Source organism: Erithacus rubecula (assembly GCF_903797595.1).
Source record: "Erithacus rubecula genome assembly, chromosome: 3".
Taxonomy (NCBI): domain Eukaryota; kingdom Metazoa; phylum Chordata; class Aves; order Passeriformes; family Muscicapidae; genus Erithacus; species Erithacus rubecula.
In genome coordinates this window covers 56,986,110-57,108,005 of record NC_136689.1, presented here as the reverse complement: position 1 = coordinate 57,108,005, position 121,896 = coordinate 56,986,110, and the positions used below count along the sequence as shown (strand labels likewise).

General features: G+C 43.7%; 1 protein-coding gene across 1 annotated transcript; it reads left to right on the top strand.

The window, feature by feature from the left end:
* The first annotated feature begins 331 nt into the window (after positions 1 to 331).
* NFATC1 (nuclear factor of activated T cells 1) lies at positions 332 to 105,344 on the top strand. Its single transcript, XM_079300629.1, is given in 11 exon segments — positions 332 to 668; positions 5,412 to 6,510; positions 15,585 to 15,744; positions 38,839 to 39,041; positions 42,127 to 42,299; positions 44,207 to 44,347; positions 59,143 to 59,198; positions 60,424 to 60,556; positions 72,970 to 72,975; positions 72,978 to 73,655; positions 102,789 to 105,344. Coding segments are annotated over 11 exon segments (2,775 nt in total). The 5' UTR covers positions 332 to 592; the 3' UTR covers positions 102,839 to 105,344.
* The last annotated feature ends 16,552 nt before the right edge of the window (positions 105,345 to 121,896 follow it).

Genomic DNA, 121,896 nt, shown 5'->3' with positions numbered 1-121,896 from the left:
GGCACCCACGGAAGAAACATTTTATCAGTTGTCAGAGGAGAGGGGACACGCCGGTGTCCCCCCTGAGTGGGCTGAGCTGTCCTACCTCCCCACTTCCCTCCCGCCGAAGTGCGGAAGGAGCCGCTCCGGCCCCCCCGCCGGTCGGGAGCAGGTGAAGTCCCGCTGCCCGCCCACCCCCGGGCTGCTCATCCCGCCCACGGCGAGCCCTCGGCGGTCCAGCGTCTCCCCCGGTGCCGGGTCCCGCGGGTGGGGCAGGGCTCCCCGCGGAGCACGGGCAGAGCCCCGGCGGGAGGGTGCGGGGGGGGCCGGTCACCGCGCTTGTTTGCATCGACCCGGAAACATCAACAGCGGGCGGGAGGGCGGATCGGAGGCGGCGGCAGCGGCGGCGGCAGCGAGACAGGCCGCCCGTCGGGGCCGAGGTCACGTCACCGAGCGCAGCGGCGGCCGCCGTCCCACGCCGTGCCGGGGCTCCGCGCAGCCCGCCCGCCGCAGCAGGTGTCCGGGCGCGACGGGCGAGCCCGACGGGGCGGGCCGGGGCTGCGCCACCACCGCCGCCAGCGTGCCGGAGCTGGCGGGGGTCGCGGCGGGAGCCATGACGGGCGTGGAGGCCGAGCAGGAGTTTGACTTCGATTTCCTCTTCGAGTTCAAGCACAGCGATGAGGGTGGAGGTGGGTCGCGGCGGGGCGGCCGGGGCACCTGCAGGGGTGCTGGCGGCGGGATGCTGCGGGGAGCCCTCCTTGCGCTGCCCCGTTCGGGAGGGGGAAAGGCTGCTTCCCTTGGCGGGGAGCGGGGCGGGGGAGCCGGCAGCCCCGGCCGGACAGGTCGGCCCGGGCCCGGGCGGTGCTCGTCGCCCCAGCCACGCCGGGAAGCAGCGAGCGGGATGGAGTCCTGCCCGAGCGGCCGGCGCTCCTCTGGCAGCGGCCGAACGAGGTGCAAGGGGAGACGACCCGGGGGGGGCCGCCGGTGCAGAGTTTTTACAAGTTTGGAGTTGTTTGAGATGCCCGGACCCCCGCGTTGACGCTCGCACCGCTTCCTCTGCTGGCTTTGGTTCTTGACCGTGGCAGAGATGGGCCGGTTGAAAACTTACTACAGCCCCCTTTCCCCATCCCCCCGTGAGCTCAGGGTTTAACTTGAAGGTCATCCGCAAATAAAAATAACGGGCGTGAATTTGTCACGGGTCACAACTGTTCCCGACTCTGGTGTGTCGGTCCGGCTGTCTGTTTTTATGGCTTTAAGCAATGCTTGAGGTGGGAACGAGGCGAGCAAGCCTGGGACCGGCAGAGAGAAGGTTGCCGCTTCCTGGTGCGTGGTTAACTCGCTGCAGTGTCGGTGGTAGCGGGTCACCGTAAAGAGCTCGTGTACAAGTGGATGACAACGCTGCCTCAGAGCTGGGCTGTTTGCTCTGTGCCTTTATCTTTTCGCCTGTAAGTTCTAGCAGATTTACAAATCGTTGCCTGCCTAATGCAGCCTGCCAGGATATGATCGAAGGTGTTTGAACCTTCCTAGCTTTCCCCAGTTGCCCACCTCTCTGACACAATGTCGGTGTCCAAATAATTGTTACAAGCTCCTAGTTTTTAGAGGAAGGCAGTTTTTAGAGTTTCACAGCAAGCTTTTCAAATAAGTGTTCTAGTGATTAGACACTTAAGTGTCTAAAGTGGAGGGGCCTAAGCAAATTAAGTATCAAAGTCCGAGAAAAGTACCTATCTCCAGGCAGTTTTGAAAGCATGAATTTAAACACAAATGTAGATGTGGCTTCATCTTGAGCAACGTAAGACAGCCCTCATCTTCTCTAAGGGCCCTACAAGCTGCAGGTGTCCAGCATTCCTATTTAAAGTATGAAAGTAAAAAACGATGGTGCTTAGTGCCGTGCAGGATCAGCCCATTCATGATAGAAAGGATAAAACTTGCTTGCTGTGAAATTAACTAGAGGGGGAAAAAAGGAGCTGTTTAACTGCTACAAAGGGAAATGGAATATGTGGAGGTGTGCTCATAACTCAAAAGGGTTCAATTTCTCATCCTAGTTGTACTTAAATGTGGATTTGTTGGAACAGAACTGTTGCAAACCTTCACTAGTCTATCTGAAACTGGGGTTTGGCTCAGGATATTAAATATAAATATATATAAAACCCTATTAAATGTGTCTTGGTAGTCAGTACACTGGTTCTGGGTGCCTTTGTGAATCACAGTCATAACAGTGATGCCATGGCAGAGGCATTACCTGCCTTTCATCTGCTTATGGACTGTCAAAATTTACTACATAGCTACATTACGTGATGCAGCATTTTATTTCTACCTGTATCATTCACCCTGGTGAGGAAAATATCAGCATGTTATAAATACTAATTGTGGATATGTGTTTGGTGAATTTTGTAAATATGGAAGATTTGGAGAATGAGCTTTTTCAGAAATTGTAGCTGGTAAGTTTTAGCCCACAAACCAAGGTCTCTGTCTTGTTCCTAGTTCTGGCCTTTGAGGCTTTTATATTTGGTGGACATATTTTCTACATGCTGCCTATAATTTTAAGATACCTAAATATGTTTGGAAGGCTTTGGATCTTACATCTTTCTATTCTTCGTACTATCGTATGAGCTGTATGACATCATTTTTCTTGACCCTTTTAAAGTTGACTTTAAAAAAAATGCTTATAATTCTAGAAGTGGCTATTTCTTGTCATGTGAATTAGGGAACTTGTTGCTCATAGTACTTAAACCTGTCATTTAATAATTTTTTAAAAACTCGATTCCAAAGGCCTATCTGAGCTTTGTATTGCCTGTTCAGCCTGGGCTGCAGATCTCCAGCAAGACTGCAGTGTTTGAATTTCACCCTAGTCACGCATTAGAATTTGAGCAAACTGCAGGGCTCACAGTACTTATCCCAGTTATTTTGTTTGTTTGCCTGTTTATTTTTAATACAAGATTCTGCAGTCAGCAGAGGCAAAGCCCACCTGGTGGGTGCAGAGCTGGGGCAGCCTGCCGAGCCCTCGGTCCCTTGCCTGGGCTGTCCAGCTGCATGGTGGGGACCAGCTGGGAGTGGTCCCAACTGTGCCATGTCACCAGTGCCTTCCAGCTGTATGCCAGAGCAGGAGGCTGTGGAAAGGTATGTGGAAGAAGAGCATAGCCAGTGTCCCAGCAACAGTGTGGTGCCATGGACATCAGCTTCCTCTGGAGCTGGAGGAAGCAGTGAAGGGGTTGAACCTGCCCTGAAGGCACTACTTTAGACCCTTTCTCTGAGCTAATTGCTGAATCAGATAAGGTCTTACCACTGTTGTGCTACATTGAAGTTTTTTTCCATGAAGGGCAGGAGGGAAGTGGTGATTGTGGTGACACTGGGTTAGTGTGGCCAAGTTGCAGGGCAGCAACGAAAGGGAACTGATTTTGGAAGGAGATTCTGATCCCCCAGGCAGATCTGCACCTTGATGTGACCAATGCAGTTGGATTTTGTCAAGCAACACCTCTTTTGCTGTATTTCCTGCCTCCCTGGTTGTTTGAATAGAGCATGAAGCTCCAGCATGTTTTGAATAATCCAGTGTTATTTGTGGCACACTGCAGTGTAATTTAATGACCCTTCCTGAGCAAATGGCCAGTATCTGAGGGCAGCTAGAGAGCGAGTTCAAAAGCTGTTGTTGCTCATCATTCCCGACTGTTACCTGCTGTGACATACATCAGCTGGAGCTGCTGTGAAGCTGCCACAGCACATTAATTTTTCCTAAGTACTGTTTGCCTTGGAGTCCTTGCCAGCCAGAAAGGTGAGCATGGGATCACAGGTGGATGACACCAGAGAGGGCTGAGCTGATAAACAAGAGAAAGAGAATAGCTGGCTGTGCTGGTTACCAGCTCGGAGGCTCGTTTGCATTTGCAGAGCTCCCTGGTCGCCCTGGGAATAGCAGCTGCAGTAATTAACACAGCCTTTCTGTATCTTCTGAGGGAAGGTACACAACGTGACTGCCAAGAGAGCTTGCCTCCTGGGATGGAAAGGGACAGGCTTCCCATGGGGACTGACTGTGACCACGGGGGATGTAGAGTTCCCTCTGTCCTGCAGGAAAGTGATGCTGCTGGCATAATAAACTTCAGGGAAGGCTGATGCATTGCAAGCACAGCTTGGGGCTGCAACTGGGTGTGTTTCCAGACTGCTGAGAGGAACCTGTACACCAGTGTTATCCAGACTCAGAGTTCAGCAGTCATTGTCCCTGGTAGAAAGCTTTTGCTCTCTTTTCTCAGTAAAGTAAGAGGTACTGGCATTAGGGCTCGTGTGTCTTGGTGACACAGAGCATCCCTATATCAGAAAGAATAAAGATGATGACTCCTCATCCCACCACAGCTCAGAGCACCAGGGGCATGTTATCCTTGGTTGAGGGCTGCCCATTTCCCCAGTGGATAGCCCCCCATATCTCTGAGTGGCAAAGAGTCACATGTGCATCCCTGGGACAGGGTAGCAGAGCTGAAGGAGTCCCTTCAGAGGCAGACAGCAAGAGAAGGCAGAGATGATCCCATGTGGACCAGCTTTGAGACACTGGTCCCTGTAGAGCAGCAGGGATGGAGGCATGCGAAGGGAACGTTGTTCCCTGTGCTTGGTCAGGGAGCCCATTGGCAGCAGGCTGTGATGTGTCTGTCCCCTTCCAGGTTTTGCAGAGTGGCTGTGCAGCTCTGCTCTCGCTTTTGTGTACTGTTAATGGCTGGAGAGCTGGCCCAGAGCGCGCTGCTGGCAGCACTGGATGTGGTGTGCGCAATAACCAGCAATTTCAGGGGAATTTCAGCTGTCACTGAGTAGTGAGACATCCATGTTTATCCTTCACCTGGCCTCTGCCAATTGGGCTGGAGGATAAGTGGTCCCAGAAACCAGAGCAGATCAATAGAGCCATCTTTTTCCAAAATCCTAGTTAACTGGAACCAGTTGGAAACTTGCTGTAATGGAAATTTCGGTCGTGTATAATTTTTTTAACAGAATGCAGTTGATCTTGTTCTTTGCTTTAGTCTGCCTCCACTTTTGTTTTTTTGTCCAGTTTTTTTGTGTATTCCAACTTTTCAGGGAGGGAGTTTGACTCACTTGTGTAAAAACACATCTCTTCAGTTGCATGTCTGAATGCTTTAGTCTCCCAGAATCCTGAAACAATGTTGTTTGAGGACTCAGTTTTTTGCTCTTCACCAAAGAACCATATCCTCAAGAGCAGTTCTGTCTGTGTACATGCCCCATCCCAAGATATCTTGTCTTGTTCTGTTCAGTTAGTGGCATTTTCAAGGATGCTAGTCTGCACCCTCTCCCCCAGCATGGCACACCTGTGGGCTGGGTTGTGAGGGGGAGCTGTGCTTTTGTGTGTTGTGCCATGTCCCTCCATTTCAGCTGGGCATGTTACTAAGTGAGTATATTTGTGCAGCACCTCATGTCATTCTTTGTTGTTTGTTTGTTTCTTCCAGAACACTATAATTATGCATCTTCAAATGTAAATGCTGGCTTGCCCCTAAATGTGGCACATTCCTCATTGTCAACTCCATGTCATGGCCTGCAGACATCAAATCCCGTCATTTCAGTTGTCCCATCGACAAACCATCCCTCTGGATATGGAGGACACATTGACAGCGGAGCCTCTGAGTACTATCTGCCACCAAACATGAGGCCTAATGGAGCTCCAGCCCTGGAGAGCCCCAGAATTGAGATCACGTCTTACATGGGATTGCATCACAACAACAACCAGTTTTTCCACGATGAGGTGGAGGAGGCCATCCCCAACGCCAAGCGGTCGCCTTCCACCGCCACTCTGAACTTGCCGAACCTCGAGGCGTACAGAGACCCGTCCTGCCTCAGTCCAGCCAGTAGCTTGTCTTCCAGAAGCTGCAACTCCGAAGCGTCTTCCTATGAGTCCAACTACTCGTACCCATACACTTCCCCGCAGACCTCTCCGTGGCAGTCCCCGTGCGTCTCTCCGAAGACCACGGACGCGGAGGAGGGCTACCAGCGCGGCATGGTGGCCTGTACTTTGCTCAGCTCCCCGAGGCACTCTCCATCAACATCTCCCAGGACGAGCATCACGGAGGAGAACTGGCTGGGGGCTCGCAACTCCAGGCCTCCGTCTCCCTGCAACAAGAGGAAGTACAGCCTCAATGGCCGGCAGACCTCCTATTCCCCACACCACTCCCCTACTCCCTCCCCGCAGAGCTCGCCGCGGGTGAGCGTCACGGACGACACGTGGCTGGGGAACACCAACCAGTACACCAGCTCCGCCATCGTCGCTGCCATCAACGCCCTCACCACCGACAGCACCATCGACATGAACGATGGGATTCCCATCAAGTCGAGGAAGACCGCCATCGATCACACCCCATCCATGACTCTCAAAACCGAACCGGCTGGCGAGGATCATGGGACCATATCGCCCACTGCTGATTTGTCACCAGAAGACTTCTCCAGCTTTCAGCACATCAGGAAAGGAAACTTCTGTGAGCAGTACCTGTCAGTGCCACAGCATCCCTACCAGTGGGCCAAACCAAAGCCTCTATCTCCAACATCCTACATGAGGTAAGGAACCCTGACTTAGAGGGCAATTCCAGTATTATCTTTATTGCATGCTTTTGTTTCCTCCTTCCCCTTCCTGTCTCTGTTTCCTGCATAATCTGCCCATTCACTCACTCCACTTAACTGTGTCTTGTGACACTGCCTCTGTTGTTGGTGTGGTGTGACCACGAGTCAAGCCTTGAAGGGTGAAAGAGGCTGTTCTTGGAGCTGGCTATGGTGTAGGTTGTAACCAGTTATCCACTTTCCAGGGGATAGCCCCAGGCTGGGCAGTCTGGAAATCAGACATTCAGAAGCTCAGGGAGCAAGAAAATTTGGTGCTATCAAACCTGTGGCTTTACTTGAAGTTTATTATGTCTTAGTATTTTTATATTTCTGGGCAAGGATATGGTCTCATTATGGTGACTGTTGCAGGGCCTTTTACATTTATGCTTTGTGCATAGTGAATACAAGTTAAATAAGAATATGGTTCTTTTGTGAATTATTTCAGCTTATCTGAAATTATTTCAGCTCGTCTGAAGGCTATCTTTCTCTGTCTCTGCTGAACAGTTATTCACTGTTTTTTTTCTGTCTTCCCCACCACTTCTGTTTAAAGAAGAAGACCTAATTTTTCAGCTGATAGTGGTTTAATTTGTTCATCAAATTTATTTATCACAGCAGGGCTCTGGGTAGGAAGCAGCACAGAATAGCTGAAATCTGAATTGCGTTCATTGCGTTCTCTTTCTGTTGTGCTTATAGACTTTATTTTGGAGTCTTCTGGAAGCTGTAATATGCAGAAGCTTGTGGTGCAGGAAAATAGTTCAGCTTTCCAAGGGTTAGTAAAGGCTGTTCCTAGTCCCTGGTTGAGATGGCCACCCCCTTTCCTCCTCCTCCCCAAGCACACCTGGCCTCTTGCTCTTGACAGTGAATCTGCCTTTCTCAAAATGAAAACAGCGAGTGAGTAGCTGAGGTGTTTTAATTAGCGATGCATTCCCTGGTTCTCACCTTTCTTTAGCCAGCACCTCTCTGCCATATGCTGTCTCCCAAAATTGAGGTGGAGTGGTCCATGGCTCTTTATGTTATAGCACACTCCCCTTCCTTATCATTCTCATTCTCCTCTGCATTGCCAAGATCCTTTCAAGACCCTGGCTCAATTCAGTGCTGGGAAATGCAGCAACCCCTTTGGGTCTGGCCACTCAGGCATTCACTGCCTTTCAGAGCTGGGGTGGAGACTTCTAACAGCAGGCAAATCCTTCAGAGCCTTCCCATTTGCAGAGAAAAGCCTTTCATGCTCACGCTCTGCAGAGCCAAGTAGCCCACGTTCATCAGAGAGGCCGGCCCTCGCTGTTGTGTCGGGGGCAGCGTTTTGCCGCCGGCTTCAAGGGCAGGAATAGGACAGTGTGGCCAAACAGGCTTTTATCTTTCCCTTGCAGCAAGCGGCCGTAGGCGCTGTGCCGCGGTCCGTCAGGAGGCACCCGGCGTGCCTGCGCGCTAACACAAACAAGAAAGGTGAAGTGCACAGAACGAAGCCCCACTAGGTTGTGTATTTAACATTTTTTCCACTGTTTTGGTCTTGTATAAAATATGTTTCCTGGTTTGCAATATGTTTCCATGTGATCTCATTAACTCGTGCTCTAGGGCAGTTGGAAGTTGCTGTTGAAATGTGATTTTTAAGTTATTTTACCAATCAGATACACTGACAGTGCTTCCTTCCACCAAAAATACGTCTCGTTTTATGTATATGAAAGTGCTGGGCAACTGAGCACGGACGTCAACAGGATCACAGCCTACGCAACAGAAACTGTTATTTTAAATCTTTCCAAAAAAATTGGTTAAGAATTTGTCACAACAGAGCTGGATTTTTTTCCTGTTATGTTACACATCTGTTCTATTTCAAACGCGAGAGCTGGAGGGGTGGATTCCAACAAACAACTCAGGCTCCAAAACCTACCCGGTCATAATGATTTTGAGATAACCAGATTTGATTACCTCCTCTGTCTCTTCCTGAATATGCGGTACAGTTTTCATCAAAAGCCAGCATGCCTTGGAAAATCACTGGTGCCTTTCCCCCCATCTCTTCCATTCCCATCTCTTTGGGAGCAGGAGGCAGCAGGCTCAGACCCACCATCGGCTGAGTGCTGTCTCCTTTCTTGAGTTTTAATAGTGGGCATCTGTCTAAAAAGGAAACTGCTTTTTGCTATTGTTACTAAAATTGATGATGGTTTTAATTTGTTGTAATTAAAGTTCGGTCTCCTTTAGGCTTTTCAAATCCTGGAGTAGGGGAATAATAAGGATATATATAATGAGGGTATAATAATGCCTGCCTTAGCAGAAATAGAGTCTTTATGTGTTCTGTGAGCTCAGGTGCTCAGCCCAGTCCCTGGGCCGTGGGCTCTGTGGTGCAGACTGGGCTCACACATCTCCCTCCAGACTGTGAAATGTGACTGTTCCTGCACAGGGTGCAGAGGATCACAGGGCAGGGAGGGAGGGTAGAGCCTGACCTCACAGCTGAGGCTTGAGCTGCACAGATTAACCCAGGGCTGGTGGGGATTTGTCTGCAGTCCTTCGGTTGCAGCTCAGGGCCTTGCACCAAATCTTTGGATGTAGAAAATAAAGACCAAGAAGAGATTTCAGGGGAAGCATTGGAACAAACTCTGAGGTACCTTTTCTAGACCAAAATATACCAGTCTGCCTCAAAAAGCCCTGGAGGCAAATCATAGTGCAGAGACAAGAGATGGTCCTTGTGAAGCTCTCTTTTAACTTTTTTCTCCAAGTTCTTTTTTTTGTTTTTTTATTTTGGTATTTGTGCATTATGCTGTCTCACTCAAATGCAAAAATTTTCTGTCTGTAATATCTCTCTTAGAGTTACTGCAGCAAATAATTTTGAGAGAAGCACTGGGCAGTTGCTGTACAAGTAGGTGATTCTCTCTGTTTCTCAAACCCTTGCTGTGTCAGTGGTGTTCCTTCTGTGCTGTTTCTCCACCTCTCCCAAGTGCTGTGTAATGCAGAATGTCTTGTGGGCAAAAGTGTCAAAGCCAAAATGGAAGTACAGAACTGGACTTCTCCCGTCAGCTATGGGGGCATTGTTAGTGACTGCTTTCAAATTAAAATTACATTTCTTGTATTTATACCTGCTCACAAGCAGGTCCTTAATCAACCTATATCACAACAAAAAATATAGGCATTCACTAAAGTGCCACGTTTCTAAGTATCCTGCACATTTATATGACTTCCCCTTCACCTGCTGTATTTGACTAAACACAACCTGAGATTTCCTGAAGCCAGTTTCTTACTCTTTGAAAAGTAGTGCATTGTATTTATAACAAGTGTTATCGATTTAATCCAAGGAGTGTGTTGGTCTTTAACACTTAAGCTTGCACTAAATTTAATGTTTTTCAAGAGAAAGAGAAATGGTTGGGTTTGTTGGTTGGGCGTATAGCATATATGAGGTCTACCACACCAAAAGAAGTTTCCAGGAATAGACAGGTGACTTTTAAAAACTCCCCATGGTGTTTTCTTCCACAGTTTATTTTTTAAACAGTCAAATGCCACATTTTCTTTAGCTGCAGTCTCTTTTTCAGCCTTGAAAATATGCGTGTATGTTTTTGACCTCACAGGCACATGGTTGTATAGTTTTACTTATGGAGACTGAAATTTGTACCTAGAGAATGTACAGTTGGATACCTCTCTGCAAGTTGCAAAAACACATTTGACTTTTTTTCTGCATCACTGAGCTTTTTGGGGGGGTTTTTTGTGGATTTTGTGGATTCTACTTTTGGGACTCTGACAGTATTAAACTCAAGCATGCAAAAGTTGAAGCCCCAAATTATATCACTTCCTTACAAGCTATGATTTCAAAACGTTGCAGACATTTTGCTTCTTTCTTTCAATTTGTCAACCTTCAGATGATTTTGATTTTGTGGGAACTCTTTGTTTGTTAGTTTATCATTTTTGTTTTATTAGAGGTGGTTTTTTCCCAGATCATGAGATAGAGGGCAACCCTATTTGGGAAAAGTTGAGTTGCTCAAGAAAAAGGTACCAGCAATCTTGAGATGAGATGAGATGAGATGAGATGAGATGGGCAGCGGTGCAGCAGCACCGGATTTGCTGACCTGTGCATCCATGGTGAACTTGTGTGTTTATGGCAGGCAAGAGGAAGTTCCTCAGACAAAGCAAAGGCAGGGCTGTCTGGGCATGACTCAGTGAAGTGGGGACTTGTGGCTGTGTGGCAGTGACCATCTCCTGGGACTCGTTAGTGTTAATTGAGGGGCAGGCACGGGGAAACGAACAGGGAGGAGCCCAAAATGCTGCTAACCTTTCTCTCTTTTCTGCTCTATTCCTGCTGAATAAGGATGTTTGGATGCTTTCAACATGTTTGTTTTGCCATCATGTAGCAGTGACTTTTTATTACATTTGGTTGCTGCACCATAAGGCTGATGACTACTTGGAAGCCTGTCTCAGTAAACTGATATATTTTTGTTTGTTTGATTTAATCCTCCCCACGCTTTCTCCCGACTGTTTTTCAGTTCATTCAAGCAACCCTGTGAACTTCTTATTAATGGCCTTCCTTCACCAGCTCATTTTAACACCCTGGGATTCTAAATTCAGAATAAGCAGCAATGAGATGCCAGCCACTTGTTATCTCCATTCCTGCAGCAATAGTTTCTTGTCCTTTCTCTTAGACATCAAATGTGAAACTTCCCATGCAAACCAATGTCTGAGTGTGAATTTTTAGGACAGAAGGGTTAAGTATTATGTGGGAGAATGACGACGACTCATGTTTTCAGACTTTAGCATGAGGAATTCCAGTGCTCCTCATGCACTTCACGGGGGAGCTGCTTGCTCCACATGTCAGCAAAATACAGCCAAGGCTGGGGAGGGATACAGCATCTATTTTAAGAGCTCACAGCCAGATTGCTCAACTGTCAGACAGGAAATTCAAAGAAAAGAGGCAGCAAAATCTGCCCACGTTAAGTCATAGGTGAAAGAAATATAAAGCAGGTGTATTTTTCTGACCACAGTCAAGTTGGTGGACACATAGCCCTCACTATTGTTTTCTTACTGTTTCAAAATCACACACAGGGATCTTTCAACGGCATCCACTTCGATGTGAGATGAGAGATAAATAATACATCGTAACCATATTTGCATTTGATGCAGAGTTGGAGCAGGTTTAAGCTAGCAGCTTGGTAAAAGTTTCAGCAGCCCTGTGGTATCTCTAGTTTGTGTTTTTGTTTCTGTAGGAAAACTCCTTGTCAGAAAAAACTAAGTTTAGCCCAGGGTACGCAGTCTCAGCTGTACTCCTTCCAAGTCACTCACTTTACTTCAGGTGCTGAAAGACACTGAGCATTTTCTCCTTCTAGGCAGGGGCTTATGCCACTCTCAGTCAGCTGTCTGGGGTAGATGACTCCATGCTGTAGTACCTGGCCTAGAGCAGGGCAAGTCCCAGGGTGAGACTGGAAGTTGTTCTTATACCTTCTGCAGTTTAGGACAAAAATGTCTGTGAATCTCTTTTTCAAGTGGCTTTGGACACCTAGTAGCTTAGAAAGCATAATGATAATTTAATTCCCAAATGGATAGCAGTCATGTGAAAATGGAGCTTAAACACCTTCCCAAAGTTTAGCAGAAGTTTTTGGCTTTGTTTCCCCCCTGTCTATATTCCAGTGGGCTGCTTAGTATCTTTCTTTTCTTTTTTTTTCTTTTTTTTTTTTTTGTAACTTGATAAATCTTTCTGCTAAAGGCAGAAGTCAGCCAGACTGGATAATCTGTTTTTGATTTAATCATATTGTGTATCTGGTGTATGCAAAATAAATCACTATTCATCTGTTTTTTAATCTGATTTATGTAGGATGGAGTTATATTGAGCCAGTTTTCTACAGCCTAGCACCAGGTTTTGTGAACCTGCCTTGAAGTGACCATACCTCATTACAGCATTTAGGAGGACTACAGTGAGATTTATTAGGGTGCAGAAAGGAATGGGACAGGTTTTCAGCTGGTGGAAAATGTCATCTGAGGGAAAAACACTGATGTGTACTTGATAGAAAGACTGCATGAAGACCTTTTATTGCTCTCCTTGACTGCTGTGGTGGGGCTCTTCTCCCCTCCACGTGATGCTGGCTTGATGAGGTAGTTCGGATATTTTCAAATTAATATTTGCAGCAACCAGATTTGATTTCACCACTACACCATTTGTTTGGTGGCTTTTTCCTTTAACCACGTTTAGCCACAGAAAATTAAGTGCATTATGAAGATAACCTAACATAGGAAATAGCTCTGACAGCCCAGTCCATGACACTGCTAAATGCATCACTTTGCTTCCTTTATCAGGAAAACTCCCATTAATTGTCAACTTACAATTGGGCAGGTGGTGCTTTGGAATTTTGATTGTATATTTGAGGCTAACAGCAAATCGTGTTTTTATTTTCAGACTTTATTTGAGAACATGAATTTTGCAACTTAATTATACTAACATTTTCAGGTGATGATTTGAAAGGGGGAGTTTTTGTCTGTTTTTTCTTTGGTTCTTCTTTTTTTTTTAAGAGACGGCATCAATTAGGAAACTATCACTTCTGTGTATCTTAAAAAAAAATCCAACCCTCATAACTTGAGGGCTACAGGCTGTCAGTCAGAGTTGTCCTCTTTAATTAAGTGTTAAAAATTTCTAATCTGATAGATGTTGCATCCCCAGAAAAAAAAAAAAAAATCCATCAAGTGAGAATTTACTTAAAACCAGAAACATCTGTTTAAAAATGTGTGCTGATCATCACCAGGAGAGACACAGCTGTTTTGCTCTACTCTTTGTCATTTATCATTACTCAAATATGCCTCATCCAGATTATTTTTTTTTCAGACTAAAATATGTGTACCTAAAGTGCTAGGCAAAGAGCAGTGGCTACATACAATGGCCATCTGTCTGTAATTTTCTGCTGTCTCTTCATTCCTTCTATGAGTGTGTAGTAGCAAAAGAGTTTTCCCTCACCTCCAGAGCAGGCCCTGCCTGTTTTGGGAGAAAGGCTTGCACAGGAGCTCAGAAGGTGCAACATCCTCCCTGAAGCTGAGGCAGGAGCTTCCATGTGTGGAGGGGCAGAATGAAAATTCTGAGTTTGTCCCTGGTAGGAACTTGCCAGTGGAGAGAGTGCCCCCCTGGCTTCTCTTGACTCTGGATGTTCATGGAGGCTCAGAACCTGCACAGAGACACCACTTTTCTTTTAGATAAACTCCTACTTAGGGTGAGCTGAGGTGGATACTTCTCTTCCTCTCTGTTATTGGGCTCCATGTCCTGAAGGCTGGAGAGTAGAATAGCTTGATGTTTGGAGCCTGCAACTTGCCAGGGAGCTGTCCTGGGGTAGCAGGAAGTGCCCAGGGAGCAAAGGTGATCCTGGTCCTTACCCAGGATGGGACTTGGTGGCTCCAGCTGACCCCTGTAATGTGTATGATGTGTGTCTATAGGCATGCAAATACATGGCTCAGACTTGTAAACAATGAAGGAAAATAATGTAGGGAACCTTAGCACCACCTGAAGTCTCAGCAGTGCACACACACACAGGCTTTAGCAGATGTGAGTTCAATGTGCTCATGATACAGGGCTGGGTAAGCACTCACAAAAACCCAAAAGGCAAAGCAGAAAAGTACCTGTGCTAGTGGTAGCAGTCCTGTTCTGCAGCAGAGCCAGCTGAGAGCTGTAATGCCTGAGAAGCCACAAGTGCACTGAGCGTGGATCCCTGTGGTGGTAACAGAGAGTATCCAGCCCCCAGCTGAACATGTGTTTGTGGTACATACATCCAGTGTGGAAGCTCTTGCACATCCTTTCCCCATCAGGCAGCTCACAGGGAAAGGAAAGATTTCAGCTGTGATCCCTGCTGCTCAGACTGTCCTTGCTCCCGGGCTTCAGCAGTGAGGCAAGGATCCAGTATTCAGTGCCCAGCCTCCTCTCAGGCTGGGGAGAGCTGATGAGCCCTCACCTGCAGGCTGTGGTGGCACAAGACTCTCACTGTGCCAGGGAGCCCCTGGCTCATGGCACCTACAAAGGGCCACGATTTTATGTAGGATGGAGTTACATTGAGCCAGTTTTCTAGTTATTTTTCAGTTATCTTCTCCAGGCTGATGGGAAAAGTAATAAAGTTTCACATAAAAGGTCAGGGGGGAGTGTGTTGGAGGTGTGTTGTTTAACTACTTGTAAAGACTTTTGAAGGACACTCAGTGAAGAGAATTCACTAAAGGAAAGAATATAGAGTGGACATGAAATTAGTGTTTTAATTGTAAAGCTTATTGCTTCGATTTTAAGATTAATGAGTCTGTCTCAGGGCTGCTGTTTCTACTGTCCTTGTTTCTTTTCTTTCAAGCATCAACTTGGTATTTCTTAGAGGTCTCCCAGCTATTTTCAAGTGTGGTTTTATGCTGGAAGAGGGTTTCTAAGAATGCCACTTCCCCACCATTGCATGCTGTCGGGCTGCTTGAAGGTAATGAGTCCTTAGTATTTTAGTTAATTGCAGAGTCAGTGTTGAGCCAGAAGAGTGAGCTGCATTTTCTGCAGGCTTGCTCATCACCATCAATAGGATTCATAAGCAAGTTCTGACTCCAGAGCTTTTTCCTTTGCAGTGAATTAATCCAACAGAGATCAGTTTTGCTTTGAGGCTCTCAGACATGCTTTGTGTTGGGAATGAAGCAGGGAAATGTCTTTTTTTCCTTCTTTCCAGCCCCTGTAAACAGAGCAGATTTGTTGAAACCCATTAGATTCATTAAATGCCAAACTAGTTTGGCATTCATTCTCACAGCAGAAATCTTCCTAAAACTCTCCTGTGTCTTTCTGCTTTTTATTTTTTTTTTTTGAGAGTTAATATATATTTGCAATCTGTGTCTTAAAAATTTTCGGTTTTGGATACAAATCAGATAGCATCTGGGCTCATAAATCTTCCTAAAATAGCCATTACCTTCTAAATTACTTGTGTCATGACACTATCCTTATGGATGAAATTTTTTACTGTAAGATGGTGAAGGATGAATTGTGAGACACAGTGTCTAAAGTAATAGTTCTGGCTGGCTTGTGGTTTGTGATAGTGTACTTGGTGTTAATTTTTAATCTGCTCTCCTTTCCATTGCAGCCCATCCCTGCCTGCTCTTGACTGGCAGCTGCCATCTCACTCAGGACCTTACGAGCTACGTATCGAAGTACAGCCGAAGTCCCACCACCGAGCCCATTATGAGACAGAGGGCAGTCGAGGGGCTGTGAAGGCATCTGCAGGGGGCCACCCCATTGTGCAGGTACCAAACTGGGTAACGGGCACCACGGGTTCTTGGTCTCAGTGCTCTGTGGTGAGCACCGTTTCTTCTCTCAAACCAAAAAGTCATGGGAGATTTTTCATGTCTTCAGAGGTTCCTGCACGTGAGCACACATTAGGGCATATTTTAAACTGAGGGACCAATGATTTGGTGAAAACAGTGCAAGAGCAGTGTGAACACGGGGTGGATTGCTGCCCTGTCCATGCAGGGCTCAGGGAGTGTTCAGCTGGCAAGTGGTGACCATGGACCTGTTTGTGCAGTCAGACTCCAGACACGCGGTTTATACTGAAATCAGCTGGGGACGTGCCTCAGTACATTTAGTCCTTAACTTGCAGTTGGATCTAATCAGAGCTGTGAATGCATGTTGGAGTGCAGAGCTGTAGCAGTGATGTAGAAGTATGTCGCTGGTTTGGATGTTGCAGTGAGTTCTGAGTGAGGGCTTTTAGAGTTTCTCTGCTCAGTTTCTAAAACCCTTCCAGCTGCTCTGGAAAGCATCTGAGGCCTGAATTTCATGAATCCTACCAAGCTGTTTAGTTACTCTGTATAAAGCATTTAATTTAATTACACTCTAAACTGACCCTTAATTTGTTTATATGAGTAGACTCATTCATTTTTAAAGGGCTTTGCTCAGGAGTAGGAAGAACAAGATTCGGTTGTTTAAAGCAAAAAAAGAAAAAGCAGTGGGAGGAGAGAGTGGGAGACAGTGCCTGTCCCTCCTCAGCTGCTGCTTTCTCACCCAGCAATTAAAGTCCCAGTGCTGCCCATCAGGGTTGTGACCCTGTGTGCAGCAGAGCCCAGGTTTTATCTCTGCCCAGATGCCACAGGACCCGTGGATGCCAGGGCACTGCTGCCATGCTCGCCCTGCTTGGGCTCGTGCCACAAGCCGTGCTGCGGGAGCGGTGGCCTGTTGAAAGCCCAGATGGCTGGAGATGATGTACGGAGCACACGTGCAGGGCTGTGCATGTTTGTTTATTTGCTGTAAGCCCCTGTTAGCAAACCCGGCTGTGGAAGGAGCGGTGGGAGGCTGGGATGACGCCGGGCAGGGAGTGCTGCTGTGTAAATGTGTGCTGCTGGAAAAGGAAAGTGAGGGGAGTTGTCGGCAGCAAACACACTTCAGCTCTGCCAGAACTCGTCAGTGACATGGGATTATGGAAGTTGTCTGCTGGAAGTTGAAAGGTTTTAGCAGAACGTTTGTGGATTATATTAAAGAGGGGCTTGTGACAGACATGCTTGTTTGCAATTAATGCCTACTCTGTGGCTTGATGCAAGGAAATGCAGATGGAGAGGCATCGATTTGCAGTGGCTAGCTTGGCACTTAAAGTTTCTTACGTGCATTTTGGAAAGACTGAATGTGATGCCAACATTTAATTGGACTGAATGTGTCCAGACATTTCCCCTCTCATCCCCTGTCCCGGTCTGTCAGGAGGGAGCGTGCTGCTTCCAAACACAAACAAGTGTCAGAAGAGAGGAGAGGAAATTACAGAAGGCCATGAAGGGAGAGAGGAGGAAGCAGACAGTCCCAGCCCTGTCAATTGGCTCTACCGGCTTAATAAGGATTAATGTATTTTTCAGTGCTTTTATTACTACCCAAACATCCTTTTCTCCAAAAAGAACAGAAACATATAGAGGTGCAGCTTTTCCGTGCTAACATTACCATCATGGCCAGTTATCTGTTGGAAAAAATGCATAAAAGTTCTGACTTAGACCAGAGGTGGTTGGATAAAAAGTACTTCTAAAAAGAAACAAAATATTTATGAATAATTTTTGTAAGAGAAATAGTAAGTACTTACAAATAAAGAAGTACCTGAAAAACAAAAGTATGTATAAATAAATGGAGGGGGAGGAAATCTAGGGAGTAATTTCTGTTAAATTGGTGACTGGCAAAACCTGAAAAATGCATCTCTGAATCATCAACGTATTTCCAGATGTTGCAGCTGTTTAGGTCAGGTTTGATTCATCCCACAAGGTTATACAGAAAGGAGCCCAAGTTTTGAAGTTCAAACCCAGGTGTAAGCTCAAACAGAATCTGAGTGTCTTCGGGAGAAAGATTTTGGATCAAGCTTTTAGCTCTTTAATATTTCTGGTGTTTTTTCTATTCTGTTGACTCAGGGAAAACTCTCATAAAACTGCTTTGACCTCTTGTACTACCCTTTTCTGTTGCATTTTTCCCATGTTGACAGTCAGATCTTTCTTATGTCAGTACTTTGGGGAAACTTGAATTAATTCTGTTGTTAAAGCTCTTCCCCCTTTATCTTCAAGAAGAGAATATGGATGAGGTCTCTCCCCCTCTCTATTTTTCTGTCTCCTTGTTTCAAACCCCCTCTCGTTGACGTCTTCCTTCCTAAAGTAGGAGATGTTCTCACATTAATACCTCCACAAATCTGTTGGGCATGCTAAGGCAGAGGAGAAGTAAATCCAGAAACCATCCACTGTTCATGGCACGGTTCCCAAGCAAAATTGCCAGGAGGTTGCTTTCTCTGCAGCCAGAGCAGGTTTATCTATTTTTCCCAGGCAACATTAGCTTCCTTGCTTCTGATCCATCTCTTGTTTTTGGAGGTGGAATGTCTGAGGATCAAAGGTTTCTGAGGCAAGCATGCTGGATGAGGAGAGCAATAGGATAGGAGAGCAGAAGTCTCTCATGGATATGGCATGAAGCCCGAGCTTGGGGCCTCATTTTTTTCCTTGGTTCCTTCAGACTGGTGACTTTTCTATGTGCAAATCTGAGGACCTGGCACTGAGTGCAGTGCCACCACTGTATGGGATTGCTTTTCCCTCCCAAACCTGAGCATGGGAAGAGGCAGGCAGAGCTGAGCATGGCAGGCTGCTTGAGGAGCTCATGCAAAGGCAAGCCTGCTGCGTGCTGGGGGCTGCCTGTGGCAGCAGTCCTGTCCACCTCTTGCTTCTGATCATCTCTGCATCGTGTATGGGATGTGGGCCATCTCCCAGGCATATTTCCTGCCAGCAGGATTTCCTGTGGATTTCCTTCTGTGGAATGGCAGCACCTTCCACGCAGCACTTAGGAGCGATTCGGTTTGGAGCGCTTCAAGTTGCCCATGAAGGCTCATGAGCCTGGTAACACACTCCTCCTCTCTCTCACATGATGCTTTTGCCTGTTTGGGTGTTTGGCTGCCATGGCAGCTCCCAGCTATCGCTGTCCCGATTGCTAAACGCCTGCAGAGTGGGATGAGCCGCGCGCCTGGCGAGCTGAAAATGCCGCAGAGGATTGGCAAGTGAGCGGCGCTGGGGAGCGGTGCTGGTGAGCTCACGGCTGGCACTGGCTTTCACCCCTTGGCTTGGGGAAGTATTTTGTGAGCTGCTGTTGCCTTTGGTGATTTCAGACTGGAGTACTCCCTCCTGTGAGTCAGAGCAGGGATGGTGCCCTGGCTGGGAAGCTGCGTGTTGTGTCAGGTGGCTGTTGAACCTGGGACCCCTCTGAGGAGCACAATCCTGTCTGTTAGCATCCTGCTGGCACCTACTCCTCCTCAAGGGTTCATGGCTTGGGTGAGGATTTTTAAAACAAAGCAAAATGAAGTGAATGTGTTATTTAGGAAACCCACAGCATTACATAGCTACAGACACATTTTAACTGAGGTGAATTTAATTCAAGGGGTTTACATCCAGAACATCTCAAAAATGTCCTCTGTTTGGACCTGTCTCCTAATTCTTCATTTTGAGAGTAGTGGTGAGGAGTTGCACAAGATGGGGTTTGCATTCCGGCCAGCGATGGCTCTGTTTCAGCTGCAGGTATGTAATCCAGCAGATAAAAAAGTTTGGGCTCCCCAGGGAGGGATGGCACCAGATTATAAATACAAGGTCTGTAGATATTCTAATTAATAACTCATCTTTGAAATAAGTCAAGCACTTTGACTGCCTGAGATGGAATTTTTACAAGCAGGGTGTGGTGTATCTGTGAGATAAAATCCAAATACTCAAGAATGTTTAATTAAAGGGCATGATGTACTCCCATAGAAGATTGTACTTTATGGTGAAAGAAAATATTCAAGTGCACCGAGTAGTCTAGTAAGCACTTTCAAAAGCCATGACTATTATTAAACTTTTTGACACAAAATATGCCATGAATTCTCTTCAAGATCACTCCTGACATAAAGCAGATAAATGGATTAGAAAAAGGAAATAAATGGAGTTGTAAAGGTTTTCCTTTTTTATTTAAGTAACTAGTACTATCCAGAATTTGTTTTCCTCTTGAAAAATTAGGTTAATATGGAATATACAGTGAATGCTGCCTTGACTTTCACTGTACACCTTTGAGTGAGATGGTAGAGGTTGTGTATGGCTCCTGTGCTTCAATACAAAATTTCATCTGAGTCTGTGAAGAGATGAATAGTCTGAACTCCCTCATTTAACAGGCAAAACAAAATTATTTGTCTGCTGATTTACATAGTCAAAATGTTGTCTGTGCCAGGAGATTTGCTCACAAGAGTAATCTATGTCTTTTCTTGACAAGATCTCAAGATCCCTTATGACTAACAAGTGTCAGACTCTCCTCTATGACAATCATTGCCTCTGTATTTTTTGTACATCTCCACATGACCATAATGAGGCACCAACATGCCCCTGAGTTATTTGTGCTCCTCAGCAACACATGGAATGTCTTACTGTTTGCTTCCCATGGATCAGTTGGTTTTGTTGCTGTCAAATAACAAGCACAAAGTCACAGTGCTGGCCACCACAGGTATCTGCCAGAGCCCTTTCATCTTCAGACCTATAAGCAATGAATACCTTTTGCAAACCCCTTGGGGAATAGAAAGTGTCATTGACAAAGCAGTGTAACTTCAGGGGGCATCACGCTCTGATCAGCACCTCCCATACACCGGGGTCCACACAGCCAAAGCACGAGGTCACACAGTCCTGTGGTAACCAGAGGGCTAGATGGGAATAAGAGAAACTGAAGAGCTAAAGGAAAAGACTGGAAGGAGGTGTTCACCACTGATGACAGGAAGAAGAGGAAGGTATAAGTAAGCCAAGAGGAAGGCTCTTCCAGAGCAGGCCAAGTCCTTTGCAGCAATACTCTGGTGCTGCACAGCAGGAGTGAACACACGGTGAGTCCCATTGTATGGGACATGCACTGTGCTCATCAGAGCTTTTCTTGGTATGGGTCCCCTTTGCTGAAAGTTTGTTTTAAACAACAGAGCTGCCACCATTGCTGAGTGAGTCAAGGGGAACAGAAAGGAGAAACAGTTCCCTGTGGGTCTAGCTCATGGCCATCTGACACCTGAGCAAGAGGAGAGCATGTGGAAAAAATAGTGTTAGCTGCTTTCCTCTTCCCTCTCTGGGTATATCAGGGCGGAGCAGAGAGCATATTCTCATTAGTAAGCAGTGATTCAACTCACCATCCCACAGAGGACTTCCTCTCTGTGCTGCTCTTAGCTTCTGTTTAGAGGACAGCATCACCCTTTTGTTCACATGGAAATATAATCCTTCCTTATGGTGGGCATATAAAGACATTGGCAAGCACCTGTTAGCCAGGTTGCAATTAATAGCACAACGCCATGCAGTAACACAACAAACCAGACAGGGAACCTACACTTCATAAACTTGTTTTAGACAGCCAGTATTTCTTAAGAATAAATCTGAGCTGAATGGCTCTCTCACTTCTTGCATCTGTTTAGTTAAAGCAAAACCTCAAACTAGCAGACAGATAATCAAAACTGAAAAGTAGAATGATTTGGCAGATGTTTTAAGGCTGCTATTGCTTCTATAAATCCAGCAAATGGAAAAATGCCCACTGAAAGCTTTTCATCACATTTTTGTTTGAGGTTTGTTGTGTTGGTTTTAGTTTTTTTGGTTTTCTTTTGTTAGGAGAGTGTATTTAGGAAAAGAGTTTCTCATTTTTTGGGTTCTGCTTGAAGTTGGTCCCACAGAGTAGCTCCACAAGCAAAGCTGTATCACCAGCTTGTGACCTCCCTGAGGAGGGATAAGTCCAGAAGGGAGCCATCCTGGAAAGTGTGCTGCTGTCAGCTGGAGAGGATTTCATAACCCTGAAAATGCAACTTCAGTTCTGATTTATGAGCCATCCTGGGGACAGGCCTCTGCTGTTTGGTGCAACAGCCCTTTACAAATGAAAAATGAAGTTTCCATCAGGCAGTGCTTGGGGGATGCACTGTGCTCTCTGTTAAAAAAGATGCCTCGCCCACGCTCGGGTGATGGACACTGCAGTACACATCCCACCTGTTGGGATGCTGAGATGTCCAATCTGGCTTTCCAGACTGAAGGCTTCAGCCCTAGGTCTGCCTTCTGTTTGGAGTAGATCAGTAGCTGCAGGCAAAGCAGAAGTCAGTTATAGCCTTGAGGGAGGAGAGGATGGAAAGCCTTCCCTCTGCTCTCCATTCCCTTGGGAAAAGGGGTGATGACACCAACTGCTGATTGTCCTTTTCATTGGCCTCTCCTGGTCTCCTCTCTGTGTTCTTGGCAATAAGGGAGTCAGTGACATTGCTGTCACCTGTGTGGGCTATCTTCTAGCTGTCCTCTGGGGGCAGTTGATATGGCAAAGACCACCTGGGTTAGAGAGGAAGCAGAGGAGTCATCTTTATATCCAGCACTGCTCACAGAGCTGTCCTTTCTGCTGCCCTTGCCAGGCTGGTGTTGGTGACCAGCAGCACGTGCACCCTGAGTGTCTGCAACCAGAGTGATAGAAGTCTCTGCAAGGTCAAGAAAGGCAGAACATAAGTGTTGTTGTCTTCTCTGAGTCCTCGTTTACTTTTCCTCAGGCCTGTGCTGCATCCTTTCAACTTTGTGAACTGCTTTCATTGTGGACAAGGGTTTTTTCTGAATGTTGTCTAAAAGAGAGATTTATCATCATTTTGGAAACGTACCTCTAAAATGTGTATTACTGTTTCTCAGGGAGGAATCAGGACTCATCCTTGACTATTAGAGTGGGATACTTTTTCTTATCCATTCCATCCTTTTTGTCCTGTGCTTAATATTGCATCACTCCTGATAGAAGTTGCAGATGCTGTGCCTCTTGCTCTGTCACAGAATTAGAAGGCAAAGCTGCAGATGCTTCTGATTAGCCAGAAGAGGCTACCAGTAGTGCTAGAAATGGCTACTCACTTTTCCAAGGAAAAATACAACATGCATAGATCTTTTGATTGCCTCAAATTACCAGACCTCAAATAGAAAAACCCAACAAATTCCCAAACTGAAACCAAATTACATTCAAAGTTGCATTGGGACACTCCTAAAGTCAGACAGCTTAGCCTGCTTAATTCCAGCACATGCTTAGGGGTTTGCTGACTCTTAGTTAAATTTAGACATTTTGGAGAAAATAAGACTGGATGGGTGAGGTGTTGACAACTGGATTTAAAATAGCTTTTCATGGAGGTTCAGGTGATATGTGAGACTGTGGTCTGGGCATGAACCACAGTTGTCATTTGACTTAGTTTTGGTTGCAGTTGAGAAGACCTACACCAAAGTTGCCAATCAGCAAATCTGCTCCAGACTTGCCAGACTACAAAAATCTGAAATGAAACACAGTTAAAATTAAAATGCAGCTTTACCAGAAGCCAGATGCTTCATTATGAGTTGAGCTAACCTACCTGCCAAATACTGCTAACCTGCATGAGGCAGGCGATTAATTTTTTACAAGTCTGCTTTGGGAACTAGACATCTGTCCTCTATTCCTAAAAGTAATATCTCAGGGCAAACGATTTTTTTTCTTGGTACTCCAAATTACATAAAACATAAATCACAAAAATTATATTGCCTGCATTCTGTATGAAGATATACTGGGGCCCAGTTCATATTTCACATCCCTTTCACACCAACCTAACTCCAGTGGAATTTCTGGTTTTATACTTTCTAATTATCAAAGGTAAGAAGAGTAAAAAAATTACATCTGTAATACACCTTGTGATCTGGAATATTAGTATATATGGTTATAATATAGATTTTCCATTTTAATTAGTCATTATTTCAACTAACAGGCTGAATCAGTGGAAAATATGGTGTCCAATTACTCAGTTGCTCTCTCAAAGTACATAGCATCTTCCATTATGAGCAGAGGTTTATAATTTCTTTCCTTGTGAAGAATAGCTTGAGATCTTCTGTGATACATGCCATGAAAGGGAGATGATCCATTACATACACAGAAATAAAATTTGTTGCACGCTGTCAGTGCAGTGAAATAAAATAAACTTTCTCCTCCCTCCACATGTTTAAGAAATAATTTAGCAGGAGTTGCATATTTTCACTGAAACAGTTGAAACATGCTAGTGATCAATTTACTTACACATGGTAAAAATAATATAGGTTGCAGACAGATTTGTAATGCAGTTTTTAAACACCTGTTTTTAATGTTTCAATACCCAATAAAGCAGAGGAACTCCTGCTTTTGGTTTGCATGCAGACGTTATGCACATTGGGATTTAAAAGTCTGCTGCCTAGATTTCAAATGCAGTAGACAGCACTTGCAGGCAAGTGTGGATACATTTTGGGGAGTTACAGATTCTGGAGTCTCCCTCAGTGAGTTTGGCTCTTTGGGAAACTGATAACGTGGTGTTACAGCCAAATGTGAATCCTGGCAAAAACCCACAGTCCTCACAAGAAGGAAAACTGCTCCCTTGCCACTTGCAATCCTACTCATGTAGAAATACTGCGGGTCCAGTTCTGTGTAATGAGAGGGGGAAGAAATGTGGAGCAAAGTGATCTGTTACAGTGAAACCAAGCACTTAAATAAGTGCTTAAACTTTCATAAAGTGGGATTAGATGTTGAATATGTGCTTAAGTTTTCTACCAAGCAAGAATACATTGATTAACTGGCAATTAAATGTGCAGTGTATTGTCACTCGTGTTCCTTGGCTGCAAAATCTTGCGTGAGACATTTTCTCTGCCTTGCCATGGGTGTTAAAAGAGATTGGGTGTCAGGTGTGAGTGTGTGGGGCTGTGAGCTGCCCAAAAATAGCATCATCAAGGGGTGCAAGTTGCTGTAGCTGCATTCTGTTCTTGCAGGCCTCTGCTGCTTTTCTGGAGACCTACTAGGTTTCCCCTCTTAAAAATCTGATGCTTTTTGGGCATCAGTTGCAGGTTCCCTGCATCTTGCTACTTCCCTTTTGATGGTTTTCAGGTGGATGCTACTAACTGCATCCCTCTTTTCCTCTGTATTCAGTCCCTTTGATTTTGGGATCTCTCAGGATGACTGCCTATTGTTTTTGTTCTGCCACCATTGTGCCTGTCTACATCCAATGGCCATGAAGTTTCTGAAGCTTTTACTGGATGTCTTGATAGCAAGTGATGATGCTGGAGCCACTGTGCAGAATCTTCCCATTACTCCCCTCTGTAAGGGGATGGATGTGAGCCAAGGGCATGGATGTGGGGCAAGGGCATGGATGTGGGGCAAGGGATGCTCCCAGGGCTGGTGAGGGGCTGAGCTCCTGCTGCCACCCTCCCTTCCCTGCATATCCTGGCCTTACGTGTTGTTGTTATGATTGCTATGGAAATAATTTCAATATGTTTCGCAGCTCTGAGATGCTGTGTCTTGCATTGTTTGGATGGAAAGCTGCTTGACTGGTTTTGGAGGGTGGCTGTACATGCACAAATGCTAGCTGATTTTTTTTTTGTGGTGGAAAGTAGGAGATTCACAGCATGGTTTTAATTAGAACTGCTCATTTAGTCTTTCATTGCAGCGTGTTCTTTAGTTGAAAGATAATTTAATTTTCTTTGTTTTGGAAGATTTTCGTGCTTGTCTGTGTGAAATGTCTTTATTTACTGTGCCTCACTGTGCTTTGTGCATAGCTTTGATTATGAGCAGAGTCAAAAACAAAACTTCCCTGGGCTGTACTATTTTCTACCTGCTGTGGGTTTTAATACAGTCTCACTTGTATATATGTACCAAGTGCCTACATTTCTAGGACAAAATCACCAGAGAAAATTGGCAAAACATGCGGGTTAGATTTAGCTGTAAAACTCTTACTGAATTGAACAGGAAGAGCATGTCTAAAAGTTGTGAAGTGCTGAAGAAGCATAACTGGTGTGGGTCAGTTTGGTTTAAGCTTGGAGAAGTCCACAGAAGATATCACTTGTTGAAAAAAAAATGAAACCCCCAAAAAATCCTGCCTTCTCTTGCAGAACTCTTGCAGTATTAAGATCTTGTAACACCTCCTCTTCAGTGAAGAATATTTAGTCTGGTTGTAACACAGTGCAGCATGGATCAGTCTTGTTTATATGTACAAGAATATTTAAATATTGCCTGTCATATCAGAATTAAACAAAAAGCTATACAAAATGTGTAAATCTCTCCCATAGGTGTGGGAACTCATAAAATTGAATTCTAGATGGCATTTTTTAATCAACCCTTAATAATACTGAAATAATTTTCTAAATGGGTTTCAAATTAATTTTCAACCACCTCTTTTGCAGTGATGTTGTTGTCATTATGTGGGCCTTTTGTGCTACAGCTCTTACTCTGCAATAGTACAATACTCTTCAATATAGACTCAAATATTATTACTGAATACAGGTTATAGAGTGTTATTGGCCACAAACTGGCATACAGCTGTAGACTTGTACCCAAACTCCACCCACAGCTGCAAACTTGAGCTTACAGGGACAAACAAATTTAGACCACAACTTGCAGGCACATGTGCTAGCATCTAGGTACACAAGTAATCTCAAGCACATGTCCTGAATACATCAAAGCCTCATTTTCTAATCCCTCACGGTTGTGAGGAAAACCTTAAAATATGTGAACTGGCACAGCCCCACTGCTAGCTGCAAGAGCCCCAGTTGAGATGGAAGCAGGTTGGAGAGGCTTTGCAAAGAGCAAGGCAGTGAGTGAAAATGCTGGAGCTGGGCTATGGCTCAGCAGTTTTGTTTTGCTAAATGAAATCCCTGAAACTATTAGCTCAAATAGATTTTACAGGGGTAGTTGCTCTAACCACAGGTCAGTGTTAACCTGGAAGCCTATCTGTAATAGCAGATGCTTGTGGGAAAATAGTCTGATGAGTAAAAGAATACTTCTCCCTCCAGTTTGAGTAAAAACAAAGAAAAATATGATGAAATTTGGCCCTTGGGTGCTCCAATTATTATAAAATTTTCTTTTTTTGTTGTAGAAAATGATGTGTGGTACATGTTTGAATTGAATGTGAAAAGTGGTCATTGGCAGGAATAGGGCTCAGAATTCTATGCAGGAACATGAGGTGCTGCTTTGGGACACCCTTGTAAAGAAGGGAGGGAGAGGTGAGTAGTCCCATCCCAGGCACAGGGAGGGAGGCTGCAGAGGGAGTCTGTCTTTTGGCCATGACCACCTTGTGCCCAGCCTGTGCTGAGGCTGACTCCAGGACCAGGAGAAAGTCAGGGTGGGAAAGCCAAAGCACAGGATTTAAGTTGTGGTGGAGCTGACTTTGATCTTTGCCGCTGGGGGTGGAATGGGCTGCCAAGTGCCACTGTTTGAGGTGATGGTCGTGTACCCCTGCTGTGGAGAGCTGCGGGTGGCTGCCCAAAATGAAAAGCCTGATGGGGAAGTGCAGATTATTGTGGCTGCTTGGGCTCTGCCTCTGCAGGGGCTTTTTCCCAAGTGCTCCATGTCTCTTTGGATAAAGTACAGTGTGTGCCTCACAGCACTGCCCCGGGCTTGTGGGACACTCATGCTTTGAACTGTGGCCTGGGCAAGTGACAGGGGCACGTCCACATTTCAGGGTCATTACATGTCTGCCACTGAGCTAATTGCCTTGGTTTCTCTCTGTAATCAGGGGAAGGCTCGTCGGTGTAGAGTTTAGCCAGCTATTAATTTTATTCTGATGTGAGCATCTGAAGCTGCTTGGGTACATCACACCTTCAGAGTGCCTGTCTTGTTTTGCTGGCTGTGACGGCAGCCAAGGTGACTAGACCCTGTTGCTGTCCAGCCTGTACCTGTTAAAAGTTAGGTGGCATGAATCACCTGGCTTTGCCCTTTTTCTTTTGACTAGAATTGTTTCTAACTGTGCTCAGCAGGCTTTAAGGTCTTACTGGTTTGCCAAGACTGAGATGTACTTCTTAGGTTGGATACCCAGGTAAGGCTGGAGCATGGCTTTTAAGGGTGGAGCAGTGCCTTTTCAGACCTTGGCATTTCTGTCTCTGGCTTGGAACTTGACCCTCACTGACCCTGATACTAGAGCCTAATGTTTGAAGTCAGCAGGTTGACAGAGACACAGTCTTGGTTTGGGTGTAAAAACACAGATTCTGGTCTCCATCACCTCCTTGTCATACCTCCCTTCAAAGGAGAAATTGTTACCCTCACCATCCTCCTCAGTTCCCAGTCATGCACTGACATCCTGCTCCATTGACTGCAGCAGGGTCTCACCCATTTGCAGCAGCAAATAAGCTTCTCTATAAGGCTTTTATTGGCAAGTTCTGCTATTAATACTTGCAGAATTTTACTTGGCTGTCTTACTGGCTTTAAGCAGGATTGTGGTGTTAGCTTGTCAGTATTCAAGTCAGAAAATCTAGAGCAACAGCTGTTGCTAAATAATGTTACTCAGTGTGGCAATATTTAGAATGATTGATTGAAAATAGTCCCTGTATGTTGAGAAAGTTTATTTAGAAGTTATTCATGCTTATTTTATTTACTTGCAGTTGAAGATCTCAAGCCTTTCAGTTCATTGTAGCACTGGTGGCAGAGTACCTCATGCTATACTCATGGGTCAGTCTTGTCTATTCCATCCATTTGGTTTTCGGGACTTTTTTTCATTAGAAAAATAAGTGACATCAACCAATGGCATCACTCTCAAGCAACTTACAGTGTGGATCCAATCCCTCTAGATTTCTCTTAGTTAATCAGACTGTTCTGAAGGTCAAAATCTTGAATCTGAATTATAAAATGTACCTGGCCTGTTTTATTGCTGCATTTGGATGCTTTCCACAGAATACATGCTCTCAGATAAAACTGCAGCCTAATCAGAGCTGTTGCACCAGGTGGATCAAAGCTGTTTGGGGAAGTAGGACCAGAATTGTAAAGTGACCTGGCACTTTACACTGCCCCTTTGTGCTCTGAGACATGAGTCACAAAGAGCATTTTTATGAATCTTGTGTATATGACAACACCACTTCTTTAGGACTGAAACAACAAGAGCTGAATCTGTCTTAAAGAATATACACATGCAGATAGCACTTCTCTGACTCCAAAGAGCAGTGGGATTGTATTAATCTGTTTCATTCCCCAAGGAACATGTCTGTAAATTGTGCAAGGATTGGAACCAGGGATCTGTTAGTGCTGTATTTTCATAGTGAAGAAAGGGTTGCCTGGTCTCCTGGCACTGCTTTTGGCTGGCTTTGTTTTGTGAGGAGGCTGAAGCACAGATGGATTAAACAAAGAAGTCTGTAAATATATAAGGTGTTGTTATGATTTTTTTTCCTGCTCTAATTAAGTCAAGATTTCTGATAAAGCAAAAACTCTATGGCAGTGATGGAGATAGGAACTTGATTGCTCCATGCCCAGCTCACCTCACTTTCATCTAAGACATCGTTGCTCTGCACTTTTATAAAATGCTTTGGAACATTTTCCCTCTTTTCATTCATTCCTACATTTTTAAAAAATAAAACATCCAAAAATGGACAGAAGTACTGTGAAAGTTGGAAGCCATCAGTGTTCATGTGACTTTCAGAAGAAGTGAGGAGGTTTATTTCAGACTTTCAGCCAGCCTCCCTTCCCTCTCCCTCCTTTCCCCAAATACAGAAAGCAGTCAGGACTTGATTCATGGACTATCTGATGATAATAAGTCTCACTTGGGACATACAGCTGTGTATCATGCTAGTGCATTACATGCTTTGTCTGCCTCCACCCTTGTGTGTTTAGTTCCTGCTCTGTGGTGTGGCTTTTGACTCCATTGGCTAATTAAACAGCAAAATCTCTCACATAAGATTTTTTTTTTTTGTCTTTTAAAACAAAAACTTGGCAAATCAGAGAAATTAAGAATTGGAAGTCTGTCTGTAGTAATTTTCATGGCAACAGAACCATAAGTGCAATATTCATATTATGAATATGGCTCAGTATTTACAGCTCTCCAAATATTTACAGAGATAAAGCCTTTAAACATAGCCCCAGCTTTCTGTCTTCAGTAGCAGTTTAAATAAATGTCATTTGGAGAGAAGTTAAAATTGAGGAGAAAGGCAGCCATTTCTAGTCTAATATTGTCTCCCACTGGTGTCTCCGAACTGCAGAAGTTATATATCCCTGTCCCATATGAGCCAGTGTTTATCCTGACATATCAAAAGCACTGTCCCTTAATCAGATAACTCTCGTGGGTGGATGGGCACCCCACTGTCCTCAGATTCACAAGGGTGAGGATTCAAAGTCATGCTGCTGTCGAAGCACTCGCGAGCCGCCAAGTGAAAACGCGGCACTGCGGGCGTGTCTCGGATTGGAGGAGTCCCCGAGGGATGCTGGCAGTGGCCCTGCAGCACGGCTGGGATGGGCACTGGGGAGGGCATCGTGCTGACAGCACCTGCCACACGCCCCAGGACCGCGGGCCAGCCTGGGCTCACCTGAACGGGAGCGCGCTGGGCGCGAGCAGTGCGTCAGCGTGGCGAAAGGCAGCCTCACAAGTAGGAGCTTGCCCAGGCTATCTGCCTAAGAACATGTAATAAATTCCTTCTACAGGGCTCCTGTGATTTTTTATTTTTTTTTTAACCCGTGCATGGCCATGGGTATGACTGTCCAAACTGAAAGCTGTGATGCATGCTGAAGGCAAATGCTCGAGTAGAAACTCAATAGAGTTTCTACTCCACTGAGTTTCTGGAGTGAGGGGTTGGGTAGTTTCAGCTAACAACAATAAATACAACACTGTTGTGTTGTATTTACCCCCACACTTGGATTTATAATTCTTGGAGCATGATGAGGCAGTAAGGATTAGGGGAAGAACATTTCTATGGTCTTGTGGTAGAAGATGTCATGAGAGCAGTAATGATTTCTCGGTGTCCCAGTGAATAAGGTGCCCAGGACTCACAAATTCATTCTGCTAGTAATTCCTTTTCTGGTGGACATCCCTCTTGTGAGTCTAACAGTTTTAGAAGAAGTGTGACACGGGTTGGTATTTAAGTAAATGTATTTTTGAGGAGGAAAATCCTTCCTAGAAATAGGGAGCAGCGTCTTGCAGCTGTTTAGACAAGGAGATTTCATGGCTGTGCTGAGAGCCAGCAGCCACGAAGGCTGTTTTTCCCTGGATAGAGACTGAAATTACTTGTGAGCCAGTGACTGAGTGTACAGCATCTCTATTATATTAAGATTAATAATTCCTCAGCGTATTTGCAGCTGGAAGTTTTATATAGATCTTTATTCATCATGATGTGAACAGCTGCTCTTTTGCTGCTCTGTTGAGTTAAGGTCCAAGTGGCAGCACTAGAAAGTGCCACATAAAACACACTCCTGCTGTTTCTATTCACTGCTCTCCCATCCAGCTCTAGTCCTTGGCCCAGGGTTGGCCCCTTGCAGGAGCAAGCCATCTTATTTTTATTTGTGGACCAGCTCTGACTACATTTGGATCTTAAAACAGAGTTTGAGCGAATCCAAGGAAAATCACTTTCAAAAAGAAAAAATAAATCCTGAGAAAAGAAATATGTAAGAAAAAAAACCTGTAGGAATTCCTGTTACAATTTTATTTTAAGTAAGTGAGGGACTATGGGGTAGTAACATATTTCATTGCACAGAGCATAATTTATTCTCTTTTTTTTTGCTTAACTGCATCAGATTAAGTACAGCAAAATCTGTCACAGCCAGAGGGTCATTCAGCTCCTAAGGAAGTGTTTTATTTTCTGTTTGGTTGTTTTTTGAGGGGTTCTTCTGTTTTGCTGTGTTTCATTTATTCATTCTGAAGTCTGTCTGCTCTGCTCTTTTCAATAAGATGCACCCAGTTTTTTGGCTTGTGCTCTCACCAGAGTGTCCAAGTGGACCAAGTTTAGTGCCTGAATAGTCACTGACAAAGAGTCTGGAGCTGAACTGTGCACCTCACCCAAAAAGAGGCACCCCCTATTGCTTTCATGGGTGCTGGCAAAGGGAAGATTTCCCTGGTCAGGATGATGTGCCTGACTCAATCCTAGGTACACAGAAGCCTGCGTCTGGAGATCTGGAAAGAGCAAGGGGCAAATGGGTGGTGTGGCAGTGACTGAAATGTGTACACCTGCAGAATATGAGCTTGAAGATGGAGAGAAACAGCTGGAAAGAGACAGGGATTCTGCAAGACATATTCCTCAGTGGTTTGCTGGTGCTCTGTTGATACTGCCTGTCTGCCCCCTTGGCACTGCCAGGGCTGCTTGCTCCTTGTCCTGTGGGGACCTGAATCCCCAAGAAGGGGCTGCCAGCCCCTGCCTGGCTCACACTTTGTAGCTCAGGGTACAGCTGCCTGCTTGTGCCCTGCTGCTGCCCTTCAGCATGCAGTACATCCCTGATCTGCAGGACTGCCCAGCTTCCCTCTGGAGCAGAGGGGTAGAGGGAAGTTCTATAAACCAATTCCCATGGCACCTGGATTTGGGAGAGGAGCTTGAGAGCAATCCCCCACCTCAGGGCATCTGAGGTGTGGTTTTTCTCAGACCTCCCCCAGCAAAAGCATTAAGGGCCAAACCAGATCAGAATAGGTATTAGGGAATTTTGCAATGAACGGGGCAGTGTTTCCCTGACTCTTTTTCCCAGAGGCGTAGGTTGCTGGCTCCCTGAGCCTTCAGCAGCAGGTTCCTGGGCATTTTCAGCTGGGGGCATGGTGGCAGGGCAGCTCAGTGGCTGTCCAGGAGAAGGTCGGGCAGGATCTCTGCGGCACACACCAGAATAGATGCCCTGGTCTCCTGACCTCAGCCCCTGTGCCTGTGCTTCACATGACAGTCACTGCAGGGCAAGATCAGCTTTACCCTCCTGCCGTTCAAACCCATGATGCAGGGCTTACGTCTTCCAGTGCTGGAAGTGTGGGAGCTGAAAGTACATTCTTTTTCTTGAAAATTAGATTCATGACACTATTTTTATTCGTGTTCGGTGCTAGCTGCTGAAATCAAAATTGTTCATGCACTTTCTTTGTAGTTTGAACAGGTTGAACTTTGATTTGGTTTTAAAAAACCATGACACTGAGCAATCACTGATGGTATTTTATTGAGACTGTATATTAGGTACACTTTTAAAACATGACTATTTGTTTCATTTTATCTTTCATCATGTGCAGTTGCTGAAAAAAAAAATACTTGCTGCTTGAAAAAGTTAGCAATAAAGCTATTTAGTGTGTAGCTCTGAAGCTCTAGCTTAAAGAGACAAGCAGCACTTGTCTTGACTTTAAAATGTCCCTATTTTATAGACTTTATTCTGTTTGACCTTTTTTAAAAGCAATGCAATTGCTTTCCAAAACACTGATGGGTATGAAAGGGAAAGAAGCCTCCTTACACCAGACTGAGTTGTTGGTCTCTCCAATGATTCTCACCAGACAGACTCGGGTGTACTTTCAACAGTTCTGGGAATGCAAATGGGGCAGATGGATGTGCAAGGCATTCCTGAGTACAAGCACTGTGGTACCTGCTGCAAGCAGCGTGGCCATCAGTTACATGGTCAGATAAGTTGTTATTGGTCTTAATATTTTTAAAGGCATAAATGAGTGTATTTGCTTGTTGTCTTTATTATATACCAAACATAAAAACCAGGCCCAAATACAAGAGGTATTGCTGATATGGATGTTCCCTGTGGCATTTTTTGGCACATCATTATTGTTAAGGAGGCAGCCCCTGTGGGCCTCAGGAGTCTCAAGCACAAGCTGCTGACTGGTTTTGAGAGTGAATACTAAGTCCCTGGTCATGCCCTGCTTTGCTGTTAGTGGAACCTCAGCCTTTAATGCATTGGGACAGGCAAAGCCCTAAATTATACCCCGATGTTCATTTAATATATTTGCAAAGGAGTCTGGGTCTGGAGGAATGCACCACTGTAGGGTTTTTGCAGTGCTTTCCCCAAACTCCCAGGAAGCACACTTGGAAGCTGTTACACAGTATAGCTACCTTTCTTCCTGACTGATGTCATGGGTGGTGCAGAGGGTGTATCTGGCTGGTGTGTCCTGTGAGAACAGGACCATTCTTCAGTGGCCTCCAGGAGCCTCTCCAGACAGAGGGCTCCTTGTTATGACAGGTAGCTTTCTGAGCATTTCAACAGATGCTTGGGCATGCCAAAAGCATAAAGCACTTGGAAAGGGAACATGTAGAATGTTTCAACTGTGTTTCTTAAAATAAATGTCGTGGCTTAAATAATAGAAGTTTTCCTCACAGACTGTAGAATAACTACTGAAGCTTAAACAGTGTTTGAGTTATTGGATATGGCATTTGCAGAATTTCCTAAAAATTTAGGAACTGTAGCAAGGTTTGGGGAGGTTTTGCTTTTATTTTTTTTTTTCCCCTAGTGCTTATGCTCTAAACACTTCATCTCCTTCTGCTCATCATTCTCCAAGTCTGTTCAGTTCCAATTGGCAGATTTAATAGATGTGTATTGGGCGCACATTGGGAAGCCAGGCAGCCTCAGTATGCTCATGGCTGTGATAAACTGGAGGTCATCATAGCAGTAGGATTGAAACAGATAGTACCATGCATAGCTGTGAGAGGTGACAGCCCCATTTCCTTCACACTTCATTGCCCACTGGAGGAAGATTCCTGGTGTTCAGTGCCATGGCACCTGGACACATGAAAACATCCAGCCCCAGCACACAGTGCATCTCCCTGGGGAAAGGCTGGGGTTTGCTTTGGCACCCTGCACTGAGAGCAGCAGCAGCCTACTGGTGAGAATCAAGGCACGTTGGTGGGAGACAGTGCTGGGAAAGCAGTGACAGAGAGCTTAGGAATCCCAGGGAAGGCTTGGTGCAGTGGCTCAGCCGGTGCAGCCTTCTCCCTCCTCTTGCATAAGACGATGTAAGGTGACGAAGAGCTTAGCTGTGATCAGTCCTGTTCTGGTGTTAATTAACAGTGACTGCATCGCTTCTGATAGAATTAGAGGAGTGTGTAATAGGCCTGCAATTAAGTCTGATTTTGATCTTAGCAGCTTCAGACAATAAAAATGAAAATGTCATTTGAGATGAGTTCAAGTATTTTTAACAGTGTTGCTCAAAGAGGAAAAGAGCAGAGTAGTCAATGTTTGGTCAGAATAAGAGAATATGACCTACTTTCATTTCAAAACAAGACACTTGGCCATACAGTTCTTATCTGCATATTTAAGATTTTCCTGTATCTTTCCTTTATACCAAACCAGGTGACGCTGGATCACTGCCTTTATTTGGGAACGGAAACTCATTGAGAAACACTGTGCTCCTGGTCCTTTTTTGCAGCTAATTCCTTTTACAGTTTCACAGCAGGGGAAAGTACACCTCTTTCCACTTGGATCTACATATTGCCAAGCAAAGCATGCTTGATAGGAAAGACACATCCTTTATTATGAATGCTGTAGCTGAGAGCACCTTTGTCACCCATACTCAACCGCTGAGTTATTAAGAGCTTTGGACTGTGCTACACAGAGAAAAAGATAAAAATAGGGTGTCTGACGCATGCATCCCATGTTGCACGCCAGGAAACTGAATCGCTCCTCCACCAAGTACAGTACCCCAGAGCACACATGGAAAATATGCACGGATATGAACATGCGAGATCTTTCCTCACCAAGAAACATGCTCAGTCACCCTTTTTTCCCATCCCATTTTACATTGATCTTCTTTGATATTCCCTCTGACTTCTGGCAAACCTAACAGCCTGAAGTCTCACAACTCTGCTTTTACTGCCACTGCTCCTCACTGTTGTACATGTGACAATAATACCTGTCTCCCATGTTTTGAGGGAATTGTGGAATATTCTTATTGCACCCAGCTGACACCAGGCATCTGCAGCATTCTGAAAACTGAAAACTCCCAAGGCTCAACACTGTCTGTCATGGAAATCATGCACTGGGTGCATAATCTAAAATAAGTCGTTCACAGTATGTGCCCCTTTAAATGTTAATCCTTGCATCGCTTTCTTTTATTGCTTCTGTTGGCATACACGATTATGTGACATAATATAAAAGTAAATAATGTGATGCAATGGGTAAAGCCCAAAGGGAAATACAAACTGGTGATCTGATGCTTCCTAACACACAATATGACATAAAACTTGCAGTGACGTGTGTTTCTTATTTTGAGGGCAGAAAAATCAAGCATATAGCAATTACATGAGTCTTTCTGGTTGTTTCTGGCACTTTCAACGTCAGGGAGTAAGTGACTTTGGGTAATGGATCCAAAACAAAGTATGGCTCTGCTCTAGGACAGGGTCTTTAAAAAAAAAGCAAACATAAATTTAGCTTGAAGATCACAAACCTTAAAAAACAAAGCAAAACATGCATCTGAGGTGTTACTATTTATTTTCCAGCATGTGAACACTTTTAAGGGGAAGCCAGGTGTGCAAAGCTGAGGACTATGGGTGTTTGATTGCCTCCTGGTAGGAAACCTGTGGGAAAAGCACAAGCTGAGGCTCAGCTGTAGGTTACAAGGTATGGCAGCTGCCAGGTTCAGATTTAAAGATAAAGCCTGAAATAGCAGAACCCAATGCAAGACCAACATTTCTGGTCCTCTTTGCCCGTATTCAGTAAAGCATAGGTGTACCTTGGTGTGCAATTTTGCTTTTGCTGAATCGAGGTTTGAGTTACTCGCTGGTCTATTTTTACATTTTGAGCAGCCTTGTAACTCAATATGTGTTTGTTTTAATTTTACACTCTCCATAAAAAGCATCCTCCATGACGACTTGGAGAAGTGACCGCTGGCAGTGCATAGAAATTTATTTGCCTGGCATGTCACACTGTCTTACTTTTCTCCCTGCAAACCCACGTGCTGGTCTTGACCAAAAATAACCCGGGATAGCTTGTGTCTCCTTCCTTACCTAAGCTTTGCTGCTGAGCCTGTGGAAGTGAGGCATGGAAGATCAGCTTGGGACAAATCCAGGTCACTCCACCAGCCCTGCTCACACACACCATTGGAATTAATGAGCAGCCAGGCTGTCATGTGGGGGAAACAGGGTGGTGATGAGTAGGACAGTGGCTTCCCTGTGGCCACTGACTGTACCAGAGGCACACCTGTGACTGCCACCTGCAGCTCGAGCTGCGTGTCTGTCTCTGGGGGACAAAGCCAGGAATCCCTGTTTTTACAGCATAGTGCTGATGTGTGTGTCAGGGGCTGTAGGAGTGGGTGTTCCATGTGGAGCTGGAGTGAGGTTCACAGCCCATGGCATCCTGCTGAAGGCAGTGTACAGGCATGGCTCTGCTTTTCTCTCTCTGTTTTTTTCCTGATAGTGCAGGTTTTCAAACTGCCACTTATGTGTTTTCAGTTTGACAATGCTGGCATGGAACCCTGATATATCATATCATATCATATCATTTCATATCATCATATCATATCATATCATATCATATCATATCATATCATATCATATCATATCAATCATATCATATCATATCATATCATATCATATCATATTATATCATATCATATCATAATATCACAACCCCGTGCCTCTGAACTGTCTTTGTATGGTGCCTCAGGAATGCAGAGCTAATAAAGTGTAGTGCTAAAAATGAGCCTTGTCCTCCTCCTCTCCCTGTGTCCTTCCAGCATTCACGTACCTTAGGTAAGGATATAAAAATTGCTGCACCAAATCAAACAAAAATGCTTTTGTTCTCCTCTTTGCTTTTCTGACCAAAATGTGGGGTGGAAAATTGATGTTGTCCCCAAGTAGTGGTAGAAGATATGTCTAGGTTCATCATCCTCCCTTCCTCATGCGTTGGTCATTGTGGTGCCTGAAAGTTTGCCACTATGAATTGCTGTTGCCACTCAACATGTTTGATAGTGGAGGCAGGGCTTTGAGCCTGTTAGCACCCACCAGAATTTTGCAGGGCTCAAGGAGTAAAGTGATTCAAGATCTTTGTTTTTAGTATCATTCCTGCTATCAGATGGTAAAATACCCTGAAGAGATAACATGAAATTGCTTTGTAAGATTTAAGGAGAGTGAAAACAGACAAAATACAAACATAAGTAGCATTTGATATATGGGTTTGACCACCTGCTTTCAGCTTGCTTTAGCTTTGGACTTGCATCTACCTTAAAACTAGTGTTGCTTCTCACCAAATTATGATAAATTTTGATCTGTTGTATTCAGTGATGGTGAATAATTCATGCCCAAACCCACTTGAACCATTCACAGAGGAACCTAAACCTACAACAAAGTGAGCAGATTTGCTCTAGGGTGGGGCATCTCCTGGGACAGTGCACCTTGCCCACGTTCCTCTCTCCTATAGCTGCTGCATCCTCCCTTCCCTTTGGACAAGGCTTCGCCCCTAACCCCTGCAAGATAACTGTTTTTGTGAGACTCATTTCCCAATGTCACATGGCAGCCACAAGTGGGACGTTGTCTGGGGACTCCACAGCGGTGGGAACCCTGAGTGGCCTCTACAGGAGATGGTGCGGATGAGGTCAGGCTCTGCTTCCTCCACATCCTGTGGCAGAAATAACTCTTGTTGTCATCAGAGCAGTCACTGTAATGTGGATGAGGTTCAAGCCAGGCCCAAGAGCTTCAATGAGATTTTTGTGTGATTATAACAAGAATTTGACACACATGGTGAGCTACTAATCATGTATATGTGATCTGTCTCCATGCTGTCCCAGGAGGTATTTACCAGCATAAAAATCAGCTAATGAGGGGAGGTCACAAGCAGCAGAGGGATGTCCCAGGAAACATGGGGATGGATGAGCTGTGTCCTTTCCACTTGCAAACTCTGTCGGTTTTGCATCCCTCAGTAATGTGAAGGAGCATCAAGTTCAGAGTGGCTTTTTGCTGAACACTGCAGCAGAATTTATGCAAAGTTTTCTGTGGATGTAGCAGGAGTGCTCAAAAGCTCAGCCCATCTAAAGTGCCTCAGGTCCTTTAGGATAATGAGACATTTTGTGAGTGCACCTTTTTATTGTACCAATATTACATTACAGGAAAAATGGAAGGGGGGAAACTTAACACATAGCACCTGTCACAAGTCCTCTCCTTGAATTAGGCTCCCCTGCTTATAAAAATTTAATTGATTGCTAGCAGTTTATGTGCATGGCGCTCAGTGGGCGTTTTCTGTTCTCTTGCCAGCTCCATGGTTACTTGGAAAGCGAGCCCCTCACGCTGCAGCTGTTCATTGGGACTGCAGACGACCGCCTGCTGCGACCCCACGCCTTCTACCAGGTTCACCGCATCACCGGCAAGACCGTGTCCACCACCAGCCACGAAACAATACTTTCCAACACCAAAGTCCTGGAAATCCCCCTTCTTCCAGAGAACAACATGAGAGCTATGTAAGACCAAGGCATCATACCTGACTCCTAGCAGTTTTATCCTGGTCACCTCACTTAATTTCTTTGGGCTTTATTTGTTTCTTTCCGTACACCATTTTCCTTTCCCTGTCTTTTTTTTCTTTTCCCTGTATTTTTCTCTGTAATACTAGGTTTTCACAACTTTGCTGAGACAAATTGCCCCTAACCAGCTTAACAGCAAAATGAGCTTCACAAATATTTATGACAACTGATTTGCTTTCATTCTAGAGTTTCAGCCAATGTGCTTATTTGCCATTTAAAATAAGTATCTCGGTTACTGAGCTGTAAATATCTCCTACCTCAGCTCCTGCATTTAGTTTCTAAATATGACACCTGTTGCTCCTATACGCACTAGCACAAGGAACAGAGCTGATTAAAATTTATCTTTGGTTGTCAAAGGAAACTCTTAGAGAGCGTTTCCAAGTACCCTCGTGGTTTTTCTGAGACGAATAAAACCACTGATTTCTCACATAATAAACCTCAGCATTTTTCATGGCACTTGTTTACAAGCAAATCTTCCAGAACTAAGAAGAGTTACCTCTGAGAACCTTCATGCAAAGGTGATGCAGTTTACAGATTGAGTTGTTAAACTGAGCTAAGCTTAGTGCTATGCAAAAAAGCAGGCATGGATATCTTAGGATATCTGAGTGATAATTAAGTGCCCTGTAGATCCATTAAATGTCTGTAAACATTGTTATAGGGTGGTATATGAAGGTTGAAATAGCATTCTGTGTAAGTGACATTCTTGAGACCTTCCACACTATTTAATACTGTCCTGTCTGTACCCCTCCCACAAACCAAACTAGACCCTTATCTGAGTTGTCTGCCCTCTCATTCAGATTATCCTAACCGTTATCTGAGGTGTCTGCCTTGGGAGGAATTTCTGTGTGCTTGCATGCAAGTACAGCTCTTGGTGTGTGTGTATAAATATAAATGTATTCATATTTATATATAGATGCATGCACCTTTGTGTGTATATATAGGAACATAGAAAGCAAGCAAGAAATCCTGACCTCTACCAAACCAAATACCACGGGGAAATCACAATTTCACTCCTTGTTTTTCATACAGTTTTCCATGCCTTAACAAAGTGGAAAATGCAATCAGACACCTAGAGTCCTTCCGCACATCGTGGTTATTAGAAGCTGGTTTGCAGTGTCATGTACAACATGCCCTGGAGTGCCTCATGTAAATAGAAGAGCCAGAATATGCTTAGCTGCATTGCCAGCTGGGCTTAGAGTGATCACTCAAGACCTGAGGATCTCTCTCAGTGCATTGGGTTAAAAGTCACGACAAGCCTTCAAAATTATTGGCCCTGTTTGCTGCCGTCATAAGTTGGTGGGGCTACATTGGGGTTAAGGAAACTTCACCAGTTTGCACCCACACAGTATTTATCTGGCCCTATATTTATCCAGTTTGAATCATATTTTTGGCCATCTAGGAACATTATTGCCATTTGATTCATCTTTCTCCCTGAAATAAAGGTAAGTTACACAATTTAGGAGCCAAGCTGAATATTTTTGTGGCATGCATGCCAGACTGTAGTACAGCTCACTCAAGAATCACAAACAATGCTTTGGCATATACAAACCTTACATGTTAGTAGTCTAAAACCTCATGTAGCACTACCAATGAATTGAAATTTGGAGCCAAGGACTTTTCTCCCATTTTGTGTGTTCAGGCCTTGATTCAGTGAAACACCAGAGTTCATCTGCCCATTTAAACTTTTGCACATTTAGCTGTTCTTATTGACTTCAGATTTTAATATCCCCTACTTTAAAAGCTTAATTTAAATACTTTTTCTTCTCTGAGCATTTGGGCAAGAATTATATGTCAATAATTATTCAATTTACAAGTGCTGCTATAGGAGAGACAAAATTGAGAAATGCACTGTTTCTTCCATATCCTATGAGTCTTTGCATGGAATTTTGACATGGAAATACTCTAATTCTTATGGCTTCACCTGCTAATATGCATTGCTGGGAATCTTTAGTACTTGCATTAGTTTCTTTGATGGTATCAGGAAGGGCATTTTTAAAATTCTGAAATCCATACTTTAGAAAAAATGCAAATCAAAACCGTGCTGCCATAGTGCTTGTTTGCAGTTTGCTTCAGAACAGAGCTTCAAAGGTCTGGAGGGGGAATTAAACTCTTTGAATGCAAAATAAAGTTAACTATGCATATTCAGTGTAATAAAATGCATGCCTGAGACCAGTACCCAGAAAAAATTGACATGTAGGCTTTGTAGTCATGGCCAAGGCAGAGGTATTTTTGCAGTGGGTTTTTGAGTGCATATATTTATATGTCTTTTGTTCTGGGAGCTTCTTCTGTTGAAATATTCTTTGACAAAAATCCTGACTTGTAAACTCATCCAGGAGAAAACCAAAGTTAAAAAAAAAAGGGAGTGAGGTCAGAAATTGTAGTAGCTATATCTGATGGAAAGCACGTTTTTCCCTAATGTGGGGAGAGGACTCTGAGTTTAGTTTTATTTTTATGCAGAGCTTTAGCTCAGCGCTTAGCTTGGGAGTATTTCTAACTCATTGAAATACAAACAAATTGGCAGTAGAACTGACCTCAGGGAGAGCTGTGCTCATTAGTAAGAATTTCAGGACTTAGCCCTAGATTGAAAATCTTGTCAGATTTTTGTCCAAATTAGCTGTAACAAGTGAAATTTTAAGTAGCCTGGCATTCTAGGTTAGTGGCAGTTTCAGCACTGCTGTCGCATCCCGTTGACTTTTCTACTCTCACTGTTTCTTTGGGCTTTGGTTAATCTTTTACTGCAATCCTTACACGATGTGTTGGGGAGGAAGGGTCTTAGATTTTCTTCCTTTAGGAACTGAGTTAACATCCTAAATTTGTGTGCTTTACAGCAGCCACTACCTGCTGCTACAGATAGCCCTAAGGCAGCTGCTTGGGCACACAACTACTAAACAAAGTCTGCTGTGTTCAGCCTGGTCATTGGGCTGTGCCTGACGCAGGTTTTTAAGAAGAGCATGCAGGAGAGAGTGAAGATAATGCACACTGGTGTCTTCCTGAATTTAATTGCCCTGTGTTTCCCTTTGGGTAGCATCGACTGTGCTGGGATATTAAAGCTCCGAAACTCCGACATCGAGCTGCGCAAGGGGGAGACGGACATCGGCCGGAAGAACACACGCGTGCGTCTGGTCTTCAGGGTTCATATCCCACAGGCCAATGGCAGGACCCTCTCCTTGCAAGTAGCCTCCAACCCCATTGAGTGCTGTAAGTAGCAGCAAACATCCTCCTCTTGCTGGGTGTTATCAGAAAATCTTTCAACCAGTAAGGTTGAAAAAGACATCTGAGGTCATTGAGTGCACTGTTAACTCAGCAGTGCCATGTCCACACACCTTTTGAACACTTCCACCCCATATGCAGTCTTTGTCCATGCCAATGTGCTCTACTCTTTTGCTTTACCTAGTTAGTGAACTTTAATCTGCTTTCCAAAAGTATGTGGTTTACATTCAGGACAGAATATCTGTGTCCTAGGAAAAAATGTAGCTTTGTACATTGAGTGGTGTAGAAAAACACATAATTGGAAACAAAGAATAGTTAAACTAGTAGTAGAACTGAGAGTGACAGGGCCTTTGGTTTTGGTGACTCCTTATGATAAAGGTAACTGCTGTAGAAGTTTTGGAAAACAGCTCTCATGTCCTATTCATTCTGTCTCCCCATCATAAAGCAAAAACCAGCAAACAAAACCCCAGCCCCTCTGATAAGGAGCTAGCAATATACTAGAGCTGACACACTGGCCTGCAGCTTCAGAAAACTGGGGTCTCTTTAAATGAAAAGACTGTATTTTATCCCAGATACACTGGCACACCCCTCAAAGATATCTATGTCATTTTTGCTCTGCAAGCCTCATCAGCCTCCCCCACAAAAAACAAAATGTATCTGTTTTGTGTAGCTTTAACACTTCAGCATAAGTAGTGAAAGATGAATTTTAGTCTAACTCCCAATACTATTTTGATTGGCTGGATGGACTGAAACAATTTTCTAAGGTTTTGTTGAATTCCATTCACAAAGTAGATCTTTCTGATGCTGACAGAATAGGGGGGAAACTTAATATCTGGCAGGTGTGTGAGGGGTGAGCTCTGGCAGAGGGAATGGGGAGGAAGGCTTGACTATTCCTAGCTCCATTCATGCTGGAGGGCAAAGCAAAAAATGTGAGGAGTGGTGGTTTCTTCCTGCAATTGAAGTTTATGAGAGTTTTTCAGTTGCCACACAGCAGGTTAAGGCACAATTTGAATCCATCCTGAACTGGTCTGTGCAAAGGTGCCAAGCTCAAGGAGCCATCAGATGTGAAGCTGATTTGATTTGTGTCAGGGTACTGCAGCTTTGAGTATTGTGTAATGAGCAAAACCGTGGCACAAGCCTGCTGAAAGAAGTGGAAAACAGGAGAAAAAAATAGGTGCTAGTGTCATTTCCAGTGCAGAATGTGGAATAAGCTGGTGCCAAAAGCTTCATACATTTCTTAGTGCATGTGACAGCAAAAGGAACTATAAAGTCTGGGTAAAATGTCACATCATCCCTTGAAACAGCAAGTCTTCATGTCCCAGTTGAGGGGGGATAAAATTTGTGCCACAAGAATACCAGATTCAGTTAACATGGATCCATGTGTGCTGGGGCAGTCAGGTTCTTTTGGAAATATTCTCTCTAAAGTGTGAGCTGCTGCAGGATCACAAGGGCCGTGGCTGCTGCTGCTGCTACAAGACAGTTTGCAGAATTGACTATAGGGTGTATACTGACTGAAACAAATTTTTGATTACCTTGTCATGTGTGCCTTATAAACACACAGCATATATGCTAGACACAGAATGAGAGAAAATTATTAAAAATAAATTAATTTCCATAAAAATACACTTTCTGATATAGTACATATCAAGCTGAGTTTTAAAACATTTGTTCTTTGTGAGTCTTTGTGAGTGCTGTTTAGCACTACTGTTTACAATCAAAACACTTGAAAATGAACCATGTTTCCTGTAAACCTTGTGACCTTTCTTTGTTTCTGTATCAAACTCAGCTTATCTTATGAGGAAAAGCATATAATTACTTACTAATGCAGTATTTACTTTTTTGTGCATTTGTGGTTGCCTTTTTTTTTTTTTTAAATCTTCTTTATAACTCTCCAGCTCAGAGATCTGCCCAAGAACTGCCTCTGGTGGAGAAGCAAAGTACCGACAGTTTTCCTGTTACTGGAGGGAAAAAAATGGTACTGACTGGCCATAACTTTCTGCAAGACTCCAAAGTCATCTTCGTGGAGAAAGCACCAGGTATGTCTTTTCAGTCTATATTCCAGTCTGCCTCCCCCTCCACCCCATCTGTGTCAAATGATGAAAGCATAAATATGGTAATGACATTTTCTTCTGCACGTAATACGTTTCCCATGTCACTGGGCAAAGCTGTGGAAAGGATCTGAGCCGTGCCTAATGCTGAGGTTTCACACTGCTGGCAGCTGTAGTTACAGGTAGACAATAGAGACTTTGAAAGTCAACCTTTGGCATTTGTTTATTGCAGCAAACCGTGAGCACAGCAGGCAGGACCTGTGAGAGGATCTCTGGTGCCACGTCCCCCTAAAGCTTGCAGTACAGTGCACCTTCTTAAACATTCCTGCAAATTGTGCTGTGTGTGCACCTGTGTCTCCCATGGCATTTACAGCGCTGCTGAGGAGGGCTTGCAGCATCCACATTCATTTGAAGGACAGGTTTCCCTCGAGGACTGAGGGAAGGACTGGACACAGATTCCCCTCACCCAGCACTGCTCCTGCAGGGCTGGGGTGGTGGGGCTGTTCTCCTGCAGGGGAGTCTCAGCAGGCTGAAGCAGGGAGATGGCAGGGAGTGGGAGCTGGGCTGGGGCAGGATGTGCCTGCAGGAGCGGTGGTGACAGCGTGACAGCGCCCACTGGGAATAAGCAGTGCGAGTCAAAGTCAGGCTCTGGAACAAGACTGCTAAGGATAGTTTGGAGTCTTGTTTTGGAAAGGGTTTCCCTGGCGCTGGCACAAGCTATGAATTCCTCAGCTGCCGACTGACCCCCCCCACCCCCTCCCCGAACTTAAAACAATCCTGGGCACTCCTCAGCACACCAGCTTTGACGCTGCTCCTGTTTAACCCTTTGTGTCCACGAGGTTCCCACGCTGCTCTCCTGCCCACGGTCCCCACCGGCACCATGGGAACTTGGGCAATGGGGCAGGATGGCAGGGAGAGCAGGGCAGGCTCTGGAGGCAAAGGCACCCAAGCTCAGGGCAAAAGCAGGAGACTCCCCTGAAACTCTCCAGCAGAATGCTGGGTTGATGAGGTTTAAGTTGCCTTAAGCGCCTGGGCAGAGGTAATGCCTTGGCTTCTTGGGGAGAGCCATTGGCACATTTCTGTGAACCCCAGGCACTGCAGCATGCACCGTGGAGATGTGGTGGGGATGTGGCTGTGACTTCAGCAGAAACATTCTTTTTGTTTCTTAAGGAAATTTTAAAAGATAGGAAAAAAGTGGTAATGCACCTGGAAAAAAACTGAATTCTGCTCTATGTGTTCCCCCCAGGGGGGAAAGAAAGTTAATGTCTGCTTTATTTATATTTAAACTTCCTTTGCTGCACAGAACGGGGTTAGTGTGACATGTCAGGAGTCCTCAATCTCTCTCATTATGAGAAGGAAGCCACTTTAAAGGGTGCCTTCCTTAATACTTATTTCCTTTCCTCTTCCTTTTTTGAGTTGGAAAATTTTTAAGTATTGGGTTCTGAAGGATTGTGATGGCGATGCTGTTTGCCCACAGAAGGTACTGCAGCATGAATCTGAGCACTGTCTCCCTACTCCTGTATTCCTATACTACATTAGGTGCACTAAAAGCAGGATATTCACTCTATGGCTTTCAATTACAGAATTTGAGGTCCTTCCTTTTTTTAGTAGTCTCACTGTAGGTTTGTTGCAGTTGCAGGGCAGAAAAGCCTGCAGGGGCTGAGCCCTTAGAGTCAGTGTAGCATCTCCAGGAGCTGCAATAATTGTGTCAGTAGAAATGACACACAAAAAGCAAAGCTGCTGGCTAATCTGGGCTGAGCACTTTTTAAGGTTTCCTTGGTTTGTGTGCTGTTCTGCCTCACGCAACTCAATGCATCAGAAGTAAACAAGAGCAATGTGTTATTACCTTGGTGGCAGACTGCTCTGGCTGGATTTTTGAACAGTCACTGTATTTAATGTCAAATGAACAAGTATTAGCAGTCTTCACTTCTGTAAATCAGCATGGGGTGTTTCCCTTTCAGCTCTTGAACATCAGTGAAAGTAGGTCAAGAAAAGCAACACCAGCATAGTTTCTCTTTCTTTTAGAGAGCTGGTTATGAACCTCTGTGATTAGCTGGAGACATTCATTAGTTTTGCTGCTGCTACCACTTTTGTTTTTGAATTTGGAATGTTAATCACGTTCCTAGTAGGTAGCAGCCAAACACAGCTATTACAGAGTTATAGATCAAAGTAATAGATCATTGTGCTCATAAAGAGAAGGTATCTTTTGTACAAAATTTAAATATTGTGCTACGTCAACGTCTTCGGTCCTTACTCAGGCAGAGTCCCCAAGCTGGGTGGCAGTCTCCTGGAGCTTGTCTAATTCCTCTTAGTCTGCATACTTAATTGGATAACACAAGGAGTTTGAGAACACTTTTTGTTTGCCTTTTTTTCCCTTGCTTTTTATTTTGTTTGCTTTTTTCCCTTGCTTTCCCCAAGTCTGCTGAGTGCACTGTGGTCTGCTGGATGTTTTTCCAAGCATGAATCCCAAGCTTTCAGTCTTCAGGGCTAGCCCTCAGCTGTTTTAGTCTCTGGAGGAATGGCATTATCCTGGCCTCCTTTGGTGGGGGAGTCAGTCTGAACAGTGACTCATACAAGAGGGAATCCCTGAAGAATGATCAAATCAATCTTTCTGCTGGGCGGCAGTGGCTTCCTGCTTTCAGCTTAACCCCTTGCTAGCTGCTGTTCAGCCAAGAAGCATATGAAGCAGAGCAAAACAGTCTTTGCAGCCCTGTGACTCTGTATCTCACAGAGGGAAAATGAGGTATCCAGAGGGTGAAGGGATGGCACACTGAAAGGACCACGGGAGAACCACTGTGAGGACCTTCTCCAGAAGGAGAACACCTCATGGTGAGGTCAGGCAGAAGGCACCCCTTTTGATGAATAATGAGTGTTCAGAAGTGGGCTAAAAGTTACTCAAGATTCTACAGTACTGCAAAGAAGTTCTTATATGTTGATGTAAGGCCTGATTTCACCACATTTTGGGCAATATACTGTTGCTTACACATCAGAGCATATTTTCCCATTATGAGCCATGGTATAAAATGACTGTCGAAGAAACATAGTAGTAGTGAAAATGTGAATGTTAAATGTACTTTGAGAGGTTCTCTCTTTTAAATTCGGATTTCCTTAGTCTGGGGAGTCCCACAATGACTTTAACACTTAAAAACTACACTAATATTTTTTTTAATCTCCTTTCACTTTCTGTCTCTCTTTGTAGTCGCATGTTTCTCTTCCTGAGGTTCAAAAGCATCTTGTGTGTGTCATGATTCTTGAGAGCCATGTTGAGGATGGCCAACACCTGTCTGTTTGTCACCAGAAGAATTTGTAAAATACTGAAAAGTCTGCAAGGTTTTACTGGCAAGGGCCCTTGGTGTCTGTATGCTGGGGTTTGCTGTGGCAGCAGGTGTACATTTTAGTTAGAAAAGGAGGTGAAATGAAGTTGGTATTTGTTAGCTGTGGCAGGAAGTATTTGGCTGGGAGTGAAAATGCTTCCTGTTAACATGTGCATCTGCATGGATCTTGATCTGGAATTATAACAAAGGACTGATTTAGTTACTTAAAATTTTAAAACTTTTTTATTTCATTTGAAGATTATAAATCTACTAGGCAACAAAAGTTTTGAGGGAAGTTCAGAAAAAGCAGAGATGCTTGGAGAGTGTGTTTTAGGGATTGCACATTTATCAGCTGCCTTTTTTTGGTAGTATCTTCTGCAAATACTCTTTTCAAAGCTAATTTTTAAAGGTAATGTGAGTTACTGAACACAAAGCAGCACAAAAGCCTAACTAAACAAAATGACCAGACTGCTGGCTCTTTTATGGTCAGTAATCTATAAAACTGATCACTGCATTGAAAACATCCTGGTTTTCATCCCTTAGTTCACAAAATGTATCCTGTAACTCATGAGTGAAAGCTCAGTGATGAGACACAAGTCCAGTATCCCAAGGAACAATGCACAGGAAAATTATGGGTGTGTTATGGTAAATTATGGATTGTAGTTCCTGGCATGCTGTAGGATATTTTGGGATAGAAAGAGTATTTTGGGTGTTAGGAAATGTCTTGTGTTGAGGTCTGAAAGAGTTAATCTACCCTGAAAATCCCTTTTTGCTCAAAAATTGCTCCTTGCTCCAGTAGCTTTTAACACTGGAAGTAGCTCAAGTATTTCCAGATTTCATGGATTTGGCCAAATCTAGACATACCTAAAAGATCAAGTTAAATTGACAAAATCTTTATAATCAATTTGTTACCTATGGGTAGAAATGGTCATTTTGTGTCTTATTATGAATTATCATAGGTTGAGTTACCACTATTTAAGTCAGAGTTCCAAACCCATTTCTTTGCTTTTGTGCTTAGTGACAAGAGCTCAGGGCAAGGGTTTTAGAGAGGGAAAAGGCAAAAATGGAACACCCAACTTCACTATGGGATTAGTTTCTCAAATAACACTGACTTTGGTACTTTGGGCTGTTAATGGTGAGGGCCATTTTGTCCTGGTCAAAGGCTGTGTCTAATTTCCCTGTAACAAATGCCTCTCCCTGAAGATACATCACTCTCTTTGATGGGCATTTGTAGTGTTCACAGTATCTCTGAATAACTTCAAATATGCAGACTACTTCAGTGGTTTTGAACAACTAGTTAATTAATCAGACTTCAACAGTAATCCTGGCACCTACACACTTCACTAAACTAATTGCAAAACATCCTCAGCAATTGTGCCCAAAGCCTTTGACACTCAAAGTTCCTCGAGGATGGAGAAACAAACAGCATGTAAGCAACATTTCCTCCAGGGATTTTTCTTTTTGAATATTTTCAAACAATTAGGAAGCTTTTCAGATTTAGTTATCGCTTCAAATTCTTCATTCTGCTCGTTTTTATTTTGTTAAATATATTTTTCTGTCATAACTATTTGTCCTCCCACTGAACAGGTTTTGTTCATAGAACATGAAAGTGTTGATGTCTAATAGTTATAACTAGAGCAGATGAAAGATAACTGGGTGAAATCACCAATTTAGGTTGATAGGTAGATAGATAGATAGATAGATAGATAGATAGATAGATAGATAGATAGATAGATAGATAGATAGATAGATAGATAAAAGGAAATCATAGCTTTCTGTAAGTATTTCAGATGGGAAAACTTAACAGTTTGCCTCCTGTTGGATGTGTGGTCAAGCTTGATCAGCTGAATTTTCACACAAGGGAAATGTGTTACAGAAAAGAAGGAAGCTGGATGAATGTAAGTGTCCACTCTAGGATTTCACAGGCTTTTTGTTCCTCTCAAATTTCCCTGTCTCTGGCAAAGATTCAAATCAATCAGTTGCTGCCTTAAGGTACAATTGTCGATCTTATAAATTCAGTTCTGTTTCCCACGTGTTGTGTGAGTCGAATTTACTTTGTAATATGGCAGGTAACACAAGCACAGTCCTTTAGCTTCAGCAAAACTTACAAAAAGTTCTGGAAAGTGATATGTTGACCAAACATTTGAGTGCCATGTGAATGGAACGGATGTGTTGAGGAAGCATGTGGGCTTTTTGGTTTGACTCAGATGCACTGTGGAGCTTAGGGTTCATAGTCTGTTTTGACGTGATGTGATGGGATGGTGAGATGGGTGACCTGAGTCTTGGCAGAGCTCCATGTGGTAAAAGATCTCACATTCTCAGAGATCTTTCCATTGCTCTTTCCATTGCCAGTAGCAGTTTGGGGGGCAGCTGGCCAAAAAGGGGTCATGTTTCACACCAGTAATCATACTGTAGCTCACATAATAAATAAGCAAATGGCAAAACTCTCCTTCCCCCTCTAGTCAGATAGACAGATACTACTTAATTTTGTCTTTATCTGTCTGTTTATCTGAGTTTAGGACACACATTCCAGTTGGCAGTGAGCAAGCGCATGCTGACTCATGCGCAGTGAGATTAAAAATTTGGGAAACGAGATAAACTGGAAACTTCAAAGGCATACACGTTGGGAGCATGGAGTTCATGTGAAGGTCACTTGAACCTAGATCCTAGAGATGTATTGATAGCTGAAGGGGTTTCTGGCCGCTGCCCAGAAATAGATATCCTTGGGTGAATTGTGTCATCAGATGCTGGAGTCATTTGATGGTGGAACCCTTTCACGCACACAGAGGAGTAGTGATGCAGCTTGTAGGAAATGTCAGCACGTTTCAGTTTTTCCTGGCTGTTTAGTCCAGGGAATGGTGAAGACAGAGTGGGACAGCAGCCATACGCATGAGATGGTGTCAGCAGCAGCAAGTCTCATCCAGGGTGTTGCTCTCACAGTGAAGAATGAGATCAATCAATCACTGATAGTTACTGTGGACAAAAAGAAATGAGGAATAACCACATGGTCTCAAAAGTCACTTGTCTGAGTAATCCTGAAAACTTTTTAATTATTATAGAGAATGATGCTCAATGCTTCAAGTTTGTTCTTTCATGTCTTCCAGACTAAGTGGCTTCAAGCAGCTGTATCTGTGCAATCAAAGCTTTGTCTCTGAACTTTTACAACTAGCACAAGATTTCGAATAGTTTGTACTGTTACTGTTCCAGTAGGACTGTGTGTCCAAACACACAGGAATTCAGAGCCCTTACAAGAAATTTGAGAGTCTAATGAAGTGATCAGTGCCTAAAGGCAGTGCAGGAAAGAAGTGACCTTGGCTGGCTGCCAGGTGCCCACCAAGCAGCTCTCTGACTCCCCGTCCTCAACAGGACGGGGGAAAAAATAAGATGAAAAAACTCATGGGTCAAGATGAAGACTGTGAGATTGCATATGGGTTACTGTCACAGGCAAAACAGGCTTCACCTGGGGGAAATAATTTATTGTCAATTAAAAACAAAGTAGAATAGTGAAAAACAAAGGTAAAGCTGAAATCCACCTTTACCCTTGCCTCCCTTCCCAAGCTCAACTTCACTGCTTCATTCCCGACTTGTATTTCCTCTCCCTGAGTGGCACAGAGAGTCAGGGAATGGAGGCTTTGGTCAGTACCTAACAGCTCCTCTTTACCCCCTGTACTGTTCCCTTGCTCCAGTGTGTGGGGTCCTCCCATGGCAGACAGTCCTTCATGGACTGCTTCAGCATGAGTCTTCTCCAGGAGATTCAGTCCTTCAGGAACAGCCTGCTTCAGCGTGGGTCCCCCACAGCCATCATTCCTGCCTCACAGCTGCTGCAGTTTTTTCCCCTTCTTAAATATTTTGTCAGAGAGGTTCCACCAGCTTTGCTGATAAGCTCAGGTTTGGCCGGCTCAAGGTCCATCTTGGAGCCATCAGAAAGTGGTTCTATAAGACATGGGGTCAACTTCTGGAATCTTCTTCATCCCTGAGCTCAGCCACTAGTGAGACCTTGCTACCTAAACCAATATAAGGGGATGCCTTCAAAGTATTTTGTTTATGGAGGGAATGCCTACCTCTTTTAGAAAATGACAACTTCTTGTCTCCTGTTGCTTTTTTGACATCATTAAGAATTGGTTCATGTCTCAGATGGGTCTCACAGGAAATGTGGGGAGAGCTGAGGGAAGAGGAGCATGTTTATTTTAGGTCTGTTAAGGACCTGAAGTCTCTTCAATGTGGAAGAAAATACAATGACATTTAAGAGAGGAATAGAGATCTAAATGGTTTCCAAAGTGTGCCTTGTTGCTGATGTCAAGGCAGAAAATCAATGAATAACACAAGGGACCTCTAAGATTGAGCCTGAGCTTCTTCGACAAGAGAAACAAGAAAAGGGACATGAGGGGGACAATGAGATGGGAAAAAATAAAAATGCTGTTCAAAAGTATCTGCCAAAAAATCACAAGGAGTTGCCCTAATGGGAAGTTTCTGTAAGTTGAGAAGTTGCAGTCATATAGTTGAAGAGTTTGTGTCTCAAAAAATAATGCAGAAGGAAGATTTAAAAGCATTTGGATCTAATTTACATCTTAAGATGAGAAATAACTAAAAGTAGCTATAGTACAGGTGGTGGTGTTGGCATCCAGCACAGAAGTAGGGGAAAAGAATTGTTCATGGAAGAAAAATTTGGAACTTGATTTAAACTGGCTGTGAGGTTCGTTACTCCAATAGTCTGCAAAAATATGAGACAGATTAGACTGAAGAAGATGGACCAGGAATATTTTACTCAGTTTCAGCTGCAGAGTCACAGGTTCAGCCTACTAGAGTTTCCCAAAGGAAAGTAAAATTGTGAAGACAAGGAGATGACGTGAACGTAATCAAAACCAGAGTGAAGTGCTGTCATGACTGCTGGTGGGTGGCTGTGCTGGGTGTGCTTTGTTTGACCTGCTTGCTCTAGAGAGATTTTTCAGGGATGTCAAGCTGCAGTTTTACTTGGAAGTTGTGTGTCTTAGACCTGGAATTACTTAAACTTATTAAATAAAACCCTCAGACCAACGATAATTTGAATAGGGGGAGGTGCCAGAGAGCACAAATTGCACAACCAGCTTCCATTCTGCTGAAAATAGTATCTGGCAGGTCTTTCCAATGGTTTTGGCTCAAAACGAACCTCGATCTGTCAGTTGTCAGCACTGTGCCTCCTTTTAATTACCTGGACTAAAATTACAGTTCATTTGCAAACACTGGAGCTCAGAATAATTACGTCTGTTAGACATAACTGTGGTAAAAGGCAGCTAAAAAGGCTTCACCATTCAGGCAAAGTGAGTCCCTCTTTTGGCTTGCCCAGCTGAGCAGCCAGAGAGGAAGTGCGTGCCTGGCACTGATTCCAAAGTACTATAAGATCCATTTTGTGCTGGATTTTTACACCTGCTCACTGCATGACGTTCTTATTGTTAATTTAAGGTAAAGAAGAGAGAAAAAGTAACTCAAGAGTATCATACTGATGGCAAACAGGCCTAAGTCTACATGGCACTCAGCTCAATACTGCAGAAATGTATAGCTGAAAGAGTGGACAAAATACATATGCTGCAAAAATGCTTATGAGAAGGCACCAACAAAAACAGCACCTTTGATGTGGAAATAAAAATAGGTCAGTTATGCCTGAACCTTGCCATGCATGGACAGAGTCATGCCAGAAGGCATGCCAGGGATGGGGAGCAAATCTGTGGGGAAGTCTCTGTAGCAGCACAGAGGGCAGAAGCACATCTGGGGTACTTCCTGGCATGGAAGAGGGAAATAAAATAAGTGAAAGTCAGACCAGCTGTGTCATCTCACAGCAAAAATAGTGTGAAAGCAAAGAGTAGAGATGAGGGTGGCTGGAGAGGCAATCAGGGACAATGTGCTGGGCAGTAGGCAGGCCATGGCACCAGCAGGAACTGCACCAGAGGCAGAGCTGCTCTCTGGGACTAGGAGGCATCTTACTGCTCATAGCTTCCTAAGAGATCTCAGGAAAGCAAAGTGCTACTGAGGAGATCAAAAGAAAAGTCCTGGCCACTTACAATTCAGATTCTGCTGGCACACACTGTATTTCTGAATGTTTCATTGATCTCTTTCCCCATCTTCCTGTACATCCCATGTCAGACTGCTTGGCTGGTGCTGATCCCTCCTTAGTGCCTGACTAATCTTAAATGTCTTTATGATGTAACCAGCGTATCAGGACAGGCATAGAATCCCACCCACTTGGTGGGATCCCCTTCCCTTACTGGTGTCTACCTGGGGAAACACTGCAGCAAATAGGACCAGCTGAGAAGAACAGTGCCCTGACTGCTTGTGGCATCCCCAAATCCAGAAGTGTGCTGTCCCTGCAAAATCTGGCACTAGTACACCCGTGCCAACCCATAAGTGCCAGCTGGTGAGACAGTGCTAGTGGACTGTGCCCAGGACTGCTGTGAGGAGTGCTGTCCTCCAAGCAACAGAGCTTCCTCCTCAGCTCTTTCATTGCCAGTCCAACTTGCCCTTCCCCTGGAACCTGATGGCATCTCTGCAGAGAACTGGGTAACTCTTAAGTCCAAATGATGAGACTTTGCCATAGTCTTCATCCCCTTCTTTGCGCGAAACCCATCCATTCCTTCTGGACATCTTCACAGATCAGTCAGTCATCTCAGTGTCCTGAGGGCACTCACCAGGGAGGAAGGGTAGCAGAGCAATTTGAAAGCTTTCAAATTCTTCATCCTCTGGGATTTGAATACACATTGTTAGGGCCAAATAGGAGGGTAGACAGCCTTTGCAGAGCACCTCAAAGTGACGCTGCATTGCATCTGTGCCCTGCCTGTTGTGGACATGTTAAAGTAATCTGGGCTGTAACACAGGAATTATTGTTCAGGGTAAACTCACAACACATTAATCAAGTAGTGGGTTCCTTTGGGAGGGCTTGTTTCACCCTTTTACCTGAATATATGAATGTAAATACAGATTTACAGTGCAGCCAGTGCAGTCAAACTGTGTTGAAGTGCAGACTGGAAGAATATAAAATGTACCCTGTGTATAGGCAGTGAAATCCTAGATAATGTCTATTCTACTCATATCTCAAGTGAACACAGATCTGCTAAAGAATACAGACTGTTTTAACCTCCTGTACTAGAGTGGAATCACTTAAATACATCTGAACGTTCCCATTATGCCTGTTTCATAGAGGCAAGACTTAAGTAGTTCCCAGATGTTATACCCTCCTGAGCTTCCAAGCTCAGGTTTTTTTTTCTGCATTCGTATATTCTTCCTTCTTTCTGCTATCCATCATTTTGGAAAGTTAGGCTGGTGGTTTGATTGTTTTCAGCTTGCAAACCCCTGATACTATGCTTGCAGTTCCCTGAGATGCAAAGGTAAATCCAGCCCTAGAAACCCCAGGGGATCTCTCTGGATGGGCAATGATGAGGGAAGATGCCACAAAAATGTCTTTGAAAAGTCTTTACAGCTTTTTGTGTTCCCCTTCCATGAGGAAAATTTCTATATCATGGTCTGCAAGGCTCTATGGGTGAATAACTGAAGTTGCTAGATTTACACAACTACTTTTTAGCCCTGCTTCTGTGTTAAAACAGACCTTTACAGTGCCTTTTTTATGTGGAAATCTTGTAGCTGGGTGTGGTGGGGAAGCCGCTTGGTGACTCATACTGCAGGGAATTCCCTGATGAATTAGAGTATTTTTACTTCTGGACTTGTGCGCAGTTTCCTTCAACACTGGAGCGAGCGGCCGATAAGAGCAGGCAACAAAGGCTCATTCACCGTTCAGCTACCCCGTGCTAAAACTGGGAGTTTATGCTTTGCAGAGAAAAATCCACCCCCCATAACACAGCACTCACGGCATTTTTGTCATTAGCAATCCCAGGTGCTGCGAAAAAACAAGGCAGAAGCGGATGGCGGTGAAGCACACACGGAGCAGGCGTGGCTATAAATAACAGGGATGGGTCTGTAAATGTCAGCCTTCCTGACAAACCTGGTGTCTTCAGCTGGCAGCAGTGCTGATGGCCACCTGTCAGTGCAGCCTCCAGCCTGTGCCTATGCCTCCAGCTTCTCCTTCTCCCAGCACTGCCGCTGCCTCTTTGGTTGAGGAGGGATTTGAGGGTCATTCATCCAGCCCATGTGCGTGGTTCCCCCTTGAAGCCTTGGCTCAGTCGGGTTAATGGCTGTTGCTGCTGGCGGTGAGGGAGCAGGGCACTCCACCAGGGACTCTGCAGGGTTTCTGTCCTGCCCTTCTGTGCATGGATGTTCTGGGTTTATTTCCATTTGGTAAAAAAACCCTCACAAAACTTAAGACACCAATATAATACCTTGACCCAACTTTTTAGCTATATAAAGAACTGTCTTTTTCTTCAAAATATTGCACTATAAATCTTAAAAATGCCAAAACAAAGCCAGGCATTTGGTTTGGAGAAGACACTTCTTATTACTTCGTAAAAGTAAATAGTGAAATGAAAGGGAATGAAATAAGACTTTTGGAAAAGCCGTTTTCTCCCTTTTCCTTCGTGCCTCCTCCTCTCCTTCCTCTCCTGACTCCATCTCCCCCCCTCCCCGTATAACAACTGCCCATTTGGGTACGGTAATTCCAGAGAGCAAACTTTAACGGGAATGCCTGAAATGTGTCTGCTTCAGCTTTGTGTTATGTCTGTAATTTGAATTATTTGCATTTTGGAAAGGTATAAATTGCTCTGGTGTACTTGGGTTGGCTGGCGGCCAGGAGGGAGTTGCCTCGGGCCCAGACCAGGCGCGCTGCTGCAGATGTGGCAGGCGTACAATGGAAACTTTTGTGGGCGAGCAGCCCTCGCTGCTCCAGCACACACTGACAGGAGGCGGCATCCCGCCTGCTCTCCAGCCTCCCCGGCACATGGCCACTGGGGCAAAACCATTTTCTTCACCATGGGCTGACTGTCTTGAGGCTTAGGGCTCCCACAAACCATTCCAAAGTCATTATTCCTTTTTATTTTTATTTCAATTTTTTTTTTTTTTTCAGCTGAACTGTTTAAACCTGCAAAACATGTTTACTGTAAAAGGTTGACGTAGTGGTCTAAGGTTTCCCTCCTGGAGCTGGTCCCAGTCCGTGGGCGTTGAGATTTCCCTCTTGGTTCACCAGACGTAATATGAGGAATTGTCTTTCTTTTTTTTTTTTTTTCTTTTTCTTTTTTTCTCTTTTTTTTTTTTTTTTGGTCTCTTGCTTCATAACAACTTTTGCTCCCTGTGTTTTTTTTCTTAAATGAAATGTCACTAGCTGTTAATGAGTTGTCTATTCCCTACTTCTTCCCTCTCTTCCCTTTCCTCACAGTTGCTGATGGTCTGGACAGTCCCAAATGAATTTCTTAGAGCAAAACCTATATTGTTCTTACTAGCTTCCAAAGACAAGCCACTGCTCTGGATTTTTATCTTCCTCATAGTTTAGATTACAGCATCTAAAATATTTCTGAATATTCCTTTTGTCATCATAAAAATTTCAAAAATGCATAAAGGCAGTACTGTGTGAAGTAATTGAAAGATTAGCTGGAGATGGAGTCATTTTGAATTTTCCTGAAGTATTGGCAGGAAATAAAATCCAGAAACCTGAATCAGAACATTCGTCTTGCAAAGCACAAATTAAACATAGCAAAAAACCTGAACTTCTGGTAATCCATTTACAAAGGCAAATTGAACACGTTAACTACTAGACTGGACGTCTGTAGGTTTTAAAAAAAACCAGTCCAGCAAACTCCTTCCAAAGCAGAAGTCCCTACACTTCGCAGAATGTGTGATAAGTGTCGGCATTGTGTTGCTTTTATAACTGATTGAATTAATTAGGGGCAGGGAGGGAGTGCTACAGAGGCTGGAGATAAAGGAGGTTGCTCCCAGATGGGGGATGTATCCTGGCTTGCCAAATTTTGGTCAGGGTTTTCTACTGACAGCCCAGGGGAAGCATCTGTTGGATAAATTGTGGAGTGATCGCCAGTCCTCCCAAGAAGCCTACTTCAATTCTGGCACTCTCCAAAGGCATCGTTAAGGAGTCCCAAGCACAGTCTGGCTGCTCCTTCTCTCCCTGCAGCTGAACGTGGCAGTACCAATTAAAGGGATTCCTCTTCCAGCGTCACAAGTTAAAATGTAGCAAGAAACTGAGGGTAGATCTGCTAATTGTTTTCCTATGGAAAGACATGCCAAATCCACTGTGGTGCTTGTGCTGCATCCTTCGTGTTGTGCTTTTTTCCATACATTAAAAAGAAAGGGGTTTTGGACATTAAAACAATTGCCAGGGATAGTCCCTCAGCAGCATTCCTTTCACGGTAGGACAGCTGTACACAAAAATATTATTTACAGACATTTGTAATAAATCAGGCAGCTCTAAATGCGTCACCTCCATCTTGGCCATGAAAGCGAAGAGAAAAGAAAAAGTGCATTCACTCTTTCACCTTTCAGAAGTTTTTGTAAGGCAGGCCCATGTCCATGTGATGAAGTTCAAAATAACTAATATTTGCATTTGCATGTCCCAGTGCTGCAATAAATGTCCAAAAGAGATGACATAAAGTCTCAGTTTCCTCTTCATTTCGGTAACATCTGACAGTGGTGGGACTCGTGAAGCTGCAAGTGTCTCTACTGCCCAGCTTATCCAAAAGTCTGCTTATGGCCTTTCATTTGTGGTTTTCTAGGCCTGCAGAATGGAAACCTTACATTCTGTATTATTTTTCTTGTTTCTTTCCTATTGAGGTCTGAAGATGCAAGGAAATAAAAATCCACCTTGTTTTCCAGTTATTGCTGTATCAGTAATATGCAGAAAAAAATGACCAGACAAAGCCAATTTCTTCCAAAAGACGTGTTCCCAGAAAAAGTTGTAGTTGTGGCTTAAATCTATGTTTGCTTGAAAACAGAAATTCAGTAAATTTGGAAGACCCAACACACCACTAAAAGCAGGTCCAGAAGTGGGACCACTGTAGCTGTACAAAACCAACTTCTAAATGGAGTCTAAATCTGTGTTTCCCAGCCTATGGCCTTGCCTTTTGACCCAAGTAGCAGACTTGGGTCCAAGCCAGACTAGGAGTACATTAAAATCAAATCCTGCATGGCTGAGCAGCTTCCTTAATACTACCTTTCTTTTTGCATTGTTTAATATTAATATTGAACATGACTTACAGCCTTGGTAGTGTTCAAAAGGCATCATAGGTAGGAGTATTGTTGTCTGAAAGTCCAGTGAATTGAGATGAAGAGCAGTTGCATATTTTGTCCAGCCTAGTGGCAGAGCAAAGTCCCAGTGGCTCTTCCCATCAAGGTATCATGAGCTCTGTGTTGAAAAGCTGAAGGGGCTTCTGTCACAGGTTACCCAGATGATCTCTTAGTTGGCCAACACTTTGGGCAATGCATTGTGAGAGGTCCTTTTCACACAGGCAGTGCCCCTTCAAAGAGATTGTTTTTGCAAAAGTTTTTCCTTTCTTGGCTTGGGAAAGGAAAAAAAGGAGGAACTAGATATCTTTTTCTTTTGTCTTTTAGATGGTCACCATGTGTGGGAAATGGAAGCCAAAACCGACAAAGAAATGTGCAAGCCAGTAAGTCTGTCTTAAATATTTTAACATCAAGATGAAAAATATATATTGCCTTCTCCAGCACTGTTACTAAAGAGGGATTTCCAAGGCTTTGGCACTGAAATAGAACAAGTACTTAGGCCTCCCCTCCTGGAAATCTTTCTTTAACGTGAGCATGGGGTAAAAATCCTTTGCTGGAAGCTATCCCAAAAGTAGGAGAGACTATTTGGAAAATATTTTTTCATTGTCCAGTATGGGCCAGTTCCATCTGCTCATCTTTTGTCTTGCTGGGTCAGTTCTTTCCGCTGCTCCCAGAGCAATTTCTGATCATTTTCCTTGGCTTCCCTCTATCTTGAGCAGAAGAAACATGAGTCCCCTCACAGGAGATCAGCTCCACTTTGGAGAAGTGTGGCTCCCTCAGCCATGACTCTGAGTGGGAAGTACGTCCACTATTCCACGTCTGCAGGAATATGCAGTACTTGCAAACCTGCAGGCAAACAATTTAAAGATCTTGGCTGAATTCAGGCCAAATGCTATGAAGAGCATTCCCTGTTGCTCTTTCAAAAAGTGCCAAGGGAGGTTTTGATGGTCATAGCAGATTCACTGTGCATATTTGTAAGCTGATGCCCTAGAAGCTAAGTCATTCCTTAGCCCCTTGCTGGAGCATTTGGTTTCTGACAGTGGGAGATCATCTACACATTCTCCAACCCTTTTTCATGTTGCACTAGAAGTGCTTGCAACAGTGAATCTCCCATCCACAGAAGCTAGCGTGCTTAAAACTTCCTGAGTTGTTGTATGAAAATATATTTCACTGTGGAAAATGGAAATATTTGAGTAAAGCTCTCCTAATGCCTTTCAAAGGAAATATTGTTAGGTTCAGATATATCGGGGATGACCTGCCAACCGAGCCGTTGTGCTTTCTCCTGCTGAGTTAGAGACCACAATTTGATTGTGTCCCAGATCCTTGGCAGAGGCAGGCTGGAGTCTTGTCCTTATGCAGTATCATATTTGCTGTCCAAAAGGAAGAAATGAAGGCTAGTGATTTTGTCAAGATCTGAGCCATGCTAAAATAATTTCCCTCCTTCTAGAAGGAGCACTGGGGTTGGTGGGAAGCCATCCTTGCCCACAGAGCCCACCAGCTTCCCTTCAGGGAGTGTTTCTCTTCCTTCTGGGGGTTAACTTCTCAATACTGTTGTACAGCCAGGCTGCCTTATTTGTGCCTTGACTTTCTGATTTGTTGCTTTTGCAGAATTCACTGGTGGTTGAGATACCACCTTTCCGCAATCAGAGAATTACCAGCCCTGTTCAGGTCAACTTCTATGTCTGCAACGGGAAAAGAAAGAGAAGCCAGTACCAGCTTTTCACCTACCTTCCTGCTAATGGTAATGAAACAAATTCTTTATCTCTGCTAGTAAAAGTGAGAGGTAATGATGATAGCTGGTTCTAATAATTCTTTAGTATTTGAATATTTTGGAAGTATGCTTGGTTCTATGAGAGTGACAATAAATCCAGGAGAGCTGCTTTTGTCTGTGCTGCCCACACAAGAGACCACCTCTGCAGATTATTTCCATTTGCATTGGTGGCAGAGACCTGTTGAAACAAGGACTTCTGCTTTTGGGAGATGAAGAACCACAACCTGATGTTTGTGAAAGCACTGTGTTCTCTAAGCTAAGTTGCTACGTTGCTGTCAACCCTGGTCTGACTTTCTAACCCCAGAGGGTAAATTGCATTCAAATAACATTTCTAAATTCACACCACAGTATTTTGAGCATGCTGGGCTCTTAGCTGGAGGTGGTCATCTCACACCTTGCTGCCTTGCACAGAGTGAAAATGGAGCTGGACAATGTGGGTAGAGATTGGAGTGCTCCATGTCAAATGCTTCCTGGATGGGAAATGTCCAGAAATGTATACCAGTACTTTTTAGGGGTTTTTTTTGAGCTTATATTGGTAGCTGTGGGGTGACAATGAAGTCACTCATGTTAGCTGAATTCCAAGCAGGCTTGTATGAAGATTTTAATTGCTAGTAAATTTAGATTTTTAAAAAATATTATTTGAAATGGCCCTTATACTGAGAACACTCTTTGGAGGAAAGTAGGGAAAAGAAGGGTGGTTGTTTTGTTTTTGTGGGAAGGAAGGAAGAGTAATTAGAAAAAATTATTAAGCTATGCTTTTTTGTAGACTTTCCAAGCAAAAATAATCCTTCTGTGGAAAATACCAACAAAGCAATATTCAGGTCTTGTCACATGGCTTGGAGAGACATGCTAATTTTTTGTAGGTGAAATCCCATAAAGTGCACATTTGGAATTTCCCCCAGTTAGCATGCGTGCACTTTTATCGGGACTTAAATTAAAAATAAGAGTACAGGAAACCTGACATGGCAACGAAATGCTTACTGCATATGTTCTGTGTAGCTATGCTTCACTGAATCAGCCTACTTATGCAAACTTCATTCCCAGTGGGGAAGTCTGTGTATATTTAAAGACTGTTCATCTCTTAAATTGGAAAGAAAAAGAGTTGTTATTCTCTTTCAAAACACTTTTCAGCAACAAAAATCATTTGTAGAGGCAATCAGGTGTTGCCTTGTCACCCAAGTCACCCTCATAAATATTTCAGGTTCAGGCCTCTTCTTAACTGCTGTTTATTAAGCAGCATTTTCCCTCCAGCCTTTACATAGGCCCTTTTTTACCATTGTGTTCTAAACCCTGGGAATAGTGTGCACTCCTGCAGAGTTGGTTTGTGCTATCACTGTTCTTTGTTTGGAACATTTGATGTTTCATTTGATGTGAAGAGGTGGGAATGCATACCTAGTGACAGCAGACCTAGTGACAACAGAGAACCAGCCTAGGCTTTATTCTGCAAAAACATCTTTAATTATGGTAATTGTTGAAAACATTAGGAATCGTGTTTAGTCTGCTATACCAATTTCAATTCTAGTGAAATCTTTTCATTTCAGTGTAAGGAATCCTGAAAGAAAATATGTAACACCAGGGTAGGGTAAAAGAAAGCAGGTATTCCTAGTAAATATTCTTTCCATTCCTGTTTAGTTCTCCACTCACATTCTCTTAATACATATGTATATGTGCATATAGGTAATTGAAAAACATGCTGCGTTCTTTGCAGCCTCTCCCATAACAGTGGTAAAAGTGAATGTGCTTCTGCAATCATCAGAATTAATAGTATAGTATGCTTTTATTATGCTTGTGTTGTAATGCTTGTGTTACAGTTGTAAGGTTTTGCCCTTCCGTGGCTGGTACTTTTTTCCATCATGCCTTTCAAAGATAGATGCAATCATCTCAACTGTGTATTTAGGAACCGTGTACTGTGATTGAATCAGTCATTTATGCTGCTGTGTTTCTAGGAGTCATTTTAGGCTTCATTCAATTTCAGTCACAACATTCTTTTACTGTTTTAATGCATTGTAGAAAACCAGAGTTTAGCTCATGCACAAAAAAATTACTTGAGTCAAGAACCACTGGGTGGTCAGTGTGAAAAAATGTAGATGAGATAAGCATGATTTTGGCCCAGGTAATACTTTGTCTGTTGTTTAAACAAATCCCAGAAACAGAGAAGGTGTAGGGTTTTGATAAGCAAATGTCAGAGTGATCATGAAGTGTAAGATGTGGTTTTACACAAATGAGATGGCATCCTGTAAGCTGCTTCTTCTTCTGTGCTGTAGGACTAATCAAATGCTACATTTCAGTGCCTACCATAGTTTTGCAGGTATTTCTGTGTGAGGGAGCTTTTAAAAGCTTCATGACGCACATCAGACATGTATTTTACAGCTCAGCTGGACTGTGCCAGAACAAAATACCAAATGTGGACTAAATATTGTGTGAGCCCCCTGGCTGTGCTCCTGGGGTGGGTGTGGGCACACACAGGCTGGTGGGAGAGCCATGGGCTCGCTGTGCAGCTCCCACCCCCACCATGGGGCAGTAGGGGGTGTTTCCTGTAGCTCCTATTTCTCCTCATTCCCTAGGGGAACACAGCCAGTGGATCCAGGGACACGTGACCTCACCCATGCCACCTTCCATGGATGGTCCTATAGCATCTCCATGGAGTACAGCTGTGTGACATGCAGCCTGCACAAGCTGCCCTCTCCAGCAGCGTTATTGCGACGCCACAGGGCTTCTCCCGTGCTGTGGAGGTGTGGCAGCATTGTACCTTCCCTCTGATAGCTCAAGTGTTTGGCAGAGCAGGGACTTTCTTGGTGAAGATGAGTTTCTGCTTCAGAAATTAAAAACTGCTGTAAAAGTCTTTTTGCTCTGTAAATGGAAAGTTTCAATAACAAAGCAAAACAGAAAGTAGATGCTTCATAAAAGGAACCCAGGTCTTGAAAATGGGCTTGCTTAAGTCTTTGGCTTGGGATGGGCTGTCAACTTAAATACTCATAATCCACTTTTAATTGCAATTTTGATTTACTGTTCTGCTAAATCCTGAATATTGTATTAGCCCTATGCTGTACAAAAATGACTGTAATGTCATTTTTTTTAGTATTACTTCAATGATACGCATCAATGAGCAATTGCATATCAATTTTGTCCTGGAGTCTGCAGGCTGCAGGCTCTTGAGACTCCTCCACAGACTTGCCTGGCACAGAAATATAATTAGTTTCCATACCATTCTGGTACAGGTGAATTCCTGCAGCTCATGTGGTAAGTACTGATACACTTTGCATTGCCACATCCCACCAGAATTTGAGGAGAAGGCTCTGGACCAGGCACTGCAGACAGGAGTCTGAGCAGAGCACAGTGAGCAGACCCTTGGATGTTCAGCCTTTAAAGTGCCTCCACTGCTGCAGCTCTGTGCAGGGGGCTCTGCAGCTCTCTTATGTGCAGCAGGACATTTTGGAAAACGACATTTCAGGGTTAAACTAACTTGGAGAGTGTGAAGAAGAACACAGGCACGCATGCTGTGGTTCCAAATCCTGTGTTTTCATCTAGGAAAGCTGAAGGAGTTCTCCTGCTCAGAAGACTTTAAACAATGAATGATAAGGATTAGATGTCTTTCTGTTTAGATTTCTTTAAGGAGGTACAGAAAGATAGAGGAAATGTGTTCAAGAACTTATTTTTGCAGATAGGAATGAGTTCTCACTCTGTTTTCTGTTATCCAACAAGAATTGATATCTTTGAATTTTATTTAGACATGTAGTGGTATTTGACTAGCCAAAGACAGGCTAGTTTGTTCAGGAAATATTTAATAAAAAGGAAAGTTGATGTGTTTTTTCTACTGGAATGAAAAATACACTTTTGCAAAGACTTAATGATAAAGTATTTCCAGTTTCTGTTTCTGTCAGTTAATTGTCAAAGCATTATTAAAAGATCATTTCATTGCTTCTAGTATTTATTAAAATGGTGTTAATGTTCTGGGTAACTTTCACTTTGAGATGCAATCCGCTACTCACAGGGCCAGATTTCCAACTGCACAGCCTTCACTCCCAGAGACAGCTTTTCTGTAATTCCTTTGCCTCCCTGCAGTCATCTGCATAAGTCTCTGAGATGCTGAGCTCCTCTGAAATCCTGGCTACAGTGACTTGGTGGGGATAGAAGTCCTTTGAATCTGTGGGTGTGGAGTTATGCTGAGAGCCTGCCTGTGGTGACTGGATGTGCCTCAGTATTGTGGGTGACAGCCCAGTGGCACAGAAGTGAAGCTCTTAACGTTGTAGAATAGAATCATAGGATGTCTCAAGTTGGAGGGGACCCATAAGGATCATTAAGTCCAACTCCCCACTCCTTGCAGGACCACCCCTTGGTGTACATCTGTAATGGGTTACTGCCTCTAAAATTATCCCCTGCCTGCCACACAGATGGGTGCAACAGTGCTTTTCTCATGGCTGCATTGAGCAGCCACACCTCTGTGTCACCCCAGCCCTTCTGCCCACACCTCACTCACAAGTTAAAAGATGACATCAGCCCCCTTAGCAGAAATGAGGATGCAAAGTACTGCCACTCTAATGTGACACAGCATGTGGCTTGTGCTGATTGTCTCCTGACTCCTCTCACTCTCAGTATTTGTTGGATTTTCCTGCTTGAGGTCAGTAAAATGAGTAGCCTAGTCCTTTATGCAAAACAATGGTGATTTGGGGGCTGCTGGGGAGCAGGGCAAATGCAGGGACTGTAATGTTGTGCAGGAACTGTATTTGTGGCTGGTGCAATACAACCTCAGCAGCGCCTCAACAAGGGGACAGAGCATGGCTGAGCCAGCCTGGAGCCTTGGACCTGCTGGAGGAGTTTTCATGCCCAGGAGCATCTGGGGATGCAAAGCCAGCACGTGGCAGGACAGGGCTACAAAAGGGACAGGGTGAAAGGTCGGCCCCAGGGGACTTTCATTTTAAGTGAAAATAGCAATCGTTGTTACTCATTTTTTACACTGTACACTGACACAGTTTATTTCATTTGGCTACTCAGTGGCTGATTGCTACTTCTGACATTTGGCAGAGTAACTAAAAGCAGGTGAGGTTTTTTCAGAGTCCTGTTCTCATTGGTGACAGTCACAAAGTTCATCATCACTGGGTGTGTCAGCCGCTCCACTCCCATCCAGGAGCCATGGGAGGTCTGTGCAGGAGCAGAGGAAGCATGTCTTGTATCACCAGCATTACACCCTCAGGTGCTGGGTACCCACTGGAGCTGCCCACACTTCTTGCACTGCCCACAGTTCATCCAGGTGACATCCATTTTCAGCAGACAGAACCCAGCTAGCTTCATCTGACCTGCAGAGTCTGTCTTGATCTATATGGAGAGGCATATGGAGAATGCTCCTCTCTGTGATGCTCCATCTCCACCTGGAAGGCCAGGAAAAAGCACACCTGTGTGAAGGCCCTGAGGAAAGCAGGGATGGACAAGCACTATGTAGAAGCCCCTGGCTTTGTCTGACTGTCAGCAATGATCACCCCTAATAGTTAATTTCTAGTGCATAAAATTGTTTTTTGTCAGTACCTCGATTTTCAAATATTTCCCTTCTGATGAAAAAGACCTAGCCTGTAGTTTTGGTCATTGAAATCCTCTGCATGAGCATTTTGAGGACTCCTTGCCTTGCTTCCCAGTGATTTCATGTGCATGGAGGGATAAAGTCAGCAGTGATGGTGTAATGTTATGTAGCATCATCAAAAAAGACCTCAGCCCAGTGGATTTTAACATCTGGCAGAGGTGACATAGAAAGCCTTGGCTGGTGCAGACTGGGTGTTGTGCACAGTTAAATGTCCAGTTGAAGGCAGTAGTGGAGCCAGGTGCTGCACCACACTGTGGAAGCTGCAGTACAGCAGCTCAAATGAGCATATCACTTGATTTCCTATTAAACACTCTAGGATTTAACAAAGTGTTATGGTGGAAAATTTTGCCTTTAAAGAATTTTTCTCTCTTTTGAAAGAAAACTAATTCATAATCTTCTGTACTAGCACAACCCAAAATTCCCTCCATCTACCTTCTACTTCTCCTCACATGGTTTAGCAGGGCATGCAACAAGCTACCCTATATAATCTTCTGTCTCATAAATATGTGTAGAATAACCTAATAGTTTAACAGCTGTTGAAAAGCATTTAGCAAATGAGTTAGCTGGAAAGCACTTCCCAATCAGATAATGTCACTGTCCGAGATTATGTGGTGAGGTGCATGCACAAGGTTTCCATCTCCCCAGAGCTATTCTTGTCCAAAACTGTACATATTCATCTGAACCTGTAAAAATCTATTCACAAATCCCAGAAAGGGCAGAAAGGCAGGCATGTTGTTGAGTTAGCCCTCCTGATGAGCAGCACCTGTAGTAGTGTACTAGCAAGAGAGGGTGGGTTCAGATACTTGTGCAGATAAAAGTTGCACACACACGTACGTGTGCTTCCTGCAGTGTCAGATAGCGAGAGGCTTCCTGCAGTGTCTGACTCACCATGCACTGGATTTAGTAACTAAAAGCAAAGGCTTGGTAGCAGCCTGACCTTTAAAAATGTTTTGGTTTAATAGGTGCCTAGGGAATGCACCAAGTTCACAGACAGCATCTGCCCAGGTCCCTGTGGTTGACGGTCTCACAAGATCCCTGGGGCTGAGTGCTTATCCCTTGTCACTGAGATTGCACTGCTGCACATCTGTTGGCAGGGCATTCAGAAAGTTTTGCTCAGCCACTGCTGCTCGGTGTTGCTGAAGCAGGGATTGTGTTTTGTGAGGGCAGCCAGCCCTTTGCCTCTCCCCAACACTGCTGCTGCACAGTCAGAACAAGGGGTGAGGCCTCAAGTATGCTGGATCCAGCCAGTGCTGCAGCAGCAGCCAGGATTTGTCTTTGCACAAACCCAGAGTGTCTAAACTGTACATGGAGATGTGTCCAAATTAGTCTCTGGTCAACCAGCAGCAAAGCAGTGACAAGAGCTGGGGTGACCTGCAGTGTCTTCTGAAGATGTGCTGCCAGTATCAAAACTGACTGACAAGAAAGGGTTTCAAAGGCACAAACAGCCTTTCAGAGCTCAACTCAGCAATGGAGAATTTAGATACCTAGCTCCTCAGCTCTCTTTGAAAGTCTCATCCCAAATTCTTACCAATTGCCAGACATTTCATCCAGAAGTTAAAGAAATGTGTGTGTGCACATGATGAAAAAAGTAGTGTTTTGATTTTCATAGTCTTAACTAAAATCTGTGTGCAGGTGCCAGGGAACTACATCATAGTCTGCACCATGAAAGGAAGCTATTTTGTTGGATAGGTTCAATCAAACTTAAGGGTAAAATAACTATATTTTAGTATATTTTGGTGCCATAAATGTCTACACTGAGAATACTACACAAAAATGGGAATTTCATAGTTAAATGTTAATCAGGATTAAAATCTGCTTAATTGATAATTTTTTTTCAGTTCACATATTTTAATACCCACCCTCCCCCCCCACAAAAAAAAAAAAAAAAAGAAAGTTTAAAAACCCATCTGGATTGCTGAAGTGCAAAAGCAAACACACACTTGTTAGAATTGTCAAAAAATATATTTAGTTTATATCTGAGCACTTTCTGACTCCCTTTACTGAATGTACATGATTTATTATTTTTCTTCTAGGTTTGATATATTAACTTTTTACCTGCTAGAAAGGCCTTTCATTTAAATGTGGGCTTGCAGAACTGGCTGAAATATTTCTCCCAGATTCAGACACACACAGAAGGACCATTGTCTTCCACCAGTGCCTTGGTATGATGTCATAACCCTGATCTCTCTGAGTAAGAAGCTTTGATTTATAGCTAGGGCTGCTGCCAATGCGTGGTTCTCAGAACTTCATATTAAATTAGATGACATAATGACATGAGTTCAGAGTCTGAGAAGGCATCACCAAACCATTGAAAACCAATTAGAAATTAATGTGCTTATCTGACTAATTTAGAACAGTGACCTCTGTCATATTTTAATATTCAAAATCAAGGACTGTTTAAAACTGTCTGTCAGCTGACCTGATGCTTTGTGAAGTAAAGGCATTTAAAATTTCACTGTACCTAACTTGCATTCTTTTTTACCTTTTTAGGGCAAGGGCCAGATCCTTCAGCACTCCTAAATGAATAATGTTGCTCCTGAGTCTGAGCATACATAGAAAGAGTATCATCTCTTGTGTTTACAATTTCACAGATTCTGGCTTCATTGCTGCAGTTTATTATAGATGAATCTCAGCATATGGCAAATTCAGTCACAGTTTTCCATTTTTTTTTTGTTCTAGCCAGCTGAGAGTCTGCAAGATTGGGTGCTACCTCAGCACCATGGAGCAGTTCTGAGACAGAGTGGTTGTTGCTCTTTGGTATGGCTCTGCTGGGTTTAAGAAGTAATTCTGCTGAAAGTGCTCACAGGTTCTGAACAGCTGTAGGGCTTTGCAGTTAATTGCCAGCCCAGGCCTGCTGTGTGATTGACTAGGAGCATCTCTTAGCTGTCAGGGTTTTACTAAATCATTCAAGATTTCAAATATTTGAGCTAGAAGTTAGTTAGGCTAATGCTGTTCTCTGTTAAATATTAATCCTGAAAAAAAAGATCAGTGCTGTCTATATCACATTGCACGTCCCTGTGTGAAATACTCCCTTGTGGAAGTCAGTGATGATGGAAATGGATGTGTGTTATGGCAGCTAGGCCACCATGCCTCCACATTGATGTGTAACAGGGCTCAAAACCCCTTTTTTGATCTTGGGTTTGTAAAGACTTGTAGTTTATCAAGCATGAGTCAGTAGATCAGTGGTAACACAAGTACCCAGCTGGCCAGTGATCAGTCCTGTCCACTGTGTTGTGCAGAGGGTTCTCCTGTGAGCTGCCCAGGGTTCTCAGGTGCAGGGTCCTGATTTGGACTTGATCCTTGAGGGTCCCTTCCAAGTCAGGGCATTCTATGATTTTTCTGTCTAGAGAAAATGGTGAAGGTGGGTACTAAGGTTTGTATCCTGTTCTAGGTCAGGTGCTGTTGCCCACCCCATCTGAGCATCTCAGTCCCCCAGAAGTCAGTGAGACAGTGGGTGGGGGTGTGTTAGTTCCTTGTAGACTCATTGCAGTGTTTGAGTAATGCTGTAGACACTGTAATGGCAAGTGGGTAGCCAGTGAGTAGTTACAGGCTGTTCTGCATTGGTTTGGGGAGGTGTGCCTTGAAATACCCACAGCTAAGAGCCCTCTAATGTCCTTTGAAAAGAGGAAGAAAACAGTTGCCCTTTCAAAGAAAGAATATAAGGTGATTTACACCAACTTTTGACCCAATCAGTGTATTTTCAGAATGACCAGACCTCCAGGTAGTTCGAGGTGAGTTTGCAAATACAAACATTGGCAAAGATTTTTGGCCTTTGTTACTCTGTTTGTTGAAGATATACAGACTAGGGAGAATCAAGTAATGGGACAGAGTAGCATAAATAAACCATCAACTAATGTAATGCAGCAATTTGTGATACTGTGTCCTCCACAAGTCAAGTACCACCGTTATTCATGCAAAGTACTATAGTTGAGATCAGGCCAGAAGGGGGAATGTTGATGTCTTAGGTTTCTTCTGACACACTCGGCTTTACAGGTCTGATTCCAGATAATCTGGATCATTAATAATAGTTTCTTCATGGAAAAAAAAATCCTACAGACTTTTCTTTTCCAAACTGGTGCCTCATGACAACATTTGCAGTTTCTAAAAGGGAGTTAAGTGGCTGCCATCCCTGTCTGTATGATGCTCACACTCACTCTGCACAGGGTTAATGGCCCTGCAGCTGGCAAAACACAGAAAAGTCAGATACAAATCCCTTCACCATTTCAGCAGGAATACTTTTTTCTGTCTTCCGGTGTGATGCTGATTCTAGTGATGAGATTAGCATACAAACGAAATATGGGATACTGAGCAAGGGCTGACTGTTTTTACTTCAAAAAAGGTATCAAGGCAGTTCAGTTGAACAACTTCAGGCAACTCTAAGCATAATTGCATTTAGTATTTGTCCATTTAAAGGCGTTTTCTTCCCCATTACATGAAATAACTGATGCCTATAAGTATTAGTTCAAAGCAAAACAACCCTGACGAGTCTCTGTTTTCCCTCTGAATTTGTAGGCACCAGGAGTGTCTTTGGTTGCTGTCACCATCCCCAAGTGAGTTTTTGGACTAACAGGTGTGGAATAGAGTCCCTCCCTTCCATCAGGTGCACAGCAGGACTTACTGGTGGTCATCTATTGGCTGCAATATGTGTATTTCAGTGTAGCAGCACACAAAAAGAGATTAACAATATTCATGATCACTAATCAGACCCCCAAATGGACCCCATGGCATTGCTTTTGTAAAGAAAAAACTCAGACTGAAGTGACAAAAAAGTGCTTGGTGCACCAGGTAGCAAAGTTGTGCTGCAGAAGAGCTACAATGAAAAGCCAGCCCGAGATCAGGAACCTGCATTCTGTAAAGTCTCCAGCCTGCCTACCACCAGGGCTATTACCCTTCCCCAGGTCATAACAAGTCAGACAACTCCAGGGTTTATTGGAGTTGTATTGCCAGTGGTTGAGCTTGGAATTATTTAGCACAGGTGTTTCTATAACAGTGATATATTGGGAAAATTCAGTGTTCAACAACCATCATATTTCCAGCTGTGCTGTGGTTAGTGCTAGCACAGTGAACCTAATATAAAACATGTGAGAATATTTGCTAGCTCAGGAACTTGTTAAAGGTATTTTCTTACAATATCTTAGTTGCTGTGTTTGTCTAGGTGCAATTTCTTCGGTCTTGCATTTTCCTAAGGGGTGTGATAGTGGTTTTGTAAAGCTGTCACTGAACCTGGAATCAGCATCTCTGCAACCAAGTGCATTAGTAGCCCTGCTAACCAGTGTGCAGCACACAAGGTGCTGAAAATAAGGTTATGAGAAATCCAATGACAGTCCATCACACCTAGCATATTTGTCTTGAGCAGCACCTGTGCATCTGTTACATATATAGACCTGGTTTTACTAGGGTGCTAGAAATCTTGAAACAAGTGTTGCAAGCATCTACATGTAAAAGAACATAAAAGAAACAAAGTTAACAAGGGGCTCGGGGACTGTAAAACAAGGGTAGTGAAGTGCATTCACCACCAACAAAATCTGTGAGTGTTAAAAGAGGTTTTATGTGTGCAGATGGACACGTGTGTTTTAAGGGGCGGAAAAAGACTCATACACAAACATAATAAATGGCTGGACAATGTGTAAGAGTTTTGTAAAATGTATGCAAATAAAAATATAGTCAGAGACACTCGTGCAACACATGTATCTGAGCTGAGTTGGGAAAAGATGTTTCCTTATTAACTTCGTGCCACAGTGGGTTGGTTATTAGAATATTATGAAAAATATTCTCTGGTGTCACCATAAATTTTTTAGAAAGAGGATAAATGCTACTATGCATCCATATGCAATCATTGTGTGCATTAGAGTTGCATCTGTCTAGAAAGAAATACATCTACAGTCTAGCTTGGCTCTATTATTTCTAATTTTCCTGATTGAGAAGGTGGGTCAGTTTTACCTGTGCACTGCATCTGCTGTAGGAGAAGCTTCAAAGACACCTCTTCATGTTGAAAAGACATTTTGATTTGAGAAAGGATCTTTCTTCTCTGATTTGAAAAAGCAGCTCTACATTTTTCATGACTGAATTGATGCTCACTGACAATCATTTCTGTCCACATTCTGGTAGTTTTTAGAGACATGACAGCTCAATTAGGGCATTGTTTGGGACAGTGGATAGAGCAAGCAGAGGTCTAGAACAGGAATCAGTTTGCCTTGGTGGCCAGAGACTAACATTTTTTAGGAGCTGGCATTAGCAAAAATCAAATGCAATTAATGTAAAAAACAAAAAAAATCAGATCCTACTCTTTTAAAAATATCTTCACAATTGAAAATTTCTTATACATAGCACTTTGTCATGTATCTTTGCAACTTCATTTTCATTCTAAAAAAGTCAAAAAGCCCCATCTCAACCTTATTATGCTCCAGTTTACTGCATGTACAGACATTTATCAAATGGGCCATCGGTAGCTGTAGAAATGCAGTAGTCTATCCAAGTTAAAATTCTTGCCTTGATTACTACAAATCCACGGAGCCCTTGGGTCCAAAGCTTCCACTGAAGCACAGCTATTTGCAAATAGATTTTTATAGCACATTAGTGCTGGAGGAGAGTCCAAAGAAAATAGTCCTTTTCAATATTAGAACCAGCTGTGACTTTCTTGTGCTGATGACTCATTCATTTTTTTTTTTATAGGGTGGGAGAACTAGGCAAAAGACACACAGAGTCTTATTCACGACGCTGTTTGTTTTGCAAAGGGTATCCTAGCCACAAGCCAACTTGATCATACCAATACGCAACTCATGTTTATTTAAAACCTTTTTTCTTTTAACAGTTCCAATTATAAAACAGAACCCACAGATGACTATGAGCCTGCTCAAACCTGTGGACCAATGAACCAAGGCTTAAGCCCTCTCTCTAAGCCGTACTACAGCCAGCAGATCATGATGCCCCCCGATCCTGGTTCGTGCCTCGTGGCCGGCTTTGCCTCCTGTCAGCAGAGGAACGCCGTGATGTCACCTTCTCCCAACGCAAGCCCCAAGCTGCACGACCTCTCGTCCTCTCCTTACAAGTGCATCCCCAACCCGGGCCACAGTCACCTCGGACTTCAGCAGCCCGCTGGAGGTGTCCCCACCATACAGGAAGTGCCAAGGTCTATAGTTGTGCACCCAAGCCCCCCCGAGCAATCATCTCACGTCATGCTGCAGCCGCAGGTGAGTCAACATCTGAGCAGTAGCTGTCCCCTTGGTTATCAACAAACACTCTATCCCAACAGTCCCTCTTCTCCAGTTCCATCTGTTACCCAAGAGCCAACCTATTTGCAGTCCTGCAGTCCAACTCACTCATCCATAATGGGTCAACAGCAGCAGCAACTGCCGAAGGTTCACAGAAATGAGTCTCCAACAACCCAACCACTGTCATTGCCAGAGTTGCATGAGGAAAGTAATCATAATTTGGCCCCTATTCCTGTAACGATCAAGCGAGAACCTGAGGAATTGGACCAGATGTACCTGGATGATGGTAAGTCTTCCACAGCACAGGTTTGCCTTCACCATGTTGCTCTATCAGTGAGTTCCCTTAACCACCCCTTCTTTTGAATCCTGGTGGAAAAAAGTTCTGTTGGTAGCCTGGTGTAAAGGTGTGGACTTTGCTTGTATTGTCGTTATACAGGACCCTTTCATTTAATTTGCAATAATGAAACCACGTTATCTAAGCATTAAATGTTGTTAGTTAGCACAGAGCTCTAGCTGCATGACCAATAGCTATGTTGTAGTAATCTTAACTGTATGTTCTTGGCTTACGCCCATGCCAGCGACCTGTGGAGCTGCAGTGAAAACATATTTAACATTGTCCAGTTCATAATGCAGTGAAAGGTCTGATGTGGAAATCTGTTCACTGAAACTAAGTGTTAAGCTGCTCTACTTCTGTTGAGAAGGTTCACATTAAGAAGGGAGGCGTATCTTTCAGCTTCACTTTTCAGTCTGTTAGCATCTGATGTTAAGACTGCCTTTTTTCCCCCATTTTTATTGTGGCCTTGCTGCTGTTTTTTCTTTTCTTCTTTTTTTCCCCCTTTTTCTGGTTTTGTAAGTCTCTGTATGTATATATATTCTACATGCAGCACTGAAAAGTTGAAATGCTGTCACAAACTAAGACCCTAGTTCCTAAACATTTATTAGTTGAGTGTAATAAAAGGGATAATATGGAATTTGGTTATGTGACCTTACTGAACTGTGATTTAGCATTTGCTGCTAAGTATCCCAGTAGTCTTCTGGACTCTTACCTTAATGCAGGATGTGAATTCCCTTCCAATAGCCACGTAACTTTATATAACATACCATGCTAATTGAAGAAGAAATGCCACTTAAACGGCTGCATTGAAACTAATTGGTGCCAAGGAACATCTGAATGTTATTGTCCTTCAGGGAGAATTTAAGGACAATTCATTGCACTGGGGTTTTTTTTAAAAAAGGACATTTTGTCATTCTATTTTGAACAGTATGCTACTCACTGAAATAGGATTGCAAATTAGTGTTCTGGAGCCTGAGCAGCAGCTCTTTGCTTTTCAACTCTAGGAAAATTATTTTTCTTAACACAAGGTGTTATTGGTTAAATGATAGATTGGTCCAGGGAGCTTTTCCTAATTAGGAGTTTAGGTCACTAGTTTTGCACAACACATCTCTTTGACAAGGTTTTCTTCATACAGTGTGCATCTTTATCACTTACCTATGCTGCAAGGAGCATGATTTCAACAAACTAAATGAGAAATGTAGACAAACCAAAAATAGCCATGCCAGAATCTTGGATTTGAGAAAAAACAGAGTTTATCTATGTAAGGAGGAGAATTAAGATAAATCTAAACCTAGTGTATAGCTGTCTTTCATAGAAAAGTGGAAGAAAGGGGCAACCTTCCTGCTTTACCTCTCAAAAATCCAGCAGCCTCTTCTCTGACAGAGCCAGCCTTTGGCTGGTCCTACTGGAAGATGGGAATGTTTCTCAGGGATGGGGGGTGAATAAAGCACCTCAGCCATGTCTGCTTTAGATTTCTCATGGAGGAACAGAGGAACTTTGTTATCATGTGGTCTAAGAGAGAGGTTTTAGTATTTTCATCAATCTCATTCTCTCTGCCAAAGTGTAAATGGTTTAGCCTTTAACCTCATCTCTGTTCCATCACTCTCCTCTGGACACACATGCACACCAGTCCTCTAACAGATGACCAGAACTAATTGTAGAAGCCACCATGTACATCTGCACTGATACTTGAGGTTGACTTTGAAGGTCTCTTCAGCTAGCCAAATCCAGATATACTTCCCTTTGGCATCCAGCAGGCTTTCAAAATCATTCTGTCTGACCACAAGAACTATAGACCAAAAAACAGTATATAATGGGAAGTCCTGATAACAGTATATAATGGGAAGAAACCCAAGCCTTTGTAGTTCAATGAGTTACATACCATCAGTTCCCTCTGAGGGAGTCAATGAGAAATAGCTAAAATGATATTTTAGGGATCTCAGGGATCACACTGATGAACCTCAACCCACATGAGCTGCCTTTTCCTATCTAAACCTTAATCTCACTGCCTGAAGAAAAAATCATACACTCTATCTATATCTGAAGTGGACTACTACCCTCTTTATATTTGTCTCAATATCCGGGTGAGGGGCTAAAGGCAGGAGGTGTTTCTAGTTGGATTTGTATTGGCCAAGATGCCCTGTTCAAACCATGCAGAGCTCTGTCATGCCTCAGACACGCAGCACAGGAGCATGAAGCTGTGAGTCAGGCTGGAAGCCTGTTTAGGTATGTGCTATATGCATTTCATGAAGGCAGTGTTTTCACCACCACTGCAGACATTGGTTTCACATTACATTTAATCTGATGGAACTACTAGGCTCCTATGGAAAGGGTGGCCTCAATACACCTTGCTCTGTCACATGTTCTTACTGCTTCCTTTGAGTCATATCAGTTGATTATAGAGCAGAAGAGCAGGCTAATGGAAATTTAGGTTGCCCAAAAAAGCAAAATCCACATAGTCTTCCATTGGGTCAGCTCATGGAATGATGTCCAGTAGCTGGATCCAGCTCTCAAGAGGGGGGCAGGAAGCCTGGTGCTGTGGGCTGAAGGTGCTGCAGGGTCACTCTGGGTGGCAGAAGCCACCAATAGGCCACAGCAAGCGTGAGGTGAAGCCACTTCTGATATGATCTTATCCTCCCCAGCAACTATCTAATCACTCATCCTGTTTTGGTTAAAAATCCCCTTCACCTGTCTGTTATGGAAGGGTGACGTCTGGGCTCTGTCACACAATCTCAAAGGGCAGTTTGGCCCCTCTGGAAACCACTGGTGATTGCTCCTGCTGTGCCAGGGGGTGCTGCTCACTGGGATCAGCACAGAAAAGGCAAAGCACATATGTAGCACCTTTGTGCCTGGTGCTGTTTCATTCACACCTCTGACCATAACAGTGAAGCAAGGGGCCCTCAGTTTTGGTGAGTGGCTCATACCAAATAGGAGCAACTCATTTTTTCATGTGTGTGACTTTTTTTTAAAAATAGGAGCTTTTTGAAGGTATTGCCATTTTTTAATTACTGCTATGTCCACCTCTAAGTCATCTTCTTCTTGGAGGAGTGGGTAGAATATCTGTGGCACTTGTGAACAATATGAAACAGGTCAGGTGTACTTAACTGCTCTCTTTGCCTGCTACTCCAAGTATAACAACTTTTTTCCTCATCCCTGATTAATGAAATGTTTTAATGACATTTAAAATTAAATTCTCAAAGCATCACTCATTTTAATAACTATATCTTCACAGTATTTTGTAGCTATTTAATACCTTCAGTTTTATCTAAAAGTATTTAAGAACTGTGAGGTATTGATATCTAGCATACTTAGGGAACTACCAGAAAAATAAAATATCCAATTGATTTTCCCGGATTATAACTGATAAAATTTTGGTTACTTGTTTACCTCTTTAGGGAGGTTTGATTTACGTATCTAATATACATAGAGCAGTTTTGGACTAGTACAAGCAGAAATCTTATGATTTCAGCTTATGGGTTTAAAGTAATATTCATTCCTTTAGTTCTGGAATATGTCCAAATATAGACCATTTACACTGCAAAGTATAGATGGAAAAAAACAGTCAATGAATTTATATAAATAGAGATCCTTTATATAAGACATTTTTCTGCTTTGGTAAAGGTGGGTAACTGAAGTAATGTAAAGGGAGCACACAAAGAGAATTCCATTTTAGCAAGTAAATTCTGGTCTTGGCAATCTTATTTTAAATCAAAATCTACAGTAGCCACCTGGGCTACTCATTAAATGTGCTGTCCATTTCAGTATGTGAGTATTTGATTCCACATATAGAACATATTTAAACTCATGCTGTAAAGTGATACCTGATATATTATGGCTATGCTCTTGATACTGAAAGGTATCTGGCTTGGATACCAGCACCCATTTCAAATAATTTTCAGTTCAGCCTCTTAGCAAAGATTATGGCTGACTGCCTTTTCTGCCTTCACAGGAAAATTTGATTAAAAGTGGTTGAAATTGTGACATTTATGCCTGGCTTTGGTCCTCTGCAAGACTCCATGGTCCTTTGCAGGGGGAGAGGGAGTGTCTCCTGTCCTCTGCACCAGGAGCTCTTGCAGACACCTGCAGGACCCTGGGGCACCCTGGTAGGTGATGCTGGGACTGACAGTGTCTCCATGTGCATGTGCCACTCTGCCCTAAGCAGTGAAGGTTCTGTGGTGTTTGCCTTTCAGATCTACCCTGGGAGGAGTGTGGGGTGATAGGGTGCTGGAGCTCATGGAAAATCATTAGGCAGGCAGGTTTGAGGCACCTCTTTAGTACAAGTTCATGCTGTAATTTCTTTTAAGAAAATACGTATTATTTAGGTATTGATGTGTCTGCTTTGAGACATGAAATGGAATTAGTATAGCCCAAAGGGATGGATAGTTTGGGGATGCTACAAGCTGCTGAGAATTCTTCCTGATCCCATGAACCAGGTTTGAAAATTTACCTAGTTTATATCTTTGTCTCTATATTTATATTTTGAATGTGCTTCTCTCTGCAGTTATCTAACTAGTACTTGAGTCAAAAGCTATGCTAGTCTACTCTTGAACTAATCCTCCTTCTTTTCTGTTGACTGGGGCAGCTCAGACAATTTTTCAGAATTTTAACTGACTTGCTTAGAGGTAAAAGAAACCCTAAGCCAGAGGCAGGAGAGTGGAAGTTCACACAATTTTCCAGATGTCCAGGCAGCTGGGAACTGGCCAGGCTCACAACAGGAGATGCTCTAGGTGACTTGAAATCACCTTCCTCATACCCATTTCCCTTTCCTGGACTAGTGTAGCCTGTGTGGAACACAGAACTGAGCTCCAGCTCTTTCATTTCACCAGGATGGATGATGCCAAGAAATATTTTTCAGGTTGTAACTGGCACTCCCACAAGCTATTAGATATTTTACCTGCAGCAGAATGACACTCATTTGTGAAATTATTTCCTGCTGTTAGAAACATCAAAGAATGTAGTTTTCATTACAGATGAAAATGAAGCTATTTTGAAAAAGCAAGAGGGAAACACATTGGTAACAGCAGGAAAAAATATATGACTTATATTCCCAACAGGTTTCAAGGTGTATTGTACGTTCTGTAATCCCATTTGTTATATTAATGTACAAAACTTTACAAAAGCAGTTTTTAATTGAAAGCAAATGAGCATCCTGGAGGATTCTTTAATTAAAGTGCTTGATTACCCAGTGCTTGAGCACTGAAGGCCTGGCTTCTAAACTCAATTTTTGAGATGCAGTGGCAGCCTTGCTGAAATCAGGAGCACACTCCCATTGTTGGCCATGGGGCCAGAGTTCCACATGCTGTTGAAAAAATGTTTTCCAGAATGTCCTGAGTCCCACGTAGGAGCCAGAACTGAAATAATAGTATCTGAAAGATAGATCTCCAGTCTGAAGTTTTGTATATTAATTCAGCCTCCTCCTCTCCACATGAATGCTTTCATAAAGGTCTCTATCCTGATCTTGACTTGATCAAATCTATAAATCTTTGCACAGTAAGATGAAAATACACAGGCCATAAACAAAGGTGTCTGATGTTTGGATATGTGGCTAGCAGAAAGTATCAGAACCACATAATCATCTTTTTTAAAACAAGGAGGCTTTTGTTCTTGTGATTGTCTTTGCACAGCTGTGAGTTTTATAGCACCATGCCAATGAATGCACTCATTGCGACTTGTATTTTACTCTGAAAAGGTAAATTGGGAGTATTAAGCCCCCAATAAGTATGTAAAAGTGGCAAAACCACAGGTAAAGTGTTACTAAAAGCTGCACTCCTGCCAGCCATTTCATTTCAAACATGGCTCTCTCAAATATAACTTTTGCAGTAAAAGCTGTAACTCCTGGATGTAATATGAGCTATTGCTAATGTCATTCCCATGAATTGCTTACAGTGTTGAACTGTTAGATGTCTGACAAGTCCATATATCTCCTATACAGTATATATGAAAGTTTTCTGCGTCTAAACCATATGTTCTTTTTTTACTCCTCTATATTCTGGAAATGCACGTGGTTTGGTGATATAGTTTATTTGAACAGGAACCATAGCAGACAGAATTATTGTTTCGCTGAAATGTATCCTTTTTCATACATCTCAGCTTCATGATTAAAGCAATTGGCTTTTGAGGCGTTAAGTTTAGTCTGCTTCTGCCACAATTATGCCTTTGAAAACTCCTGAGTTCACCCAGTGATTTCCAGTAGTCCAAATGTCATTAGAACAACATGCAGGTAGTCTGCAAAGTCCAGTAACACTGTCTACACTTTTGGCTTGGGTGAGCTTTTCCCTTCCTCCCTTTTGGCCAACTCTTGCAGCTCTGGGAGAAAACAAATAGCTTTCCTCATGGAAAGTTTTACTTAACCTGGCATGATGCCTGAGCCTAGACCCTCCTCGTCTCTAATGATGATTGAAAGTGTACATGCTACTGTGATAAAACATGCTGAGTCGTTAACATTTGGGGCTTGGGCTGTGGGCGATGAGTAAGGGAGGCTGAAGTAATGCATTCAGTCAGACCTTGGTTGGACTTGCACGTCTGGGTTGGAGGGGGATCCTGTTACACGAAACCACACACCCCCAGGAATGCCTTTTGCTGTTTCTGGCAGGTTTGATGAATTGGGTCTCCCAGGAGGCCTCCAGAAGGAAGCCCCCAGAAGCACAGATGAGCAGACTAGGTGTCTTTCCTGCTTTTCTGCAGCCCCAGGTGTGCAGAGCAGACCTGCCTACCCCTTAGCTGTGGTATGCTGTGAAATGCAGTAGGGAACTTTGCTTTCTTTCAACGTCAGCACTTTCATTTCCAGGGAGGTCCTTGAGTCTCAGGCTTTCAAGAAAATGTCCAGTCCCCTTGGAGAAGTCCTCAGTGGCTCCAGCCCCATTCAGTGATTCCAGACACTGGTGGAGGGGGCAGGAGGCTGACCAAGCAACAGGAAAGCTGCAGAAAGCAGTGTTGAAAAAGCAACATTTGGTTGGTGTTCATCTGCTCATGCACCTTCACGTTAGCACTTGGAGCTATTAAGTGTTTGTCTGGAGCTGCACTGCTGCCCGTCTTTCCAGCTGAGAGCAGCTTGGAGGGAGTCACTTCTCACTCCCATGCCCAGTTCATTCTTCCATTTTCATTCTTCAACTTCTATATCAATGGCTATTGGTGTTGCCATTTCAAATGGTAAAGGTTTTGTTGGTTATTTTCTGTAAGCTTTCCCTGGCAGCCAGCAGAGAAGAAGTTGCTGTATCTGAGCCTTGGTAACATTTACATCTGCTTTTAAGCCTGGAGCAGTGCCAAGGAAAATACATGGCTTGCAGAAGCACAAGCTTCGTGAGAAAGCTTTGTTCCGATGCAAATTATTTTAGGAATATGTTGTTTGTTTGAATCGTTTCTGCTGAGCTGAGCAGTATTAGCTGCTCAGGTGTGGCCTCATGCTTTGGCCTCCGTGCTCTCATGTCCTGAGCCCCTTCTGTCAAAACATTTGTGGGGAAGTTGTGGTGGCAGGCCCCTCTTCTCGAGGGAGCAGAGCAAGGCACAGGCACCTCCGCAGAGCCGGGCTGGCGGCTCAACCCAGCAAACACATCCATGTCAGAGGGAGCAGCTTCCCCAGCGGGATGTACAGTGCTCCTGGAGAGGATCTGGCAAGCTGCTGGATCCCCAGGCTGTGGAGGGCCTGCCTCTGCTCCCACTTAAGTCAATAACACCGTTCCCTTTGGATTCCTTGGGAACAGGACCAAGAGCGTGGCTGGTAGTTAAAGCACACATAATAGCTGCATTCATGGAAGCCTGGTCCCTGATAGACAGGCAGGGGGGGGGTTTTCCAAGCAGATTTCGGCACGGCACCGCTCATTGTTTCATCTGTGTCTGCTGGACAGCCGGGGTCTGGGGCTGATAGTGCCCTGACCGTGGCTGCAGAGAGCAGGCTGCCTGATAACCTGGCTCCATGGCTTTCCTCCTCTCCGAGGAGCTGATTGCAGCCAGAGGGGGCACAGGCTTCCACAACCGGCTTATCACCAGCCTGGGAGGAAGCTCATGAAAAAAAGCAGACCCTCAAATTGTTCCCCTCCTCCTTTGTCACTGAGGAAGTCTGCAAATCCTGGGCATTGAAAATACCTGGGAACAATCGGTGAGTAAGAAATACAGGAGGAAAACTACAGTCCTGCTCCTTGTTGGCCAGCCTGGCTGGGTTTGGCAGCAAACCAGGGAGCTGGACCAGCCCTCTGTATCTTCTTTACAGGCTTCACTTTTAGATCTTCTACATTTTGCACACCATGAAACCTACTGCAAGGCAAACAGCAGATAGCTGAGCGAGATGGTGCTGCAAGTGTGTCAGAACTCCCAAACTCTGTTGCTCCTGAACATAATTTGCAGTATGAGCACTGGAACAGTTTTGAAAAGGCAATGCTACAGGCTCTCCAAATCCACAATTACTTGGATTAATTTTTTGATCTTTATGTAGTTATAGCTCATTATCTAAGCATCACATAAACATAAGAATGTTCCTCACTTGCCTTTCCTTTGCACAACTGAAATACTATTTCTCTACTAAATTTTGACTCTCCTGAAGCCATACTGCTGCAGAGAATTCAGAATACAAGATTTTACTCTTCACGTCTGTACTGTCCAGATTGCTATTGATGTTAGATTTCTGTGGGAGATCTGTGAACATCTATTCCATTCCATAACTCTTTGGGGTTGCAAAATAGGTATTGCTGTAGATATTATGAATCCATTTTGATATCCTGGAAGCAGCATTCAGTTACTTTTCTAGTGCTCCAGGGAAAATACGTGTTTCAGTGCCACCTCATAGCAAAATCTTCTGCAGATTACTTAAGAAACCGAAAAGATGCTATTTTGGGTCACAAGAGAAGCCTCCAAAAATAACAAACTGAATAATATTTATTTTAACCTTTATTTCTGTCCTGCATATGCAAATCCATACACAGATAAAGTGTCTGAAATGATGTATAAGACTTTGTGTTCTAATTATTTTACATCTTTGCAGTTGTGTTGGACGAGAGTGATCTAAGTCTCTTGTACTCATGACTGACTTTTCTGAAAATCCTGCAGGTGCCTGTTGAGTAAAGCCTTTTAGAAACATGAGGTCAGGTGGAGAAGCCCATCCCTTGGTGGTTCTGTTGTGCACACTCAGTTCCTGAACCATTGCAGCTCCATACTGCTGCTCACCTCTGAGCTGTGATTGTCACTAGTGCTGGCATCTGAGCTTTTGCTATTCAGTTATTCTTTTGGAAGACTGAAGTGACTGCTAATCTCTTTGCTATTAGTTGATTGTGTTCCACCAAGCTCCAGGCTGCACTTGCACTCAGCTATTGGCTTGAGGCCTTTCACTTCAGACCATCTGCATGAGGCATTAACAACTTTTCTAGGCACCTTCTTCTTACAGTAATGTCTTGGGGTCAGTAGTACTGGGAAGTTCAAATGTTCTTCTCAATCTAACATGACTTTATATGAAATTGTCATATAAAAAGAGAAACTTGTTCTGGTTGTTTTTTTTTTTTTTTTTTTTCAATTACACTCTTTGTTTTCTTTGTTCTGAGAAACTTCCCTGACTCATTAGCTGATAACCCCTGCACAACACACCTTGCGCCCCAGCAGCCAAAGGCTGGAGCTTCCTGAAGTTGCTGGAATTGATGGCACTCACATTCTGGTTTGGCAGTGTTGTAATGAGTCCAAGTTTTGCCAAGCTCAGCCAGACACTGCACAAAAGCTCTCTGGAACGGCCCCCAGAAATGGAGATGGCTTTTCTGTTCCAGACCCTGAGCTCCTAGGTAACTTTGAAAGAGTTCTCAGGCATTTTTTTCTTGATTTTTTTCTTCCCCAAAGAAAGTATGTTAGGATGAGGAAAGACATCATTTCAAAAGAAAAAGAAGCAAAACTGATTCTAGGGCTGAAATTGCCATCAGCCCCAGAGTGAAGACTATGCTTTTTGCATCAGCAGACAAACCCAGGGGCAATGGCTGCTTCAGAAAACTTTCCAGGAATTCTCCCACTGTTTTTGGAAACCCGTGCTGGACCATTACAGACCAGAAAAGCACACTACCTATTTAAACCTGTTTAAACCACAGACTCACAGTTGGATGAGCTGTCACCACTTGTTAGGAACCTGCAAACCTCCATTGTTACCAAACAAACTCCTGGTTTCTGCCCTATCCAACACATAGTCAGAGTTGTAGAGATAAAGGTGACCATGGCCTTTGGGATTACAGGGTTCAGACTTACCTTTTTGCAATCTGATATCCCTGATATTTCATGTCATTTCAATGGTAAACTAAAACCTTAAAGAGGATCCAGCAGTGCTGAAGTCAAGGAAAGGTTTGCCAGAAGGACTTGCTAATGTGAAAGCAGCTTCTTGGTGCTATTTTAGTAGCCAACTCACAATTCCAGAGATAGCTGCAGCCCTCAGCTGAATTGGTGTGTGCTTGCTGGCAGAGGCAGAGCTGTGCTGCAAGACTCCAGGACCCCCAGTCAAAGCTGGGGCTCTGCCTGGGCTGCCAAGGATTGAGCACATTGGAAGGGATGGGGAGATGGGGCCCTTTGTGACAAGTACAGACAAGTGCATGTGTGTATATACATCAACTCTATTTGGGAAACTTAGTAAAGAAGATAAAATAGAAGCTGTCTCATGAAGCTGTAGCATGGTCAGCAAGCATCTTAAAGTTTCAGACTTCGAGTATGGCTGTGAAACTACCTGATGGTGTAATTAGAGTGAAAGAAGGCCTGAGAAAAAGAGAAATGAAAGGAGGGTTAAATATAATATCCCCATTAAAAAAAAAAAAAAAAAAAAAAAAAAAAAGCGCATAGATGAATTCTGGAAGAAGAGGGGAAAGGATGAGTGTGGGTGTGAGAGAGAGGAATTTGTCTAAAAGTGAAATGGTACAAATGAGTAAAATGAGTAGATAGAGCCCAGGATTTGACTGCCATGGAAAAGGGTGTCTAAAGAATATCTCACTTTGCCCCAAAATAATTTTAGAATAGAGAAAAATGAGAGGAGATGATGAAATGAGCATTGTGATCCTTAAACTTTCATAGATCCAAGGAGAGAGGGTATAGAAGCCTTTCTGTCTATGTTGATCTGCAGTGAGATGGCTGCATTGTCTGCAGGTGGGCAGCTCCCCTGGGGCAGGACCTTCAAATAATCCTATAGTTTATTTCTGTCTATAGACAGATTTTAGACAGGTTTTCTAAGGGGCAAGGAAAGGGCTTCAGTACCACTGAGTGGTGAAAGCTCCCATAGGGAGACCAAAAACCCTCAGAAATATGGTGAAAATTTAGGGGGTGGGAAGTTGTCTTTAAATAAATATAGTCCCATCACCTGAACTTAAAGAGAATTTTCATATCACTTCTAAGAATTAAGGTGTAACAGTAAAAATAAGAAAAATAGCAATAAATTGTCCATTGATTTTTCCCCAGTTGGAAACTACCCAGAAAAAATAGTGCTAATAGGAGTAGAAGTGGTCAGGCCCTGACAAGGTAGTTGAGGACTTGTAAAAGCTCACTTTCAAAGATACACAACTGAAGAATAAAACAGGAAATCCCCTTACTTTGCAACTTCTGAAAGATGGCATTCTAGTTATGTTTAGGATATGATCCAAGGGCCATGGAAATTTTTTCCTTCAACTTCTATGGATGTTCTAAAACAGGATGTGTTAAATCAGGGAAAATAATAACAGACTCTCAAGTAAATTAACTGAAGATTCACAACAGATTATGAATCACTATATTAAAGAATCAATTAGAGTCAGCTATTTGCATAAAGGCAGAGTGGTAGCAAAAGAAATTTTGAACTAGAAAAAAATCGGAACATCTGCTGAAATTTCCAAAGCTATATTTAATATTATCTTAGGAAAAGCACCTGGACCGAATGGTGTATCATCAAAAATTTTTAAGTGTTTCCAGACCAAAATCACTTGGATACTTCTGAAAAAAAAATCATCTGCTAAAGTAAAATAGAAAACTCCTCTTTAATCCCTTCCAGTGAATTTTGTCATGGGGAACATCACCATCTTAAACCAGAGCACCTTCTGCTGCCATTAACTACTTTGCTGGAACCAAGACCTGCCCTTGCATAACAGTACCATTAGCTAACTGTGGGGTAAACTTTATTATTATAAGGAATATTTTGGATTCAAACACTCAGCACAGAGGAGTGTATGAAAAGTGAGCGGACTTTGATAGAGATGCCAGATTTCCTGCCAAGAAATCTACAAATGGATGGACCTTTTCTTTAGTTGTTAGATGAATATTCAGGGAAAAAATCTGCTTTTGAAATTTGCAGCAAACAGACTGTCATTTATTTTAGTGAAGAAGGGGGTAAGATACAGGTCTGTCTACATCTCATGGTGTGAGTTGTGACCCTAACAATGTTTGGTCAGCCAGCCAGAGGTCAGCCAGATGTATACTTGATGTTTCAGGGTTATTGTTATGGTTTCTCTGATAATAAAATCTAGATTTCTGCAGCAACCAACACGATTTCTCTGCTGTCAGTTAAGAACCTGCTTCAGGGAGGAGCTGGCAGATGCCTGTGATGCCAGATGAGGCTGTATCATGCTTTCTGTTGTGCATGATCCCCTGAGGGACGTGGCCACCACCTCCCTGTGCCTATTTTTGGAAAAATATCTGTGTTCAGAAAGTTGTCTGAAGACGGATTTACATTTCATATAAAAAACTTTCATTGGGGGAAGCACCACTGAAGGGGGAAAGCCCCACGTCTTGTGACACTAGAATGATTATAAGAATTCTTCGCTGAGATGTGTAGGTGGGAATATTTCTCATAATATGGAAAAGACATCTAGATTTTACATTGCTGCTGCTAAATGAAAATCTTATGAATGGGAGAACTTACCTCTGGGTATCTTTAATAGAGGCAACTGGAGTAAGTCAGCATAGATCCATCTAATTGTAGTGCACCTGCTCTCATTTCTACCTGTTCAGACCCAAAGCCAATTTATTTAAGAATTAATGTACTGTCTGCAGGGACAATTCTTCTAGCTATGTCCTTACTTGAGATTACCTTGCTTTTAAGTGCTGACAGACATTTCTGTGTATCTTTTTCTTTTCCTTTGCAAACTTTTATTTCTGTTATGTATCTGTGTCTCACATGCCAATGGAAATCAGGAAAGGAAATTAATTTATATGAATGGACTTCATAAACTTCATGATTTACCAGTAATGAAATCCGGGTTTGCAGAATGAGAAATAATAGGGCTTTTCCAAAATATCTTAATCCTTGGCTATGATTAGTGGCATAAAATGAACCATTCTTTCCTACGTGTCTAAAGTCCAAGTTGTGCTCCATGTGATATTCTTTCCAGTCTCATGTCAGTAAATAATTGCCATGCTGCTCTTTAGACTGTCTCTGACCTTCGGTATGCTCCCTTTTCTTGAACAAAAGTCGGGAATTGTTGCAGATTGATCTCCTACTGTGATCTGATCTAGTCTAGTGTGGAAGGAAAGCTCATTAATCCTACTCCCAAATTCCTTATCCAGATTACTATAAGCATATGCTCTGTAAGCATACGTAATGCAGCACAGCCATAACAGAGCTTAAAACAGGATTAGGCAATGCCTCGTATTTTCTAACTACTTCTACTTGTACAGGAATATAAACTCACTCTTTTTGCATTGTCAAGGGTGACTTTTAACAAACAAAAAGGTTTAGCTAGTTTCAGTTTTATGATTTTTTTGCCAGAGTATTGTCTAGCCTGTCTGAACTTGGCCAGTTTGTTTAATTACCTGAATATGAACCAAATATGGTTCGTATCTTAAGGAGCCTCTTTTGAGGATGGGAAGAACCAAATACTTTAACATGATCTTGTTTTAACAACTAAAAATTAGCAGCTGTACTGTGTACTCACATGACGCAAAGATTTTTAGTTCTAGAGAAACAGTTTAAAATCTAGAAAAGAAAAACTACATGTTGCTACTAGAACTCTGTGCATGGTTTTCTGCTATTCCTTAGAAAGTGGGTAGGGCTCTAGGATCAGTCTGTACCCACAGTGCATGTAAGCATATGCTCTAAAACCAACATGCTGAAGTAAATACAGAAATGTGCTTGTCCTGTTTGAGTGGTGGCAATCAGAATTAAGCGTGCTGACCTCAGGGAAGCCTTGCATGCTTCAAAATTCAAGCAAAATAAGAGAACACATCTATTTGCCTCTCTTGCATATCAGCATTAAAACGTATCAAATGGTGTTTTGGGAATAATGAACAAAATGGAGTGTTTACAGTACAGTGACTGGTATTTTTTCCGGCCGAGCCATCAGACCAGTGCATTGCGTATTTGCAGACTACCTTTGCAGATGTCTGTCTGTGCTTAATAAGAACTTGATGCAAAGCTCAATGAAGCGAGTAGGAATTCTTCAATTGTCTCCTGCACTTTTTGTATCAAGCTCCAATTCACAATCACAATAACCTTCACTTAATACTCTTTTAAAAAGTCCTACATTGAAAAGAAATAATGCATGAAAATCTCTAATATTGGGTGAAAATTTCAGGACCCAAAACTTGATGCAGACACAAGTTATAGCTCCCAGAGTAACTGTAGAAACACATTAATATGTTAAGGTTAATGACACATACAATAACCTGAAATGCTGCCTGCATTTCACTGACTGGCAGTGTTTCAAGCGCACTCATTTTGGTTGTTTGGATGTGCTGATATTTAAAGCAATGTTTGGGTTGGTTGCAAGGGATCTCAAGGAGATCTCAGTGTGTTCTTGCACACTCAGTGGTGTGTAAGGATATTTTGTATGAGTGCACCATGTCTATTTCTGTCCCCCTTTATGCCAGTAGGACTGAGACATTCTTCTCCTGGAGTAGTTCTCGTATAAGGTCCCTTTGTGGGACCATTTTAGAAGTCTCTTGAGTGACCACTCATCCATGGGGTCTGTAATGTGACAATGACAGCACTGCACTGTGTGTTCTCCATGGAAAACAATGTAATTTCAACAAGTTTCCATTTTCTGTGATGTTTTTCTCTAAAGAGGGGGCCTTCTGTATGTGTACAAAGATTTCTGTTGCAGCTCTCCATAGATAGCCATGCCAAAGAGAAAGCATGAAAGCTTCTAGGGCAGGACATTCATCCTCACTTATCTGGCCCTCAGAGACATTAGCTAATCAAGGCATGATACTCCATACAATAGGACAAGTGCAGTAAAGCTACCTCTGTTATCCCAGCAAACATGAAGACTTATCATTCCCATGGCCATTTTACAGGATTTGTTTGCTTCTGACAACAACAGCCGCAGCCTATGGTGCTATCAACTCCAACAATGAATCTGATGCTGGCTCTCTGTGTTATCGTCTCCCTAATAAGTCTTTTTTTTTTTCTTCTTTTTTTTTTTTTTTTTGTTCCCACCCCATTTGTGAGAATTTCTCCCCTGGAGCTCTTCTCTATCAGGCCCCTGCAGCTGCTGTTATTTTAGATATGGCAGGAAGTAGGTATTGGAAAACAGTGAGAGCTCACAGCACTCAGAAAAATCTAGAAATTCCTCTGATTTACCCCAGGCTCTGGCTCCAATCAAAGCTGGTTGAAAAGAGAAAATGAAAAGTGAGAGGGGGGGAAGTTGACAGAGGGAAAGGCCCAAGCAGACAACTGAGTCTGGGCTGTGTGTGCTGGGGAGGAGAGTTTCAGCCGTCACCTCCTGCGGGGTACCAGGGGGATGCTCCACATGGCCATGTGGCATGGGGAGTGCTTGGCTGGGAGCAGCATTCCATGGCAGAGCTGGGGCTGCCACCCTCTCCAACAGTCAAGAAAACCCCTTCTTGCCTCCCCAGGGACTTGTGTTTCTCGTCCCTTTTTCATGTGTTCCCCCTCACATGTCCGGTGGGTGTCTGAAGCAGATCAGCTTCCCATCCAGCAGCTCCTGTAAATGCTTTTAGCAGTGCTTACCAAGGGGCACCAGCCAAAGACACTGTTGGAAAGTCACTGGAACAGGAAACTTACATCACTACCATTATTATTATTATTATTATTATTATTATTATTATTATTATTATTATTACAACCATTGTTTTTAAAATTTTAATTTACAGACAGGATACTTCTTAATCTGCTCAGCAAAGACATTTTAGTCGCTCTGAGTACCTTTAAAATCAGGCTGACTTTGGAGATGACTTTTGAAAGAAAAGAAAGAAAAAGCTATAAAGAAAAACACCTCCAAACAGTTCATCCAGCAAGCAGTTTAGAGAAGAAGACACCACCACCCCCATACACACAGATGCGTGCAGAAAAATTGCTAGCTTTAGGACTGATTTTAGTAAATAAACTGTCCCCTTTGACACAGCAGATAAGGAGGAAGATGTCCACCCACAGACATCTCACACTATTAGCAATCTAGTTAACATCTGTAAATGTTTTAAGGAAAGAAATTACACTTTGAGACATTTCTTTTTTAATTATAGGCTCCAGATGAGATTTGTTAGAGCAGGGAAATGTATCCCATAGCGACTGATGTCAATAGCAAGCAGTCCCTAAAGCCAGCCAGGATTGGGAAAGCCATGCTGTTTGCTGCTCTTGGCACTGCTCCCTGCTTTCACAATGTCAAAGTTAGAACCGCCTTTATGTGCACTTTCCATTTTTTTTTTTCCACAGTAGCTGTTGCCAGCAAGCTGTAAACTACCGTATATCACTCAGATTTAAGAACCTAAACTTTAAAACAAATTAAACTCTTGTTGACATTGTAGTAAAAATCAGAATCGAACTGAACAGCTCAGTAAAACTGCACTTCAATTATTTTATGGATTTAAGATTGTTTTCTAGGATTCCCAGACTCCCAATACAGTGAAGTTATTTCCTCTTGGCAGATGTCTGGAAAAAAAATTCATTGAATGGATAAAATCATGTGGCAGACACCAGGTTGAAGCCTAAAGGGAGGAAATGGTGTCTCCCCAGCACCTGTAAATATTTGCTCTGTGTCTTGACTGGGAGAGCCTTCCGTCCATGCTTTGAAAAAAGCTTTTCAACGTTTTTATTTTGTGAGTTTTTAAGGAAATAGAATTTTCATCTGTCAAAACCCAGTTTCTAACTAGGTGTTTATGTGGGTTTGAATGAGAATGACAAGCACAGATCTGACCCACCCTTTAGAGCCACATCCAAGCCCAGGTACATGCATGCAGCGCACCAGTGCTCCCAGTCCCTGGCCTCTGCTTATCTTTCATTTCCCTACTTAGCAGTTAATATTGGGTATTCTTTTTATAATTCTCTCTTCTTTTTTTTCTATTCTACAAAATGGAAACAAAGATTTCCATCTGATTAATTGCCAGCTTTCCATTCTTTTTAATGTTTCCTCTCAAAGCAGTTCAGAATGAAGGTATTTCAGAAATGTGTGTAGACGGAAGTTACAGGAGATAGTAATTTGTTTCATGGAACTGTGTTTTACAAAAGGTGTGGTCCACCAGAAGGGCTGTTATGTGGCACAAACAGCAATCAATTTGAGCAGCCTTTCATCAAAACCTTTGTTGCACTTTTTTCTTTTATCTCATCAGTGGAATGTCCTTGATGTCCCCAGAAGTCCAGAGTGAAAAACATTCGGTTCACAGGGTCTTCAGCAAGGGCTGGCCCTTGCTGGGTTGCTCTTGTTGCAAGGACACTTCTGAAGAGAGATGTTGCACATCTGCATGCCCACAGCTGGGTCCTGTGGTCTGAGCACTCCAGGGAGTAGAGGACCTGCCTGCCCCTTCAAGCAATCTGTAGTTGTGTGGATTTTCCAAACCTCCATGCGTTCACCTCCTGCTCTGAATAAGCTGATTTGACCTGACTAAATCTCATGAAAGCAGCCAGTTTTCTTCATTGAAGCATTATTAAATTTTTAAAGCTCCTCTTGAATTACTGTTAAAGTTCTTCCACTCATTTTGTTGCCTGGAGCACCTCTCAAAAGTGCAGGCCAACTCCTGCTGGAGTTTGGATGTGCTGGGCCATGGAAGCACACTGTCATTTTGCAGCTATTGAGAAGCAAGGGTTTTGAAGTCCAGGTACTTAAAAAGAGGCAGAGAAGAAGCCTGATGCATATTGTAGTGATTGTTTGGAAAGTCTAATGCAAACATTTTTAATAAAATTTCAGGTCCTTAAGTGTGTTTGAGAGATGAGTGTTGTACACCTGCTCTCAAGTGCCTTTTTCCTAGTTCTCTAGTGCTGACTGCAGGTTTGCAGTACTTCGTTCTGGGGGCAGAATAAATTTTCTCTCTAGTTGGGAGCACTGAGCATCAGCAGGGTTCTTGTGTCAAGCACTGAGCTGCAAGGGGGAAGGTTTTGTCGTCCCTGGAAGACCAGCTGTGATTCTTACTGAATTCTTACAACTGCATGTGGTAATTTTACTGTTGCCATTGCTCTGTCAGTCCAGCCAAAGTTTGAGCCATTCTGTAGCTAGGCACAGCGTGTGGGAGAGGAGAAAAGAGTAAAATACATTTTGTCATGTTTGCAGCTCTGTCACACTGGGATCACGTACAAATAAGAGTATTCTTCCAGCTGCTATAATCTGAGATACTTGCTGTAGGTGGTTTTAGCATCCAAGGAGTGCTGGAATCCAGGAACAGTCTGGGTGCAGTTGTTTTCCCTGCCACGTCTCCACACTGGGGACAGCATCCACTGACACCCTGGGGGTTTCCACATCATGGCCCAAGCTGCACTGGAGTGTCTCCAACGTGAGTCCACTTAAATCAGCCTTTGGATCAAAGCTTTCTAGCCAAACTGGATGGGGGTTTCATTATAAAAAGGTCTGTCCCTAGTTGAGGTGGTACAAAGCCAATGCAAGTTCCATTAAGAGCTGCCAGTGCTCTTGTCCAAAGAGGACATGAACTTCTCTTTGTACTGCTGTGTTCTCCAGCAATAGATGCTGCCGTGGCTGAAATGAAATTCTGTGGCATTTCTTACAGCTCACATTATGGTAGTTACCAGGTCATCATGCCAAAAGCAAATTTATTGTGTGACAGCTTTATTGCATCCATTTTTTGCCAGCTCTTTGCAGTTCAGATTCCCAGAGCCAGCCCAGGTTCTTGCCCACTGCTGCAGATTAGCAGCTGTGTTCCATCACCTAAGAATTTTCCCCAGCTAGCATGACCTTTCCCAGCCTAGTCCCCATCAGGCTCATAGGTGGATTTCTTTTCCCTTATCAAGCTCATAAAAATTTTATTAGCCCCACCCAACCTTTCTCTTCCATTCAGCAGCATGTGGCCACTCACTGAGTCACTTCATGGTTATGAAGGTTACCAAACAAGGCTCAGCCTCCACACAGACAAGGCACAGATGTGTCCCAGCAGTGGCCAGCTGCTGTGTCATAGGCACATTGTGTATGGTCTACACAGAGGTATCCTCTTTTTTTGTCCCTGCCTAGGTGCCCTCTTTCCTGGGTGATGCAAATAATGGCACTGATCTTTTCTGTTTGGCATGCACTTGACTGATTAAAAGGGCTGTAAGGGAAAGAGATGTTCATATGGTGATGATTATAGGGCAAGTTGGGTCAATTAAAAGAAAAAAACAACAACAAAAAAACAACCAAATGCTTCTTTCTCAGAAACAGATCATGTGTAGACCCTGTTTTAACCTATCTCCAGGACATTTCCATTCTTGAGACCATGTTACTCCTGCTCAAGTCCATCAGACTTTGAGGCTGGTTGAGTGGAAGAAGAGTAAAGTCTCTTGGCCTTTCTCTACCCATGGAAGAAAAAGGCCACTCAGCAGATACTGCTGTGTGACCTGAGGTGCTTCTTTCTTTCCTCCATTTGTTGTTTCTTTGCTTTACTGGATATACCCAGCTGCACACAAGCTGTTTTTTTATGAACAGCAGTGGAAGGTGGCTCATTTTGGAGGATTCCAGAGGATCACTACAGGCCACACTATTATTACATAAAGTCAATTAAAGAGCATACATGCACATCCCATTGATTTGATTTAGAACTAACGAAAGCTTCAGTAATGTGCAATTACAAGAAACTTAATGACCCCTTTATATTGAATGCAACTTCTGTGGCACCTAATATGCTTTGATGAATTGCTCATTATGTGCAATGTTGGAAAAGCTTCTAAAAAGATTAATAATTGTATAATCGATAGAGGAATTCAGCTTTATTTGGCTTTTTTTAAACTCTGAAATCAGTAAGCCATAGAGATTATGGACCTTCTCTTGCTCTCTTTTTTCCCTCCTGCACACCTAGATGTTGGTTTTTTTTTCTAGAGCTAATCTGTCACTTTTCCAGCATGTGGAGCAAATCCCTCTCTTATGTTATGTAGAAAGGTCTGGCCTGATTCAGATGGCTGTGTGAGGTGTGTGTTAAAGGTTGGTGTCAGCTGCCTGCAGAAACCACCAGTGTTCAGCTGGGTGCCTGCACTTGGGATGCTCCTTTGGCAGGGCATGAAGTCTCCAAGTAGCAGCAGTCAGCATCAAGCTCAGAGCTTTGTGACATGGTCCAGTCCTACTCCCCCTCTCTCATTCACTGCTGGTGAATCTTGGAAGCTGACAGCCCTTGGGACCATCAGGTGGGCTTTAACCTTGCTTTTCTAGCCATAGGATACTTTGAGAGCCTCATGTCTCAAGTGTCATCCATGCTTCAGTTGACAACTAGTTGTGAGGTACAGCAAACCTTGAGAGATGGGATCAGGAATATGAAAGTAAAAAGACAAAAAAAGGAAGTTTCATTTCAGTGACATTCACGATTTAACACTGCCAGAGATGCCTGGAGGCTAGAAAAATAGGCAAATGCATGATTGCTTAAAATTTGTTTCTAGTCTTGTCATGCTTCAGGGCACGACTCATGAGTGCTGCATGCCAGGGTCTGACAGCACTGCTTCACTGCTGGGCACTAGATTGAAAAGAAGAACTCTTCACCAGGACCAATTGGCATTACAGTATTGCTTGTGACAGGGAAAATTCTTGTTGTCTGTGGCAAAGGGGTGCATGGTCTTCCTTACTCCTTCTGGGCTGGTACCCACAAAGCTTCCACCAGTGCTGACCTCAGGTTTTGGCTGCCTGAGGTAACATTTGTGTAGTTTATCATGTGGAAATTCTGTGTAAAATGTAAAATATGTCTGTTTTGTTTCCCTTACAGATGCTCTTAGGAACGTAAACACATCATTTTGGTTAAAATGTGGTTTATTTGTTCATTGCCCAGCCTTACCCTCACACGTGTGTGTATGTGTGTGTCAGATGAGGCTTGCATCATACTGGGGCAGATCCTGCAGCCTCTGCGCAGCCCAAATCCCCGTCTCCCCCGGCAAGGTTGGCCTCAGTGAGGGCTGCCTGAAATTCCTCTGGAGTCTCTGATGCTTTGGCAAAAAGGGCAAATCAGATAGAGTGAAGCCATCATCAAGCTAAGAGTAAAACAAGCTGAAGTTTAGACTCTAGTGTATTAGAAATCACTGCAGCTCTGCTGGTTCCTGCGCTAATTTCCAGCAGCCGCGGAATTCATCCCTAAGTGTTTGCAGAGCAGGAGACGCAGGGCGTTTCCAGGGCTGCATATGGGAGGGATGAAAAAAAAAATCAAAACCCAGAAATCTTGGTGTGATAGGATGGGACTCATTTAGTCTGGGCACCTGTTCAAGAGCCCCAGTTAAATTGCTGCAGCACAGTGCTGTCATCACACTACATGGAACCTTTCCCATTAGCCCTCCGCAGTGCAGCCACCCTGGGAGACTTGGAGTTGTCAAACTAAAAAAGGCAGAGGGTAGAGCAGGTAGGAAAACGAGTGGTAATGGCTGTCATGCACAACAATACCTTCCTTGGTGCCAAGCTGACGTTCTTATGGGAGGATCATGTTTTATTAAAACCTGCTACTTGTTGTCGCTCACTTGCTCCACTGTCCTATTCGCTGTCTCCAAAAATAGCATGCCCTGTGGTAGTGGCCTATTATGATTAAACAGATAAAAATAAGTTTAAGGTTTAAACACATCCAGGACACCTGAGGTAATACAAGATCTGACTTCTTTATGGAACGTGTGAAGTTATATTTTCCACTGCTTCACAAGACTTGTTTTGTTTGGTTTTTAATTCAGTAAGCTTTCATGTGATCTATAGTTTTGCATTACAGTCTGGCACCTCAGAAATTTATATCACTGTTTTCTGATGTTTTGCCTCACTCACAGGACAATACTTACTAGCTTTGGAAAAAGAGTTTCTGTAAGAAAAAACTAATGTTTTCTGTGATTGAGTAACAATTCTATGTTGTTTGTTGCAGCTTTCATATGTCAAAAAGTAGTGATGCTTATTAATAGTGAGGAAATGATAAAAACTGTAGAATTTTAGTCATGGATGGTTTATACCAGGAGCTTAATTTTTTAGTCACTGTATATATTCATCCATATTTAGCCATTTTTCTCTTAAAATAAAATCTCTACATGGAGATAAGAAAAAAATCTTTCCTTCTGTATTTCGGCTTCCTCTGCATTCATTTGCAACTTTGAATTCCTCTCCAGTGATTCTAATATGTGGCATTTCATCTAAAAAAAGGGTGTGTGAGAGCACAGAAGCCTGATGGAGCAAGATAAGGCATCACTGCTGGTGGAAAAAATCCGAGGGCAATAATTATAGGTAGCAAAGTGAACGTCACACTACAAAGCATTGCTACAGGTAGCCTGGTGTCAGTGTCAGACTCATGCAGTCACTCCAGAGCTGTGTGTCCCCAGCTCTCTTTGTGTGCTGAGTAGTGACAGCAGAAATTCAGAGCACTTGTGGGTACATCCACGCTGTGTAATGAGCTGTGTGGAGAGATCCCTGGGTGTCACTGTAATTGTACCCACGTAGGGCTTGACCTGAGCTAGTGAGTTCTGCCAGGAGGCAAAAACAATGAGCCAAACCAAGGCAGTTTTGCTTTCAGGAATGCTACTTGCTTCTGGAGGTTGCTCAGACCTTCCAGAGAGACCTTCTGGAGGCTGTGACACCGAAGCTGTGCAGTCTGCCCAGCATCAAGCACCATCCCAATGAGGTCTGCAGTCATGCATCGTGATGCTTGTGCAGTTACAGCACCTGAAGGGTGGAGCGTTGCTGTCCGGACACGGCAGAATCGGAGCGCGATTTACCGCAGGCTTTCCGCACACGTGGCTTGAAAGGTGCAGCTGGTCTTACTTGTATTTTCCACGCCATGAGAACCAGTCAGAGCAGGCTGCATTTGTTCGTTTTCATCAAGAGAGCGTTACGGAATCTCAGCCTCTTGTCTTCAGTTCTGCTCCATGCTGGAGACAGTGGTCCCCAGCAGACACTGGTGGACGTGAAATAACAAGCAAAGGTTGGTCAGGCAGCTTGGATAGAAACTTCATGTGACCCTGCATGCCTGGATGTCTTGGAACATGCCGTGTGGTGCTTTCTATTGATAAGGAAACCAAAAAACATCCTGAAGAAGCTGAATTGATGTCATTGCTATTTACAGGGCAACAGGGGCATATGAATCACAAGGTGTCAGCTCAATGTAAAACCTGAGTGTCCTTTTGCCTAAATTCTTATCACACCTCTCTGTCTATTAAAAAAGAGTGAAGAGCCAAAAAGCTCACTTGTGGAAGAGAAGAATGCATCATAAAGGGGCACAATAGTAAGTACAACCTAGAGTTCCACTACTTGTGCAAGCCTTTCTGGGCTCCTGCTTAGACATGGATTGAAGTTGTGGGAACCATGGTCTTTGACTTCCACATCTATGACAGGACAGCAACTTCACCCAGCCAGAAACTGGAGACCTAATGTTACTACTTGCAAAGTGAAAAGGGTTGAGATTTGTTTTTGGACTGATACTATTCACACAAAACTGTAGACTCAGCTCTTTATAATTGTGAGTTGGACAATGGCTCTCAGCTCACTTCCCATCTTTTCAGACTCTTGGGGGAACATTCACCTTTAGGAGTATGAAGTCTTCCAGACTCTCTTATTTGTATCCCCTAAAAGCTCCCCAGTTGGGGAAACCCTGTGCAGTGCCCTCTCCCAGCTCCCTGCACCACCATAACTTCTTTGCTCTGAGTGGAATCAGTGTCTGGGCTGGAAGGCAGAACTTTGTCTCTGAGGAACAGGGATTTTATTTAAACACAAGGCCACATTGTCATCCATATTAGTAGTTGGATGCAAGGAAAGCAGAAATCTACAGAAATTTAAAGTCTTGCCAGTTGATGGAATCCATGTACAGCTACCAAATGTTAAAAATATTACATTTCCTATGAAGTTCACATCTATATATGGAACCCACATTTGTACCAGATATATCTGGTTGTCCTGTTCTGTGCAGGAACCCAAACTGGTTCATCAGTAAGACACTGATTTTGCTAATTAGTAAAGCAAAAATTTCCATTGCAAGGGCATTTCAAAGCAAAATTAAATACAAGAGGAAAAAACTCCTTATTAAACTAAAATGTGGGGTAACAGCTCACCACATCCTGCTACTGTGGCATCTGCTGTTTAGCAAAGGAAAGGTTCCTCTTTCAAAAGCCTTGACAGGTAGAGAGGTCACATGTTACCTGCATTTCTCAGCATTATTATTTTTTTACTTTTCTGTCAGTGGAAAAACTGAACATGACAATGGAAAATACCAGTTGAGAGAAGGCATTGTGGGGAACTGTAGGTGTTAGCTATGAAAGCGACAGTGGCCTCCCCCACCAAAGCCAGCAGAAAAACAGTGAAAAAAAAATCTGATGACAAAGGCACTGTAAATCATAGTACTCAGCTGTTTGGACTGATAGGGATCAACCTGGTGCTTTAAGGGAAGTGTTGTGCTTCTCTAGGCATTGAAGATTAATCATCTTGCATGCTATCCCAGATCTGCTGCCAATCTGCATGTAGGGCCTGCCATGAGCTGATAATCATTTCAATCTCACCTATCCTGGCTGTAAAATGGGTCTTTGTTTGTACTCAGGTTTATGTTGTTTTAAAAATGAGTGCAAAGCCATCACAACCTTTCTTTGAAGAATGTTGTGCTTATTCAAAACCCAACTACTCCTGGAATGGTACTGCAGACATGAATGGATGTGTATCCAAGCAGCTGGGGAATCAAAGACCAGCATTTGCTTCAGGACTGAAACTCAAACCTGGGCCAAAATACTGCTTGCACTGAATACTGCAGTTCTGTGGACCATGCACAATCCTCTTGTAATAGTAGCAGGCTTATAAGCCAAAACTTGAGCATTCAAGACTGCAACCAGCCAATTCTCCTTAGCTTTATAATAAATATTTTGTTACAAATGTGGGAGCCAAGAGAAAAATGCCAATTATTTTATCTGCGTGATCGGATCTTGCCTCTCTGGAAAGTTCTGCATTGGTCCTATAGGATCAAGTGGAGTACTGAGGGTACCAAAGGGATAGATGGCAAAGGAGATAGGGAACAGGCAACAGACAGCTCCTTTATTTGAAATATGAATTAAATTTACAAGGAACAAATTTAAAACAGAAAAAAACAAAATACTTTTTCCACCCTCTCATCAGTACACTGCAGAACCCATTGCTACAGGAAACTGTGAAGGCCAAAACAGGTTCAGAAGGTTATTAGAAAACTTAATGGAAGAAAGTTCATCAAAGTTCATTAGAAGCAAGGATGCAGACCTCTGGCTCACGAAGTCCTCCAGCAGAGCAAAGATGTGCCAGAGAAAGCACCACTGGGACTGTGCTGGTTCTTATGCTCTTTCCCAAAGAACTGACAGGAGTGGTAGTTGTAGCACTGATGTGGATGGGCACACAGGATGCTGCAGCAGTACCATACTTCCATAACAGAGGTTTGATTTGCTATTGGGAAGGACAGTCTTGGGCCAGCCTACAAAAAGATGGATATTTTCTTGCCAAACAAAAGAAAAATCAGTTTGGGGTCAAACAAAGCAGTCCAAAACATTCCATTTGATGCAAAATGAAACATTTCTTAGCAAAAAAAAAATGTTAACATGTTTTTGATTATTAAAAAAAAGCAAATTTTCCAGAAATCAGAAATAAAAGATGTGGGGAGAAATTTCTGATTTCCAGAAATCAGAAGTAAAAAATGTCCTCGTGGGAGTGCTGGACCATGCAGTTAGGGGTAACAGGGAGCATCCTTCTAGCCAAACCCAGCAAGCATCACCCAGCACACTTCAAATGTGCTTGCCTCCTGGTTTTCCCCCATTCCCACCCACCAGAGGGTTTTGCTTGCAGCCTCAGGTGTCTGGGCAGGCAGTGAGGGAAAGCCCGCTCGAACCACACTTCCCCTTTCATCTCTGCTAGCTGCCGCTGCAGGGTCAGCTCTGCTGCCACGTATCCCCCACCTGGGCCTTTTGTGTGCACCCTTGTCCTTCTCTGTAGGTTTTTTCCACTGCATTATTTGGAATATTTTGCCTTTTTGACACTGCAGTGGGTAAAGGGGAAACAGCAAATGAAATAGTGAAATAAAGAGAGCTGTGACTGAGCCACACTGTTCACACACCTCTGTGGAGGAAAGAGATGTTGACTGTCCTCTTGGTGGTTTTGGACCTGTTTGATTGTGATGTCCAGTGGCAATGGATGCACTTGGGCTGAGGTTCAGCTGTCTCCCAAGTCCTTGGTGACATTGTCTAGTGACTGTTGTTGTTCTGCTGCCAGATGCTGTTGCATGAGGACACCAGGCTTACTCATCAAGGTAGCAGAAGTCCACTGCTCTTAAGAAATATAAAATAAAAACAAGCAATAAGCTGCTGTGAGTCAGTAACAAAATACAAGTGATTTCAGCTGGGGACAAATTGATTTGGCTACTGAGAGATGTAGAGAGTGTGACTCAAGGAGCACCACGGTGTCATGTCCTGAGCCAAGGCAGGTGGGCTCCCAGCTGAAAGGAAAAGTTGTGTCATATCTGGAGTAAGACGTGTCCTACAGCTTGTAGGGATGACAGAGGATCAACTGAGGGTACCTGCAGTGATGGGAAGGGGCAGCATCTTGAGTGCCTAAGCCGGTTTTGGAGATGGACCTTCATCTCAGATGATGAGGTTTCTTCCAAAATACCTTTGCTGCATGCTTTAATAGGGGAAAGCATGAGCTGGCAGGATGAGGCTGTTGCTTTTGAAATTTTCCCTGGAAGAATAAAGCCAGAGTAACTCAGCAAGTGCTACAGCATTAGTCAGAGATTTGAGATGCTTTGGTGCTAATCCTGACTAAGATAGGGAGGCCCTTCACATTTCCACCTCCCTGTCTGCATGAAATAGCAGTGATGTTTATGTTCACATTTTACAGAACCACTGTGGAGATTCGTTGTTTAATGTTTCTGAGCAGTAAGTAACTGTACAAAGAGTGAGGATAGCCCTGATTAGTATCTTAATTTTATTTGATTTAACAGAAGCTTTGAGGGATAGTTAGCAAAACTGTGATGCTGCCTGGCTGGTAGGAGGATTTGTTTTCATTGTCACATAAAACAGGAAGGTATCACCATGTGGTTTTGTGCAGACCAGAGAGTGCCTTGAGAAGTGCATCACAGGAGTGATCTTTGCAAAAGCATCATGGCAGAATCATTCCACAGAAGCGTGCTGTTTGCAGTCAAGGCAGAGACTCAGTCCCTAAAACTCTCTGGAGTCTGGCCACATGGAAATGGGGTGGCACTTCTGGCTGGGTTTAGAGGTGTGCAGAGCTGCCTTTGCCTCAGTGCAGGGCTTGCCACTTGAGTTTCTTTTTGCTGCTTGGTAATATTAAAGATGAACTCCACAGCACTCTGAAGAGGAAGAAGTGCTTTGTCTTTTCACAGCTTATTCCATACTTCTTAGTTTGCTGCTGTAAATAGATGGTTACAAATGCAACTGATATTTCCTCCCTAAAGTATGGTGTGTGTATCCATTGGTAGAATTGGTTTTGGTGGCCAGGACCTGTGACACAAATCCTGACTGATTCATGTTCTGCAATTACTAAGTGGGCAATAGGTCTGCAGGGGAAAAAAAAAAAAAAAACAGCCATAAAAGCCAACACCAAACGTACCCAACTAATTGCTTCAGGAAGCTGGTTTTACAGAGGCTTGGTCTTTTCCAGTAAACACATGAAGTTATCTGGATTACTATGAAGAGCAGCCCACAAGGGAAGGAAAATGCAGGCTTTTCTGTGGTGCTTCCATGACGTGGGCACATGTTTCCCAGTCCTGGCAATTTTAGGGAAACTCAGAAGCAGTGGTAGCCCCGTTGATGGCATTTTGTCTATCTCCGTGTAAATCAGGTGGTGGCAGTTGCTGTAGGGAGGTGGAGTGGAAATAAAAGGGATGTTGTGTAGTCCACTGTTGATGACCTTTGCCAGGTTCAGTCATTTCCTGTCCATCTGCCAAAAATCACATGGACATAATTGGAGTGTGGGAAACTGTATTGCCTGATGATCTTCAGGGGAGGGGGGAAAAGAAAGAAAGAAGACTTGTGAATAAAGAAAACAACACTTTATCAGTGGAGATGCAGTTTGACTGGCTGATGCTGAGATAGCAGACCTTGTTTATTCTCTCTTCTGACTCTTGCCAGGAAAAGTTTTGTACGTTTGTTTGTCCCTCTCATCTGTTTGTGTGGATAGAAGTAAAGAGTGTGGATAGAAGTAGAGTGCATGTCCATGTGTGTTGGTCACCACGATGGGAGGGTGTATATTTAACCATGTTACCAGCTCCAGGGAATGGGCAAGCATGCAGCAGTTCCCTCTCTTTTTTTTTGCCTCTAGTATCAACCCACAGTGGAAAAAATCAGCATGTGAAGTTGTATTCTATCTAGGCATTGCAGCTGCACATACCCAGGTTCAGTGACTGGCAGCTTTCTGCCACCAGTACCTACCATGGCTAACATACTTTCCAACCATCTCTCTTTGTGGAAAAAGTAGATTATTCTAGCATCTCCTGTGGTCCTTTTGACTTTACATTTCTGAAGGCAGTTCTAGAGCAATTGAAATGTTTTATCTGTAACCAATTTGAAATGTTAAGTGTGTTTGATGCAGTCAAGGATCCAGGATGCTGCTGATTTTGTGATGCCTGGTTTTCTGTGGTATTCAGCATGTTAATAACCTTGGTTAATCCTGCTGGGTTTGCACTGTGATCAGCCTGTACAAGCTACCTGGTGATGTCCCACTTGCTGTTCAGAGTTGTACTGAAGCTGTCAAGGAACAAGTGCGAGTTCAGGGGGGTTGTGGACTGAAGACAACTGCCTGCAGCAGCAGGATGCTAATCAATTCCTTTTCTTGTCTTCTTTCTTTGCAGTAAACGAAATTATAAGGAATGACCTTTCCAGTACCAATGTCCACTCATAGCTTTCAGTGTGGGCCTGGTATGAAACACACACTTTTGACTTGGCTGGCACGTCACCTCAAGTCGGGAGATGCCGAATGAACTGAAGACGTTGCCTGGTACCACTCTGATCTTCCACCTTAATGAATGTCAGGAACTGAAGATTTACCTCTTGCTTACAAAGAAGTAGCTCCTCAACTTCAACTGATGAAACAGCTTTTTTTGAAGAAATTCATCTCAAAAGAGAGAAGAGGGAGTGCGCTCCAAGACAGCGCATTTTGTGGGACAAAACTAGGAAACTCAGCAAAATCTGAGAGCTTCTTCCCATTGCTGATCCTTTTGGCATGGCACCGCTGGAATACAGCCCTGGAAGTGCCTTATTTTACCAGGTTGTGGCATCAGGGCATTTTTAATAAGCTTTGAATTCGCTACCATTAAAAGTGTTGGTAGGTGCAGCAACTCTAGAGCTTGAATTCTGGAGAGTGATACTGGAAAAAAGCATAGGACTCTGCAGCAGAGTAGGGAGAGCAATCCCCACTCCAGTAAGACACGTTTATGAATTCCAGAATTTCCTCAGCTTTTCCTCTGCTGTAATGTACAGCCTATTGCCTTATTCTCAGTGCATTTCAAAAGCCTCCTGATTCATCATCATCTCAGCTTTCTTTTGCATTTTGCCTTTATTACGTGCTAATGAATCATAGGGTTGGTAGTAGTAGCATGGTAAGATTTTGATTTTGATCCGGCTTCTGTCATAGCACAAGTGAGTTGAATAGCACAAACTAAAAAAGGTTGATGGACAAAAAATTGAAATCTATCTTTTACATGATAGATGAATGTGTATGCATGTACATACATACTAGTATATATGCATATATTTATATATGACAAATGATATAGATGATTGCCTAGTAAGGGCACTGAATTTAGCAATAATTTCAACTTCTGAGAATGCATTTCAAATCCACAGCAAATATTTCAGCTACTTCCTTTGAGGGTTTGTTGCACCTAAAGCAGGTATGCATTTTCTTTCCTCACGCAGTTAAGCAAGCACTTTAGATAGGCAAGAAGGATGCATACAAGATACATGTTATTTACCAAATGTCAGAATATGAGTTATAGTAACTGTAAATACCATTATGGAAGAGTGTAAAATATTTGTTCAGTTATAATGTTATTATTCCGCAGAAGCCTTATAACCCTCTGCTACATGTATGGAAAGGGATGTTACCAAAAACCCACCTCGGTTTCTTTCACATTTGGCGCTGTATAGTGTGTTTTCAGATTAGCTAATGTTCCTAGAGCTACAGGTAGGCATGTAGTGTAGCCTTCAACATTGTATTTTTTACAATCAACCGCTTATTATATAACTAGCAACAACCTATTACTTCACATAACCAAAAAATATTAAAAAAAAAATAAAAACGAAGCTTAAGTAAAATAGCATGACTAAATTAAAAATGTTTAACATTAATATTGTGCCTTAGGAATCTGTGCCCCCTCCTGGAAACACATCCGAACTACACCCCCCGAGCTGGGGTGGCTCCTTAACCCCAATGCAATGAAGACTGAACAGGTTTCACAAAAAGGTGAAATCCAACTAAGTGTTTTAAAACATTCTTCTGTATAATTATGTCTTACTTTCTTTAGGGGAAAAAAAAAAATGAAAGCCATATTTGTCACATTTGCACATTACTGTGAAGACATGAGAATATAATATGGCTCTATGTACATAATATGCTGTTACTGGTCCTTATAATAGTTTGTTATTCCTCACCTGTTTAATCCCAATTATTTACCCTGTATTTAGCATTGTAGATGTTGCATGAAACGTTTCTTATAGATTGCCATATGGAAAGTTAAAAAGCTCGACAGATGTCAGCTTGACTTGTAGCTAGAAAATAGAACTAATAAAGCAAAATGTTTTGCTGGAAGCTAGTCTTAGAGTGGTTCATTTTATGTTATCTTGAAAAATCTTCTTTTCTCATATGAAATAGCATTTTTACATTATATACATATGTGTCTCCATCTCTTCTATATGAAGCTGCTTGCATCCTGCTAACATAACCATCTTAGTATGGAAGCAAAGTCTTTTGTCAACAGGCTCCATTTCCCTACTGCATTTAAAGACATTGCTCCCAAGAAGAGGAAATTATATATTATATAATCCTCGGATTTTATTCTCTCATTATTTCAGAAATGTCAATAAACTGTGCATGAAGGAGTCTCTGATTATGCCAAAGCATTTTTTTATTCATATACTAAATATCTTGGGTGAGGCTTTAACTGTGTGGGACAATGCACACACACACACACAGAGGCACATTTCAGCAGTAATTTTAGCAAAGTTTTCAAATGTATGGTTTGGCTACCTTGCAGCTCCTTCATTCTGATTTTTACTTTCCTCTTTAAGCTATTTTGGAAAAAAAGAAATACCCCAACCTGTTACTTTTAAGCCTGGATAATGGAAGATTATGCATCTGTTGTATATGTATTCATAAAATAAAAACGAAATCAGAAATATTTCCTGTATGAGACTGCTATCTTGTTTCTGTACATGTGTTATGGTTGTTGCTGTCAGTTTAGGAAAATGGTTTTCATCAACCTTTTTGAAAACAAAGCAAAACCAAAAAGCCACAACACTCTGAACTTGGAGCGTAGGTAGGTTCAAAAATAGGTACATTCAAAAATACCTTTGCCAAGGATGATTCTGACTATTACAAAGAACCCTTTGGATGAATTGTAAGTGGTGAAACAAGCTACCTTATTGATTGTGCAACAAAGTAAAAGGCATCTGTGGCATTGCTTGGACAACAGTTTCTTTCCCCCTCTCTGGAACTATTTCTGAAACTTATAGGTTGCCAAGAGGAAGCTTGGCCTTCAGTGCAGTAGATAGAGGAGATATTTTTATTAGGCTGGAGGTTTTGGTAGCTCTGAGAGAAAAGGGCTGGCCATGGGCTAGCAGGAGGGGATTTCTGGCTAGCAGCTGCTTATGTTGTGATGGGTGAATCTATCAGTATGACGTGTCCTGCTCCCTGAACCTCCTCACTGCTCTGCCCCAGAGGAGAAGGGACAACAGGAGGGTGTCAGCTTAGTCAAAGCTGGGCTGAGCACAGCTCTGGGCTGCTATCAGCTCATCATGTGGTGCCTCTGTATGTACCAGCACCTGACACCTGATGGGCCATGAAATGCTGACAAAACTTGAGCTGCTTCAATTTTTCAGGACCAAAGGCAAGTTGAAAAATATACAAGCATGCCTACCACAGTAGTTTGAGTTTACATAAGCTCTTATAAACCATTCAAAAGTTCCTCAAGGAGAAGCAAACACAAATATGCATTGAGATCTTTGTTGAAAGACCTTGCTCTGGCTTTCTCTTCCTTTAAATATCAAGTGTCACTCCCTGCTCAGTCCATCTCACCTGGCTTCCCTAGGGCTGGTACCCAACCCCTGGCCATTTAAACAGAAGGCAGATGCTCCAAGCCCTTCAAAATCCAGGTAGGGCCCAGCTCTTCAGAGCTTAGTCAAAGAATTCTTTCTCTGCTTCCCAGTCTGGACAGTGGAAATAGTGATATTTATGCCTCATGGACAGCATGAGCTATATGGTTGGGGAGGTTCCTGGAAAAAGGAAAACACTGAAAACTCAGTCACAAATTCTCCTGGAGACCATGACATTTTGTATCACAGCGAAATGTCACAAACTGAATTCATTCAAGCAAGGTACTTCAGTCGTTGTGTTACCTGGCTCCCTGTGAGCTTCCTTTCCCTCCCATTTCCACACAACCTTCACTCGAAGCACAGCAGACCCAAGCACAGCTACATTAACCACATCTTGACCAGACTTATCCAGGCAAAAAAATAACCTTCAGCAAACTCCTAACTGACTACTTTCATTCATAACCAAAGCAGAAGGTGAATCCCACACATCCATCTGGTACTGTTTGACTAAATAGCCTTGCTGGAGTCATGCCTTTGAGATTTTTCCTTTCCAGCTGAAAATGGCAAATTTTGAGGAGTTAAGTTTCTTGGACAGAGTTGTACAGCCTTGAAGCTAAGCTTTCCTTCACCATGTGTATAATTTTATTGCATTCATCACTGTAAATCTATTGAATTTGTCTCAGTAAAAATAAAACAAAATCCCCCTCATCAAGTACATTAGAGAGGAGTGTTAAGGTCAATGGCATAAAATCATTTTAGTTTCTGTAGCTCTTTTTCAAACATAGAGTCTAATTTTATGTCATAAGCAGTAATTGGATTGTTCATCAAGCTAAATTGAACCCTCTCTTCTCCACTTTTGCACACACTTGCCCAATATGGAGGTCAAGCTCTTGCCTGTTTAATTTGCCCATACAATTTCCTCTTTCTCAACAAGTTAATATTTTTCTTTTTTGCACTTCTTTCCAAAAAAGTAAAAATGTTTTGATATTCTTCAGGTAGCCAAATAATTTGTTCTAAGCAGATCAATTACAGATTCTCATACTGTTGGCTTGAATTTTAGGTTGTCCTTGAATCCAAAACTAGCTTTTTTTTGGCCATAGAGGCTGTCTTTTTGTACTGTGCAAACTTGTAGAGCTTTAACAATTCAAAGGGTTGTGTTTTCAGGATTTAAGACAACTGGTAGTGTACTTGGAACTTGCCATCACCCATGGGCACATTAGCAGCTGTCACTTAGGCTGAAAAATTGCTGACTGTAGTGCTTCCTTAGCTACTTTCAGGGACAGATAACCCACAAGCCACTCTTTGCAGATGTGGCAAATTCATTTTCAGTCATTTTAGGAAATCCCTTTTTTTTCAGCTTGGGGAGACTTTCCAACGATGCCGTCAGCATCAGTTTCCAGCACCTCTTCTGAATTAGTTTTGCACTCGGCTCTTGTACTCATCCTGTTTCCAGTGCTGCTGAGGGAGAGATTTTGGGTCCAGAGTAACAAAGCAAACACTGGCAGAGGGTACTGGTGGCAGAGCTGCAAAACCTCCAAGAGCACACATGGTGTGGGGTCCCAGAACTCAGTGTGATGGTGTTCCCATCCAGCCAGGGGACATTCCAAAAACACCAGCTTTGTGGTACTAGGGGGAGGAGAGACCTCTGGGCCTTGCCAGAAAATATTTCAGTGCATGTCATGAATCTTTTAACTGTAAAATCTGGGAGTTTTCTGGTCTGGTTTGTTTTGTTTTTTAATAGGAAAAATTACATTTCCTCCAACATGAAATAATTTACTCGACTTACTTTTTTGGGGTCCTTTTTTCTTTCATTTTCTACTTGGAAAATACAAACCACATATTATTTTGGATCGGGTTGATCCAGACTGCACCTTCTTTCCCACTCGCTGCCCTCCAAATCTCCGGGATGGGCTGCTTTCCCAGACAGCGGCTCCCCCTCCGCCCAAGCAGAGCCGCACAGGCGTCACATGTGCACTGCCTCTGCTCAATTTCTTGAACAGTTTCTTTGCAGGGAGCTCCTCATGGATCTTTCCGGCTTCCCTGGACCCTTTCCAGGGCTCCTGCCTGGGGCGAGCTAATCCAGCTCTCATCCTCATGGCAATCTCTTCTTTTTATTACATTTTTTTTTTTTTTTTTTTTTAATCAGAGATTTCTTGTACATTTTGTTTTGCAAAACAAATCAGCCCTGGTCAGATGACAACATTAAATTGAGCCCTTCTGGTGTAAATAATGAGTTACTCTATGCTTTTCCCCCACCCCCTGCACAGAGAGGCATTCCTCTGGTGCTGAACCCCGTGTGCCCAGCCAGCACATCACGATGGCTCCAGAGCTTCCAGAGAAGGCAGCAGGAGCCACAGCCTTTCCCACCCAGCACCATCAGCCAGGCAGGGAGGGGAGACCCACCACAGCTCAGCCCATGGGGCCCTGGCTGCATTGCCCCAGCAGGGCTCAGCGTGGGCTGAGAGCAGCCACAATTCAGCACACCTGTGGAAACAAACCCAGCGCGCCCCTGGGACGTGCCCCAGGGGGACCGTGCTGGCCAGAGCAATTGAAGTGGGTTTATGGTGCCTTCTCCACCCAGTAGCAGGGGCAGATGGGAGAAGGGGCTCCAGGGCCAAGGCTGAGCAGCAGAGGCAATGCGTGGGAAGGAGGGAGAACAAACTCTGCCTGACTTGCAGGATGAGTCTGCAGAGGTGGGTGTATGAAAACTCATCTATTTTCTTTAACTTTCCAATTGAGCAGTGTGGTCTGGGCAGAGGAGGTGTGGAAGGGGAATCCCAGGGCTCTTTCCCTGTCCCTCCTTGTCTTCAAGGGCAAAGTTCTCACACCAGGGAAGTGCCCCTGGGAGAAAGAGGCACTGAGTTTTTTCAAGTGTTCTCTGGTGCAACCCCTCCCATGACTGGTGACCCCAGCCCTGAAAATGACAACTAAGCATCTACATGAGCACAAGTGTAGGAGTTTCTGGTTTGGTTTTTCCTGCAGTGCATGTTGCCACTGACACTTTAGAAAGCCAGTTTCGAGAGAGGCAAGTGAGATGAGAAAACTCTCACTCACAGATTAGAAAGTCAGGGAAATTTCAGGGTTTAATCCATATAATGTGAAGAGGTGTGGCAGAGGGATGAGACAGCACTTTGGGGGCTGCTCCCCTTGAGCATGACAACAAAACACCTGGCTCATCCCAGAGCCACCCTCAAAACAGCTGATTGCTTGAACCTCCCTGTTATTAGGAGGAAATTCTTTGCTGTGAGGGTCATGTGGCACTGGAACAGATTGCCCAGAGAAGCTGTGGATGCCCCATCCATGGAAGTGTTCAAGGCCAGGTTGGATGAGGCCCTGAGCAACCTGGTCTAGTGGAAGATGTCCCTGCCCATGGTTTGGAATTTGTGACTAGATGATCTTTGAGGTCCCTTCCAACCCAAATCATTCCCTGATACAATAGCAACACTCTTCTTGCTTGTAAGCTGGCAGGCTCCTGAGACCTTTGTCAATGTCTGTAGGCACAGGGTGCCAGGGCATCTCTAGCAGTGATCCCAGCTTGCAGAAGGGTATGCTACTTTTATCAGATCAGCCCCTTGGTATTGCTGCCAGTGACCAAGAGGACCAGGACCACTGCATTAGCAGGATGTGTCTGTGCAGAAGGTTGTCCTGTAGTAAAGAGCATCATAAAGGCTTAGATCCAGCAAAAAAATGTTTAGTCTACCCCACCCTTTCTAAAATATGTGCGTGTACCAAATAGTGATAAAAGAAATAAAACTTGGTACTAAAAATAATAATGGAAAGTTATTGTTATATTTGTGGTTCCATTGCACATGATCTGTATGAGATTTATAAGTCTAAGGAGTCACTGGTTGACTAATAATGTTAAATAACTTCTTATATAACACGCGGTGTCCTTAAAGCATTCTTGTGGCTGAAGGATGTGCATTTTTGATGACTCAAGTGCACAGTCTGAGCTCTAAAGCAGTGGTCAAGCCTAGGAACAGCACATCACTCATCACTGTGACATACTGGTGCAGTGACTGACCCAAAGCCCCATTTCCTTTCCGGACAGCCGGCATTGAGGTGTGAAAAGCTGACGCATTTCAGTCCCCGTGCAGATTGCAGCGTGGCTTTGCAGTGTCACTTCCACCAGGCTGGCTGATGGAAAACACAGAAAGCTCTTTTCTTTTGAGGCAGATATGTATGAGTTTAATGTGTCTGAGCTGCTCAGCTTGAAAGGAAAGATGCTGAGGCAGCCTGGCCCTGGGGTTTGAGCTTTACGTAAAGCTGGTGTTCTGTCCTGACTCTTGCTGCTGCCTCAGTGGGGCCTCCCCAGTTTGAGGGTAGTTTCGGGGAGAGCACAGGGTACCTGTGTCTTTCTGCCAGTGCCAGGGACCTCTCCTGCCACTGGCTCCCTCAAACACACTCCTGATGCTGCTGAGCTCTTGCAGAACCACTGTGGACCCAGCAGCTGGCATGGTACTTGGTCAAAATCTTTGGAATCTTTTGGTTCAAGAAATCAAGACTTTAGTCTCTCTGGGCCTTTTCCATGCTCAAGAGGGCTGACTGCACATAAAGCCTCTCCTTTGCTAAACCCAGTGAGTCACGGGATGCAGCACTGGACTGCTCTGTGTGCAGGCTCTGAATGCCTTTGTTTCGTGCATTTCTCGTGCTTCGCAGCCGTGCTTCATAACCATGACGAGGAGCAACTTTAAGCCTCTGTGGTCACACATGCAGTTAATCTGGATTCTCAGCTGGGAGATAAGCCCAGTCAGTGCCTGGGGTTCCTCTCCTCCCGTCCCTGTAGCTTGGCAGGCAGACTCCCTCTGGCAAGGCAGCACATCCAGAGCTTCCCCCGCTCCCTGGCCGTGCTGTCAGCACTCTGCGTGCTGTGCATGCATCCCAGCGAGCTCCCGAGCATCCAGCCCCGGCAGCCTTGGACAGCAGAGGGGCTTTGAACCCCAAGGGGTCCCAGCTGCTGCTGGCACTGAAACCAGGCCTGCAGGATGGCAGCCACAGCGGGACACTCACTCATCCCTGAAGAGCTTTTTCAGCTCCTGGTTGCTCTGTAGCTGACTGATTGTGGCAGCTCAGTAAGCCCTGCTTACACAGGTTTTGCCTGCTGGATGCTCTTCCTCAACACTGACCTTGCACATGAGGATGGGAGAAGAGCAGTGTTTTCTCAGCTCTGTTTTCTGAATATCCACTTGATTTTGGTCAATGGGTTCAGTCAGTGCTCTGAAATAAGTGGAACCACACATCCCAGCAGTGCCATATTGTGTCTTGTAATGCAAGTTGCCACTGGAGACAATATCAGGAATAGTTTCAGCAAATGGGAATTTTCCAATTTTTATTTTTGTCTTTAAAATTTTGCATCATATAAAGAGCTAGCAAAAAAAAATTTAACTTCCAAGAGGAAAACACAGTCTCCTTCTTCAGCTGGCTGTATTGTTCAAATCTTTGATTATTTTCTTCTTTATGTGGACCAGCAGTTTTGCCCAGTTAAAAGGAACTGGACTGATTTTGATCTTCTACAAGTACGACTGTAGTTATTCCTGAATTATGCCAGAATAAGTGAGATCAGAGTTGGGCTCAAAATTCTGCTTCTCCAGAGCTTTATGATCAAAGTTATGTTGTGCAAGAAACAGAGAAAGGGTGAAGTGAACAGAAGACAATTAGCTTTATTGCAGTCCAGAGCTGTCCTACACACTTTGCCCTTTGGCTGCCTTGCAGAACGGAAAGCTCATGTGCCTCAGCCCCATCCTGGCTCTTTAAAGGAGGTGAAGTTGCATCACTTTCATCCCAGCTGATTTCAGAGAAGGTGAAGTTGCATCACCTTCATCCCAACTGATTTCCAGGCTCTGTCTGGCTGCATTCTTGGCCCCAGAGATGCTGATTACCAGCAGAGCAAGCCCCTCAGCCACCCGTCCCAACTGGGGATGTTTGGCTGAACTTGTGCCTCTGAGGTCATGCCTGCTCCCTCCAGCCTCCAATCTGCTTCTCTTTCTCCAGCAGATCAGTGACTTAGCTGCATGGCACATGGAGCCCAGCAGCAGCAATCCTATAATTTCCTGTTTCTGCCCTCTGCTGATTGGAATCCTAGACAGGAAAGTTTGGAGAGAGGAAAATGCTGTCTGCGCACCAGGTCTTGGAGGAGGTCTAATTTTGGATGGTGCAAAGCACTGAGGGATGTGTGCAAGGGGGGAAAGCAGAAGCATCTGGTGAAAGGCTTTAACACAGGCTGCCAGGGAGGCAATAGATGAGTGACCAGTGAGTCATTCAGCAGGCACTGAGTCAGGGAGACCTTCTGTACAGGCTATCCTTAGCTGAAGAAGGCTCTCTGCTGCCCAGATGCACCAAACTGGTGAGACCAAATCCTGCCCTTCTCTCATTGCAGTGTCCCAGGCTGCAGCCTGGAGGGAACTGAACAGGGTGTGGAGAAAATCTCAGTGCAGGAGCAATGTTTTCATGTTTGGAAAAATTTGAAAAACACTTAGTATAAATGCTGCTGTCTATAGTCTGAAGAGTATTTCAAGTTCCTAGACCAGTATAGCAGCTCCTAGACCAGATGCTACCCAAAGCAGGTGTCCCTGCCACAGATGGATGCAGCTCCTTGAGGGGTGCATCTACTACCAGAAGGAATCAGGCCATTATCTGTTGCTGCCTCTCCAGGCTGTTGTGACCTGAGAAACCTGAAACAGTCATATCTTGTGGCCTTTGATAGTTTTATTCCTACTCTGCTAATGTGTGCAACTTGTGTCTCACAAGCTGGGATGCTTCACAACCTGGCAACACTATATATTTACACAGCCTCAAAGATTCCCAAAGAAATTAGTGTTGGGGTTTTACTCACAGATAGAGTAATGATAGAAGAATGAGTAAAAAAGAAGGAAACATGCCCCAAAACAACTCATTTTGGTTTTTTTTATACTTGAAGTTGGTTTTGCTCCTTATTTTAGGAAGATGTTTTTGTTGAGCTTCATATGTATAACTTTTCAGTTATGCTGTGTCAAATAGCGGTCAGTGCTGGCCATCAATATTTATCCATGAAGCAATTATTATAGAAGGCCTGTAGCTACAACCCAATCTTTCTTCTGTACAGTTTCCACCATGATTTCAAATTGCAAAAGGGAAGCTTCAGGAGTGTTCTGTTCTGAGCTTCAGATAGGGGATGCATCCTGGTTCCCAGATTTAGAAGCAAAGGCTGACAGCATTTCAAGAGTCTGTGTGGTGAGAACAATGGAAAAAATAGTATTTTAGCCTTGGTTGTGTGCAATGTTTAGGCCAAGTTGGATGGGGCTTAGAGTAAGCTGATCCAGTTCAAGGTGTCCCTGCCCATGGCAGAGGGGTTGGAACAAGATGATCTTTAAAGTCCCTTCCAACCCAAACCAGGCCATGGTTCTTTGAATGTTTACTGCCAAAGAAGGGAAGGGAAGGGAAGGGAAGGGAAGGGAAGGGAAGGGAAGGGAAGGGAAGGGAAGGGAAGGGAAGGGAAGGGAAGGGAAGGGAAGGGAAGGGAGGGAAGGGAAGGGAAGGGAAGGGAAGGGAAGGGAAGGGAAGGGAAGGGAAGGGAAGGGAAGGGAAGGGAAGGGAAGGGAAGGGAAGGGAAGGGAAGGGAAGGGAAGGGAAGGGAAGGGAAGGGAAGGGAAGGGAAGGGAAGGGAAGGGAAGGGAAGGGAAGGGAAGGGAAGGGAAGGGAAGGGAAGGGAAGGGAAGGGAAGGGAAGGGAAGGGAAGGGAAGGGAAGGGAAGGGAAGGGAAGGGAAGGGAAGGGAAGGAAGGGAAGGGAAGGGAAGGGAAGGGAAGGGAAGGGAAGGGAAGGGAAGGGAAGGGAAGGGAAGGGAAGGGAAGGGAGAGGTTTTTGGATGAACTGTGTTACACTAACAGCCACAAAGCAGAGTCTGAAAGCGAGGCAGTGTCTGCCACTGCCAAATAACTGTGTTTCATTACTTTAGAGCCACATTTTAGGGCTCAGACAGCTTGACTAAGTACATTTATAGTGCCCCACCACCACAGGCAGACCTGCTGCAGCCTCACCTTGGGTGTCAGTTCTGTCTGGCTCTGCAGGGCATCTATCTTCCAGCTCAGGTCACAGGGCTGCTGCTTATCCCCAAGGATATGGGGGACACCAGGATGTGGGCTTTGCCATCCCCTGGAGCAGCAGGGAAGGCATGCAGCAGTGCCAGCTGTGAATGCACAAATCTGCTGCTAAGGAAGTGAGGTGAGAAACAACTCCTGCAATTAGGAGCACAGAGGTGACTGCAAGTAGGTAAACTGCCAGAGCTGGTGGAGTGCCAGAAGGGGATTTGGCCAGGACACCACAGCTAACACCTGCATGTTTACAAGGAACAACGGGAGATCATTGACTCTTCAGGGCCTCCCACCTCCTCTATCACCTCTCCCCTCCAGCAGCACAGCACTGAGGGGCAACATCTGCTCTGCAGTTGACATCAGAAACATCATTATTGTGAGCTGCTCCGGCGGAGACTCAGCCTGAGCACCGCAGCCTAATGCACCTCCAGCCCCACACTGTGCAAGGGCTCCCAGCCCAGCCCTGGCCGGTCCAGGGATGGTGGGGACTACTGGAAAACCTCCTCTGCAGGCTGCCAGGCAGCTATCAGGCCAGATTGGTTCCTGTAACGTGTGAGCTCCAAGGAGAATGCAGCAAAAAATGAGAGAGCTGACCACAGGCAGATTTCTTCCTAGCTGTGTCACCGGTGAACGCCGTAATTCCAAGCCGGAGGTGGGAGAATGGGTTTGTTTTTACAAGAAACCTGTCGACGGAGAAAAGAAAAATTTGAGGAGAATTTAGCAACTGGCTGAATTTGGCAAATAATTTCAGCTGAAGAAAATAGCTAAAATAGTTCAGACTTGGAGCGGGGAGTGGGAGAGGAGAAATTCTGAAAATCCATTATTTGCACAGCTCTCCTCCAAAGAGCTTATATTATACTGCCCGCTACCAGCTGGCCCGAGATTTAGGTTGCCTAATATTTTCCGTTATAAAAGATTCTTTCAACGTTTTTATTTTTTTAGAAGCTCTAACACCTCCATTGTTTGCAGTAGGCCCTTATAATTTGGCAGGGACAAAGCCCCTGGGCTAGAGAAGTGCCTTTTCTTTCATCCATGAAATTCCAGTCAGGTTTGGCTGGATAAAAAAAAAATAATAATAATCCAAAAACACACACACACACAAAAAAAAACCTGTTAAAGATCACCATTTCCCTTCTCTCTCTTATGTGCCTCAAGAAAATATGCTGGCGGACCGCCAGCAGAGCAAGTGAACGTGAACGTTCTCATTAAATTGAGCCCAGGTTGTCACCAAAGCAGCCGTCCAGACTCTGCTGGGAATGTCTGGGGGCTTCCAGGGCAGCTGCAGCAGCAGAAGAGTTGCAGGAGACCAAGCACCACCCCAAGGAGTTTTCCTGACAGGCAAAGGAGGCAGAGGGGAAGGAGCTCCTCCTGTCACTGATTTAAAAGACCTGGCAAGCCACTCTCCATGCCTTGGGGCTCCTGTCCCTGCTTTTGAGGCTGGGAAGAGTAGAGCCAATTTCTCGCTCAGCCAGCTGTGAAATAGCAACACTAAGCCACGTTCCTCTTTCTCCAGGACCTTTCTGTTCTCCCTGGGAACAGCAGCAATTCTGCTCTCCCCTAAAATAGCTAACCCCGCAGTCTTAATTGTATCAGTCTATCCTGTGACACTGAACAGACAGTGGGTTTGGTGGTTGTTGGGCAGAGGTGTTATAAGCACTGAAGAGAGGATAGTTGTCTTGGAAAAGCTTCTGGTCCATAGATTGGAATGGAGCCAGCCCAGAAGACTGCACAGGAAGAGATGAGAGTCCAGGAGCCAGACTTACTAGGGAGGCAGCTTCCAAACAGTGATCAGGAAACAGAAATGGCACCATGTGCACAGAAATGAGCCTAGAGAGCTAACGGGAGTGGAACAGGAAATGGGAAAATTTGGACATCATTTTCTGGGAGATCTGGTGAAGGCTTGGAAGATCTTAAGTAGTCCATGTAATCCACTGCTGGCAGAGGAGTCTGTGTTATGAAAGTCAACATTGAGTGCAATATAGCGAGATGAGCACTAAAGCAGAGAGGACCATAGAAATATAGCATTTAGTGGTCCATCAGTCTAGGTTTTGGCCTCCACAAGTGATGTTGAAAGGATGGCATACAGAAACTCTGTAGCCAGCAAATCCTTGCCAGTTGTGAAAATCCTAGTGCAATCGTAAATAGCGAGAAAGTGGCTTATGTCACAAACTATCAAGTTCTATGAGTCTTCCCAAATTTGTTAGCATTATCCAAAAATTGGATTGGAAGTCAAATATCAGAGTACACCACACAGAAGTTCAACTTCCCTGTGCAGATCTCTTCATTCCCATAGGTATATAGCTATCAAGAGAATCTAGCTGACTTCCCAAGGGAGGTGCTTATCCATGGAAAAGCTCTTAGTGCCCATTTGTTAAAGAAGTTTCATGGTTGCCTGTGTGCAAGAGACAGAAAATCAGAAAGTTGCCTTAGCTCTGTGTATTTTCACCTCTGCTTGAGCATTCGCTTTACCCTGAGGATGAGTTTCTAAGTTGAATGTGAGGTGGATGGCCAAAACTATGTCAAAACTTGGCTTTGCTTTGGTGCCAGTTTAAAAATAAAACTTTTTTCTCACATTTGAATTCGGAGTCAAATCTGTGCCCCTCAAGGGAAAGTTGTAGTTCAAAGATGGGTCGTGGTACTGATTCCAATTTAAATAGAAAAGGTTGTGTAACTTTCCCTTCAGCTGGATAGTGTATTAATTAGCACAGTAATTTCTGGAGTGCTACTAATAAACTATATATTCAACAACTTTGGCAGTAAAAGCCACCGAAGCAAGCATCAGCAGTTCTTGAAGACAGAATATGACTATGTGTACCTAAAGACTCTTTATTTGGACTGCAGGAGTGGGATAACTTGTCAGTAATGAATAAATTGCAATCAAATATGTCTAGAATTCAGACTAGCTAAAGATGGAATAATCAAAACCATCAAAGCTTGGTGCATAATGGGTTGAGACAAGTAGTCCAGCAAATATTGTTCTAATATCATCCTAGCCACAAGAGCTGCTCAGATGTGTTTCTTGAAGACATTTAAGTTAGCAAATAGTACTCATCATTAATCTTTTATAATGGATTTGGGAGCCACAGTTCATTTAAACATTTTACATTTTTATTACTTATGTATGCAGGGCAGCAATTAAAGCTGTCGTGGTCATATAATGAAGACTAATGAAAGCAAGACGAAGGCAGGTTTTCATTTTCTGTCAATCTGAATATCCGTCTGCTTGTGCCATCTCCCTACCCCCCAATTTTTAATTTTTTTTTTGTTTTAATTTTACTGGGGGGAGGAAATGGGGCTTGGGTTTTGGGGGGTTTTATTTGGTTTTTTTTTTTTTTCTGTTTTGTTTTGCTGATTGTGGGAGTTTTTTTGCTTGAAAGCAATCTCCCCAGCCCCGAGGCATTTAACCAAACACCTTTACAACTGTCCGGGATGAATTGTGAAGACTAAGTGGTCTTTTTCTGGCATGGAAGAAGCATCTCTCTTGGTAATCAGACAAGTACTGCAAAAGGCTCAGTCTTTCTCAATGCAAATAAATGTGAGTGATGCAATAACAGCATCTTTATGGTATGTTTTCTTGGCCACTGTGAAGTAATAGTTTTGGAGGGGAGACAGGGATTAGTCACCCCACAATTAGTCATTCTGCAGTGTAGTTTGATACTTGAGAGAACTGTATTTCAGAAATGTGGTTCTGCAACCATAGGACCTATTTTCAAGTATTTTCTGCTTTCCCCTTCTTTCAACCAGGAAGAGTTTGTTGGAAGAAAAAAGATAAATTGACTTTATTTTTCATGTGCTTTCTGCACTCATGTGTCCCTATTTTATCTTCTAATAGCCTTGCTTTCCCTTTCTTGGGAGCTTTGACCAAAACCTGAGTTGGGGAAGTGCCTCCATCCTAGCTTTTTTAAGGCAGAGCCCATCAGCCTGGCCAGGCATCCTGAAGCTGATGCTGCAAAGAGGGTGGTGTGGGGTGAGTGTGGGTGTGTGTGATGGATGTAGGGCACTGCCCCCTCCCACGTGTCTCCATCAGCCTGGGAGCCTGAGAGGGGCTGGTGCCCCATCAGTGCTTGGCAGGGTGTGGGGACTCAGCTCTGGGCACAGAGCTGGGAGGTGGGGCACTGGAAGACACCTCCTTTCCAAAGGCTGTTCACTGCCTTGGGAAGAGAACAGGGTAAGAGACAGCTGCTCTCTAAGTCTCTCTTTTGTGGCAGTCAGAAACTTTGCTACAGAAAGTTTGTTCCCTTTAACTGGAATTCTTGTGAGTCAAAAAGGCAATGCAGATGTTTCAAAGTGTTAATCATAAGTATCAGGGGAGAGGGAGCTTTATGGCAGAGCTCCCAATGAGTAACAATGTTTGGCCTCAAATATTTTAGCCGGTAAGATGTCACATACTTCTCTGTGCCTGACAGCTCTGCAGTTGTCTTAACCATTTCATTTGTGGAGTGAGTGGTTGCAGTCCAGCCCATGTCACAGCCAGTGTGCTACACCCCAGGGTCTGCACGGGGCACATGTTTATCACTGGTGCAGGCACCTACACCAGACCTAGTCCTCTCCTAAGATGGCTTGTTTCATCAAATCTCCCCTCCACAACAAAAGCCTGAATCTGCTTTCCAACCAGCCTTCCTCCCAGCTCCTTGGTGTCTCTCTGTTGCCAAACTCCATAGTCTCCTGAATGTATTCCATGCATACCAAAGCCTGCTTGACATTTGGCTCCACAAGTCTTTCATAATTCCTCTTGTGCTGGTATAAATAGAGTTAATATCTTCCTGTTTCAGACATATTGTTGTCATTATTAACTTACCAACCCGAACTCCAAACACAAAATTCAAATCTGGCAAAATAAATGCAGAGAAACTCATGGGCCAAATTGATTTGACTTTAAACAACATTGAAACAGATGAAATACTGTGTTTCATTTGGAAAAACAGCAGCTGTGTCTGTACAGTAACTACTGTGCTTCTTCAAGGGGTTTTTCCCACATACAGGGCCAAACTCTACCAAATGTAGCTTGGGATTAGAAGGTAAATCTCCCCTTAAATTCCTGGATCAAACTATTTGGAGATGTAAATAGGGTCACTAGGTTTGAAGTCAGATGCAGGTGGTATGCATCACACCAACTATAGGTGCTCAGTGTAACATCTCTGCTAATGCAAGTCAAAAACTGGGTAGGAGAACTCCAGCCCAGAGGACACAAGCTAAAGACAGAGCCTTGCTTTTCTACCCTTTCCTCTCTGGCTAGAAGCAGATGCCAAGGTAGAAGCAGATGCCAAGGTCTGTACTCTGCAATCATCATAATTTGCAATGATTTAATATTAAAATGTCAGCACCGATGTGCAGGGAATTCTGTTTCTCCTCAATCCCAGTGTGTGGTATCTCTACTCAGCTGGCAAATCCCCACAGCCCCAGCATGGTATGGACCTCCCATACCCAAAGGAGCACAAACAGCTCCAGCTGCTCACTGAGCTGCTTTCTGCTCTATGGGAGAGCCCTGTTGGGCACAAGTCAGCATTTCACAAGAGATGGGGTTTAAAAATGGAGCTAACCTGGAACAAACCTTGCTGAGCAGACCTAGTAGAAGTGGTGACTGCTGTGTAGCTCAGCAGGGAATTGAGGTGTGTGGCTCTGCCCCTGCAGGGAAAGTCCCCCAGAGAGAGCACCCTTCAGAGCTGCTCTCAAGCACCTTGGTGCCATTGTAATGGAAGCATAAACTGAAATGAGGATTATGTTCACTGAGGATTAGATAGCTAAAATAGCTTTCAGAATCCAAATATGAAGTTTCACTTCTTTTTTGCTCTGCTGATGGATTGCAGAAGACCTTGTAGAGAAGAGGAGAATTCAGTTTTGTGGTGGCACTTCACAGATTTGTCTCCTTTTACTCAATAGGGTGTGCATGATACAGCTGCCTTCTTGAAGCTGAGCACTGCACTACAGCTGTCTTGGAGTCCAAAAGGGAGCCAAATCCTTGAGGCAGCTTCAGTCCTTTTACACAGGAATTATGCAGGGGAGAAAATCAAGGCACATGCAATTAGTGAAAATCAGAACCTGCAGTGCAGCTTCTCTCTCCGGCTGCTTTTGTGTAGGGCTCAGCCCAAACAAAGCAGCCTCCCCTGAGCCTTGGACTCCTTACAGCCTAGCAGAAGGAAGATCACTACAAGCATCAGGTATTTCTGCTAGTGGGAAGCCTGGTAAATACTCTTTCCAAGCCAGCAACACCTCCAGTTGGCAGGCTTACTTGGCAGGCTCCAGACACTGAAGTAAACACGCTCTGTTTTGTGAGATTCACTAAAGTCGGGTTTATCCCTGTCCTGCCTCTCAAGGGATTCTGAGGTGCCAGTTGTGACCCTTTAATGTAAAAGTATTAAGTAGTCAAAAAAATAGAATTGCCTGGAAAAGAGTTGCCCCTTAGTTATGACAAGTGGTATGGAAATAATTTGAGAGTGGGTTGTGTTTCACTATTTTTCCCCACAATTTCAATATAATTTAAGTCTATGATTTTCTTCTTTTTTTCCCCATGATCTAGCTATACATTAAAATAATGAAGAGTCAGTAGTGTGTTAAGAGGGACAGTGGGGAGTAGAAAGTGCAAAAGGCTGGGAGAAGCAGCCAGTCTGAGCTGACCACTCAGGGGAACCACAGGATCATTCAGGAAAAGTTGCTCCAGGGGCAATATACAGTCTGGGATGGGTGGTCCCATGGTGTGACATCTCTCCTCCACCTGGCCCAGTTCCAGTCTGGCTCTCCTCTGCCTGACCTGCTCCTTTGCCAGCAGCTGCCCAAAGCCAACAGACCAGAGGAGTCACACCAGCATCCAAAAATGGGTTAGTGCTGAGAGACGCTAAACTTTGCCTTACAATTTGTTTGGGAACGGTGGGGAACAGTCCAAGCAGAAAAGAGATAGAAGGGGAAAAAAAACCTAGAAAAATAAACTGCAGACAATATCTCATTGATACAGTGTCTGGGGCTGGCACTGCAATGTGCAGCAGAGGGAAGGAAGCCCTGGTGCTCAGAGTTATCCATTATTTTCACTAGTGTTGACCATGCTTCCCTGCCTTCCAAATGCCTCCACAGGTGGTGGGAGCAACTCCAGATGGGCCACCAGGGCATGAGTGAGATCCCACTGCCAGCTCCAAGGCAATGCTGTCTGCCAGGATGCTGCTGTGGGAGGCTTGGGACCATGTTGGAAGCACATCCCTGTGTCCAGACCTTCCCCAAAGGACTGAGGCAGCAGCCACCACCGCCCAAACAAGGCCAGGCCCATACACACAGCTGACTCCTGCCTCTGTTGAGTCACGCCACTGGCTACTTCTTTCTTGTTGCTTTAGCTGGATCAGGAGATCTGCCCTGGCCTGGCAGGGCTGCTCGGCAGCTGCTGAGGAGCCCAGTCTGTGCCAGTCAGGAAGGAGCTGTGCTTGGTCCCAGGCTGGAGCTGCTGCAGGCGAGAGAAGGGCAAGGCACACAGGAGGAGAACGGCAGCCTTGTATATCTGTCATATAAACCTCAGAGCCCCCGCTCTGGCTCTTTATCAATTATTAGCATGCTGCTAAAATAAGAAAATAGATTTCATAAGTGTGTTTCTGTTCCAC